The sequence below is a fragment of the Periplaneta americana genome, chromosome 11 (genome assembly GCF_040183065.1).
Source record: "Periplaneta americana isolate PAMFEO1 chromosome 11, P.americana_PAMFEO1_priV1, whole genome shotgun sequence".
Taxonomy (NCBI): Eukaryota; Metazoa; Arthropoda; class Insecta; order Blattodea; family Blattidae; genus Periplaneta; species Periplaneta americana.
The window spans coordinates 89,471,543-89,615,721 of NC_091127.1; the positions used below are offsets into that span (position 1 = coordinate 89,471,543).

Genomic DNA, 144,179 nt, shown 5'->3' on the forward strand with positions numbered 1-144,179 from the left:
GACCAGTGATATCAAACAATTCATTCAATAGTTTTCAGTCTGTTTTCTTTCTATTCTGACCTTATACCTGGATGAGTTCGATTGTTTTCTACTTATATAGAAGTACAGTAGTTTTTAATAATCGAAATATTGAACAGTTCTTAATCGAGACATTTTATAGTACATACTTTCCAACGAGGGCAATGGAAGTTACTGCCTAAAACATTATCCTCCTGCTGTAATTTATGTTGTTTTCTAGCCGTATAACTTATGCCCAATATAATTACGACTTTTTAAAATGATTTTAACGTAACTGTTATCATTATGAACAAAATACTTTTAGAGCAAAGCTTTCCATTCTGGGTATCGCGACACCTTGGGGTGTCGCCTGAAGGTTTATTGGGTGTCGCGAACTGTTTGGTATATTTCATTATTTTGATTTATTAACCCATGATAACTGAAATGAAGTAAGAAAATCGCTGGTCACCCCTTACTTACGTAGCTGCCTTGTAGATACGTATCTTTGACAGATGCATATATGTGCGTATAGTTGTAGTATACAAGTATAATTTTAGTCTGCAAGGTAAGGATGAGAATATCTTAACTGCAACAGACAAAATATCTGCCTTACGAAACAAGTTAGCAATTTGGTGTCGGAAAGTGAAAGAGGGTAGCTACGAAATGTTCCCAAATACATCTCACTGTGATTCGAAGAACGAAATAAAAGATTCAATTTACAACTATCTGGCATTACTTACAGATAAACTCGAAAGTTACTTCCCAGATTTGAACAGAAAAGGTTAAGATTGGATAAGAAATCCCTTTTTGTCATCTGAAGTTAGTGGATTTTCCTTAGCAGAAGAAGAATTGGCAGAGATTAAAAATGATAGGAAAGTTGAAACACCAAAGAAATGATTTGAACAGATTCTGGATTTCACTTGAAGATTTTCCGCATCTTGCTAAATGGACTCTTGTTGCAGTTTTCTACCACATATTATTGCGAAGCAGGATTTTCTGTGATGACCAATATCTAAATAGTTAAACGTGGCAGTTTAAAAATGCTGGATGAAGAAATGCGAGTGAATTTATCCCATATTCGTCCAAACATAAAATAGATTTGTAAGATTCGCCAAGCACATGTGAGCCATTGAAAAACTAAAATCAAGGGTGAAAATAAGTGTGATTATTTTCCTCATCTTAGAACTCTATGTAAATGTTTCTTTCGCCTCATATAATATGTTCTCAATACTGGAAATGTGTGTGTTAATTTTATTCATTTTATGAAGGGTGTACAAGTAGCCTTTTAATGTGTGGAATACTTTTATTTGAGGGATAAGGTGACGCACTAAAATTCTAGAGTTGGCTAGGGTGTCGCCATATAAAAAAGTTTGAAAATCACTACGTATCACTTTCTTTTGTAAACAATTTCACGAAAAAAAAAAATTGTCGATTTAATTTAGAGAGGAGGATCAGTTTATTTACTTTTAGCATGAGATCTTTAAATATTCCGAAGGTGATTTTTGAGTAACAAGTGTCATATTTAAGATGCATATTTCGACATGAATTATGACTTAGTTTGTATTTTATGAACATAATTCATTCAATAGTTTAAGAGAAAACATTATAATAGAGACCAATTATTTGCTAGGATGTTGGAAGTGTTTATTACCTTGGAGACTCGAAATACGTCTTGACTCCATCATGATAATTATTTAGCATATCGAGAGAGTAAAAATGAATATCTAACATTGGTTTCACATTGAAATTTCAAAAGAAAGATTATGTAAATTTATTCTCAGCTATTTAATAGATATTTTAATAACGTGCTATTTCTTCTTACTTTCAGCTAGAATGTATTCAGCAAGAATTCGAGGATCTAACTTCTCGCGAAACTTTCTCTCAAGAACTAGCCAGATTCCTGCTTTGTGTATGTCATAAATTCTTTGAAACGAAATAAACTATTAACATTGAGTAACTAGTATCAAAAAACTGAACAGGATAACATTCAATGATGAAAATTGTAAATGAGTTCATATTCCCTTAAATATGAGCTGATTAGTATTTGAAGTTTTTGTACTCTACTTTCAGGGCATCAATATTAACTTGTAAATAATGTTAATCATACTTCCTTTTTAAGTAAATGTATGAGTTGTACATTTAATAGTAATTATAGTTATAAAAGTCTTGCTGTATTTTAAAAATCATAAAAGATAATTTATTTAAAAATAAAACATTACACATCATGCTCAATTGCATTCATTTATGTCAAAATAAAATATTCAAATAAACAATCAATCTTGTATACAATATCGCCAATGCATACAAGAAATAAGTGTTAAGAAATGCGTGTGTATCTTTGTTGAGTAAATGCAGATGTAATGCAGCATGGTGGAACAGCATCATGATTGAATGTCACAGATTTCCTAACACCTATTTTAAATTCAGCGATACTGAAACATAGTATGCTTACCCATATTTATATTATATATAAACCTACACCTACTCTCAACACAAACATAAAAGTATACATTAACTTCTGTAAACAGTAGTAATGAACTCATAAATAATTTGCAGGTCATTATTTCTACACACACAAACCATATTATGTTCAATACATTTAATGTGCATGTAAAGTAGAATTAACTTTACTATTATAATACCAAATGAAAATGCAATTTCTAGTCTTGAGAAGTACATTCTTCGGAATTTTTCAACAATACCGGTATCTCTTAGTATTAATAGTATAGGTTAATCAAAAAACGAAGCTTATTTAATCTGAATCACAACACCAAATTATGAATTACTAACAATTATATCAAGGTTATTGTCACATTTAATCAAATTATACTCAGTTTTGAGGTCATTATGTAATATATTAACTAGAAACATTCTTATTTATCGAATAAAAATTTAGTGAAGTTTTAAAACATACTTCAATAAGAATTAATCTACTTTCAATGTAGGTCTATATTTTACTATAGGTATCCTACAAGCAAAACTCAGCGCGGACTCCTCGCGACGGGCATGCTATACCACTCTTACACCCCTGCAGTAGGCGTGAGAGCATGCTGGGAACGGGAGCATACGTCTTCTGCGCGAGACAGTCACGCCAGCTGGTTTCTGCGTACTGAGTTTTCCTTGTCTGATGCGTATAGCGATATATTCATAATATGAGAAAAATTCCACAAATGAGATACTGACAACATGAAATATTTTAATATCGAAGTTCGGTGACAATTGAAGCGGTTACTACTCGTAGAAGTGCCCAACTAATTATTTTTTCAAAATTAACTTTTTTTTTTAATTTCCTTGCACTTCTTCTGGTCCCAGTCATTTCTATAATTTACAGAGAAATCACACATTGTATTGTATGGTTGGTAGAAGAAGGGCCCTATTATTCCACTTGGAACTTTGTTGTAACTCTCGTGTGAATGTTTGTAGAAGAAGGGCCCAACAGTTTATAGCTGGATCTTTATTCCTCCAACTGGGATTCTTTGTGACATATTTTGAGCGCTTCATGACAGCTTTTGGCTTTGCTGCCTTGATAGGTAGTGTCTTTGTGTACAGAGAGGCTCCAAGAGGCACATGATTGACATCAGATTTCACAATTTTGAACTGAAAAGATCTCAAGTCATTGATGGCAACACTGGCCTCAAGTGCTCTCTGGTACTGGGTGAAAACAAAAAGTTTCTGCAGGCTCTGAACTTTTACAAGAAGCTGATATCTTGTGAAGACAAATGATACTCGAAGTGAGGATGACGAAATACAAGACCTTCACTAATATGGAATGCCAATGCAGTGAAAACTTGAACATGTTTTGTAAGTTATATGTTTAAAATAATGTTATTGAAGTTCATGTAACTAAAACAGAAATTCATTTTCTTTTACATGTAACTATAATTTATTGTTTTGTATTTCAGTTTTTGTAACATGATGTCTCATATGTAGGCCCCTAACACTCTTCTAGTCTGACATGTTAGGATTTTATTTGTATTCAAAATATAGATTTTTGTAAAGATTTCACATTTCAAGAAAATTATGATTGCAGAAGACGGTCCCAATTCTAATTTTTCAAAATGTGATTACTCCAATTTAAAACACTGTTAGAAATGTGAAAATGACATTAGATTTTCATGGAAATGTTATATATTTAATCTTAGACAATTTACTTTCATATCTGTATTTGATAATTACATATTTAGAGTTTTGTCCATACTGTAAAATTTAAAAAAATATCGATTTGAACCCTTCTTCTAATAACTGCTTCAATTAAAAAAAAATTAAGATATGACAACATTTTTATGAATGCGTCAGATAATCAATGAAATATTTGTTGTTAGTTGTTAGCCTTGACGATTGAATTCCTTGAAATATTTTAACTCATCATCGAATGACAAAGCAAGCGTTTGTTGAAATTGGACAGATCGAAAATTATATAACAATAACTGCAACTTAATACAAAATAGCAATAGAAAAGAACTTTGTCTCTAATTAACTGAATACAAGCCATTTACTTAGAGGAGAAGAAAGAAGAAGTTAATATCCTGTATTGGTTGTATGGTGTACCTTTCCTCATTTCTCTTGATATAAAAATTAAAATAAATTTGAGATTTTTTGTATCCAGTGCCAATAACAAACTGGCAGTTTGTAACTGACTATGAAGAGATTTATAGTTTATTTAGGGATATTTCAGATTTATTTTGTGTACCTTTATTGAGCCTTACAGCTATTCAGTATTTTGCCACTGACTATATAATATGTATAAACATAACATAATGAATAGTTAAATTATTTAAATATTTATGCTAATAGTTTGTACTTTATTGTGTTATTCAAATATAAATATTTAAAGTTAATTAATTCTTTTGTCTACAAATAATTAATTTTGCATTAATACTGAAATATAATTTTCAATATGTCACTTATATTTTACCAGAATTGAGAACTGTACACAAAAATTCTGAAGTATTTTTATATACTTTAGAGTATGTAAATTCTTCTGAATAATTTACAAGTAAATATGCACCACTGTTGTTAACCACATTAGAACTTCTGCGAAAGCTATCAGTGGAAGCAAACAATTTTAGTAGCACGTGATACACAAAGCACTGTGTCATGTTTCCATTTCAATAAAGCTGTGCGATATTTATATATTCCGAAAGTATTGCAACAAATCTTAAAGAAATGGTTAAAACGATTACGATATATTATCAAAAAGGGCATATTACACAATTTTAACGCTCCTCTATTCCCCATACAGGTTTCACAGTTTGTTTGGACATCACTCTGCAGAAAGGAACATGCAAAACACTGCAATAGAGAAGAATGCTTTTAAATTTCAATCCTAATAAAATAATAAACTATAAATTAATTCTTCATGGAGTTATATTAAGCTTAATTATAAAACCTATCTAATTCTGAAAATAATGAGTACAAAATATAAAATGTGTGTAAAACAATACAGTTACATTGTTTGCTTAGTTTTTCTACTTCTGTCGATTGATTCTGCAGAATGTTGTTCATATTTTATAGGCTAATTTCTATCTAACAGTTCCTTGCGGTATTTATAACAATAAGATTTTATTTGAATAATAAATAGGCATATTTGTAGTAGTTAACTCTTTAACATCATCTGATAACCATACAATTCATGTTTAAATTTAACGATTTTTCATTTTACTTCAAAGATGCATTACAATTTTGCAAACCTATTTAGAAACATGTAAACGTAACACAAAATGGTTGGAATGAATGACATAAATTTAGCATTGTCTTACTAGTTCACATCTCTAACGTCCCTATGCTACATCTGCCGAGTGTCGGGGTCATCCTCAGATCTGAGGTACCTCGAGGGGTACTGTTGCTGGCTCTGGACGTAGAATCTTCGTCCACCTGGAGAAGGCATTTGACGACCATCGTCCTTGACTGTGAGCTTTGTACCTATCTGCAGGGACCAGGGAGCGGGCTGCCTGGGGTTGTAGTCCCTGTAAGGCTCGTCTCCTAAGGCGGGACTAGCGGGCGTGACGGTCAGCTGATTGCGGGGCAGACTTCCGCTGCGGCCGTACGGGTTGTAGCGTGACGGATGCAGCGCCGCGTTGGGTCTGTCTGGTGGAGGTGGGGGGGCACCACGGCTTTGGCCATAAGCGTATCTACCCCCTGTTTGTGGTTGGTAAGGTGCGGGGATGCGATTGTATCTGCTTAACGTGTCGGGATCACGGTATGCGTAAGGTTGGGACGGAGGCGGGGGCCAAGCACCTTGCGGCGAAGGCGCTCTTTCGGCGTCGATGATAGAGTAGCTGCCGCTGTTTGCAGGCTGGCGATAGCGGTACCTGTCATCCCTGCCAGGAGGCGGTCTAATAGGGGTGTCCTCATAACGACTCTCTCGAGGATACTTGTTGTAAGACCTCCCGTAATCATAGCGGTCGTCATATCGCCTATAATCGGCATTGTCTCTGTTGCGTGGCACTTCTGGGAGATTGGCGTAATATATTATCCTTCTAGGTGGTTCGCCCTCTCTTCGGTAATCGACAGGTGGAGACGGTGGCGGCCGGGGATATGCTCGAGCAGGCTCCCTTGGCTGCAGTGGAATCTCATTGTACCGCATATTATGCATATCGTTCTCGTCTGCTGCGTGTTGCGGGTAGTATGACCGAGCTCCTGCCGAAGCTGGTTGTGTCCGTGACGTCACGAACTGGGGTTTGGCGGTGTCAAACCGTCTCCACTGCGCCGGGTTCTCGTCCACGGCATCCACCGCCGGTGATGACGCTCCCCGTCTCTCACGACGGTGGAGTTCCACCTCGGAGATCTCTCCCACTCCGTCAGATACTGGGAACCTGTACGCTTTGTGTTGACGAGACCTCTGGCCAGGTTTTTCGAGATCCCGTTCCTCTGTATCTCTTCGTAATATTGTCTTCGGCTCAATTGTGAAGGCGTACTCTTTCAAGCCGTTTCTTTTGGCAGTGAAAGCCTGCAATCTGTTGAGGAATTCCTCCTGGTAGGAAGGATCTTCATCGTCGTACATGTCCTGGGACTCTCGCTTATGCAAGCGCTCGATGCTGGCTGTAAACTTGTGGTGTTTGAGCATCGCGGGTGGGGGGTCTTCGGCCGGCGAGATGTCTCTCTCGGCAGCATCAGGCAGCAGGAATTCACTGAGAGAAGCCGACGTCACAAGAGAAGGCACCGCCACCACCAGAATCCAGCACAGCATATTAATGCGGTGGTTCTCAGCGTCTGAAAAAGAACGCAATCATTAGGAACGCACACTGGAATAAAATGCTGAAGAAATACCCTTGCCAATAATATGTAATTAACAACATTAGTATTGTAGGATAGCATGATGCACAAGAGCCATCCAGGAGCATTTTACTCATTATTTCTTTTGTATATAACCTTGACCTATCTTGTTTTGTCTTATACGAATTCCTAATAGTCAGGTGTCGGTGTTGGTAACTCAAAGAATTATATCGATTATTGTAATTATTAAATGTTTACCGCATAGTGTCCACACATTTTTTTTTCTTTTGAGAAAGATGATACGATGCACCTACTTGTTTTTTTTTAAGTTTTTTTACTTTACGATGCTTAATCAACTACTATAGTTATCTAGCGTCTGAATGAGACGTTTGCGGTAATTTTCTAGAAACGTAATATTTTTGCGTCAAAAAAGGTAACCCGTTTGCAGCATTGTTCTGCTAGTTTCAAGGGCATGTTTGCGGCAAGACTCAGCAACAACAGGGGACTGACTTAGGGATGTGTAAATTCTTGTTATAACACAGCCACATTTTCCTTCCCAATTTTCACAGACTTAGGACTGTCCACGGTTAAAAATATGGCTATACTTCAGTGACAATGGGAGATATTAATAATTTTGAGTTGTTACTTATCACTCGACAATTCCGAGTTCTAACTCGCATGTGTATTAATAAACATACTTATCTCTCAATCAGTCTGGCACTGACCTTTGATCCTTGAGTTACAACTCTCGATGACGCAACAGACGAGAGACAAGTCACTATTCTATATTAATAAACGTTACTACTCACTCATATAATTGAGTTTATACTATCAACTTTCTGAGTTAACTGAATAGGTGACTCAAAGCGGTTGAGTGAAGTTAAAAAATCGTAATGACGAGGTATATTATTGTTGTATAACGCAGAAGAAAAGGTATAAACATCGTAGACAAGCTTGTAAGCATAGTTACAAAGATTTGTACAAATTTAAGAAGGAGAACGTACAGTGACTAGCGCGGAATTTCTTGCAAGATTTAAATGGCAGAAGAGGAAGAGCTCTCGATAATGAAATGAAAATGAGCATTTTCTTACTATTTGTGGGCGATCCAGGTTTTCAAATGGGCGTTCAAGAGGATATGGATATTTCCCATGGTACCATGTCACTTTTCATTTCATGTATTCCATAGATCTTGTGTTAAACAATTTTTTGGTGAGATGAAGTGAGGCCGAGGATTCGCTATAGATTATTTGGCATTTGCCTTACGTTTGGGGAAACCTCGGAAAAAAAAAACTCAACCAGGTAATCAGTCCAAGGAAAAATCTAACCCAAGCCCGAGTGCAGTTCCTGATCAGCAGCTAGCGAGTCTGCCGACTAACGTAAGTTACCCTGGAGTAGGTTATTTTACGACGCTGTATCAAGATCTCAGGTTATTTAGCGTCTGAATGAGATGAGATGTGATAATGCCAATGAAATGAGTCCGGGGTCCAGCATCGAATGTTACCCAGCTTTTGCTCAAATTTGGGTTGAGGGAAAACCTCGGAAAAAACCTCAACCAGGTAACTTACCCCGACCGAGATTCGAACCCGGGCCACCTGGTTTCGCGGCCAGACGCGCTAGCCATTACTCCACAGGTGTGAACTCAGTGAAAGAGTGTAGACCTACTCACAATGTACAGTAAAGATTTCTAAATTTTGGAATATCTTTTTACATGATGTCCTTCTATGTACCCTAGTCATTATCCTTATAGCTTTCTTTTATAAAACAAATTCTAACTGCTGGGAAGTTGCAGATTCTTTGAAATTAAAAGCATTCAATTGCGTTCAATTTCCAACAACTGTCCAAGAGTTACAGAATGCAAAAAGGAAGTATTCATTTCCTGACGCCATTGAAGCTGTGAATTATACCAATATTTTTATTTAAAAAAATCAACATGCCGATGAGTATTTTATCAAAACAAAAAGGTGTTGCGAGCCTTAATGTACGAGCTACCTGCAATGTCAAGGAAGAATTCACAAGCGTGGATAATTATTTCTATATTAGGCCTATATGGAGAAATTCGGATGTTTCTAGAGTAATGATTGGCAATAATGCCAATGCACTTCTTCTAGGTGATATGGGCTATGGAATTCTGTGGTTCCAAGGCAAAACATATTTAAATTTTTATTGAAAAAGAGATTTTGCGATAATGTGTGCATCCTGCTGGTATCTTTATTGTGACAACATGTATATCTCTATTATTTTTTTGTCCAATCCATTGTTATGAAACACGATTCCTACGATTTTATAAGATTGTTCAAATTATATCTGTACATGCTCGCTCTTGAAAAGTGAAAGAAATGACAGAGGCCTAACACATTTTGCCTCGGAGCCACAGAATTGCTCCTTGGCTTATTACTTTACCATCACTCCACAGCAAAGAGCCTACAATAAATATATACCGGTAACGAAAGAACGTGCGATTATAGAGGTGTTTCGGCCAAGTGAAGCAACAATTTCCAATTCTCCGTAGCAAAATAAGAGTTACAATGGAAAGTGTCTTTCATCATATTGTGCTGCCTTATATCGCACGTTGTAACTAAACACCTATTTGAAGATTATGAAGTTTCATTAGTAGGACGAAGTGAAGGAAGATAGAGTAGAATTACCGAACAGGTTGTATCACTCAGACGAGTCATTAGACATGAAATACTAATAATATACAGCGTACACATATAGGTAAGATACCATCACATTATATTGTTACACATTCATAAGATTTTTTTTTTTTTTTTTTTTTTGAAGAGGAAAAAACTTCCTATTTCTCATTTTCGGTAACTGATTTAGTGAATAATATGTGGTGTTGTTTCAAAATATTAACAAATGAAGTTTGAAAATGCAACCTTTCCTCCTCTATGATCGAAACAAAAGTATATTTACAAATCGAATGTGACGAAGACTTCCCTCTGCAAGGAGCTCTAGTCTAAACATTGATAACTTGCACAGCTATGTCTAGGCGATAAAATGCGAGTAACAACTCGGAGTCACGAATGAGATATGTCCAGAAGGGGAAAATATTTATTAATATGAAATTCAGACTAATCACTCACTCGACCCTTTACCACTCACTGAGTTGTCCGATACATCTCACTCACTCTCAAGCAGTTTTATTAATATCTGCCAATAGCTAATGCCACATCGTTTGAAGTTCATAAAAATCTACAACTTTGCCAAATTTATAATTTTCCATAATTAAACACGTATTTCTTTTTTTGGTTTCAATGACTGTCAATTTTTACGTTCATGTTGCTGTATAAAACGGTTGTGAGTATATGTAGGTACTGAAACAGATACGATATCAGTGGTGCCAACTTTAATTTATAAGCTTAGTTCAGAAATAGTAACAATCCTTTTTTTTATCAATAGTTTAAATGTTATTTTTTTTTAACTTTACGATATCAGTGGTACCACCTTTAATTTATAAACTTAGTTCAGAAATATCAACATTCTTTTTCTTTATCGATAGTTTGTGTTAGTTTTTGCTTTAAGCGAACATTATGATATCGGTGTTGCTGTTACTTATTGGACACCCTTTCAGTTTATCAGGCTTAAAAGATGTTTTTCGATATACCGCAATCGGGTCCCCCAAAACCAACGCAAACTGGCTGTGATTTCCTAATCCTTCTGATTAGCAGTCCTGCCGCAAACATGCTGTCCCCGAATGAGATGAAGGTGACCATGCCAACAAAATGAGTCCAGGGTCCAGCGCCGGAAGTTACCCAGCATTTGCTCTTCATGGGTTGGGGCAAACCCAGGGAAAAACCTCAAATTGTCCCAATCAGGATTTGAATTCGGAACTGCTAGTTTCACGGTCAGACGTGCTAACCATTACATCACAGCGGTGGACCATTTCTACTGCATCGGTGATAAGGGAGATTACGACCTGTGAATAAACTGAACCGTGGTAGTGGAAATGAAAATGTTCCCATACCGACGATATCTGAACTTTGTCCACAAAAATTGATATTTAAGATCACAGATTTGAACTGAAATCTCTGCGTTCGAAACTCGATGCTCTGGTCGTCGAACGATTATAAAATTATAATCAACAACAGCGGCCAACTGCAAAATTTAACATTTCAATTTCATCCTGATAGACAAATAATAGATCACCAGGAAGTCGACGGAAAGATCAAAAACACCTCCAGTTTCAATGGTGGGATTTGAACCAAAATAATATTATTAATTATGGTAATTATGATTCACTTCATTTTGAAGTTCAATTACATATATCTTATTGTTTGGAATCTAGAATATTGCCAGTGTGTTCATGTAAGTGCGAAAGTAGATTTATGTTCCATTTCTCCAGTCTTCCTGATTACTCCATGCTAACCTTCTTTCCTTGACGTCGCTAGACTAAATTTTTACTCATACAGTAGAATCAAGATTTTTGTACATACAGCTCGATTCAGCGTTAATGGCGCCTGTCCTTTGTTGTTTGGCTAGTGAGCGGGCTGTGTGTTGCGTCATAAGAAAGAAATTTAATCACAAATGTGCATAGGAGGGGAAGAGGAAAGAGGAAGAATGAAAATAATATCAATGCTCGAAGCTGAGGTACATTCATGTCAAGAAAATATAAGTCATGACCACTGCTCTGGTCATGACAATGTTTAGTCAACAGACGTAGTTAGTAACGGGACGTGTGGAAGAATATTGTGTTTTAAGATGGAGTGTACCGCGACATGATAAGAAGGAAGGGTTAGGTGTTATGACTGTGCAGCCTGACCTATGTGACCCAGCCCGCCAGTAGTGATGAGTAACTTGCTCTTAGTCTACAGTATCTACAGACTTTTTGCAGGGGCCAAAATCCCTGAATCAAGCTGTAGAAATGAAGTAAACCTTTGGTACGGACAAGAGAGAAAGGATGCACATATGAAATTTTATAGAACAATGGCTGTTCTTGCAATGCTGCTTATAATTAAATCGTAAGAAAAATCAAGATCATTTCTGAAATTATAGAATAGTAAAAACATAATAATTAATTATTGGTATGAACATATAATACGAATGCCAGACGCCAGACTACCAAGAATAATAATATTACAATAGTAGATTAGATACAAAGAAGACCAGAAAGATCAATTGAGAGATAGCGTGCATAGTTCTAGGAGTCTCAATAAGTCAGATCTAGAATAGATGATGATGATGATGATGTTGGAGAACAAGAAAATAAAAAAAATAGCAAAAGTGGACTCTTCATGTTTTTCTCAGTAAAAAAATTTAAATAAAATATAATTAATGAAAATTAAAAAATTATGAGGATAAATTCAAAATTAATACAAAAGTATTATTTAATTATATCATAGGCCTATGCCATGTTTGTTTAAAATTTTATTGTATTTCAGGACATAGATATCAAATTTGCTGATGTCAAAATTTTATTTAGATCTCTATATGCAGGCTGAACCGTAAGTATTGTCATTAATTTTAGAGGGTTATTCTTTCAGATATTTCAGACCGGAAAGTTTAATAAACTGTTGCTCGTTTTTTCTTCCTTTTCGAGATAAAATTGCTTTGTATGAAACATTTCATTGCGTGTTGGGGTAAAGCCATTGATTTAATTCGCAATATGCTCAGTCAATTTAAGAGAGCAGTGTATTATATTAATAAATGATTGATAGGATTTTAATTTTGGCCTGTAAATGTGCAGAAATTTGATCTGAACAAATGTGACTTTTCATCCTGAAAATACACCGCTCTCTTAAATTGACAGATTATTGGGAATATTTCATATAAAAACATTTTATCTCGAAAAGAAAGCAAAAACGAGCAAAATTTTATTAAACTATTTTTTCGTTTGAAATATCTGAAATAATCCCCTGAAATTAATGACATTACTTACGGTTCATACATTTTCTTGTACCGCTCTTTTTATTTTAGTATTTCTGTACCAGGGATGTTTGTATTCAAGAAAGTACATTTATACTACATAAAGAATATCCTTCATTAAGGGGTTAGGTGCAGCTTACAGCAGTAAATTTTTGGAAACATTCGACAGTTTTTTTCCTCCATTACTGTATCTTGTCCGATAATGAAAATTGGTATGTGTAAAACGCTGTCCTTCTGCTATATTAAAAAAATATTTTTACGATTTAAAAAAATTAATTATATATATATATTTTTTTTTTCAAAATTCAAAATGGTGGCAGTTCACTGTGCAGTGATAAAGCTTTTCCTTCATAACTCATAAACTTGTTAACTTTTTCATGTTCTCCTTTTTATTTTATTGCTGAAAATCATGTTTACAATATCATGCTCTTTAACTACATTCCTTAATAAATAATATATATATTTTTTTATTTTATATTAGAAGAAAATACTGATATTTGACCATTTTTAAATGAATTTATTTTTTATCAGACAATCTATCAAAGGTAGAGAAGTGATCTTGCATCATATTGTAGATATGGCATGCATAAATACACACAAAAAATTTCATCATAGGATGTTGAATAGATTTTTAATTATGTGGGAAACGCTTCATCACTGCACAGTGAACTGAATTAAAAAAAATGTAAATAACTTTTTTTAAATCGTAAAAATATTTTTTTCATATAGCAGAAGGACAGTGTTTTATATATACTAATTTTCATTATTGAACAAGATACAGTAATGGTATGAAAAAATGTTGAATATTTCCAAAATTTTACTGCTGAAAGCTGTACCTAACCCCTTAAGATACTTTACAGTTTTACCAAGTTAAGTTTTAGAAAAAGTTTCAATGATTTTTCTGACATCATAAGCACAATTCACTGACATAATGTGTGCCACATTTATCTGTATTATAATGCATGTTCTTGCATATTTTGCGTACAAATTCAGGCTTGAATCACTGTAGACATTATACGAGTAAGTATAGCATATACCATTAAAACAATATTGTGATCCGATTGTATGAAGTTCTGTTAAAGTCCTTCATTTAATGAACTAAGAATTATATAATATTAAAATTATGGCGATAAAACTCAGAGTAAACTTATTAAATGATTATTTATCTAAGACCTTGTACCGCCAAAACTTAAGGTATGTAACATATCATTTTAATGAGACACACATCTATTTTCGTTTCCTTTATTTTTAAAATATTTAAAATTGTCATTGCAACTATTTCTTCAATTGCATTAGTATTAAGATGCATGAATACAATATTATGAACAGAAAACTTTGTTTCAGAAAAGCAAAGAAATATAAATCCATCAGACCTACATTATAAAGCAAGATAATTAATTTTTAGGTCAATAACATCCAGTCACTGGAAATCAACAACAATTCAACCATGAACAAAGGAAATCATACTAATGAATTAAACTTAATCATATTCTATTTAGAGTTACTGTTTGCAGATAAGTAGTGTCGCAGTATTATTTAAAGAGGGCATTAAGAATAACATAAAGGAATACTGAATGACGTTTGTTGACAAAAACTTAGCATAATAAGTTGTAAATTTTTTATACAGTAGGGCCTATATGCTCTAGATGTCCCTGAGCACACAGGATATAATAGTCAGTACTCCAAGTCAGAATGGCCCAGTTGTTCCGCTTCTGCGTAAAATAATGACAATTTGAATTGATGTTCCGCTTATAAACTTGTGTACACTCGAGATGAATATTAGATACCGGCAGCATAACAGGGGAAGCCGATGATGAAAGTAGTCCAGTGTAGACAGAGCTAATAAATGTTTTCTCTCGATTCAAATTAGCTTCGACACTATAGAATTATTATTTAGCTCGACATTTAAATTCTATATATTGTTCACGGTCTGCTTATTTGAGCTGAATACTATCTTTTAAATGACCAAGTAAAGTGAATCAAAATAATTTGACGTAAAAATGTGAAGAAAAGATTATTTATTAAAACTCTGATCTATTAACTAAGCAGTGTTTTGAATTCTATAGCCTATGTAGATTTATTAATAACTCATTCCATAAAATATGATGTAGAGAAATATTCATCTATTCATTAATATCCAAAATTAATATTTTAAATAAGGGACGATTTTCATACTAATTTTACACTATAAACAAGAAAGTATCTTCCAACATAGACTGACAGTTTGAAAGAGCGAAAAGTATTACGTATGGAAGGAAAGGAAAATAAAGTGAGGAGGAAGATGAATTAAAACGAGAAGGGAAGTAGAGAAGATGTGTTAACCTGCTTGTGCACGATAAAATTTTTGTTCCTATTCAATAGTTTACAAGAAAACTTGCCTAATATTGTTCAATACTGAAAAAGGTTTGTTAATGACTATTTCATTTTTCTAATGATTTGACAAGATTTTAAAAAATATGCTTCAAGTTCAATGCAACTTATATACGCCTACCTACAAAATATTACAATATTATAAAATATAATTCTCCTAGTAAGCTTCTGTTGCTTGATTTAAATTCTTCTCAAAACGAATTATTGGATCAATGACGAGGGCTTTCATTTTTTCACGCTTGTTTATCGAAATGATATCAGTTCTCCTCAAAGACCCATCTGAAGACTCACAATGCAACTCTTCGTACATTTCCCATCTTGAGGATGATAAAGTGCATAATACTAACGAATGTATCTGTGGTGTCTAGAGTTAACCAAGAGTTCGCCTTTAGGACATGATCCCAGCACATGTCTAAGTGTTTCTATCTCGCTGCAGTGAGGAAAACGACAGGGGATTTGTGCTGAAATTTCTGCCCTGAATTGCGCGAACTACAGAGTTATTGCACCACATCTTCAGGGCGTTGGTGCATTCATAAGAGGAAAACCCTTTGAACAGCATTATAAAACAAAATATTTACGGTTTTTATTTACCTACGTTATAGGTCAGAATCTTAACTAAAAAAATACACGTATTGGTACTTCACTCGAGATTTCTGCCTTGTAGTTATCTCACACGCATTGTTTTTCATTTTGTTATGGTATTCCATAGAAACCACCGCATATAGGCATGGATTTAATTTATATAATTGAATTAACTCGCAAACAACTTTTCTCTGGGAAGCCATACTTTTGTGGTTAATGGCACCATAATATTTTTGAATATCGGTGATCAAGTCCTTCAGAAAATTTTTAAGTTTTTGGTCGATTAGAACATTTTCTTATTTACTTTCAAGACAATCAAATATTTTTGAAATATTGCAAATGATTTAACAATAAAACTAGTAAAATAATAACGAGTCTTTAAAAGCCTTGTGAAAAGTTGAATTTAAAGAAAATTTGATCGTTTGCAAGCAAGTTAATAAGAAAAGAAGACAAAGGAAGAGGAGGAGGGGAATGAGAAAAAATAAGAGAAGGAAGAGAGAGAGGAAATAAAAAGAGGAAAAGGAAAGTGATAAGGAATGTTTGGAGAAGGAAAGGAAAGGAAGAAAGAAGAGAATAAAAGTAGAAAAAACGGCAGAATATGAGGTAAGAAATAATAATCGACGAAAAAAAGAAAAGAAAGAGAAAGAAGAGCAGGTGTAGAATGAAAATGAAAAGGAGAAAGAAATATAATATTCGCTGCAGTAAGAGATAGAGGTGACAGCGTTTCGCCATCACAGCTTCGAACTGTGATAGCTCCGTTAAAATCGCTGTGATAGATAATAGCGGTTTTGTCACAGTGTGATTTTTGTGTTTGAATGATTCTTGACATTGCGAATGTTGTAACGCCCTGGTATTCACAGAGAAATTCATTAAAGATGATGGCAAGCAATACATGCCACGTTCCAAGGGTAATGCCATTATCAGTTGTAATGTAGAAGTTTATTGTTGCTGTAAGTCCCAGCTTGTCTGCGTTTTTCAAGTCTTAAATTCGTGGTTATTTTACAAAATTAAGGAATATAATTGTTCTTTGCAAGAGATATATATATCGAAACAAAATCGGAATGAGTCCGAACATTACAATCGAAAGGCATAGTACAGCCCCTTTATGTACTGAACAGAAACCTTCGTTTTGAGTCTCTCAAACCATGACTTATAACTAGTGATCAGTGATGTGTGTCAGTCTTTTGTTTCACATATTTCGTAACATTTGATTAGGCCTATTTGAGATTTTATAGAAATGAGTAATGAGTGTTAAATTGTTAAATTCTTCTAGATTAATTGTCTTTAGCAATATTGATTATAATATAAATTATCAATTCAATCAAACCATTTCAATGTTTACCATTAAGAGCCAAAAATTATGTCTATCGCTCTTCAGCGAACTGAATATACAGCTGTCATGTCTTGTATAAACAATAGTAAGTTATTACCGCGACAAATATATTAAAAACAAAACACACCCTGATCTGTATTATAGCTCGCGCAAGAAACTATTACCGAAAAACAGTGGTGGCGTTACTGTCTGTTTTGACGTGTGTATGTAGGCACGCCGAGGGACCGAGAGGTACGGGGCGATGGAAGTACTGCCTTTTCCAAGAAGATGAATAGATGGGGACATCGCCTGTGAAAATGAAAAGCGTAGCAAGAGAAAAATTCGAAGCGAATTAAACGGGCAACATTATGTTTACGAATAAAATAATGATACTCTTCGAGGGGAACGCTCCATAACTACATAGTTAAATAAACGCACTTGGAACAACACACATATTCACATGCAGTGGAACTGAAATTAAGACCGTAATGTAACTATCACAATGCAAGACTGATTCTATCGATGTCGTTTCTCTTCCGACTGTACTCTTGAATATCATTCAAGTTATCTCGTGACCTTTCCTGACGCCCGCTCTTCCTTATCGAATTGTTTCTTTCGCATTCCTATCGTCGGTAATCCCTGCTTGTGAGACCTGTATAGCTCGCGCAAAGAACGATTACCGAAAAGCAATGATGGCGTTGCTGTCTGTTTTGACGTGTGTATGCAGGCACGCCGAGGGGGGGGGAGGTAAGGGCCGATGGAAGATGAACAAATGAGGACATCGCTGTGGAAATAAAGAACGTAGCAAGAGAAAAATTCCAAGCTAATTAAACGCGCAACATATGTTTACGAATTAAATAATACCGTGCGATACAAGACACGTATTCACATGCAATGGAATAAAATAAAGTCGTAATGTAACTATCACAACGCAAGACTGATTCTATCGATGTCATTTCTCTTCCGACGTACTCTTGAATATCATTCAAGAAATCTCGTGATCTTTCCTGTCGCCCTCGCTTCCTTATCGCATTGTTTCATTCGCATTCCTTCCGTCGGTATTCCCTGCTTGCGAGACCTATACCTGTGATGTGTCCCAAGAATGTTTAGGAAGGTAAGTCATTCGTGGAAGAATATAGGCCTACATAGATAATAGAGAGTGCATATAGGTTTAGTATCAAAGAGTTGCCCTCGTTAACCTCTAGAGTGGGACGATAATTACTCGTAATTAGATCCAAGATATGTTGTCCCACCCAACTTGTAGAAGTCTGGACTCTGAAGCTGTCATACACGTAGTCTACGTACATCAGTCGCCATACTTCTGAATCACGTATCGGTCTGAGAAGGCGATTTTTCGGAGCTGTGATTTTGGAACTTTAGTCATTGTCGGAACTAGTGACAAACCTATCACAGTGACAAAATCACAGGTATTCAAATCACTTCCCATCACTAGTTGCCATATCTAAGATTCACGTATCGGTCTGAGATGGCGATTTCTTGGAGCTGTGATTTTTGAACTTTAGTCACAGTCAGAAGTAATGACAAACCAATCACAGCAAAAAAATCACAGGTATTCAAATCACATCCCGTTATTAGTCGCCAGATCTATGACTTATGTATCGGTCTGAGATGGCGATTTCTTGGAGCTGTGATTTTTTAATTTTAGACACAGTCGGAAGTAATGACAAACCTATCACAGCGACAAAATCAATAGATTTTAACATCAAACCCCGTCACTAGTAGAAGAAGAAGAAGAAGAAGAAGAAGAAGAAGAAGAAGAAGAAGAAAAAGAAGAAGAAGAAGAAGAAGAAGAAGAAACGAAAATGGAAGGAAGAGACACTATAATAAGCCAGGATACATTATTTACAAAGAGAAAGTAGAGGAGAAAAAGGAAGAAGTGGAGAAAGTATAATATGAAAAGAAGCGAATGAAGGAAAGGGAAAGGGCAAAAGATAAGGAAGATGTATGGAGAGAAAAAATAAAAAAAGGAAAAAACAAGGTGATGATGATGATGATGATGATGATGATTATGATGATGATGACGATAGGAAAATAAATAGAATATAGGTAAGGAGAAGCATGAAGGAGGAGGAACTTTACATATATTGAATTTGTCTTGCAACAGATGACATCACATTGCAGTGTTTCTGGGATCCAGTAAAGCTCTTGGACAAAGATCCAAGTCTCTCTGAAAAGAGGTAAGTCTTGCGCAACTGTGACGAACGAGAGCGGGATGGAGTAGGCCACTGGCCTCTGGTTCCCAGCCCAACTCTCCGGCGTTGCGAATCCCCGACATAACAGGCTTCACACGAATTTCCGGGGTTTTCACTGCACATCCTGCGATTTCAATGCCATGCGATCGATGGTCAGTTTGATAGCAGTTCTAACAAGCCCCCAATACGCGCGCACGCAACACCGCATTAAAACACGATTATACGTACATTTAATATTTTCTATAAGCATGGCTGCGATCCAGGGCATTACACCTGTCATCCTCCCTCACACTACGGTACATGATGACGTAACCGCACGTCTTCTGTTTTGCCATTTGGATCAAGGATAGCGAGCAAGTTCAGTTAAGTGGGATATGAAAAAGAATCTGAAGTACGGTTTGATGACTCCAATCTGCATATTCCAGTAGACTGTTCTGTTACGGAGTTCTATATTTTTATCGCCATAAGATAGGAACCTTAAATTTAGATACACATAATTTATATACAACATTTAGGCTATTGTTTTGAATTCTGAAAGTTACTCCTAGTCGTATTCTTTCACAGTTCACAGTAGTTACCTCAAATAGCTTGTGAAGTTCTTTGGTAATATATTTACATAGTATTAGGCCAGGAATCGGGAAAAATGTCACCGTGATCACTAGCAATAGTGACGTCGCAGGGGCAGTGCAGTAAACTGTCTTTGCCCGTCCAACTCCTCTACACAGGCATCTATCGTTGGCGGGTTACCTGATAAGATTTAGATTGCTTCATTCTCAGACCTTCAACATCTGTTCGGAAACGTGTGTTTAAGGAAGAATGGGTGGAACAGTATTTATTGTGCATATGGTGACAATGTAGATGCCTCTTGTGTTCTAAAATTCTAATAGGCACTTATAAATCAAACATCTAGCGACATTATGGCACGTCATAAGATTATCACGAAATCATAGGTAAGTATGAACATATCTAATGTAATTGTAAACGGAAAGGTATACAGTAGAAAATAAGTATAAACATAATTTTCTTTTCTTAGGGCTGAGCGAGCGAAGAAATTAAAACATAAAAGAGACTAATTCAAATAACAGTTCCGGTACTAAAATATGATGAAACAAGCTGAGTAAAGGGAACTCCATTCAAATTAAGTTATTGCTTTGCAAATCGCAAAGTCATTGAAGTGCTGTAAAACATGTCTAAATAAAACTGCTAACAATATTTGTCCCGAATAATCTGATATTTTTAACAGTATGCAATTATCCACACGAACAATACAAAGGAGGATAAGAGATATTGAAACACTAGCAGAACGAGAAATAAAATCAAAGATGCATAAACAGTGGTCGCTTTAGGTGGAAACGCAGATATTGATACATTATAATTGGTAATTTTCACTCGAGGAGTTACGAAGGATCTCTCTGTATAAGAATATTTGCTCGAAGGAAATACAACAGGAAAGGAGTTATTCCAAGCATGGAGGAAATATTTGTACAATAAATGAATCTGAACATAAAGCAACTTGTATCTGTAATAGCATACGGGACTCGAAATAAGACTTTAAAAAAATCTGCTAGGTGGAGTAACGTGTTATTAAGAGAGCTGGAAATAAGTGAGGACATAAAACGTTGTTGTTGTACAGGGACATCATTTTATTTTTACTTCAATTTTTATTGCACCTGAGTTTTTGAATGTACTTCACTCCCACTCCTTCTACTAATGAAGTTCAACTGTCCTCCACACAGATCCAACACCGCATATACAGTCATAGTAGCCTTACGGTCATAGTAATCAGTACGTTTCAAAAATATGTTCGCGTTTTCCGGTGACGAAAAAGATTTCAATATTGAATCAATTTCGCACAGGTACTGTCGTCCATTTGCCTAGTCGTATCCCGGTTTCCCCCACCAGCTTTTATTCGCCAGCTAGTGGCTGGGCTGTCTTAGCTCTTTTCTGAGAACATTAATTTCTGTTAGGAATTTGACGTCTAATATTAGCCTATACAACTGTTTAAAATAACTTAAATAAAAAGGCCTCGTTAAGTAATTGACTGTCACGTGATTTTCTCCCTTTCTACGACCCTACGTCATAACCACTTGGACGGACAGTAGATGTATGTCTGAGTAATTTTATCTTTTCGGATCGGACAGAAGTGAAGATTGAATGTACAGTACGTAAGATAAATTTTTCTTTTATAGAGTAGGTACAGAATTGCTTCAACATGAGTTACGAGTACGAAGAACGAAACTGGTAATTGGGATTAGGTACATAGTCTATAGTGCGATAATATGTATATTAGAACTGAAGCCTGTATCGAAATGAACGGCCACCATTTTAAAAAATGTGTTTAAATATCCATATTATGATTATTTTTCAATTTAACTTCATTCTCTATATTGTACGCTAATGTGCTGTAGACAGTATAATATACACTGCATAATGAATACGTCCATATGGACAGCTCAGTTCGTGAATAAAAACACTCATTGTTAATACTGTACTGTATTTTGATTAAACAAAAACCTAATGAAAATGATCATACTCAAAAACGCAATATTTCCTAGTTTACGTAAATGGATGAACTACTTTTCTTCCCTCCTGTACATAGTAAAGTGATTTGTTTGTACATTACGCCAGTAACATCGAACTCCAGTCGTGGAAGGGGGTAGCAAACGGCGTTGTTCCAGAGGTATAGGCAAGTTAATATTAAAAATGTTAGTAAAAATAAAATATGTCCCTGTATAAGACACCACACTGCCCTAGATTTATTTAAAATGCTCTCCTATCATAGGTCGCCTGCCGCTACCCTACATAGCTGCTATATTTTGCTCTATATTCAATATATTTCGGAACACTTCTTTTCTGAACGAAAACTTGTAATATCTAAATAAAGATATCTAGCAGAAGAAAATTTACGAGTTGTATTAAACTGGCAATTTGTGACGTATTTTCCTAGGTTGTTGTAGCTCAGTATAAATAAAGGCAACACAATATATTATAATCTGTACATCTATAAATCAATATTGTGTAGTCTATGTCAGATGCTTGTGTTTAGTGTCCGCCACTGGGATCCGAACGGAGTGCTCTATACTCCTCGACTGATATATTACATCATATGTATTGCTGATTGCGTCCAGTGATGTCATAGTGAGTACAAATTTGCCGACGGCTGCATTAGGCTGTTACAAAATAAAACATGTTTGCCCATCACTGAACCTAGCTCTTGAGAGCTTTATTATGGATCAGACTGCCCATAAGCTTTCATATGTCGCCGAAGAATGTTTTACAGCAAATTTTGTACAGTACAAGAAATCATCACAATACAAAAACGAGAAAAAGATTGATGTTGCAAAACTTATGTAAGCCTCCAAAATGTCGATTTATTAATAAATCTCAGCATTAAAAATTGAAAACTATTCGTAGTAGTGGTAACAGTAGTGATATACAATTCCTTTCACAAAGAAATTATGCGTGAAAAGAATTTCTTACTAAGGAATATACACTTCAGTACAGTTTAAACCTTACAAAACCGTCGACCAAGATATAACTTTAATTTCGTTGGGGGTAAAGGCGGCGGGCACGTAGCACTTACATCCCTATCGCCATTACTACCGACTAATAATTTGTACAGATGGGAGTCTTAACACTCTGGGCCTCCATGGTCTATGATGGGATGAATTTACCTATACCTACGTAAGTTATGAATAATTGCACATTTTTACGTGCATATACTTAAAATAAAGCATAGCTAACTTATGACAGAATCCGAAAGTCTATTAGAGTGGTTCGAGTTCTAACTTCACGAGACAGTTGACACTAAGTAGTAAAATCTTTTCGTTGTAAGAATAATCCTACAGTAAACATTGCATGTGACTGAAGCGAAGCTTGATTGGCCGCAGTTTGGCGCCAGAGATTCTCAATAAGTGATCCCGCCCACTATTGTACATTCTGTTTCGTGTTAAACATTACCCGCTACTCGTCAAAGTAGACCTAACCTCACTACTATGCATTCGTTTGTTTAGGAAACTGTTACTTTATAGTTAATTAATTGGATTCAACTCACTTAACTTACTACTGTATATAGGCCTACATTCAACACTATTTCTTTTTCTTCACTTTATGTTTAGTAACCACACATATTGAGTATGCAGAAGCCATACTATCACGTGCTTATGAGAACAAGCTCAAAAGGCGCTAGCATATTACAAGAACAGACTACCTTGGTATTACTCTTAGTATTCATCCGCTTACAACGTAAATAACAAAATATAAAAGTAGCTTTACTTTTAGACAGCGTTTTACATATGATTGAAGTTATATGTTTCGTCGCATTTAATAACTAGAATTCAATTTTCATTTTCAAATAATACAAGGTTATGGTTTCCAAATACGTAACTATATTTTCTTGCGTCGTGTAAGTGCTTCGACTGCGAGCCAATCACGGGTATGACAGCCACGTGCTTGTGTTTACATTAGCATATTTCTTACAGCGAAAAGATTATAGTAGTGGTATTAGTCCTACATGATGGCCGCGCTTGCCTCCAAGGAAATGACCTGATGATACTCATTTCAGTTAGAAACTGAGTGAACTCCAGGGTCATAGTGCGTTCAGAAGGATTAGATCAATGGGAAAAACGCATGATCCCATTTGGAATCAAACCCGCGACCTTCCGGCTTGAGGTATAACGCCTTAACCATGAAGCTGAGGCGTGCCGATACAAAATTAAATTATTAAAGTACATTGAGGAAGAAATTAGATTAGAGTTTTATAAAAATGATTTAAGTACTCCTAGCGTTACATGGAAAAAAAAAAACAAAACAAAAAAACAAAAAACAAAACAAAACTACCCTTGCTTGATTTGCAAAACTACCCTCAGTTTACAGACAGTCAAAAGGAAACTTTCAAAGGTCAAAGCTACAACACAGTAAATGACAAGCTAAGAGTAAGATATATAAAGTCAATTGTAAATGACTACATTAAATGAAAAGGGACTATTACAGAAAACCAGATCATGATTATACAAATATGGATGTTGTAAATGAACCGAAACAAAGGCTTAGTTATAGGCTATATTAAATGTAAGAATTATTATTATATCACGCCTGAAAAATATATAGTATAATATAATATGTCCAAAGATAGGTTGAAACCTCATAAGTGACACCAATAAGGGATCGCTCACTAGGCAACTAAGCCAGGACATATAAATTCTCTAGCCACTTATAGAGTCTACTTTACGATAAAGTGTTATTTAAAGATTTTCTAATGTAATATTAATTCTATGTATAAAGAACTTGCTGGATAAAATCAGTGTACGTGTATATGGAATTTTAGTGTACGAGATCTATGTCTATAGAACTTTAAGGGATCGATATAGTGTACAGTGTACATAGTAATCAACATATCAGTTCAGTGCACATTGAAAATCAGCATATTAATTCAGTGTATATAGAATTTTCGTGTCACTATTCATTGTATATGGCACTTAAGAATTTATATATATTTTAGTGATTCTTTATAATGTATTAGTTATTTTATGTATTGTTTTCTAAACTCGTATACTTACATAGGTTTAGTTTAGTTCACTAGCATGTATACAGACCTACATATAAATTACTACAATGTCAAACTTATACCCTTCCGATGAAATAGGGTTCTTCATGCAGAATAATAATAATAATAATAATAATAATAATAATAATAATAATAATAATAATAATAATAATAATAATAATAATAATCCAGGGCATAATAATAGAAGAAAAGCGCACAAATTTGCATTAGTTTTTGCTATAGTCTAGCAGAGATTTTGTCCCATTAGCGCATTTACTAAAGTGGTAACGTCCTCATTTTTGTTGCACAAAAAACACACCCACACACACACAATATAGATGATTCATGGAAGCTGAGCGAGTACACATTTTGTGATGGAAGCCATGTATTGCCAGTCTATTCAGTGCGTTCCTCATGTCGTTCTTCGGTTCAGTCCAGTTTCTATTCTTCATTGCGTTAGTTGAATAAAACCGTGGCTAACGAGAAAGACAGGCTTCGGCACGAAACGGAATCACGTGGTTATCATGGTCTAGTCATGGCCATCTTGACAATCGGCTAGTATAAATACATGTTCAAAGTAATAAAAAACAAATTGCTGGATTAAACTCATGTTAATCGTGCATTTATATATAAACTTGTTCAATGTTGCCCATGTTATGACTAAGATTGTGACGTCGCGCCGTAACCTTTCTCGTTAGCCACGGATAAAATTCGGGGGATTGATTTCTGACCATTTTCTTCATCTGAGGAGCAAAATGTATTATGTGCAACTTACAATTTTTTTACACGAACGACGAAAAACTGGATTACTCGTAAACCGGAGAAGTTTTCAAAACACTACACAAAACCATTTTTAAGTACTGGTTTCACAGTTTACAAATATGACGACTTGGAACCATCAGACTTCACAGCATGAAAGATAAATAAATAGAAAGTAACAAATTTAATTTCGTCCAATGGGGGACTTAATACGTTTTGAAACGATGCTCCTCATCTGATTTGTGTTAATTCTGCTTCTTGGTAGGTAGATGGCAGCTGTAGCCTGGCTCTTAAATCCTTCATAAGAAAAGTCTCTTGTGCTAATTCATAGACCAGTCTAGACGGTGCCATTTTTGAAATGCCTAGCGTACTTTTTAGAAACCTGGCTTTGACATTTTCGATGTAGTTCAGATCGGATACTGTCAATTGTTTCCAAATTAAATCCAGCCCGTACGTTATTACTGGCAGTACTTTGGCAGAGAATAAATTCATAGCAGTGTTCAAAGACAGTCTAGTGGGCTCATTAATGTCGTATATACTCCTGATGGCTGATGTTGATCTCTCTGTTATGTGGTTTCTAAACGAGGTTGCTGTAGTCTAGAGTGTGATCTCTAATACTTAAATGAATTTACAACATTCAACATTAATCTACAATCTTGTCACCAGCTGCAATTTTTCTTCTCTGTCAGCTGTGGCTAGGTTGAATAATAGCGGGCTAATAGTGTCTCCTTGTAGGACTTCGTTAGTTTGCACTATGGGAGCTGAGGTTGTCTTGCCAGCTTGAATTCTTACTTCGTTGTAGGCGAGAAGATTGTTAACAATTTACTGTCAGTGCGTTTTCATTTTCGATCAAGCTTTCCAATTTCTTGAGTAATGTTACTCTATTCAATAGGTCGAAGGCCTTGGTGAAATAAAAAAATACTGTATAAAATTTCCCTTTTGGTAGCCTTAATGCATCTTGTATGCTGTCCGTCAGGTTTCTGATTGCGTGTAGAGTTAGTTTCCTTTTCTTTCATGAAGCCGAACTGCTGTTCAGGAATGAGCGTCTCTGTTTGTACGAGGAGCTTATTGGTGAGGATCTCAGCGTAAATCTTGTATATGTTATTTAAGAGGCGATCCCTCTGTACGACTTTGGGTCTTCCTTGTTCCCCTTCCCTTTGTATATCATTTTTAAATTTGACTGTCTCCAGCTTTCTGGAATTTTGCCAGTGGTGAAGAACGCGTTGAAAAGCGAGGTCCATATATATATATGTAACAGAATGCCAGAAATCTCTTTTAAGTTTTCATTATATACTCCATCCGAGACTGTTGCTTTTTTGTTTTTTGTAGTTTGTATGACAGCTTCAATTTCACTCCTGTCTACGAGACCTGTTTCAGTGGTCAGGTGGCCAGAACATAATGGGATAGAGTGGCCATTTTCTTTCGCCCCTCTATTGAACAGATTGCTGACTTAACATATATCACTAATCTGACTTGAGATGTAGGCTATACAAACAATAATTTATTGTTCTTCTCTGACACATATTGTCAAGTCAGATGTAGGGCCTACTGCCTGATAAATTGATGTACGGTACATATCAGCCAGAACCTCAATCAGAGGCAAACCTCAATATAATACTTAAAACTATTCATATTACAGCAACAAATACCAATTCAACGAATTTTTCAGTTCAACTAAAAAAATTCGTAAACTCCATCCATGTCTCCATAAGGAGCAATGTTAAATCAGTAATTCATTTCTACGTACACTGATGATATGAAAATTCGTTAGAACAGTAAGTTCCCTTCATCAGAAGACTAATGCGACCGCGAATTCATGTTGTGTATTTTCCTTTGCTTTATATCGCAAATGTATAATATAGACTAATTCAATGACCGGATGATAATCCCTACATTCATAAAGTATTTTCTCACCTAGACCAGTATCATAAAAGTGCCTCTTTTGTTACAAATGGATAGTTCTTATCCAGCACAGTATGTGTTAACATTATTACGTACAGTAAGGTTAAAAAAGAATGGGCCGGCTACAAATGTCTAAGTTCCAGAAACAGAACAATGCACATGCCCGTCTTCTTGAAGCTCCAGTTCACAAGATGACACAATTAAACCGTGCAAATGTGCTGTATATTATTCTAAAATAGGTTATAAAATAAATCGAAGGGTTGATTCGGAGAAACTGCAGTTAGTGTCCCGCAAGAAATTTTTCGAAATCCAATGATGGGACACTGCGCATGCGCAAGACACAGACAAGTAAAGGAGCTGCCACACCATAGATAAAGCTGGTGCTCCAACAGTAACATGTACTTAAACCGTTTTAGCAGGTACGTTTCACAATAGCTGAGACTCAACATAACAAATGGCGGCAGTTATATTGCATCGTTTAGGGCCGTTTTCTCCAAAGATAGTTAAACTTGGGATAAATTAAACCCGTTCAACTTTACTATTCAGTTTAAACATGCTTCCATTTTCTCCATAAATATCTGACAGCCCACCCGTTTAAATTAATGTTGGCACGATGCCCATGGCTTCTCATGTGTTGGCTCTACTGAATAACTAGCCAATCGGAGCCAAGATTACTGATGGCGCGTCAGATTTTCAATATGTCAGCCACAGATCACGATGTCAGTTGTTTACAGAGAATTAATGCTATAATCAAATCAACGCGAATAAAGAAGGAATGCATCTACTAGTTTCACAAATAAATAAATCATTTATACCCATGTGAAGTGTTGTGTTGTATCATTTAATCAGCTGTTTTCTTGAATTTATTGGAAAGCGTTCTCGATTCCACTTTTCTCTGATAGGCAAGATCGTACAATAATTTGTGTCTTGGGTTAATGTGCAATTTCTGGTGGCATGTGTGGATCCATTTTAATATAAAAATTAATTTCCTTTAGTTTATTCCTTTCCTTCCGAAAATCACGATCTTAATTAATTTCAAGAAGACAACTTCCAGCTTTTTAACGTGTTCGGTAACCTACTAAATTAGGCCTAACTGATGTACCCAGGATCTTGATAATTCTAAGGAAAATAGCTTTTATTTTTAACATTGTAGTATGTGACCTTATCTATTTATGTAATATTCACAGGCCCTAATTATAATTGGCTAGAATGGGCAAATACCCAGAGCAAGGGAGCAAGAGAAAGTATTTTAAAGTAGGATGTTGAAATAATTGTTAAATACATGCTCAATTAAAATGAATATTTATAAATAATGTAATAAAAACAGCTTTTTGTTTGGTGAATTGGCACAATTATTGTTTCAAATTTTTGTTTGGTAATGGAAGGGATAAAGTTAAAGAAAGAGGTTAGGGTGCCAACATTTGCTCTGTCCTGTTTTCCAGTGACCTAAACCCAGGGCCTAAATATTCATAATAGGTGTCATCCTCTTGTATTATTTTTATTCAGTAAACGGCTGGTTGCACTGTATGATTGCTTCATCGTCCATTATGAATTTTGATCAGATTATCATAAGCTGATTAACGTACACTGTAAGGTCCTGTGTTTAGACATGGAGAATTCAGGGAAGAAAGTAAGAATTTTAGTCCAGTAGAAATTGATTTACTGCTCTCTTTACTTAGTACAAAGAAAGATATATTAGAGTGTAAGAAAACTGATAGTGTATCTTTAAAAGACAAAGAAAAAGCTTGGCAAGAGCTAGCAGAAAGTTTCAATGAAATTAGTGGAACTGTAGTACTGGTAAGAGATTAAAGGGGGAAGTATGAAAACCTCAAAAAGACCTGTAAAAGGAGATTTTCCGAAGATAAAAAAATACACATCAGGTGCAGGTGGAGGTCCGAATCAACCGAACTTAATAATAACTTATATTAAAATAAAAGAGATTATTGGCACAATACAACTTGAGGGGCTACCATCTGTATGTGACACAGATTGTCCTGGCCAGTCATCACTACTCGCATCTGTGGAGCATCCATCTGCAAACATTGGAAAAGCACAATTTCCTCCTCAAATCCAATCAATTCAAAATTCCAATGTAATTCCCTTTTCATCTGTGAATCTGTACAAGTCTGTAGCTTCTGAATCCCAAGCATTTGTCGCAGGTGACGATTCAAATCCCACTGATCAGGTAATTGAAGATAATATATACCAATAGTATCTCAGGATAATATACAAATTAATGAAGTAGAAGCCATTCCATGTAGCAGTCAATTCAGTATTCGGGACCTGAGGAAACCTACTTCCACTCCACTCCTAGTAAAGAAGAAAAGACCATTACTAGACAGTTCATTGACAGGAAAGAAACTTATGGCATTATAGCAAGAAAAACAAGTTCTGCAGTTACAAAAACAAGCAACAGAGGATCAAATTCAGTTCCAAAGGATGGAGCATGAATTTAAAGTACCGGTAACATAAATATGAAAGAAGAACATAGAGTGAAGATGAAACTCACAGAACTTCATATAAAAAAATAAGGAGTTTGATCATGAGATGAAAAGAAGAATTCTTGAACTTGATGTTAGGAATAGGGAATTGGACCTTAAAACAAACAGCTAACTGAAATCACAAGATTTTGAAGTAGTTATGGTGTTTATTTTGTTCAAGTCTAAATGTTCTTTTTTATTTAAATTAAAAAATTTAATCTAACATATTAAATCACATTAGGTAACTTATATACTGATAACTTCAGTTTTGTAGTGGTTGTAATATGTTATGATGTCATTTTGATATTTTCATAATGTCATTCGGTTTATATCATTCACTGTATTAATAATACCATATTCAACATATCACACCAGGTTATCATGCTACTTAAAACAGAAGATATTTAAATTTATGTAGCTTCTTAAATAATTGAATAACAAGTTAATCAGTAAGTAGTTTAACTTAATTCCAATTGAAAAACGAAATTTATTGCATGTTATCACCTATCACATAATTTATATACGGCTTATTTATAATATAGTAATAATACATGAGAAAAAAACAGTAGGCTAGACCTAATTATAACATGACGTCAAAATGTTCATAAATCAATTGTTAGTTTCATTTCTAATTATTTTAATAGACATGAACATAATGTGACAGTATATTCCCTCCAGCTAATTTCTTATATGTTATAAAATAAACACACTGCATATTTCAAGTAATTAGTTACTTTCTTTCATTGAAATCCGACATTAATATAATTTTGATACAAATGCAGATTTATTTCAACTTGTAACATCACTGCGTAATTAAAATAACGTGGGATTTTTACATAAATTGTGACTGCACTATAATGTGTTAAAATATTTGTGTATCAGTAGTAATATTTTATACAACACAGTTACAGTTAAGTCATGTCATCGTTAGATTCTATATTATGGCGGTTGTGTTGCATCTAAAGCTACACCACACAAGATAATATGTCAGATTTTAAAAAAATAACAATTTTAGGCTTAATAATTTATGGTGTAAGTTACTGGTACAGGGTACTGCTTAATTTTCAGTGAAGTAAAGTTATAATACTTTTGAAAATATCCAAGTTTAACATGAATAATAAACAATGTTACATGTACTACAGTGAATGAAACTTACTTTATGTTAATTTCGTCCCTTTGTTTCACTGATTCACAAACAAATTTTAGTCATGAACGTACTGATGGATAAGGTGCAGGTAATGCTTAATTTCCAGTGAAGTAAAGTTATAATACACTTTTGAAAATATGCAAGTTTAACATGAATAATAAACAATGTTACATATACTGCAGTAAATGAAACTTATTTTATGTTAATTTAATCTCTTCCTTCACTGGTTCACCAACAAATCATGGAAGTACTGATGGATAAGATGGTTTCGCCTGACATTATTTTCTGCTACATTTGGGTGGTTGTTAGCTGCTTGAGGGAAGTTATGCACAGCGTTAATGGCATCCAGCTGGTCATCAGTAACAGGAGGTATATTTTCATTCTCATTGCAAGCTATATTGTGTAAAATAGCTGTTGCCACAATTACACTTTGAATTCTGTCCAATTTTAGTCTGATTCCAGTAGCTAAAACATGAAATCTTTTCTATACCCCATAGCTCCTCTCTACTCGACTTCTAGTCCTTATGATGGCCTCCTGAAAAAGTTGTTCCTCTGGCGTGTGTGTAATTGTCAGTGGTGTAATGAGATAATTTTGTACAGCATATCCACTATCTCCAACTAGAATGGCTGCACCAAATTCTCCATCTTCAAATCGCCTCTTAATTCTTGAAGAATTAAAAATATGTGAGTCATCAGATGAGCCTGGCCACCTAGCCACAATGTCTCGAATCAACAAGGAAGAATCAGACAATTTGCACATTAATTGAAAAAAAAATCCTTGCGATTTCTGAAGATTTCTGCATCTCCTCCACTGGTGACTGTATTTTCACATGTGTTCAGTCAATTGCACTTATATAGTTAGGAAAACGCCAAATCGTATAAATTCCATGCTTAACCCTTGCCGTTCCTTTAGGTGTTGTTGGCATGTTGATACAATGCTGTGACAAATGTCCTATAGCTGTAGAAACTTTTGCAAGGACTGAGAGAACAGAGACTGGAATTAGAGTACAGAGAGTGGACTGAGAGTACAGAGAGTGAACTGAGAGTACAGAGAGTGGACTGAGAGGACAGAGAGGAGCCTGGGAGGATAGATAGAGCACTGAGGGATATGGAGTAAGCTAAGAGAACAGAGAATGAACTGAGTGGCAAGAAGGTGAAGAGCGAGGATGGTGAGTAGACTGAGAGACCAGAGAGTGGTCGGAGGGGACAGAGAGTAGACTGAGAGGAAAGGAAATGGACTGAGAGGACAGAAAGTGGACAGAGATTACAGAGAGTGAATTGAGAGTACAGAGAGTAAACTGAGGGGCAGGGAATGGAATGAAGGGACAGAGTGGACTGAGACGACAGGGAGAGGACTCAGACAACAGTATGTAGCCTGAGTGGATAGGGAGTGGACTGAGAGGATAGGGAATGAGCAAGAGGAGTGGGAATGAGCTAAGAGAACAGAGAGTGAACTGAAAGAAAAGAGAGTGGACACAGAGAATGTTGAGTATATTGAGAGGACAGAGAAGGGGCAGAGATTACAGAGAGTGAATTGAGAGTACATTGTGTGGATTGAAAGGACGGAAAGTGATACAAAGAAAACTGAGAGGGTGGAGTGGGCTGAGAAGAAAAAGAGTGAACTGGGAAGACGCAGATTGGACTGAGAGGAGAGAGAGAGAGAAGGAGAGAGGACTGAGGTAGTAGAACAGGGAAAGGAAACAGAGTGGACTGATATCAAAGAGAGAGTACTGAAATTACAGTGAGTGAGCACAGAGAGGACTGAGAGGAAAGAATTCTGAATCGCAGTTTCCCCAGTTCACTCTCAGTCCACTCTCTATCCTCTCAGTTCACTCTCTGTACACTCAATCCACTCTCAGTTTTTCACCCCACTCTGTCCTCTCTGTCACCTGAGTCCATATTCTGTACTCTCTGTCCTCTCAGACTACTCTCTGTCCTCTCGATCCACACTGTGTCTCCTCTCTGTTCTCTCAGTCCACTCTCTGTCACCTCAGTCTACTCTCTGTCCCTTCCCTGTTGTCTCAGTCACTCTCTGTCCTATCAGTCCACTCTTTGCCTTCTCAGTCCATTCTCAGTCCTCTCAGTCCACTCTCTGCCTTCACTCTGTCCTCTGAGTCCACACTCTGTGCTCTCAGTACACTCTCTGTTCTCTCAGTCAACTCTATCCTCTCTGTTCACTCTCTCTTCTCTCAATTCACTCTCTGGTCCCTCTCTATTCTTTAGTTCACTCGCTATCCCCACAGTGCTCCATCTATTCTCTCTGTCCTCTCAGTCCACTGCCTGTCCTTTCATTCCACTCTCTGTAGGCCTACTCACAGTCCACTCTCTGTATTTTAGTCCACTCTCTGTACACTCAGTTCACTCCGTCACTTTTGTGCCTTCTCTGCCCTTTGCCTTCCCTCTGTCCACTCTCTCTCGTCTCAAAGTTCATTTCATGAAGGAAAGAGGAGACTGAGAATAAAACAATGACTGAGAAGACAGTGATGACTAAAATTTAGTGGAAGGGGTTCAATATGGAAGGTTTTTTTAGATTTAGATTTTCCAGCAAATCCTTCATACCCACATTAATGAATTTTAATTTTAAGGGGCTCGAACTAAGGAGATAACACGCTCACTAGGTTCAAACTACAGTCCGATATTTAACGGAGGGGGTTCATTATGTATACAAGTTTAGGTTTTTCCTGCAATTCTTTATTCCTACAATAAGCAATTATACATTTTCAGGGCTCGAACTCAGGACCCGTCATTGGGTTAAAACTACAGACTGTAATGTGGCGGAAGATTTGCATTGTGTATACAAGTTTTTAGTTTTTCCTGAAATGTTTTATTACTTTAATAAAAAATTATAAATTTTCGAGGCTCGAACTCAGAGAATAATACCGTCATTGGGTTGAAACTACAGGCTGTAATTTGGCGGAAGATATGCATTGTGTATACAAGTTTTAAATTTTTCCTGCAATTTTTATGTCTTTAATGAAGAATTATAAGTTTACGGGGCTCAAACCCAGGAAATAATGCCGTCACTGGGTCCAAACTACAGACTGTAATTTGGCGGAAGTCGAGCAGTGTGTATACAAGTTTGTAGATTTTTCCTGGAAATTTTTATGCCTCTAATAAACAATTATAGCCTACACTTTCGGTATTCGAACTCAGAAAATATTGCCGTCACTTTGTCCAAACAAGAGACTGTAATTTGGCGGAAGATGTGCATTGTCTATACAAGTTTTTAGATTTTTCTTGCAATTTTGTATGTCTCTAATACAGAATTATGAATTTTCGGAGCTCAAACCCAGGATATAATGCCGTCATTGAATCCAGACTACAGGCTGTAATTTCGCGGAAGTGGAGCATTGAGTGTACATGTTTTTGGACTTTCCCTGTAATTTTTAATACCTATAATGAATTATATATTTTCGGGGCTCGAATTCAGCCTTAATTGGTTCCTATGTTGGCGGTTCCATAGATGAACCGTTCCTACCTACTACAAACATAATCTTTGTAATAAGACAACAGTATTTTACACTCTTTGCGCGTCTTGTACTCTCTGCTCGACCTGCATTAGGTTTTTATCGAGAGGAAGACTGGCATAAGTAACAATTTTCGTTACAGTGGAGGCAGATGAGTTAAGGTTGGTAGCGCAAAAAGCGCTAGAAATATGTTGGCACTCCTTCAAATGTTACAGCATAGCGGGACAAATACTGCAGTTGATTCTAGTTGCATTAGGGCTTCTAAAGAGTGAAATAACAATAAAAAAAAGGTATCCCCGTAACATGCCATGAAGGCATTTGGGGGGCATGGAGGTAGAGCCCCATGCTTTCCATGACCTCGGCACTAGAATGAGGTGGTGTGGTCGGCACCACGCTCTGACCGTACTCAATTTTATAGGAGGCTGAGTAAACCTCGGGGCCGTTCTGAAAGTTTGGCAACGAGAAAAAATCCTGTCACCACCTGGGATCGAACCCCGGACCTTCCAGTCCGTAGCCAGCTGCTCTACCAACTGAGCTACCCGGCCACCCGTGAAATAACAATAACATTGATAAATACTAAATCTATCGAAACGCGGTACAAAATGTATCGAAAAGAAGAAGCAGCTAGCAGTGGTTATAATAGGTTCGAATCTCCGTTAGTCTAATTTTTTCACATTACAAATTTACCATAATAAATTTTATGCTCGACCATGCCGAAATGTAGTAGTTATACACCTGGTAGCAGTCCTTTAATGGATGTAATTAAAGTACACCTATTCATTAAAGTTCAGGTTTTCGATTATTCTCGGATATGTAATCGAAAAACAACTAGGGAAACGTCACGGAGGCTGGAAATCCAATACTGTCGCAGAAGGTTATGTTCTGTTACTATAATAATTAGCGTTAATTGTAAATAATATTCAAATAAATTCAATTTGTCATCTCGTTTTTCAATTCTAAATCAATTTCCAGGTTATATCAAAATTAATGTTCATGTTATTCTCTAGATTATATCAAGGTCAATGACACATTCGTTCGTCGGAAAAAACCAATACTTTCGCGTCTACGCACATCTCACAATTTAGGTCAGTTCCGCTCCTCACTTACATAACCATAACATGAATACTTATGAACAATTTCAAGTTAGAAATATGGTCGAGCATAAAAAGTCGTATGAAACTTGCCTATAATGGTAATTAAAACGCTCGTATGAAAATTATGAAACTCGCTTGCGCTCGTTTCATAAACAAACATACTCGCGTCTTAATTACTACCATTATAGGCTCGTTGCATAATGTACTATTTATAAACACCATTTATACAAGTACTAAGTGGTCACATCGCCTGGAAGTCGATTTAATGTTTAGTAAATAGCATAACACCTTCCCCGGGCAACACTACTGTTTGTTAATAAAACCCTCTGCATTTATATCTGAATAATAGCTTTTAAAATATAACTGCAATATTGAAACGTTACCATTGTAAACATAGAATTTAGTTCTATTTGTTTTAATAATGGCAATACTGAAGTGATACTGTTTACCATTCTTCGGTTCATATTAGAGTTTAGCTTACTGTATTTTTTCTTTACCGAAATTCTTCATAGGGAGCGTTAATATTTCTCCAGTCGAAGTCCTCCCGGATAGTACCATAAGCTAGACCAGGACTGGGCAGAAGAGCAAATTCTATTCTCTCATGGGGAGCCATATGACTTCTCTTCAACCCATTTCTTCCCCGCTGAACACCGCGCAGTGTTGATGCCGTCACGGATGAATATTAAGCGTCCCCGTTTAGAGTTTGGATTCGCTCCCAGTGTCTAGCCCTAAGCTAGAGGTACACGACATGATCTATTTTCATATGTTCTTTCGTTGCATTTCGACGAGACCTTATGCCACGCTCTTTAAAATGTCTCCTCACGGTTAGTAAGGAGCAGGGAAAGTTGAACGCCATCTTCAATTCAAAGATACTTCGAAAAGGGCGGTGTTCAACTTCTCCGATTAAGATGGCGTCCTTTACCCTTGTAGGGACCAGATGGTTTGTGGTTTCAGAACTGGGAAAGAAAGGGGTGGAAGCATGGGGAAAGAATTCTTTCCCCATCCACAATCCCTCGGCCTTGAATTACGTATCTGTGACGTCCGTAAGCACACTGAATACCTATTTCCTCTCCCCCTACCATATCTAATGACTAGAGCTAGGAATCGTATGTAGTAAAAGCTAATAGTTTTAGTCGGTATAGTTTATAAACATGCAACCCATGCCTCCACTCCTTATACTTGCCATTCTTATCATTTAGTACTTCCATTAGTTAGCAGTAAGGGTCTTCAATCCTCTTAGCCACCACTTACAAAACAGCGGGGGGTTTTAAAAGCTGCATTGTCTAGTCCTTGTGACTTTTCTTGCATTTCGAATCTTGTCCACCAGGCTTAAAATATTTTTAACTGGCATCACATCGACTCAACTATACTCGGCGTCATTCTTAACTCTTACTACAAATAAATCCTAGCTCTACTAATGACGTGTGGGGGTAAAAGGAAGGGATGAGTCACGTGCTCCGGCTTGTGACGTGTGCCACAATTTCAGCACCGTTTTGCATCCCTGTATTAGCCCTTACCACAGGCCTTTTGTTTTTGTTTATATATTTTTTGCATAATATTGTTTATTTATATTTTGTGCTTTTGATTTTTGAGGAAACAAACCTAATAATAGCACACGAATAATGGGCTATAATATATTGCAAGACTTGCATAACCAAGCTTATTATCAAATTCCACTAACTCTTCTCATTAAAAATATAAAATAATATAATAAAAGATCAACTCTGCCGAGAAGCGAACTTACAACCTCTGGTTTCGAAATCAGAAATCTTACACCTACGCTACACCACCGCGTAGTATTTGCTGCATTATAGACGGATCACAATGAAAGAATCAACTGGAACAAACATCACAGCATTGCTTAACGTAATGAATTTACTCGTGTGAACCTGACTTAAAAATTTTATATTTAAACTACCAAGTGTCGGCACATTCTTTTTGAACCCAACTGTACTTATTTCCTTTTTACCTTCTGGTTGAGTGAAAGAGAAGTTCTTACGACCTAAACTCTGCCAGAATAAATAAAGCACTAATAATAATAATAATAATAATAATAATAATAATATTATTATTATTATTATTATTATTATTATTATTATTATTATTATTATTATTATTATTATTATTATTTGAAGCGTATGGTTTTAAGCGAGATGTAATGTCACTTGAGTTTTAAACACTCTTGGATTGTTATCACTTGTCATTGTTATATCAGTTTTTTATTCTGATATGAATTTCAGGATTCTTGTACCACAGTTGCTTTCCTTCACTTCTCCACTAGAACAGTTCTCAAAGAATACATTAAGTTTACTCTTGAGAGAGTGACACTTCAAAAGAATACATTTGGCAGTCTCTTCAGAGATTATTGTGAGTATGTAACTCGGAAGCCGTTAAGTTTTCTGAACCTATCACGTCCAGTTGGTTACCCAAATAGTTTTTTTTAATAAAATGCTTCCATTTGAAGAAGGGACTTAACAAAATGTTGACCCGAGCTTCATGTATTTTGACACAAAGTTATAGGACAATAATGGAGCAGTGGTGCAACGAGTCAGTAGAAGAAACCGAAGCGATTGGGGAAATCCTGGCTCATCATGCTTTACTCACCACAAATCTCAAAGTTGTGCCTGGAATCGAAGTCCTGTCCCCTTTAGTGACAAGCAATCAGTTAATTGAATGAGGTATGACTGGGGCCGGGAATGTTGGACAATGACCCAACAAATGGACATGACTGCCAACCTCCACATGACATTGTGAAGGTTCTATTGAAAGCGGCGCCCGTCAAGGACGGAACTGATGCTCGTTAAGGGAAGTCGGTGCTTAATGAAGATCGATTTAGTATTTGGAGCAGGAAACGTGACGAAAACGTCCAATGTACACATATTTCGTGCATAAGGTCGAAACCATGATTCAGTGACAAACAGAAATACGAACAATGTGCTGGAAAGGTAGGTGATACAAAACGATTATAATTCATAGATCTTAGACATGCCCAACTCTCATGAAGCTGATACTTCTTAGAATTTTCCTTTCCTCTATTGAGATATACTTCCATTTGAACGAAAGAAATAATACATAAGTTTGATTCCTTCTTTTTAAAAATCGTACAACTATTCCTCTTTTTTTCTTGAGGTTTCGCATCCTTGCTTTTTTTTTTTTTTTTTGTCGAGACCTGATTTTTCCAATTTATTCATTTAGTTACATATATATATATATATATATATATACACGCACACGCACACGCACACGCACACGCACACGCACACACACCGGGTGTTTCAGACACCTATATCAGGCTTTTTTCTCGAAAACTATATGATACTGGTTGTTCATAAAAAAAATTATAACCTAAACCTATGTAAAGAATCGATTGGTGATAGTACCACTTCCCGTAACAAACCGGAAGTAAGGGTACCTGTGGTCAACTTCGAAATTTCAAATGAAAACATGAGTATTGAAGGTACCATTGGAAACTATTTTTAAAAAGAGACAACTTTTACTGAAACTTCTTTTCCTAACTTATTGTTTACTCACAATGCAACAAAAATGTTATCTTCTGAGAAATGCTGTAGTTGTTTATGTACGTTTATAAATTTAACTGCATATCGCTCATTCATCACTAGTTTCAACAACAATACATCAAGTTTTCTGTGCGTAAGGGTATGTTTTAATCGTATCTTATTAAGCATTTGTGGCCAGTCCTCGATTCACTCAGAAGTTTCTGTAGTGACATAAAGCCTATGTCCACTTAAAGGAACTACACTTTCCAATGATGAAAGAACTATCCAAATCGATTAAATAGTTTCCTAAGATTGCCTCATACAAACACTCTCTCTTTATAACAATATTTAGTATATTATAAACACATATGAATATAATCTTATAAAAAGGGTAATTAAATGAATATTAATCCTATTGTCCAAAACAGAAGAGACATTTGTTTTATCTTTATTACTCGTATAAATTGTGATCGAGTTTAATAATTTAATTTAATTTAGATATGACTATCATTACTATTACTGTTATTATTATTATTACTATTATTATTATTATTATTATTATTATTATTATTACATAATTATTTTATTGGTGTTGTGAAGATGAAAAGAATTGTCATTGTATTATATTAATTATGTATTATATTGTCTTGTATTGTAGTATTGTATTGCTTTGAATTGTATTGTATTGTATTGTATTAATTATGTTATATTCATAGCATTGTAGTAATTTTGTATCATACTGGTTGAGTGGAAGAGAAGGCCGAATGGCCTTAACTCTGCCAGTTAAAATAAACCATTATTATTATTATTATTATTATTATTATTATTATTATTATTATTATTATTATTATCATTAATCTGAGGCGGCAATGACATAAAAATCATTGTTATTTTAAAACTCCTGTATCTCGTTAAATATCAGTCCTATCAAACTTTGCATAGAATAAGACTTACCGGAAATCATTTTTAAAGAAACTTTTGTCCTGCAACATTTTCATGAAAATCAATAGTAAGGGAGATATTTCCATTTATTTCATTCAGACCCCCTTATAAGCCCATTTTAAATACAGTATTTTAATGCCATATAGCCTAAAATTTAAGTCAAAACGAACTTAATTTATATTTCAATTTTCATATAAATCGATTCAGCCATTATCGCGTGAAAAGTTAACAAACATCCAGACAGACAGACAAACGTACAAAAATACAAACAAAAATTTCAAAAACTCGATTTTTGGTCTCAGGATAGTTAATTATAGGCCTACATGTTAATACCAATTATTCTTGAAAAATCTAAAATTACCTGAAAAATTTCGGTTACAGATTTATTAATAGTATAGATTAATTTTTACCCTAATATATGTACGTTAAGGTCCCTTATAGGCTAACATTTTTGTTTTATTTGTTACAATCCCTACTTTATAATCGTTACATACTCGGATTTTACTTTCTACAGGTTACCCTTCAATAGTTTATAAATAAAAAAGTCATTTTCAACAAAGAGTGTTGTACCCAAAATCATATCATTAATTTTAAAATATCATTAGAATTGATGGAAAGAGTCTGTGGGACAGGTCAACTCCCTGAAAGTTGTATCTTCACTAACCGTCCCTACACTTATCACATACCGGTAATAATAATAATAATAATAATAATAATAATAATAATAATAATAAAATGCAAATGTCTAGTGACGTATAGAGTACTGATATATCTATCAGTACTAGTATTCTCTACACAATTGGAGAAACGTTTCTCACTATAGACTTATTACAGAAGTCGAGAGATTTTGCAGGATTTGGATCATCAGTATTCCTTTCCTATTTTATCATTATATGAAGTATGGAGATTAGGTATTGTAATGTTACATAAAATCAATTTCGAGATTTCCACGAAAATAAACGTTTTTAGCAACCCTGAAAACAAGGAAGTGATTTTGGTGATTTTGGTTCCTGACGTGCCGTCTGTCCGTCTTTCTTTTGTGATTCTCTTATTACGCGACATTTATTCATATTTACAGTCTGCTAGCCAATTTATTGGAGAATGATGTGCATATAATAAAACCATTTTTACTAAAACAGTAATGTTTTCTTAAACAAGTCATAACGATGAGTTAATGCAAAACTTATTCAAATAATTTTCTCTTGCAGATTTTTCGAATATGTTTATTTTTCTTAGAAGACATATTGTAGTTTGAGATGTTAATTATGTACGAATTAAATTTCGTTTACTTTCTAATATAGAGGTCTAACTTTCTCGTGGAGAAAAATTAATAAATTAGGATCAGAATTCCCGAAAGTTATTATTATTATTATTATTATTATTATTACTATTATTATTATTATTATTATTATTATTATTATTATTATTATTATTATTATTATTATTATTATTATTACAGAGGGATGAATTCGGATGGCAAGATCTGCAGTATCTTGGAAACAAAGGACATGTGCTGCAATGAGGGAAAAAGAGTTGCAAGAAGAATATTGGATATTAAATGGGACAAAGATTCAAGACCAGACAAATCCCATGAAATTCGTGCAGGCACAAAAATTGGGCGATCTCCTGTAGCGTGAATTTGTCTAAGTCCACTTCGAGCAGCGCCTTGTTCACTTGACTAGGGAAATAATGTTTATTTGGCACCTAATTATTATTATTATTATTATTATTATTATTATTATTATTATTATTATTATTATTACAGAGGGATGAATTCGGATGACAAGATCTGCAGTATCTTGGAAACAAAGGACATGTGCTGCAATGAGGGAAAAAGAGTTGCAAGAAGAATATTGGATATTAAATGGGACAAAGATTCAAGACCAGACAGATCCCATGAAATTCGTGCAGGCACAAAAATTGGGCGATCTCCTGTAGCGTGAATTTGTCTAAGTCCACTTCGAGCAGCGCCTTGTTCACTTGACTAGGGAAATAATGTTTATTTGGCACCTAATTTTCACTTTGAATACATCTTGTTATGGATTTTATAACACTTTATCTATAAACAGATAGAAAAATCAACAAACAAAACAAAGGAAAACAGAGCAAGTCGTACATAAGAAATTCGTTCACTTGTAAGCCTAAGCTCTCACGGAATCAACCATAGCCCAGAGGGCTATGAATCAACCCAAGTTTTCCTAAGGAGACTTAGCGTATGGTAGCCGATCTTTTTTTTTTTTTTTTTTTTTGTCTACGATTAAGATTACACCATATTCTGCGAGTGATTCGGTTTCCCCAAAGAGAGAGAGAGAGTCCGTATTGTTCGTATGGATTTAAATCTGTTATTTCTCAGCTTGACAAAAAGTAAGGAGGACAGATAGAAAAGAAACTACATATTTGATGATAATTTGATTCAATTGGAGCGATTGTTAATTTGTTACAGAAAGCAACTGAAAGAAAATGCCAGTTGAGATTTCGATGGTACAAGTTTATGTGGGGAATAGATTTTATTCGCCAATCAATCCTCCACGTCCTTGAAAAGTTTTAGTGCGGCGCATTGTCACGGACTGCAATAAACTGAAACCTTGTTTGCATGGCGTTTCAATTGCCTGCATAGCACATCATTCTCTGATGATTGCTTTACCTCTGCCTTTGCAACTATATTTCTACGAATTAGCATTTTGTGTTCTAAATTTTAACGTGAGAAGGCAAATAAATATTAAATCACTGAAACTATATTTAACATTTTAAAATTTATTTAACATAGGTACTTTCAAGATTGAAGATTAATTGAGAGTTCAATAATAAATACAAATATAATTACGAAAAATACCATAAATAAATAAATAAATAAATAACTTAAGTAAATTTATAACCTACAACTAATATTACTTATTAATAAAGTAAAAAAGGAAAAGTAAAGTACTGTACTTTTCTAATGAGCGGAGCTCGTGTTCGGAGATATAGCAAGAAAAATCTTTAGAACGGAGGTATAGTGCCAAAAACGAAGAGATTGTTGTATTATTTGAGGGTGTTACAAGAAAATTTTTGTTGGACTAGTCCGAAAGACGGATTTCATTTTTCTTCTAAAATAATTTTATTGGTATTAGAATTGATAAGGTCAAGGAATGTTTGTTCAATTTTTTTGTGATGTCTTGGGTCTAAATTTGCAATGAAACTGGAACTCAGAATATAACCACTATGGAAAATAAGGCAGTAGATATCCTAAATAACTAAATCAAAATCCTACCTTTTATTATTCCGCAATTAAAACAATAAAGCGGAATAATTTAAAATACTAACAGAAGAGGAAAGTAAACTAATATTTTCTGAAATACATATAATTATATTTAAAAGATCAACTAGTAGGCCTATATCCAGAACACAAAATAGATACCACAAGAGATAAAGGATTCATAAACATGAAAGTAAGCGAAGGAAATAAATAAAATTGTAATTGAAAGCATTATAGGGCTAATGGACAAGATTAACACTCCTTCTTTTATAATAATACAAGAATAGAAACAAAACTGAAATTCTATGAAGATATTCATGTTGTGTACCTATTTGCTTTGGATCCAGAGAGAAAAGCAAAACAATAAAAGTGGGGTTTCTTGAAAAACATTAAATCAGGTAAGGGTATATTAGAAATACAAGAAATATGTTTTTCTTTATTTCACACTTATGCCACATTTACAATCTGTCTAAAATAGACAACAAGTAAATAAAAATAAAATAAAATAAAATAAAACTTCCAACTACGGTTATGAAAAAATATCCTCAGAATGAAAGAAACACAGAAAAGAAAAGACAACATGAATGAATTAATGAATGAATTAGCCTAATTAATTAATTAATTAAGGCAATAAAAGAATCCAATGAAATAGAACTATAAAAATTGGAGATTTATCCTTCGAAGCGGTGGAAAAATTCATATATCTTGGAGCAACAGTAACAAATATAAATGACACTCGGGAGAAAATTAAACGCAGAATAAATATGGGAAATGCCTGTTATTATTCGGTTGAGAAGCGTTTGTCCTCTAGTCTGCTGTCAAAAAATTTGAAAGTTAGAATTTATCTTCTTCTTCTTCAACTTCAGGGTATAGGCCTTAAGGCCTGTTCCGACTTCAAAGGATGATGTCATCTATCCAGAGGGTTCTAGGTCTTCCAACGCTTCTCCTACCAGTAGGTTTGTAATTGAGAAGGATTTTAGGAAGTCTATAATATTCCATACGTTGGATGTGTTCGTACCAGTTTTGTTTTTGTGCTTGTACGCGCTCATAAAGATTATATATCTGTAATCTATTGCGTATATCTTCACTTTTTTGTTTATCTAATAATGTGAGGCCTGCAACACTTCGAAGAAATTTCATTTCGCTGCTTTTAATTTTCTCTCGTTATTTCTGTTTAGTGTCAAATTTTCGCAGCCATAGGTGAGTATTGGGACTGCAAGTGTTTTATAAAATTTTAGTTGTGTTTCAGGTAACGTTTTATTTTTTAGTGTTCTTATAATTGTTCCACACATTCTTTGAAATCTATTTATTTTTATATCCACATCTTGTTCTTTTAAGTATGTAATAGTGCAGCCTAAGTATTTAAAAGATGATACCTGTTCTATAATTTCTTTATCTATGACGATTTTACATCTTAAATGATCTGGTCCCAAAAATGCCATAGTTTTAGTTTTTCTATTAGAAATTTTTAGATTATAATTAATCATACATGTTTGTAGTTTGTAGACAGCACGTTGTAGGTCGCTTTCTGACATTGCAAAAATAATTTGATCGTCAGCAAACAACATGGTGTTAATAAACAGATTATTTATCTTTAGTCCAATTGTAAGATTTCTTTGCCATTCATCTATGGCTGCGTCGATATATAAGTTAAATAATGCTGGCGATAATGGGCAGCCTTGTTTGACGCCCTGAGTTAGAATTTATAAAACAGTTATATTACCGGTTGTTCTGTATGGTTGTGAAACTTGGACTCTCACTTCGAGAGAGGAACAGAGGTTGAGGGTGTTTGAGAATAAGGTTCTTAGGAAAATATTTGGCGCTAAGAGAGATGAAGTTGCAGGAGAATGGAGAAAGTTACACAACGCAGAACTACACGTATTGTATTCTTCACTTGACATTTAGGAACATTAAATCTAGACGTTTGAGATGGGCAGGGCATGTAGCACGTATGGGCGAATCCAGAAATGCATATAGAGTGTTAGCACAGTCTAGTATATACAGTCACGAAGCTTGAGTTGTGAGGGTGCTAGGAAAAACAGACTGTGTCGGCACTATTTCGCATTTTCTGTAATGAGGGGATATTAGCGATCCTAATGGTTAGCAACTACCTATGGATGCATATTTACTACGTATTGAGCTTCGTGACTCTATATACTAGACTGTGGTGTTAGTTAGGAGGCCGGAGGGAATAAGACCTTTGTGGAGGCCGAGACGTAAATGGAAATATAATATTAAAATGGATTTGGGAGAGGTGGGATATGATGGTAGAGACTGGATTAATCTTGCTCAGGGTAAGGATCAATAGCGGGCTTATGTGAGGGCGGCAATGAACCCCCTGGTTTCTTAAAAGCCGTAAATAAGTAAGTAAATAAGTAAGTAATAAAAGAATCCAATATATAGGTCTACTGAAAACTACATACTAATTAAACTGAAAGTAGAACTACATTCTTGAAAATATAGTTTCCATTGTCCTGCGAAGTGGCGTCGTGGTCTAAGGCATCCTGCCTAGGACTCGCGTTATGGAATGCGCGCTGGTTCGAGTCCTCATGGGGGAAGAAATTCTCTCATGAAATTTCGGCCGGTGTATGGGACCGGTGCCCACCCAGCATCGTGATGCACTTGGGGAACTGCGATAGGTAGCGAAATCCGGTTGCGAAAGCCAGCTATAACGGCTCGGACGATCATCGTCCTAACCACACGATATCTCCATTCTGGTTGGATGATCGTCCACCTCTGCTTCGGTATGTGGACTTGAGGCCAGCAGCCGACTGGTTGACCTGGTCCCTTCACGGGCTGTAGCGCCACGGATTAGTATTATTTATTTATTATTAGGCCTATAGTTTCCATATTATAGAAGCATTTTCTGCGAATCTTCGGAAAAAGAACTAAGGAAGAGAGTGTGACATTGTATGGTGACAGAAATATGAACATTACGACGAAGTGAAGAGAAGCGACTAGAAGCATTTTAAATGTGGATAGAGATAAGGATAGAGCGCGTGAAATGGAAAGACAGAATAAGAAGTAAAATTGTGTTAGACAGAGTGGGTGAAGAAAAAATAATGCTGAAACCGATTAGAAAGAGAAAAAGAAACTGGCTGGGTCACTAGCTAAGAAAAACTGCCTACTGAAGGATGCATTTGAAGGAATGGTGAACGGGAGAAAAGTTCGGGATAGTAGAAGATAACAGATGATAGACAATGTTAAGACATATGGAGTATATGGAAAGACGTAGAAGAAGAAAACAAAAGAGGGAAGATTGTAGAATTCTGGGTTTGCAGTGAAAGACCTTCTCTTGAGCAGAAAACTATGAAAGAATGAATGTATCTCTGGCATTTAATTTAATGTCTCATATCTGCGGCTTTAATTGTTCTTTTTTTCCATTATTCATACCCACATAATGGAGCTAGAACATCCATCAATTTATAAGATTTGAAAACTATTTCTTTAGATGAATCCTTGAAAGCTCTTTTAATTGTTTCACAGAAATATACTTAAATACATTTATTTTTATATCTTCATACGTTATAGAGGGTTGTTCAGATTTATATCCAGCATTAACTTCAGGTTCTGCAGTAGATTGGTTCCGGAAGACTTTCCTATGTCTTGTGGACATGAATCCAAACGAACTATTTGATACAGTCCGTACAACGACCGCAGAATTCTACTTCCATTAGAACCAAACACAATGAAATACAAAGAAATTGCTGTAGTGGAACATTGCCTCGTGGACAACCGTTACGTCCATCTGAACCGCAGTAAGGCTAATACCCCCTCTTAGATGCACCGTGCCGTTAGGGGAACTTGACCCCAGCGCTCGGTTCCGATTCACGTTCTTGCACAATTTCTTCTAGATGAAATTGTGCTATAAATACCTGACACTTCAGATGTTATCATCGAATTCATGTGTTTAGGCCTCTTTCAAACTTCAAGAAAATTCATACCTGTATCTATTTGTACATAGAGGGAGCCAGACATCTTGGTGTGCTCCGTAATTGTCTCATAATTTTATATTAATTCGGATAATGCCTCTGTTGAGGTTCTTAAAATTCAGCTGATTTTATTCTGTTCTCTCTACTAAGTTCAATATAGCCAATTCCATTTCCTTATCTACACTCCTTTGCTATTCTGTTATTATTTATCCCGACTTGGAATGTAAGAACCTCATCTCTACCGACACGGTGTTTGATATAATATGTTCAATTTAATATTCCATATTCCCCTACATATTTAAGTTAATTGAATGTTTTCTAAACCTTTATGCTTCTGTATTCTTTGGCTTGTTGCGCAGATTCTTTGGAACTTAGTTAATTTTACATCTTCTTCTGTAGGTTGTTTGATACTATTTCTCTAATAATATTGGGTGAAGTTATTTTATTTTTATGTATATTTTCCTGTAACAAATCATTGGCTTTATTTCATAATATGAAGTATTAATATCAGAGTTATCGTATAAAAGAATATATTGTTTGTCAAAGAGTATTTCCAGCAATCGAATGCAGAAATACTACTTCAAGAGTACACGTTTTCTTTCTAAGCTCTGTTTATGATCTGGTTTTCACAGCTGTAGGGTATCTGAGCTTGGAAACTACTTTTCAAAATTTTAAATTTGTTTCTCCGTCTTTTCTTCAATGTTATGGTTCATCTTATTTTTTTCGCGCAGCATGTAATTTCATTTTGTTTTGATTACAGCCTATTTATATTATGAATTTATATACAGAGTGTAAGGGGCATAAGTGCCATTATTTTAACTGACGATTGTTCATGTCATAAGGAAGAAAAATTGTCCTTACAATTTTTTTAATTGCAATATTTAACTAATTATTAAATTTTAAAATATTAGGCGTTTGACAACGTTGCTGGATGGGGAAGGGGGAGTTTACAAGTACACAGAGCAGCTCAAGCGGATACAGACATACCGGTACAAAACAGATGCTCTGTTCTAATGCAGGGGCGGACCGTTGTTTACCTAAAACGAACAGCAAATACAAACTTTCAATCTCTTTAATAGAACTTTATGGTAAATTTCCATTTTATTTAACAATATTGGGAATATCGGTCTTTTTTTTTATTGTAGGCCTACGTCTAAAAAATAAACAATAATGGTTTACTGCACAAAATCACACGAACTTTTTTTTTTAAATGCAACATTTTAATCTCTCCCGCTTCTATAAAGCAGTAACATTTTTAAAGACATTTCTGTTTGTGTGATTTTCGAAACGAGGTAAGAGACTCCTAGTTTCTAATAATCGTTAAGAAACTGCTACAAAAGTTCGCCGATTAGGTAACCTTCATTGCGGAAAACATTGACGGTACATCTTCTTGCCTCACTTGAATTACGACGACTTTCTCCATAAATTAATAACATATGATATTTCTAAAATGTGAATGACATTGTAAGTTGTTTATCGAATACCTGGTACCGAACTGTCATCCGCTCGGCAGTAGAGCTATGGACAGGGAGCTGAAACTCAGCTGACATGTACGTACGTCTGTGCAAAGTACTGCCTGCTGAACACGTTGCCACGTCTCTTACGCCAGAATATTAAGAAATTTAAACATCCAATTTTATATAATTTCACGAAAACGTAATAGAACACACAAATACGTATTTAAACTAATATTAACTCTTTGCTAGATATACCTACTGATGTAATTGTTTTCGTAATTTTACTAACGATATAAGCAGTATAACGCGAATAAAATAAGAGAAGAAATATTTTCTTCTGGTAAAACTATCAAGTTTTGTCCCTATGTTGTATGGACATTTTTTTATCCTGTAGACCATCCCCGACAACTGTGGAAAGGACGGCACTTATACCCCTTACACACTGTATATTAATAATATGACAAGAGAATCAATTTTGGAATAATTTTTTTGAACTTACAATGATTTTATGTGTTTAATAACACATAATGTAAAAGTACTTAATTTAATTCGGACATACCTATATGTTTTATATTGCTCTCCATTTACAAGTTAAATATTCGTAATTATTTTATTTATTCACTTATTCACTTATTTATTTATTTCCTTATTTGTTTATTCGTTCACTTATTTATTAACCTAATTATTTATATTATATATTTACTTATTTATTTATAAATTTATTATTTATTTATTCATTCATCTATTTATTTATTTATCTCAGCTATACAAGTCTTCGATATCTTTATAAGTATCGTTTCTATCGAATGCAATTTAAACAATTATTTTTCGAAATACTTTATTTTATATTACCTCTTAATAATTATGAATGCTGTGTTAATATTCTCTAATCCTAGTATGTATTCAATTTAAAGCTAGACTGAGACTTCTGACGATGGTAATAATAATAATAATAATAATAATAATAATAATAATAATAATAATAATAATAATAATAATAATAATAATAACAACAACAATAATAATAATAAAAATAATAAATAACAGTACATGACACTCTTTAACACATGTCGTAATTTGACAATATAAGTGGTTGGTTTTCATTCTGGACAACTTAATAACATGATATCTCTTATCAATTGGTCTTGATTCCACTCATAATGAGACGTTAATTGAATATCTACATACCGAATAATCCAGGGCAAACCTACGTACCTAAGATTTATGTATCAATTAAAAAGTGTAGAATAAAGGTTGGTAATATTATGATACGAGTAATATTGTGATATTTCTTTTTGAGAATTGATTACAATTTTACTGAGCGAGAGAAGGACCGGTTTTGTGCAGAAACTTGCCCACGAACATTCCCCTTAATACGCTGACGCAAAAACCCGACCTTCCTCTCGCTCAATAAAATTGTAATAAATTCTCAAAAATAACTATCACAATATTACTCATACCACAATATTACCATCTCTTACCCTATATGCAAGGCATATCAAAAGCATGAACAAATTAAACCGAGCCTGTTACTGATCCTCGACCTTACGAACACTTTTAAAGAAATTAACACGCAAATAATAAATAACATAGAACTGCGAAATGCAGTATGTAGATCTTCAATTAACACCTCCTAAAACTGATAGCGGTGCATTTCTAAAATGTATGCACCTCGCACATACAAGTCGGCGGGTATTATTACAAATAGAAGGCACAATATCAGGGAGATGGCCGCCACAGTGGTCTCGCGGCTAGAACGCTGTACTTATAATCCTGTGGAACCGGGCTCGATCCCCGGTGTACCCCCGATTTTTAACTTGTGTTGGAAAGCCCGTAGTCCAGGTAACACACGGGTTTTCTCCGGGAAACTCCGTTTCTCCTGTGGCATCCCAACAAATCTCCATAATCATCTCACCGCGGGTGTAGCGTAGACTAGCCTCCTATGGCGCACTCTTGGCAATGGACGCTGTCGGTAAATTGGTCTACATAACTGGCTTCATATGGGTGAATAATGTAAGTCAAGTACCCGTCATTATATGTATATGTATATATATATATATATATATATATATATATATATATATATATAATCAGGGAGATTAAGAATCGATATGTTCTCACTCTTCTTTATAAAGGCCCGCTCTCACTTAGCAGAATCGAATCGAACAGAATTTCTCTTCACAATGTATTTAAATGGGAGATAGCAGAAAGCGCCGCGTCGAATCGAATCGAAGCGAATCGAACAGAATAGAGTTTATGAGCTAGAATATTTATTCCACTGCCGCTATTATCTCTCTCTCTTTATTTTTTGTGTAGCTTTATTTTGTATATAGTGTTTTTTTTTTCTCTGTTTTTCTATATTATTGTATTTGTATTCCTGGTGTTGTGGAAGAGAAGGCCTGATGGCCTTAACTACACCAAAATAAATAAATAAAACATAGAAGTACTATCGTAATAATTATTATTCCCGTGATAATGCTTGAAACGAAATAAGAAATTACCGGTAACGGTAAAAGGTAAAATTTCAAGCAGCGCTAAAGAATGGAATTTTGCTTCACCTCTGAAAATATAGTCAAATAAAGTAAAAATTCTCCACGTATCCAGTACAGTCAACTCTGGATATAGTGAACTCTGTTATAGTGAACCTAAATCGTTAGTCCCGACCTGCATACATTATAAAGTGCATATTTCTGTTTATAGTGAACTCTCACTTCGATTATAGTGAATCTAAAACTAGAACTACCCCAAGAAAATGTAATTTTAAAATGGCCAAAATGGTAATTTAGGAAACCCCTTCTCCTATAAACTTCCAAGAATATGTTCAGAACAAAATCTCAAACCTTCTACTCGTTAAGTGCATTGAAAGACAAAGGATTTGTTCAGCTTCCTGGACAGCTTGAAACGTGTTAAACAATAGTGTACGCTGTACGCAGTCAGGAAGAAAGGTAGGATTAGTTCTAACTTCTATAAAAGAGGTTATTAGAAGATTAGGAAGAGGAAGTGTTTTCTTTTGTAAAAATGGAGTAGAGTGATGACCAAAGGGTAAATACAAGAAGGATTACAGTATAATGGTTCTCTACCCTCCCTCCCGCATCTTTGTAAAAGTGAACCCTTGGAAATTCCAAGGCCGAAAACGCAGTAGGCATACCTCTAGTCGTGGAAAGAGGTGCGAAATCGGTCAGTGCCTACTACCTACATGCCTACATGGCCAGATTAGATTCAAGTTTCGAACTGTGAACATCAAAATGCCGAAACGTAAAGTGTTTAAGTTGGAAAATAAAGTAAACATTATTACTGATATTGAACGTATTCTATCCCAAGTGGACATTAATATTGTATGTATAGCAACGTCAATAGTATAAAAACACACACTTCGGTTTTAGTGAATCTCGGATGTAGTGAATAAAATATGCTGGTCCACAGAGGTTCACTATAACCGAAGTTGGCTGTATTTCCTTTTCTTGTTTTAAATATTTATTTCTTCTCTTTCTGCCTCTTCACATATCTATGCTAAAGCCATTATGCGACCCATTTTAATCTGAACATGCTTCGGTTCGGTTCGATTCCACTAGATGTGAGTGCCGGCAGAAGTTTCGTTTAGATTCGATTCGGTCCGATTCCATTAAGGGAGCGAGCCTGAAGATGTCTGCACAGTCGTTATCGTGGTAACATCTGTTACCAAGCTTTGCTAGTGGCATAATGGAGGCCTGGACACAATTTTTCTGGGTTCAGAGAAAAGCGCGATAACCAGTATGTGGATCGTGAAGGACGGCAGAATTGTAACAATATTATGCTAGAAACAATCTCTGTTTCCTTTGAGAGCGGAAGAAAACATCCGATCGACATCTAAGTAGAATGAAATACTTAAAATCCACTTGAACAATGTTCGCTTTCAGTCATGAAATATGTCAAACTTAATTGAAGACAAGCCAATGAAAATGTATGTAAAAGTCCAAACAAGTGGAATTTCAGTAACTTTCTTCAAGAGGTCATTATAATTACCAAGAACGACGGTACAATAAACTGCTGAAAGCGTACCTACGTAATTAGCTTTTTGCAATAATGCTAGTTTCTCCGTAGAGAGTGTAATGAGAGAATGAAGTACTTTTGCTTACTCAGAAGACCTTGATGCTATGCTTTGTATGTGAACTAGTGCATGGTTATCAAATTAACGTGAAGCAAATGAAACTAAGCTTACTGTAGCATGATTGTTCAGGTACTAATGAATTAAACGTACCAGGTAACATATAGCATTAGGTTATAATGTGTAACATTAAAGAAATCATTAATAATGCAATGTAATAATATAAATGCAGATTTATGTTACACAATGTTATGTTTTGTATACGGAGATAATATGCTGTCAGATATTTGTATTTAAAATTGGATAAATGTATGTTTAAAAAGGGCTGCTCGTAAATCATGTGATTAATTCCGAATGAAAATTAATTTCACTCACAGTAAAATTATCTGTAGAGCTTAAAATATAACTAAATTTTATATTTTCGAACGAGTTGTTTCCATTAATTTTCTAAATTTATCTTTTGATGCATATTTATTAGTAAATTCTACAAGGCCACTGTACTGTGTGAACTAAATATTAGTCTACTCGTAAAATGGAATAGGCCTACATATTTCCCATTTCGTATGTAAACAGTGCGAATATTACCAGGGCACTAGCATAATACTCTGACTGTAATGATAATGATGACGATGAATATAAAGCCAATGATGATGAGATGGCGATAATGCTGATGAAAAGATAGATATGATGAGATGAAAATGAGAGCAAGAATGATGAGATGAAAACGACACCAAGAATGATGAGATGATGATGACGACCTTGTCAACGATGACGATATGTTATGATAGCAAAGACAGTTAATACGATTATGACAAAGATGATTAGACAATAACGATCATTACCATGGTGATGAAGCACTGATGACGAAGATGGAACGATGATGACGATAACGAAGATGATGAGTCGATGACGATAATAATTTCAACGATGATGAGACTGTGATGACGAAATTATGTAGTAGTAGTTGTTTAGTCAACTGTCCGAAGACAGGTCTGAACCTCACAAGCGATACCAAGAAGACACCATTTATGAAGCAATTAGGCCAGGAGATAATGGGGTGGGGTGGCTAGTTCCTTTCCCCCTCCATTGCATACATCGCCGACTAGCTGCATATTACACTAGTCAAAATTCAGATGCAAATTGTTCTTCCTCTGACACATATCGTGAAGTGATATGTAATGCCTGATAATAGATGTACATATTTTTTTTATTTTAGTAGGTTATTTTACATGCTTTATCAACATCTTAGGTTATTTAGCGTCTGAATGAGGTGAAGGTGATAATCCCGGTGAAATGAGTCCGGGGTCCAACACTAAAATTTACCTAGCATTTGCTCGTATTGGGTTGACAGAAAACCCCGGAAAATACCTCACCCAGGTAACTTTCCCCGACCGGGAAATGAACCCGGGCCATCTGGTATCGTTTTATTTGCACGATGATCCCCCCAGCCCTTATAGCTGACTTTCGTAATCGAATTTCGCTACCTATCGTAGCTCCCCAAGTGCATCACGATGCTTGGTGGGCACTGGACCCATATACTGGCCGAAATTTCATGAGAATTTCTTTCCCTCATGAAGACCCGAACTAACACGCATTTCGTAACGCGAGTCCTAGGAGGATGCCTTAGACCACGACGCCACGGCGCGAGACAATAATAATAACAATAATAATAATAATAATAATAATAAATCACTGAGTACATTGATAATAAGAAATAACCAATGCCAGTGGTTCCCAGCCAGTGTGTCGCGACAGTGTCGCGCAGCCCCATGCAGTGTGTCGCGAAATTTTAGAATTGAAAAATAAATGTTAAGCCATCCAGAAAGTCTCTTTACAACGCATATTTTATTTACAACGAAGTCTTTGATATAGTATATTTTATTTTGAGACATACTTTACTAATGAAACGTGAACATCTGCAACAATACTCAGCCTGGCGATAATTCGAAGTGTAAGTGATCACCTGTAACAATGCTTAGTAATTCGTTTACTCTTTCCACTCAGTAATAAACAGAGTTTAGAATCATCAGAATTTATATTGGTCAGCTTCAGTATATACAGTATGTATGTGTGAGGGGGTGATGGTGCGACTATTTTATCACAAGTGCTTTATTTAAATTTTATTATGGACAAATTTTTAATTCGAAAAAGACAATCTGAATCAAGTTATGGATTAGATGACAGCAGTGCTAATTCAAATAATGTGGGCGAAAATTCTCCTCTGAATTCACAAAAACGCGCCGTATTTCGTAAATACAGTGATGGATACTTTTTATGTGGTTTTACATGACCTGGAGATGAATATAAACAAAATTCCGAGTGTCTTATATGCGGAAATGTTTTGTCAATTCAGTTGGTGGTGCCGAATAAACTAAAAAGACATTTAGAACTGCCGTTTTCAACGTCATACTTGTGTTAAATCAGCATTTTCTACCATAAAAATAGTGAAATTTAAACAAAGGAACTGACTGCTGCATCTTGAAGATGATTTACGTGTTGGCCTGTCAATCATAAGATCACATATAGACAAATTCTGTGGAATCCACAAAGCGCAGACTTCACATTAATTCAAATAGGCGAGTTTTCAAAAACGATAATAAAAATCTTTCATCGGACATCCAGCATAGATAGGTTGAGATTTTTGACATATACCTTTGTTTTTTTTTTCTAATACTACTCAAAGAATTGTCGATTGCGTATTAACATCAACATATCTACAATACTGGATGTCCGACACTATATAGAAGTTACTTGTTATTGTTATATTAATAAAAAAATAAGTATGTCGAGATGTTGTGGGCGTTCAGTAAAGTGTGTCGTCAGTCAAAAAAGGTTGGGAACCAATGTTTTTAGTGATGTTTATTAAGAGCAAAGCCTGCTATGTATGAGTCTGAGCATAGCGTGAAGGACAGACTGCGCGCGTATGATGGCCTTTGGACTCTGAATGCGAGTGGCATTTTCTTTCCACCAGACTACACAATTGCGTGCATACCGTTACGGAGGGAGCGTTGTATTCAAGACTGTCCGAAGCCCCCATCCATCTAACTTGGCTCGATTCAGAGCTTCCTAATTCTAAACATTGGTAAGAATAATTTTTTGTCATATTCACATAACGATATTATAATGCAATTTTTTGTGTTTAAACATAGAAAACTTGTTTCAAAATATTGTAGGAACAAGAAGGAGAAATTGTCGTTAGTAGTTTTGTAGTTCAAATTAGATTAGCTCTGAAGACTTGAACCCTAATCGTTCCACTCCACATAGCTTGTTTATCAATGTATATCTAATAGTTAGTTCTGCAAGTTTTAAGAAGAATTTTATAGTCCCTTAATCAGAGAACACTGCAGTCTCACATAATAAAAAGAAAACTATTCGCGACCCAGGGAACTTGTGCAAGTGGCTATTAATTTTGCCTGCAGACATCTAATTTACAAACAGCTTTCTTTTACGCGCCGTAAATAACGTACGCCGTACAGAGAAATGTGCTACAGACTTTATTGCACGCTAAAGATTTTCATCGAACTTAATTTTATTGGGGAATTAGAAAGAATGAAGATAAAGGAAGCAAATTCAAGATGCAACATTAACGAATTTCATCATTATCATCATCAGCCACACGCATTAAGGCCTCACGTGCACTGCACATTGCTATTGGTGAGTCTAACATTTCTAATGCCCTTGACGTCATGTTCCTGTCAGTCGATATTAATTTTTTTTTTTTGGAAATGCGGGAATCATCGAATCTAATAATGTGATCGTACTAGTGACATATTTTCCATTTTCTTTATTAGTCTGAAGATACTCAATTCTATTCGAATATTCTCATGAACCAGTGTGTGTGTGTGTGTGTGTGTGTGTGTGTATGTATGTATGTATGTATTTTTTAATATAATTACAGCATGCCCCATTACCTAAGTAATACTACATGCTTTCACTTTCTATGTAGTACAATATATATATATATATATATATATATATATATACATATATATACAATATTTACAATTTTTTAATCCTAATTAACTTAAAATGTCTATGTATGTATGGTCCTTGTGTTGTAACACATATTTTTAACACTGTAGTAGTGCCTGTTCATGTCACCCATATCTAAACTCACTTTTAGTTGCTGTTTTATCACACATTTTTGTTTTACACTATATTAGTTGCTATTTTGTGTATGTATGTATGTATGTATGTATGTATGTATGTATGTATGTATGCATGCATGTATGTATATGTTTTACCTTCCCATTTTTTCTTTGTTGTATACAAAAATGTTCCGAGTTCCTTAAATTTTTTTTGCGTTTACTATTTTATACAATTTCCTATATGCTATTTCTACATTTAGTTTTAGTAGTGGCTCGTGAATTAAAATGTTTCTTGTTCTTTCATTTTCTGGGCAAGAGAGAGCGAGAGAAATAAAATCGTCTGGCCTTAATTAAGGATGACCATGAGGATCCGGAAATTAATAGCAAATAAATGTAAATTAATTAAATATGAATATTGTTATAAAAATAAAATGTAATAATTAAGTACCTTTGATTATCAATTATAAAATAATAGAAGATGGCCTTAAAATTATACTTATAAATAAAAGATTTTATTTAAAATTAGCATATCCTTAATTGAAACCTTCTGAGTAGTATAAATGAAATTGTATAATCTGCAGGGAATCTTTAAGAATTCGCGAGATGATGTTTTGAATTTCAAAAGATAGTATTGATAATTGTTTTAAAAAAAATATATGTAAATTTTTATAAAGAACACCGAGCACCAAAAAATAAACCGTCACTAACCAATTGAAGAGAGAAATGTTATGCTGGGTACTAAGGTAGATTGTGTAACCCGTCTTCTTTTTTATTACATAAAGGACATACTGTATATTTTTCTTTAGTCTGAACAAGAGTGTATAACCTCCTATGCCAGAGATGTCAAGGTTAGAGCACGTGAAAGACTTTACGTGCTACCAAGCGCGCACGGGTTCCAATGAATCTATTCTGCAGGCAGTAGCGGTGAAAAAGAAGGGGTGAGGAAAATTAACTCTATTGACCTACCACTGCAAGATGAATTAAACTGCTCTTCAGTAATAGATAAAGTGTTACGCTCATACAAGAAAACATGAAATAAAAGCATGCTTTGCAGCATATACCTCTGTAATAAATGCATTGAATTTTAAAATAGTAGGATATAACAAATAATAAAAACAGCTTCTCTTTAACTTAAGCAGTTTTACATAATAAGGCCTATAATTAGCCTGATCATTATTAACTGTTACATAATCATATACTACTTATATGAACATCATCACACTTCTAGAAATAAATTTAAATTCCTGACTTCTCGCATAATTCAGAAGTGCTTTTTTATTTTTGCCGACCCCAGCCTTCTTATGTCCGGTGAAATGTTGTTTCTTGCAGCAAAATAATTTCTAATGGAAGACCTGAATTGGTTAAAATTTCAAGTCCAATGAAGTAAATTTTTCAGGAACAGCAAAGAAACTATAGTATAGGCTTGCATTATGAATATTGAAATAAATATTTATATGATCCAAAAACACAGGCTTAGAGTCGGACTTAGGATATTCTTTTTTACAGAATGACAGCCTATATAAAACACAACTTGTTAGGTAAAAAGTCGAATTCGGTAAATTTTGGACTTGGGATGTTTGTCAATTCAGGTATATTTTCTGGGTTTGACGAGTAAAGATCACAAAACAAATCCAACTCCAGGTCAATATCTTTAAATCGTCTATGGAACTCTTCACAGAGATTTTTTAAAACATTGCAGTATCTTATACTCTTGAATAGAAGTTCAATGACTGAGCGCTTTGGAATTATAAAAATTGTGTTGTGAGATCCGTGACATCCACAACGAAATCTTCATCCGAAAGCTTTTAACAAATCTGTCGACACAAATTAATTAATTCTTTCCTTGCGACATTCAATTCAAAACGTTCAGGTGCTCGAATATAGCATTGAGAAAGTTGAGTTCCTCGATCAATGTAGAGTCAACTAGTTCTGGACTGTCTCTATTTTTCTATTATGAATTCTGATAAATATTCACGCAATGCAAAATACCTGGACAAAACTTTTTCTTGGCTTAACCAAAGGACATCGCAATGGTAAGAAGCGTCGTCAAACTGTCAATTTATGTACGAAAATCTGGACAATTTATAGACACAACTCGTAACTGATATGTAACGAATCTACGTCATTAGCAGCACACACTTTTGTTTGTACTTTATTCTGTAAACATAAATAAAATGCTGTGAGAAAGAAGCTCTACAATACATCTTCACATAAATTTACTACTATTTAATGTCAATAAAAACAAACTAATTTGAATATTATATCAATCTGTAGATGAACTAATAATTTCAGGCGTTCTACACTGCTTGTCTTTGTAACTAAATAATTTCCACAGACCAACAAAGAGCATCACCTCATCTTTCACTTACATAAGAAGTCTAGAGTCTAGTCAGCCTGAAACTTACGAACGACTTCGTCAATGAGTAATGTACAACCCTTGTGTTCACCAGTGACTTGTACGTGCGTGCCTTACGTGCTCTGATTAGCGCATAAGGGCTGTGAGCACGTTTGCGCTCTCGTTGACATCACTGTCCTATGCAGTACACTTAGGAAGGAAACTTCATTTCTGCTGATTTAATTATTGGCTCCTACCGTTTGATCGAAGTTCATTTTTTTTTTCTTTTTCAGATTTATAGTGTGTAGTGTTGTAAAGCTGCAGTAGACTATCATAAAATACGAAATGACAGTGTAGAATACTGTAGTTTTCCTAGGAGCATTCGTAGAATACACTGCAACCTTATATACACAAGGGCTCTGTTTGTTGCATAATAAACAGCCGATGTTATATATCAATGCTATTAAAAACTACGATACAAATTCTAACATACGACTTTGTGGTCTAGCGATCAGCATTCGTGATTATAATTTTGAATAATATACAGTGCAGTTGATTTGCTTACATTGTTTAAGTATAGAAGCAAAGTGAGTGTATATGAAGAATTTCTGTAGGCAGGGGCACACTGTTCAAGTAAATGTTCTCAGAATGCGTACTAGGTCTGAAGTATGAGAACTGTAGATACAAAATCCATCAACAAGAAGGAAGCAAATGCAAATATTGTGTAACGATTGCCATAATGCAGTGGCAACTAAACACTTCAGTCATTATTTAAGTTGGTTGTTACAGGATTCTGTAACCCTTATTAAAATACTTCGAATCCTATACATGAATTCAAGTTTCTTTCCTGACCAATACTACCAATTCTACCATCATTTCATACCCGATATCTATATTCTACCAATACTACTAGATCAGTATTCTACAAGGCTATAACTCTAACATAATACAGTAGGGACGGCCGAGACATCATAGAAATGTAACGTGTTCATCGTCATCAGAATCGCCATGCGTAACATCATTATTGTTTTTGTGGTTATCTTCTCGAAATATTTCACATGTGGAAAGTAAGTAAGTAAATAAAATGTTGAAATAATGTCTCTCTTTCACGATATTATAAAATTTTGCCCTAATGACGTCTGAAACTCCAAATACTGTTTCTTGAATGTTGATAGGCTATAATCTCATTAATATTTTTGGCCATTGTGCATGCAACCAGAAATAACTAAAAACGTAACATCCTGAGGATACCACATGATAATTCTTCGAAACTGTTTGTAATTGTAATCTAGGGAAAATAAATCACTCAGAAGACCAAAGAGGCGATAGAAAGAGAGTTTCTGGTGAACAATTAAACCTCGGATTGGAAATTATCATCATTATTGCTAATAATTTTTATGATAACGACGATGACTACAAGGTTGGTGATGGTGATGTCAGCGATAATTACGATAATATGTATGGGTATGTAAGAAACATACAATGTTCACATGCATTATAATTCACATTCCTCTGTTTCAACGGTTCCCAATTCTTGCTTCACAATTCGTAATCTCAGACATGAAAGTTTCAAAACACCGTGTTAAAAAATCTTTAGCAGTTGTATATTTTTATAACCAAAACATTTTTCGTTCTCCTGTGTGAATTGTAAGTGACAATGAAATGCAATGAGAGCTTTCTCTCATTTGTACACCAACACATCTGTCCATGGCCTAGTGACACTACGAAAACATTTTTTTAGACATTTAAAACTACTGCCTAATTTGAGGGCTAAGCTCAATAGGTATTACGATATGGGAATTACAAATGGTTAAGAGTAAAATTTCTTCTATGAAAGTAGTTACGAATGGTAGCAGTAAAGGAGCCATCGACGTAATTTACGTGGTAAATGCGTTTCCTACTGACCCAGAGTTTCGCAGGGACGTGGGTTCGATATCCGCTTGGGATGGTTACTTGGTTGGGTTTTTCTTTCGAGATCTTCCCCAACAGAAAAGCGAATATCAGGTAGTCCTGTGACGAATTCTCGGCCTCATCTCGCGAAATATAATCTCAATATGACCAATTCCACCAACGCTGAATAACCTAGTAGGTGATACAGTATCGTTAAATAACCCACTGGAAACAGCGAAAGCCTTATTACAATCCCAGAAACAACGTTTTTGTAATCAACTTTTAGACTGTTATTTAACGACGCTGTATGAAATATTAGGTTATTTTGGATTGGTGATAGCGAGATGGTATTTGGCGATATGAGGCCGAGGATTCGTCGTGTGATTGCCTGACATTTTCCTTACAGTTGGGGAAACCTCTGGAAAAATCTAACCGGGTAAACAGTCAAAGCGAAAATCGAATCCGTGCCCAAGTCCATTGCCTTAAATAAATGATTTCCGTTTCGAAAAACAGATGACAACTTGTGTTTTTATGGAGCCAAATCGATAGTCTGCCTTAGTGGATATTGTTCGAAGTTTGTCCAGAGATCGATAAATGGCAATGATAGTGTATTCTAGATGATTCATAGATCTACAGAATAGGAACTAGAGCCTTCCAGGTTCTCACCTTCCTGCCTGACGGGAACATTACGTCTGGGATCTAGGAGTTTCGGCATATTACCACCAGAGTTGTAGTATACGGATTTGATGGCTGGAGAGGAATGTGTAGTGAAGCAAATGGTGGAACAGGCTTAGTCTGGAGAGTACAGTAGATACGTAACTAATTCAATAACGGACTCACAAAGAGTCTACTTGGACTGAAATATTTGGAAAGGTATAGAAGTAACCTGTAGAGTTGCTTGCTCTAGTTTTCGAAAATATGTCTGTTTTCTCTCTATAATGTTTGGTTAATTAATTATCTGAGCTCTATTGACCAGAAACACCCTTTCTTTAAACAGGAAGTGCAGTTCTGTAAGTATCAACCCGACACATTCTGTGAATTTTATATATGTTTCGTGTAATAATAATTCACATTTGGCGATAGGATTTGATTATTATTTTTCATACATTCAGAAAGCTGTGTATTTGGTTTTACAATTTTTAATACTCTCAGAATGTAGAAGATTTTTCTCCAGGTTCAGTTTTACAGCATTTTACTACATTAATGTTAACACAAAGTGCACTTAGAATTGAGTGTCATTTAAAATTCCAATATCTTAAATTTTTATTTCTTATGTTTGAAATTTTCAAAAAGTAAAATGACATTTTTCCTTAATGGAATAAAATAGAAAAAAAAAAACTGTTTTCACAGCTTAGCTTGTGTCAAAATCCTTAATTTTATGTCAAGTAATCAAAAGGAAGAGAGTTTAAGAATCGCAAAAAATTTAAAATTTTCCTCCCAAGCGTAGATAATACGTTAAATTATAAGTAATTATGTATTTGCTTTTCTCCCATTACTTTTAAAATCTCTATTCCCTTTCTTGCACTATCATTGTACGATAGCAAAAAGAGAATAAAACGTAATACATGCAGATATATATTTAGATATATCTCATAAATTTTTCCTGTTATTATTCTGTCTTTCTTGGATTGTACTCATTCCATTTTCTGACGAATTAATTTTTATCCGATTTCTTTTTCTACCTATGTCACTTCTATTCTACAGTTTCAGAAACTCCGCACGCTTCGCTGTCTTGCATTACAATTAGTGCTACCATCATCATTGTTATCATCATCATCATCATCATCATCATAATCATCAATTAGCCTGTCTCATCTTCTCACTTGTGAGGATTTTTAAACATCAATACACACCACAAGTAACGAAGCAGAGAATCCTTGTTCATGTGGAGAGCATGGTGCAAGACCACAACTGAAAACAACACAAGAAAACACAACGAAGCTATATGAAATAAATCCGAATCCTAAAGGCTGTTAAATCTTCACTTGCTACCGAGAATCCCTCTCGGATTCACTCGATTTGTAGCAGGAACTATCACAAATTGAATCAAATGCAAGAACAATATTAAGGCACGATACATAATTTGACGGAGTTACGCAATAATAGACCACGACAATTAGAAAAAAAAAAAAGAGATATTTGCACAAATCTGTTGATGGTAGGCTAATTTAACTCTGAAAAAAGCAAGAATGCGATATCGGAATTTTGCTGCTACTTATAAGCAAAAATTCGTTTATTGCATAAATTTCATTTCTTTATTTTGCTTTGAAATATTAATTCAACTGTTGGTCTCGTATTAAAAATCGGTTAGCCTTTTCTGGTATTATTTGTGTTATTTTTTGTAATAATATGAATGTTATAGTACTTCTTGCATAAAATGTTTTATAAAAAAAACTGATTTCAATAGGCAATATCTCGAAACAGGTTTTTGGCGCTTGGCCTCTTATTGTGTAACTCCGTCCAATTATAAACCAGATGTCACACTGGAAATCACGATGCACGACTAAAAATACTGAGCCGTATCTTAAATCAGAACCAGTAGAAATATTATCAAAAGAGGAAATCCGTAATTCCAAATTAACTCATAAAATCACTTAATAATGTTGTTGTAGTAATATTTCGTGCTAGATTTAATAATCTTCCTTACAGTGGGAAAGCTAAGACGTCACGCCTCTTTTACTAACGAGGTCTCGCGTAAGATTCAGGTGAATAATTACGTTAGAATCTCCCAACTTTTAACTGTACTCATAGGAGTGAGTTAACAGTTAAAGTGACTTAAGAAGAAACACTCGTCCTGTGCTTCATTTCCGCCTTGCTACCATCTTCGTAAAGACATGCTAGAAACTTAATAAACAAGCTTCTTATACAAAGTGTCCACATGAGACCTTTACAACTTCTTATGTAAATAACAGATTATTGAGACACGATATCTGTATGCGGTTTTCTGCATGTTAATCAGAAACTATTAAAGTTTTTATGGGAATTTTGTTGGATTGTTGAAATGCGTTTTTTGGTTGCAGGTGTGAATTTTACTGAAATCTGACACTGAAGGAGATGTGGACCTCTCAGGAGATGGCACAATGAGTATCCTGGTTTACCGAGACACGAGAGTCATTGAGAGTTCAGATAATAAGTTACAGTATTCCCAGTTTCGTTATCCTAACCTCTATCATGGCTCTCGTATTTAGTGTGTCGAAAATATTTTTGGGACGAACACAGGGTTTGTCTAGATTGGCCGCAACTGTGAAATATGCTAGTACAGGATCGAGACACGATCAAATACACAGGTGCAACATCACGTCCGGATCCAATGTGGAAGAGAATCGCTATCACGGCAAACAATCCGAGAGTGGCACCGAAAATTTATGGATATTGGGAGTGTGCTGCGGCAAAAGGGCAGTGGGCAGCTAAGCACAAGTGTGGAGGACATTGAACGTGTGTGAGGTGCATTTGCCCGATTGCTACAAGTACAGAAAACAACGTAACCGGTTATATATGCGGAAGTGAAAGATAGGAGTGTAGGGTTAAAACTGCAATACCGTTTTGACGATACGAAATAGTATGCACTAAAATTATAGGATTTCTTAGTCCACCGTTGTGCGAGTCTAACTCCGAACCCAGCGGTCGCGGGTTCGATTCCCGGTCAGGACGAGTTGCCTGAGTGAGGTTTTTTCGGGGCTTTTCCCTCACTCCTATGGATTGGAACCCCACTCATCTTCACCACTTCCTTTCCTCCCTCATCATCCCGTTTCTGGTTTTTAAGATCACTCTACCGGCGGCCTCCCGAAGTTGCTGACTCTCTCGACCGGCCTCCGTGGAATGTAGTTAAGCGACGCTGGATGGCTTCTGCAATGGCACCCGAAGCGAACCTACTCGGGGGAGGAGTTTCGCCTCGGACCGATAGTGGGGCCTTGTGGGAATTTGCCGAAGCAGGAATGGTATATGGATTCTGTCGGCTGTCGGGACCTGTTGTTAACGGAGTCATGTAGTTAGGGCGGTGCGCGTAGGGGATCTGTGAGATGCAACTCATTCCATATCGAGGCTTAGCGCAACAGATCTCAATAGGTCGCAGTGCTGGGCCATCCATGCCCCCTCAGTTAAATTCCATTCCATAGGATTTCTTATTTATTTCTCATATTCTTATTTATTTTTTCTCCTATTTCGTAGACCATATTGAAGAGAGGATCGACAGTCGCAATCATAATAAGGCCCCAAGAAGAAATGAGCAGGCAGATATTAACTAGTAGTTCAAACAAAAACAGCAGAAGACATTCGTACACACTTGTCCGTATTAATTCACACTGAAATGTACCTACATCTGCACCTGTCCGCACTTTACTCAGTTATAAAAGAGCTCTTGTCCGCATTTTATTCAATGCTGTTTTGGGATTACCGTCCTTACTGGATTACTGTCCGCACTTTTCCGGAAAATCTTTCAACAAAGACCAGGAAATCAGTTTCTTGGGCCATCTGTCATCATTCATTCTTTGAATATGTTAATAGAATCTTAGAGTTCTAGCCTCTACCCTATTAGCCTACTTACAGGCTCCTCCAACGTCCATTTCGGCCCGAATAACTTACACTCATTTTTCAGACGGTCCAGACGTGTGGTTTTCTTATTCCGTGTAAAGAAATCCACTCAGCATCGATCTTCTGCTCCTGAAAATTTGTTAATATCCAACAATCGCATCCTTAAGCTAAGATGCTTTCAAAAATGACTCTGAAGGGCATTTTTTATGGGCACATTACAGCTTCATGAGATATCCTTGAGGCTGCGATTTGATGCCTCAGCATGTTTCAATCTGATATTTACGTCACAATCACACTATCTCGATACATAAATCACTGATCCTAGATGTTTAAGTCACTCTACTACTTTAATGAATCCCACGTCTTGCTCCTTGTGACCAGATATTTTGTAAAACTTAACATTGAAGCCCCATTGTGTAAACGTATTTACCAATTTTCTTATTTGGTACTCTGAAACCTCTCTATCCTGAGGTAAAATAACCTGTTCATCGCAGAGAGAAGTGAATGAATTACATGCTCTCTAACAGGAACTCCCATAACTACACTCTACTCCAAAGTCTTAAAAACAGACTCCATATACAGTAAATCCTAACGACAGTGGCTGAAATCGACAGTAGGTCTAACTCTTTGACATTTTAAATTTTGATAAGATGTTGTTCTCAAATTTAACTACAGTATTACAAATTTTATATATTTTTCTTATCACATTTATGAATCCTACAGGTAAATAATTTTACTATCTTTAAAATATATGGTCCTTAATTGTATATGAACCAGCAAAATTTCCATTTGTCTTTCTTTTGTCTACTCGTATTGTATAGGTGTGACTTCAGTTTTTGTCTTCGGAAAGTGTTGCTAATTAAGTTATTATACCTTGACCAAAACTACTTCCGACTTGACAGCTTACAGAGAAGGGGGAGCAATGTTATCATGTTGCCCATCTTTCGTGTAAGCGAGCGCGCTGCCGATAGAGTGCAGTAATGAACGGCTGACATGAACACATACATTTCTAACCAATTTGTTGAACACTAGGCATTAAAATTAGTGTACATTATTATTTTTATTAGTCTATTATAATTATTAGTAGTAGTACCAGTAGTAATAAAAGTACCAGCAGCAGCAATAGCAGTAGCAGTAGCAGTAGCAGTAGTGCCGGTATTCTTCAATGTAATACCGTTAGAAAAGCGTCGAAAAGACTGTAAACTGTAAAAACAGGTTTAAATTTAATACGAGGCCTTTACTTTTATGAGTGCCGATATTCTTCAATGTAATATTGTTAGAAAGGCGTTGAAAAATTGTAAACTGTAAAAATATTTATGATTAAAAATATACACGGCTTTTTTCTTTTCTAACATCAATAACACTGCTCTTATTAATTTTAACACAAGCATCAATTCTCATTACGACTTGCGCCAAAGGTAAAAGAGGCCCGCCATTATCTTTTTCCCTCTCAAAATACTCTCTTACATAACACACCATCTCTCGCGCTTGACTATTTAACGGGGCACCGTGTACAATATTCTTTGTTCTCCTCCTGCCTTTCCTTCTTTCCGACATTGCACAAGTCACCTGTTTAGAAACTCTCGCAGAAACTAGAAAACACACACTAGTCACACACTCCACCAATAACAACGAAGATAATACGCCTAATATAATTTAAACACAATAATTATCGATACACTAAATCAATAATACAACTAAATAATATTTTTAATTCACACAAAGCACGCGCTAACCAGCCAACTCAAAGACATTCCGGGCACTGTATTCACCACTAGGCCGTGGTATTCACGAGCAACTTGTAAACATAGACATGGCAACACCGTCCCGTTACCGTGGTTACGCGTCTCTCGTGATTGGTTGATTTGAATGGTTGCCATGGTGACATGCTAAAGGTGCCATTTGTCAAGTCGGAAGTAGTTTTGGATCATATTCTGGCCCAGATAGTACAGAAATAAGGTGAGTTGTTCATAGAATATTGTCGTGACATCATGTTTAGTGCGTGGCACAGGTAGCAGGGAACACTTGCATCTTGTTCATACTGCAGTTGACGTTCTATTCATGATTCAAAACTGTACCTCGCAGACTTCAAAATGCATTATAGTAATAAAGACTGATACTACGATGATCTTTCCTACAATTTAAATTATTTGTTCATCTATTGAATTGATTTACTTTTACTGGCAGAGTTAAGATCATAAGTAGAGACCGTTAGTTGCTCATTGACTATATTGGCGTGACATATTGGCGCGTGACGCAGGCACTATGAGGAGTGCTGACGACCACTGGGTTAAATGATCAAACATTATTTACACTATTGTACACAATTTTCAAAATAAGTACCGGTAGCCTATAGTACCATATTATTAAATAAAATATCTTGCATTACAATACACAACATTGTACTGTACATAAGCTCAAAAATTGTAAATAATATTTTACAAATGTAGGACTACATTTTTTTTATCATAGTGTAAATAGTAAAAATAGCGTATTCTAGTGTACATAGTGTAAATAATTGAAATTGTAAATATTTGTGTAATTGTTAAAGTAGTCTGTGTTTTGTTCTGCTTCGCTTGACGAACCAACAGTAGCGTAAGCCGTCGGTCAAGTACTTCGCTTACTAGACGCACGGACGTTGTTCGCTTAACTCCAGTAATACTCGAGTTATGTATCCCGACCCCAGTGGTCGAGCTACGAGCCCCAATGGCCCAAAACCTAGGGTTCTAATAATTAATATTACTATAATTGTAATACAAGGGTAAGAATCAGTCTGGTTCATATTGCTTCACAATGTAGCCAGTCAAATAGTCTGGGAATTATCACTAAGAAAATAATTCGTGACTTTAAGTCATCTATCTTATCGCCTCACGAGGATACGAGTCACAGTTTAAACTAGCTGTACTCATGTAGGATGACACATTATCACGGGGCCATGACTATCAATATACAATATCATGACCCCCCTCTTCTGTCAGACTATGTAAGTTGACACCAGAATTGACACGTGACCCAAGCCTGGAAGAATTCAATAAAACTGAGTGTTTCCAGCCACTCAGCCTCTTTCGTTTAGCTGTCATCAAAGTTACAATAACTGACTGCGTACTTCACGTCTCAAGTCTTGGGTTCAAATCTTGACTAATTACTTAGCTGACATGTAGATCATTCTAAACATATTATAACCGGCTGTTCAGAATTAAAATAAACCAAAGTTACATTTAATTGGCTTCTCATTTCGATTGAATTTAGATATTACTCAGCACGAATTGAACCTACGGAACCGTTAGCTTCAAGTTCGCAATCTACAAGACTTGTTAAGCTGCAAACTTAACTGGGGGCTGAGCCGGGATAGATAATGTTTATCATGGCAGTTAATCTACGAGTAAAGTTGGTAAAGCGTACTGATAACTCATCAAGTTTGAAGGGGCCTTTCGTCACTTTACTAACGACACCAAGCTACCTATTCGCAAAACTGTAGCAATCTATTCATTGAACACCGAGCTGCTCTGAAGGAAGTAGAAACGACAACTCCACTGGGGCCTTTCGACTACTCACCGTTACCGCAGACTGCTGGGAGCAGTTACAACAACTCCACTAGGGGCCTTTCGGCTGCTCACCATCAACTCAAACTGCCGGGGGCGGAAACGACAACTCCTCAAGTTTGAAGGGGCCTTTCGAAAAAACCGCCTACCGACAACGCCGATCGGGTGGAACCAACAACACTAGGCTACTGGGCGCCTTTTGGACCATCACGACGACACAAGAAGACCAACAGACTACCACGGAGGATGCAGTCGACGCTGATCATCTTTTCCTGCCTGTAAGTCTACTATAAATGATACCTTATTTTGTAAGCCTGAATATTATAAGCCTGGTTCATTTTATGTGTACAACAGAAGCCGTCGAATGAGCATAATAGTAGTTTAAAAAATATACTAATGATAAACTCTCTTGCCTTCCAAATAAACATAGTTAGTGCAGAATCAAATAGATCTTTCACTTCTCACTGTTATTTGGATTAAAAACGACTTAAATATTTATTATATAAAAATTCTTCTGACCATCTGAATAGATTCAAAATGCCTGAAACCGAGCTATTATCAAAATTTGAATAAGCTCAGATTCAGATTAATTTAAAGGCAGTCCATCTTGCAGTTTAGACTACTTTATACCAAGATGTGAATCATTTCTAAACGCACACAAGAGAGCTACTACAGCTCCAAATTCTCTCATTATTAACGAATTTCTCTTTAATGTAGTGAAGTCCAAACTAAAAGGAGAAGTGTGTAGCATTCTAGATTTAGATGCTAACAGCAGCTATGAGATATTTAAAGAGAAATTGATTAGAAAGTATGGTAATGTTAAAGATGAGAGACTCTTGATTCAAGAGATCTCAAATTGTTACCAGAAACGAAGTGAGTCTTATACAAATTATCACGACAAACTGGACACATTGACTCTTCAATGCAAAAGTTTGTGCAAAATAAATTATCGAGATCAGATCTTAGAATTGAAACTTAGGGAATTAGAAGAGTTGAGTTTGAACACGTTCAAAGCCGGCATAATAGAACCTTATCTTACTCGCATGCTCATGTGTCAGATCTAAATCAGGCCCTCAGACTCTGTAGATCTTATGATAACGACAGGACACACGAGAATTATATGGATCAGTTGAGGGGAATACAGAAAATACCCCAAACAGATTTTAAGCCACCCAACCACTAACTCACCCAAAACATAATCCATTCATAAATTCACCCTTTGCTACTTACTTACTTACTTACTTACTTACTTACTTACTTACTTACTTATGGCTTTTAAGGAACCCGGAGGTTCATTGCCGCCCTCACATAAGCCCGCCATTGGTCCTTATCCTGAGCAAAATTAATCCAGTCTCTATCATCATATCCCAACTCCCTCAAATCCATTTTAATATTATACCCTTTGCTACACAAGAAAAAACCAAATAACCAATTCGTTCCTCAGAATCGACCATTCGGGATTCCTAACCCAACTCAGCAGAATTTTAAACCTTTACAGCCTACGAACCGACAACCTTTGAAATCCACAGCTCCCATGAATCGGCCTTACCCTACTCCAAATAATATTGGTAGACACTTAACTCCTTTAAACCGACCAAATCAAAGTTTCCCGCAACACATATCCGCTATTTCAACCGTAATAGGAAATGTAAATTCACATGCAGAACCATTTGAAGATACACAGAAGGAAGACGCATATTTTTTAGGTCAAATGTTTAAATCAGAAGATGAGTACGACCCTCAGACCGACCCACCTCAATTCTCAAACGAGTATGATGCTCAGGTTAACTCTCCCTACTCTGCCTATGAGTACGAAAACAAAAATCAACATCAGGATTGGTCTCTTGAAATACGTAGTTTTTCCAAGAAGAGTGGAATTCAGTCGTTCTACAGGTGAATTAGACGAAGAATTCAAAGGAGTGGTACCGTGGTATTCAATGTTTGTGGCTTTGCAAATTCCTTAATAATATTGTTTTCGACTTCTCTTCCTTGGTCATGGGTCATTTTCTTTGGGAACCCATGGTGTGAGAAATATACTTGTAATTGACTTAGTACGACTAAAGCTATGCCATTGGGCAGTACATATGCTTGCCCGTACTTCGAGAATATATCTATCGAAGTTTAGATACGATTCTGTTCGAAATGGAACGTGTCAATGTGGATTTGAGAAAAGGGGTGATCATATTTTGTGATAGGACCTTGGTTCGTTACTTCGTTGGGATGCCTCTCATATTTGTTCCTTAGACAAAGGTTACATTGGTTTATCAGTGTTCTAATTTGCTCTCTTAAATGAGGCCAATAGTACTTAGTTCGAAGGTGTTCATAGGTTTCTGCTATTCAATTATGGTTTTCAGCATGATAGTGTAGAATTAATTGTCTCTGAGTGTCTGAGCATTCAATGTCTTCCAAGAATTTGGATGCTCTGATGGTTGTCAGTTCAGAAGTAAATTTCTGAGATGCTCTAATGAATGAAATTTCTAGAGTTACGTCGTCAAAATAAGCAGCATACTTATTGGAAGTGACTATTACTTTAAGTAGGTGATCACTCAAATCTTTCTGGATATTTTTCCGAGTAACAATCATTATGTGTCGCGTGTATTTCTTGAATAGTTTATGTTCTAGAATCTTAGGGGAATTACCATATTTTACTATCATCTGATTAAGGTTTTGATTTAAATAATGTTCAGATACTCTCAATCTGAATATGGGGTCTTCTTGGTTGGACTGCACAGTTTCATTGTCAATTTCTTTTTGATATTTATCATCTCCGGAGAGAACTATATTTGAAACTGTTTCGTCATTTGTATTTATTTCTATTCTAGAGAGTGCGTCTGCTATATAATTAGTTTTTCCTTTGACATACTTGATATCAAAATCAAACTCTCTGAGTTTTATCTTCCACCAATAAAGTCTCGAACTTGGGTCCTTCAGAGTGAAGAGCCATTAGTGGACGGTGGTCACATTCGACTTAGAAGTGCCGTCCCCATAGATAGGGTTTAAAATGCTTGCTACTGTCTACGATAGCAAGGAACTCTCTTTCAATGGTGGAGCAATTTCTTTCTGAGGAATTTAAAGTCCGAGAATAGAACGCTATGGGATGTCCTTTCTGTGACAGAACGCTTCCCAGGGAAAAATCTGAACTGTCCGTGGTTAACGTGAAAGTCTCTTCAAAGTCGGGGTAGGCTAGCACAGGAGCATTTATTACAAGAGTCTTAAGATTAGTAAAAGCAGACTTGTATTCAATATTGCCTGTGTCGACTTTCATTCCCTTCTTTAAGTAGCGAGACATGGGTTGAGCTACCTTTAAGAAATATTTTATGGATTTTCTATAAAATCCAGCTAGGCCAAGAAATTGTTTAATTTCCTTGGGAGATTTCGGAATGAGATGGTCTTTAACTACTCTGATTTTTTCGGGATTTGGTTTTATTCCGTCTCGTGATACCACGTGGCCGAGAAAAGAGACTTCTTTATGGAGAAATCCATTTTATCGAGTTGTACCTTGAGATTTACTTCCCTTAATTTCTGCAGTACAAGAGTTAGGTGTTGTAGGGTTCTTCTATAAATTATTATGTCATCAATAAACATAAAGTAGAATTTATACAAAAAGGCTCGTAGGACGTCATCCATTGCGCGTTGAAAGGTTGCTGGCGCGTTTTTAAGACCAAACGGCATTCTTCTGAACATTAGATGCCTATTGTCGATAGTAAAAGCGATCTTTCCCATAGACCTGGGATCCATTTCTATTTGGTGAAATCCCTGGGCTAAATCTAAAGTACTAAAATACTGGCAGTTTCCTAAATTGTCGAAAATCTCTTCTATTCTAGGGAGGGGATACTTGCTCTCAATGTTTTTTTTTGTTTAATTTTCTAAAATCCAAAACCAATCGCCATTTATTTTCTCCCGAAGCGTCTAGTTTCTTTGGTACAATCCAAACAGGATTTCAGTAAGGAGATTCACTATGAGTGACTATTCCTTGTTCCAAGGGCTTCTCTACTTCGTCATTCAGTAATTTCTTTAGAGTGAGTGGATATCTGTAATTCCTTCGATGTGCCGGATCTTGATTTGTAGTGCACATAAAATGTTTTACCACACTAGTAAATGTTAGGTCACATCCTGGGTAGTAGAAAACGTCTGAGAATTCAGAACATATTCTTTGAATACCGCTGTTCTCAGATCGTTGTGTGTTGGATACGAAGATGTTCGTTAATGTCTCTCTTTATGATTGAATTTATTTCTATTGGTTGAATAGTGATATTCTTCAATAGTTCAACTAAAATGGGTTTAGTGAATTCCTGTTTCAACTGAGTGTTTCTGGGATAAAGAACTTGGTTGTTCTCTGCGTATAGAATTGCGTTAGAAAAGTACAATCCATCGTAAATTCATTCCCCTCTCAGAGCCTGTAACTACTATAATTACGAAATACAACTCCTCGATTCATTCCACAACTAAACAACCTCCATTTAATATTCTGTATGGTCCCTAATGCCAAGCATTAGACAACATTTTCTCTCCCTCTCCCAAAATCAATGAGTATATCGAAGGACAAGGTAATCAGTAGAGAATTCTAAGAGACAGTCACACTAAACCCAACGGTTCGACATTTGATCATACATATCAGGTTAATCAACTGTCTATGTATTAGATCCCTTCACAAGAAACAAGAAATCAAGAAACCTGTACAATGAAGGTGTAATAACCAAAATTGAAGGAAACAGGGTATACTGTAAGATGAAAAACGGTAAAATACATGTAAGAAGACGGATTCTTACAATTCCAGGTTCCTCCACACTCAGCCCATAAAACCCAAGGATTTTATGCTGACTCAATGGGACCCGCCATAATAATTAACGATTACAAGTTCATGTTTCATTTCAACCTTACCAGCTTAAGGAAATCTTAAAATAACATTCGCAACACTGCTTCCGGTCTTATGTTACGAAGTAACAATACTTTACCTAATTTAATGTCTGAATTAAATGAAACTATTAAAGATACAAAGAAAGAATTAAATAAATTACTACCTATACCATCTAGGACAAAGAGAGGTCTAATAAATGGCTTAGGTAACGTGATCAAATTCATCTCCGGCAACTTGAATCAAAATGATTTAGATAACTTGCATGGTCAATTAGACTTATTAAGACAGTAATATCAACGGAATTAAACATATAAATAAACTAATATAATTCAGTAATTCAATTGCTCAAAAATTCTACAGTGAAATGAACCATGTAAATAATAATATGAAGGTAATCCAAGGTATATTACAGAAAGAAGACTTCAAGATAAACATACTGGAACATCTACAATAGTGTTATTGTGCGCGAACAAATTTAATAAGTTTGTACGGGTGCTCCAAGAACATATTAGTTTATCATTCAATGAAATGACCAATATTAAGATACTTTCACAAAAAGACTTAACAAATATAGCAAGACATCTACAATCAATTTATCCCTCTAAAACTGTAATTCATACTGACCAATATCATCAGTTTGAAAGTCTTAAATTATCAAGAACACAAATTCTTACGATGGACGAAAAGATGATTGTAATTACTGCCTCTCACAGATGCAAATCAATACCAACTGTATTCAATTTCACCTGTACCTAGCATTAAGGATCTTGTATTAATTCCCTCAGAAAGATACTATTTGCAAGGACCTACTTTGAAGTGGTTCAAAGTACCTTGTATTAAGAATACTAAACCCTATGTATGTGTATATTATAATATCAGAACAACAGAACTAACTGTAATATAACCGATACTTCAGGGTGTGAATTTGCTTTTGTCAAGAATGATGTACAACTTTTTCAATCCCTAAACAGGGAACACATTCTTTTCTTCAGTAAGAAACCTGAAGTAATTATTTTTCAGACATGTCCAGACTCCCACAGAACTATAAAGTTCTTCGGACCAGGTATCATATATACCAATGAATCCTGTCCTATATCTAGTATGGGAATAACCTTACAACAACACCCAACAAATTATGTGCACTCGTTCCCACTCCTACCAATCCAAAACGAACCTTACGTAAAGAAAGAAAGAAATTTCCATTATTCCCATCTTGATATAAATAAAATGAAATTAAACCTGAAACCTATTCCCGAAAATAATACCACTATAAGGCAATTTGTAACGGTAAACGTAACCTTTGTAATGATTATGTTATGTATTGTCTCACTAATTTATAGAAAGAGACTATATCAATTATATATCAAATGTAAAAATGTAAAATGTAAAACAAAGGACAATGTTACCGAGGACGGTAATGACCAACTGACGGTGGAGGAGTTATGTCGAGCTACGAGCCCCAATGACCCAAAACCTAAGGTTCTAATAATTAATATATTACTATAATTGTAATACATGGGTAAGAATCAGTCTGGTTCATATTGCTTCACAATGTTTGGGAATTATCACTAAGAAAATAACTCGTGACTTTAAGTCATCCAACTTATCGCTTCGCGAGGATACGAGTCACAGTTCACACTAGCTGGTCTCATGTAGGATGACACACTATCACAGACTATGTAAGTTTGATACCAGAATTGACACGTGACCCCAAGCCTGGAAGAATTCAATAAAACTTAGCGTTTCCGACCACTCAGCCTCTTTCGTCGAAGTTACAATAACTGACCAGCGTGCTTCACGTCTCAAATCTTGGGCTCAAACCATGACTAATTACTTAGCTGACATGTAGATCAGTCTAATGGGATTTACATATTATAACCGGCTGTTCAGAATTCAAATAAACCAAAGTAACATTTAATTGGCTTCTCATTTCGATTGAATTTAGATATTATTCAGCGCAAATTGAATCTACGGAACAGTTAGCTTCAAGTTCGCAATCCACAAGACTTGTTAAGCTGCAAACTTAACTCTCGTACTTAATCTTACAATCTCCTGGGAAAAAGTACGGTTCCTAGTCATAAGACCTTTTCTTCCACTCAACGAGTATAAAAATACACAACAAATGTAAATAACATCAATACAAAAAACAACGTAATAATAATAATAATAATAATAATAATAATAATAATAATAATAATAATAATAATAACAGTAATAAGAACAAAATGTAGATATGTTTAGTTAGAAGTAATTCTAAGAGGTAATTACAATTTTGTGTTGTTGTTGTTGTTGTTGTTAGTGGTGTTGTTTAGTCAACTGTCCGAAGACAGGTCTGAACCTCACAAGTGATACCAAGAAGACACCACTTACGAGGCAACTAGGCCAGGAGATAATGGGGTAGGGTAACCAGTTCCTTTCCCCCTAATTTTGTGTTACATAAGATAATTTGGACCAAAGACAAGATTAACATAATGAAAAATTGACATACTAAAAAATGAAAATCATATTCCACAAAAGTATTATTTGAAGAATGATATTCTAGAGACGAAAAGCAGTCTTTCTGACAATGGATTTTTGAAAATAATCGATATCTGATAGCCCATTTACGAAATGTACAGTACATAATAATAGGCTATTCTCACTATTTACATTATCATAAAGAATGTAAGCTTACATTGATCAGACATATTTATACTATTATACACTATTTACAAAACAAGTAGGCTATAATATTATGAAATAAAATATCTTTCATTACAATACACAACACTGTACATACTAGTGTAAATAATGTTTGATTAATGTAGGCCTACATTCCTTACGATAGTAAGTGTAAATAGTAAGAATAGTGTATTCTAGTGTACATAGTGTAATTAATTTAAATTGTAAATATTAGCGTAATTGTTAAAGTGGGCAATGTTCTGTTCTGCCCAACTTGACCAAACAAGAGTCGCGTGCGCAGTCCGTCAAATAGGCCTACTTCGCCTGCTAGATGGGTCGTTCATTTAAAAACTTCAGTAATACTTAATCTTGTAGCCTCGTTGGATTAAGTACGGTCCCTAGTTGTTAGCATAATGGACATTCGACAAGCTTACTGCGCACGGTCAGATTCACAGATTTTTCAACGCGATTTATAGTCAAGGCCACTATAGAATAAATAAATATTCGACAGTGGGATGTATGTATCGAATGATGCATTCGATAGTGCTCATTAGATTTTCTGTTTCTTTGCCTTATCTGTAATGTTTTAAAACTAGGGAACAGTTGTATAATTCCTAATAATAAAATTGTAGTTCGTTTTCATTCGACAGTGTTTATAGACTCCCTTGCGGAAACAAAAGAATCTACTATCGTTCCTGTTTGCGCATATTGCGGAGTTAGGCAAATAAGTAAAGGGCTACAATTAATATTACTGTTTCGCAAATAATTTATAATTACAACAAAAAATAAATAATAACTGTGTAGTCAATAGTATAATAATGCTTCGAACGCCAAGTAGCTATGTTGATGTAGCGTATTTAAAACGTGCAAAGCCTTAAAGGGCGTGGGCGTATAATAGCAGTCTGACACCGCCCGACAGTGACTCTACAATAGAAAAACTAGACCGCCGAGCAGTGGCGTTAGTCTGCATATAGGTGAAAGTCTACGAGCATTGCGGTACAACAATGAAATAATGCCAGCTATTCTATTTGTTACAAATTATTTACGAGACTAGGATACAAATACATATGAAGTGGTTAAAAGTGGTTTGTCACAGAGGCTATGAACGTGGGTTAAAATCCAGTTCATGAAAGTTCATTCCTAGTCAGTGTGTTATCCTCTGTTGTTTTTAGTGAACCAAGCATAACTGGTTAATTCTGTAACGCTTAGCTTATTTCATCACTCCTGACAGTTGTTTATGTTATCCTAGAGCGTGGGTGGGCAACTCGTGCTCTCAAAGTGTCAACACAACCTCAGTGCAGGTAGAACGGTCTCTGTACTAGCTGTAGTGTCTATGCTGTTCTTGCAAAACACAAGTTCGCTCGCGTCTGCAGTAAGTGGCGGCTCGTTTTAAGTGAAAAACAATATAATCCCCAAATCATTTCCCTTTAGTGATGAGTCGAAAGAGATTTTTTTTATTAAGAAGGGAGGTAAAGCTTGTATTATGTTCTATTATACTTTCTTACGCATGACATTTTATTTTACAAATAAACACAGTGAAGGTTTTAGTAAAGAAATACTGCTTTAGAACAGCTAAAGGTAAAAATGGGATACCAACAAGGTGAGACTGATATCAAATATCGTTAGCACATTGTGCGTGCGAATTACAGAAATACAAGACACATGATCGATTAGGTAAGAGCATTATGGATAAATTTAAAATGTGACAGTATCATGTATAACACAGTAACGTCACTTTCTTTGACTATAAACCACCTTGAAGTGTGATAACAAAATCTTCTTATCAAGTATAAGATCCTACTTCAAGACCTATAGCAGAATTCACTAGTAAATTTGGAGAAACAGTGACAATTGACAAGGGATCGAGATTTTTCTGAAATCCTTTTGGCTTAAAGCCGATAGAAAATCCTGAAAGTTTATAGCTTGTATTGATAAATCTACAGAACAGCACGCCGATCAGATTCAGCGACATCAGGAATCGAATTGTTCGTAATGCTGCCTAAGTCAGAATTTCCAAATATACTCTTAGCTTTCATATAAACTGTATTATGTGCTTGAGGCAGAGTTTAGTACAAGAAAGAAGTGTAAAAGCTGTCAATGTACAGAAAGAGCTCAGAAGTAAGTTTATTTCATCTGCCGTGACATGTAAAAAATACTTCCTTGAATGTGTGATTGTTTGCGAATACAGACTATTACCTTTCTGTTTACAGAGGTAAAGGTAAAAGGTAAAGGTATCCCCGTAACATGCCATGAAGGCACTTGGGGGGGCATGGAGGTAGAGCCCCATGCTTTCCATGACCTCGGCACTACAATGGAATACTCTTTAATGTATAAAGACTTGTAAATTCTCGCGTTCTATGTTTCAAATAAGACATATAATAAGAAATATTAACGAATAGTGTAATAATAAATAAGTGTTACAGCTTATGTTGTGTCTTGAAAAGGTTGTATTGAGTTTGTGTTTCCAGTACTAAACTAATTTACAAAGCTAGGAAATAATATAATTTTGTTACGTGTGTTTAGGTACAGTCTGTCTAAAATTATTATAATTACTATACCATACGTCATTCTGAAATTCAAATCATGGAGTAGATATCACGACCACCTGCAAGAGCCGCCAGAGCGCACCGTGGCAGTGAACTGCTTTTGCAGCGAAATTACAAACTTGTAACTGCTGTGGGTGGCTCCGTCTGTCTTTCTCTCTTTCAAAGTTTTTTAGCACTTTGTGAGCACGAGTTGCCCATCCATATCCTAGAGGCATGAGCCAAGAGAAAGGGAATGCGGGAAAGGGAGATAGAGATCACCACTTGTAAAAAACGAGAGACACCGACTCATTTTAAATGGAAAAGAAGACACATTAAATAGCACCGTAACTGGAGAAAAACTAGATTACAAGGGCTTTAGGCTAGTACAATCTCCCGCGAAATCGTTAAGAAAGGTTGCTCAACCGGCAGGTGTATTTAAGATATCAGCTCTGAAAGCGAAGGAATTACTAAAAATAAAACCTAATAACTTTATAAGACAACATTCGTTTATAAATTGAATGAATTGTACCTCAAGTCTGTGTTCATTTCTATCGATAAGGACGAAATCCAGCGTGTTTCTAAACTTCTTTGCAAAACATGTGAAATATGTATTAAAGAGAACACGTCGAAACGTCCATCACTTATTATAAGCTAATCCAATAAATTACATCTGTGATACAATGTATAATTCGCGAGATTTTATTACTTAAGATTTAGTTATAGAAAAAACTGTCTAATGTTAAATTGAAATTAAGTTGGTAAATTACCGTAGTTGACTAATTTCGACTGCACTGTTAGTCATCTTCAGAAATAGTATAGCCCTTACATGTTTCCGGTTTCTTCTGGAGTTGTTTCGGTGGGGGTGCGTTTGTACTTCGTAGTGTGGAATCAAATAGGATGTGCGTTCTGAAATTTAATTGTGTATTGAGGATATGTTATGAGTTTGTTTTTGTGTGTCTGTATATTTCGTACTGTTCTAGTATATTTAATGTCTGGTTTTTCGGTTGAATGCGTAGGATTTCCATATCTGTTTCTATGTCGCTGTAGTTGTGGTTGTTGTTTGTGATGTGTTCTGCGAAAGTGGAGTATTGTGTGATTTGGTTATGGCTGCGATGTGTTCCTTGCATCGTGTTTGAAATGATCTCCCAGTTTCTCCAATGTAGAAGTGGTTACAAGTATTGTATGTAAATCTCTATATTTCTGTTAGGTTGTAATTATTTGTTCGTTTGTCTTGTTTGTATGTTGAGATGTTTTTGTAGAGTATTCTGTACGCAATGTTGTAATTTAATATCCTGAATTAAGACGCTATCTTGTGTGTTTTTGCTTTCGTATGTTACTGTGATTGTGTGTGTGTGTGTGTGTGTGTGTGTGTGTGTGTGTGTGTGTGTGTGTATGTGTGTGTGTTTTTATGTTTATTCGTTTCTTGAGATTTTTTTCGTCTTTTTATGATGTCTTTTATATTGGAGTTGTATCCATTCTCTTGTGCTATATATTTGATAATGCGTATTTCTTCTTTGTAGTCTTGTTGGTTCATTAGTAGCCTACGTTGATTATTGTGTGTAGGCCTACCATGACTGAAAATGCGGCATGTTTGTGTTGTATATGATGATTAGATATACAGGGTGTAAGGGGTATAAGAGCCGTCCTTTCCACAGTCGTCGGGGACGGTCTACAGCAGGCCTGCACAAGGTTTGCGCTCTCCGACCCGGCTCACAGCTCACGATATGCAAATATTAGCTGCGCTCTGTGTAAGGGTGGACTGGACGAAGGGGTGATCTCGTACAAAATATACACAAAAGGAAGTACTATTACGAGTGTTTATGAAATGAATTCCCGTTCATTGTTTGCAAAACTATCTTGGACTATTATTAATTAATAAAGAAATATTTATTTTACAGAAATAATAGAAATTCTATAGCTACTTAAATGTACAATATCATTCTGATATATTTTTATTTATCAGTACATCAAAACGTCCACACCTGTGGAGTAACGGCTAGCACGTCTGGCTGCGAAACCAAGTGGCCCGGGTTCGATTCCCGGTCGGGGCAAGTTACCTGGTTGAGGTTTTTTCCGGGGTTTTCCCTCAACCCAATATGAGCAAATGCTGGGTAACTTTCGGTGCTGGACCCCGGACTCATTTCACCGTCATTATCACCTTCATATCATTCAGACGCTAAATAACCTGAGATGTTGATACAGCGTCGTAAAATAACCTACTTAAAAAATACATCAAAACGAGATTTAATGCTATTGGCAGCTGAAAGGAACAGTAGCCTACTGTTCGTAATGAAACATCAGGTACAAGTGTTCGATGTCTGCCTTTATTAAAGTTAATTATAGAAAACCGTTGCTCAAAAGATAAATGTTGAGCCAAACATAGCAATCATTTTCACAGCCAGCCTGTGTAGTCGTGGATATTATTGCTAGTGTTTAGTCTTGTAAAACTCAACCAGGCTAGTAGCATTATTCAAACGATCTTTAATCCTTAGGTTGCAGATCAGTAAGTTCGAGCTGTAAATCGTTAAATGTTATGTTCCGTCTCTTAGATTCCTCCATACTGTACTGTAGCAGTAGATGAGCAACGTGAAACAGTTACTGAGAATAGGCCTACACACTGCACTCCACTAGATAACTGAGTGGTCGTTTCCCTCTCCTCTACAGGCTATAGCAAGTCTATGTCATTCTGACGTATCTTCCTCTCCGTTTCGGCGAGCGGTAAACACCGCTCTCCCGCTCCGAAGGAGCGCGTGCGCTCGTTGAGCGCCGTTTGTGCAGGTATGGTCTACAGCAGACGTGGGCATTTAAAGAGATGCGCCGTACTACTCTGATTGCTGCAGCACGCATCACCTGTTAACGTAATACTGAGCGGTGGATCGCGTGAAGTATTCAAACACGGAACGTTAAGTACTTACGCAGGACAAAAAGATACACAGTTTTCTACAAATGTTATTTTTATGAATAATGACAATGAAAGAAAACAAATTTTCCAAACCAAATACAAACTATTTTACAAAAATCTGAAACATAACTGTATTTCTAATTTAAACAATTACTGTAAAATCCTTATAAAATGATATAAAACATACAATTCCACAACAGTTAAAAAGTAATGCCATAATCTGAACCTATTTGTTTTGAAAGGGCATCAGTCACTAATTTGCATCTTTTGAAAATAAAATTAAGAAACTAAGGAAAAATAGATTCTTAACAAAATATCAAGCAAATTACTAAGAAACAGAAAAACAACAATTAGGCTATTTTATACTTCTTACTGTAGTTCTTTGTTGTTTTTTTGTCAATTTACGTCAATTGACTCATGCCCTTAAAAGAAAGGATTCGTTTATTCTTCTTCGTCACGTAAATCAGCAAGTGTTTCAAAATTTGGAGTTATGTCAGACATTGCAATTGTGAGCTGATAGAATAAATTTTCGTCTGAAATGCGTGATCTTGATTTGGATTTTACAATGGCCAACTGAGAAAAAAACTGTTCACAAATAAAGGTTGAGCCAAACATAGAAGCAATTTTCATAACAAAACTCGGAAGATGTGAATATTTTACTTTGCAAAGTTGTTTAAGCTTATATACATCTAAACCAGCCATATTTGTGCACTTGCACTTGGGGTTTCGCGGCCAGACGCGCTAACCGTTACTCCACAGGTGTGGACTACTATTATTATAAAAAATAAAATAAAAAAAATTGTTCCATTAAAACGAATCTTTTCATAATGTCACTCAACGTGCTAGTAAAATTTTGTAGCATAATAAGCACCTAACGCTTTCCCCTTCTTCGCAACAAAAGAATTCATTTTCCCATTCTTTGTGGAAATAATATTTTTGGACTTTTTTACTTCAGGAGCTTCCTTAGAGAGCGACATTTTTTTAGTGAAATCCACCGCTGACCGCCAGTACTTCAACCGGTCGGACAGGTACCCCAGCTAGGGGTGTGGAGGGAGGGAGATCACGTCCTTGCGTTCGACTTCGTTCGACATGTACTACTGATGCCCACGTCTGGTCTACAGGATCAAAAAATGTCCATACAACATAGGGTCAAAACTTGATAGTTTTCCCAGAAAAAAATATTTATTTTCTTATTTTATTTGCATTATGCTGCTTATATCGTTAGTAAAATTTCGAAAACAATTTATATCAGTAGATATATCGAACAAAGAGTTAATATTAGTTTAAATAAATATTAGTGTGTTCTATTACGCTTTCGTGAAATTAAATAAAAATGCATTCTTAAATTTGTTAATATTCTGGCGTGACAGACGTGGCAACGTGTTCAGCAGGCAGTGCTCTGCACAGACGTAAGTACTGGTCAGCCGAATTCAAGCTCCCTGCCCATAGCTCTACTGCCGAGCGGATGGCAGTACAGTACAGGGTATTCGACAATGTCATTCACAGTTTAGGAATATCGTATGTTATTAATTTATGGAGAAAGTCGTCGTAATTCAAGTGAGGCCAGAAGGATGTACCGTCAACGTTTTCCTCAAAGAAGGTTACCTAATCGGCGAACTTTGGTAGCAGTTTCTCAACGATTATTAGAAACTAGAAGTCTCTTATCCCGTTTCGAAAATCACACAACCAGAAATTTGTTTAAAAATGATACTGCTTTACGGAAGCGGGAGAGATTAAAATGTTGCATTAGGAAAAAGTTCGTGTGGTTTTGTGCAGAAAACTATTATTGTTTATTTTTTAAACGTACAATTAAAAATGGAGCAATATTATTACATAAAATGTAAATTTACCATAATGTTCTATTAATGAGACTGGAGGTTTGTGTTATTTGCTGCTCGTTTTATGTAAACAACAGTATTGTCATGGTCCAGTCCTGCGTTAGAACAGAGCATTTGTTTTCTACCGGTATGTCTGTACCCGCTTATCCTGTGTACCTCTAAACCTCCTCCTCCCCGCCTCAACTGTACTGTATATGTACTTCTAAACCCCCTCCTCCCCTCCTGAACTGTACTGTATATGTACTTCTAATCCCCCTCCTTCCCATCAGCAACATTGTCAAACGCCTGATATTGTAAACTTTAATAATTAGTTAAATATTGCAATTGGAAAAAAATTGTAAGGACACTTTTTCTTCCTTATGGCATGAATAATCATCAGTTAAAATAATGGCACTTATGCCCCTTAGGCCTACACCCTGTATTGTGTATGTGTGTGACTGTTATGGATTTTCTGTAAATTTAAATTTTATGTGTGTTATCTACTTTTATTATTGTGGTGTCTAGGAAATTTATGGATTTGTTGTTCTCAAGTTATAACGTATAGTGTATCTTTAAGTGTATTTTGTTTATGTGTTGGTGTAGGTTTTGAATCTGTCTTTTGTTTCCCTGGTATAGTATTAGCATAGCGTCAACATATCTGCGTGTTTATTGTTGTCTTTATTTAGGTTGTGTGTGTGTTCTACATATTGGGTGTAAGTAGTTCCTGATGGCTTCTTAATAAATGAACAACGATTCGACACAGGATATATCTCAGGACATTTGTGGAGAACAAACCGAACTTGATAACATATCCTCTGTCTTTTTCATTTCTCTGTTCGTCCATTGTCACCATGTCACCCACTTGCTGACTTTGAATGTCATCTATAATTTAAAAGGATTCTTACATTAAGAAATGTTTCTATAGGCTAATTGTTTCAATCTTTGTAAATAGGCTATAAGGTTCTAGACGACACCGACGAGGAGAACAATAATAGTAGGAGGTGAAAGTGAACCTGGATGAGGAGGAGGAGGAGAAGCAGAAGAATAAGAAGAAGAAGAAAAGAAAGGATGAAGAGGATAATGAGAAGAACAAATACTATTAGAAGAAGTAGGAAGACGAGAAGGAGGAGAAATAACATAACATATAATTTTAGACGTGATTATTCAATTTGCGCCCGACTCTATAAAATAAATCACTAATGACTACTTAGTCATATAATGTGAGAGCTATGATCACACGGTTCTATATTCTGTGTGCGATTTTTATGGTGTAATTATTATGACCACAACATTCACAACCTTTCTGAGAAAAAATTATATATAAGAAATTATTTTTATGCAAAGAAGAGTAAGATTTTCATTAATCGTATAGCCACAACCCATTGCTCTTAAGCTGCCTTCTTTCTTCTCGCGCCTGAATCTTGTAGGATTTTCAATATTTTCTTTGTAAATGTTTCGAAATTTTAAAATTAAATCCAAACCTTTGTCTTCATTTATAAAATCTTCACTATGTTACATTTGTTCATTTACTATTCTTGCACGTTTATTTTATAGATGAGTCCATAACGAATCGTTTGATAGGTCAAACATGCGTTTAGCTTCTCCGGTTGCTGAGTTACGACTGTCAGAATGGCGGGAAAAGTGGTAATTTTTACCTCGCATTCGGTCGAATTCCTCTCTTATCTCATACGTGTGACTCTCAGAAGTCACCCATCACAGCACGCGTACGTCCTCGCCGTATCGTGTGATGTCACTATCGTGCTCCAACCACTACACGCCGACCTACAAGCGTTTCAAGTCACACCCGATCCGTCGACACGGTGACCCATAATCAGGTGAGGACAAAGACATATTCTACGTCGACATGTTTACAAACAATCCTGGTATCACTTGTGAGGTTCAAACCTGCCTTCGGACAGTTGACTAAACAACAACAACAACCTGGTAGTCTTAACTACACCAGAATAAATAAATTACAAATAATACCAATTTTATTATATTTCACTATAGGCTTTTTCTTAGTATGGGGGTAGTCTGTAAGAGAACTGTATTTTGAATTCTGACATTGCATTTGCCGGAATCATCTTACAGATAGTTTTAAAGTGAATCTGAGTTAAGTATGATTTAGTGTACCACATGCGTTTCGGTCATCAGATCCTTATAATAATAATAATAATAATAATAATAATAATAATAATAATAATAATAATAATAATAATAATAATAATAATAATAATAATAATAATAATATATTCTGATCATCATAAACATTAGCAGTAGCACGTTCCTGGAGCGGAAACAGAACATATTTGCCACGCAAAATTGAATTATACATGATCAAATATAATACAAATTTTGAAGTGAAACTTCTTATACAATGTACGAGTCGAAAGCTGTGAAATAAAATTATATGACGACGTTTTAATAGAGTTTTGCGTTTGTTTCTACGGGGTTATGTACATGGCTATTTTGTCGCGTAAATAAAGTTGTTGATGTTTGGCGTTTTCCACAAATTTACAAAAATTAATGTAGCCTATACATTATATAGCTCAGATGTGGGAACACTAAGCGCTATCCTCCAATTGAGAGGCCATTGTCCCATATGGGACTTCAAGGATATTATTAATTATTATTATTATTATTATTATTATTATTATTATTATTATTATTATTATTATTATTATTATTATTATTATTGGCATTGGAGCTGCCGCCGTGCAGTTCTTCTCCTATATTTTTTTATGTATTCCAAACCAGTGAGTAACATTACATAGTTGAGAAATAATTAGCCTATTAGAAAATATGCCAAAATCAGAGACTGAGAAAGGGAGAGAATGGCGTGAAACAAAGGGTTCAAATGAACCGAAAATAGAGCCAAAAACGAACGAGTGAGAGAATGCAGAGCAAGGAAGAGATGCATTTTCTAACCGCAATTATAATGTTCAACGATTGAATATTCCTACACCGCCAACAACCAACGAAAAATCAACAAATTGTGTTAGTGGTTTAGAATTACATTGTTATTCACCATATAAAGATAACAAATCAAATGAAGGTGCTCATAAATTACTTGAAAAGCAATATAATAAATAGTAAACTTGGTTCCGTGTGCTTCATTTAGGGCACACGCGATAAAGGAGCTCACTATTTTCTTAATTTTGCAGGAGGCCTTTTTAATCAATGTAATGAGCATATTCTTCACCTGCACGGAAAGATTTCAAAAGCGTTTCATGTTTTATAAGGAGCTCCATTTTCCTAGTATGCCTTGATCAAATGAAAGTCGTCATGATAATGTCCAGATAGTGCCAATATCTCAGTACCTGAAAAAAAAAAATGCAGCGCAATCCTTTTTTCATTGTGACCTTCTTGTGATGACCAATTATTTCAAAATTAGATACTTCCTCTGTTCCAAAATAAAGTATAGAAAGATGTAATTAATTCTGTTCCAAAATATGGTATACATTTGTTAAAGTTCTGAGTAATATAATGTAACTTTAATACATTTTCTAGTTACTTATTTACTTGATAAAAGAACATAAGAAAAACATAAAAATTAGGTACATTTCATTCTGTGTGATGTCAAATTAATGAAATAAAAAACAAACATTGTTCTGAGAGAGGCAAATTAAGGTAAAAACGGTAATAAATTACAACCTCTTGAGCCTTGGATGTTCTATTCAAAATTGACTGGGTTGGTGTTACATTTTCTGCAACAGGAACAACACAGCAGGTGCCCACTTGATTTCACTTCATAATGAACTATTTAAATATTATAGTTTGGTGCACTACGGAATATTATAAACATTCACAACTGCACTGTCTGATAGTCCCTTCACTACTGAACAGAATACCACACCGCGAAACATTTCGTGCGCGCTTGCGTAAAAAATCAAACTTGTTTTGTTTCTTACTATACCATATTTTGGAACGGGGGGGAGTACAAATTATCTCGCCTCAGCTTCATAAAATCCTTATATAAGTAATGTAATGGCGTGTAGCTCTTGTAGACTAGTGTTTAGTCAAAATACTATTCCTGCATTGTGGAAGTCAATGTCTATTTGAATATATCCAAAAATAACAGAACATCTACCTAAACTGGATTTGTTCTCCTAAGGCTCATTTCCTCACGTGTTCCGTTTATTCACTTCTTATTTTAGCTACCTTAAACCAGTTTCATTTTTAAAATGAATAGTACTGAGTATAAAAATGTTAAATTTAACCTTAATTTATTGTCTGTAATTGCAAAAACGTTCAAAAAGTTTACTACAGTTTACAGCTTAAGAAGCTTCACTTCTGCCACACGAAGAGGCTTGGAATCTCAAACTTTTAAATTACTGAACATAGATAAAACTTTCATTGCAAACTGTACAGGAACCTTGTTTCGTCTTTCCTCTTAGAAAGAGGAAGACATTTAGAGCGCTGGTGAAAATGGAAAGTTCACAATCCGTCGCTAACTTAGGAAGCATAACCAACCTTCTATTACAAAATAATGCGTTTCCACATCGCGTTTTACTCGAGCTGAGCATTGAAACTTGTAATAGAACACACTACTGTGTGGCCATCTGTTCGGAAAAACAAAGCACGTATTGAGTACTGGTGATTATACAAATTAAATGTCACTATGCCATGTGATCTGAAATCAAATACCGCGTATCTCCAAGAAACGTTTAATTTAGCGAATGCCTTTCAATAAATGTAAAGTAAGAACAATATTTTAAGAAATATTCATTTTAAAGGTCCCCACTGAAATAATAACATACACGACTAGAAATACTCTGAACCCTATTTTCATTCCGTATGGTTCCGGTATGGACTCTTTGTGTTCTTTCTCTTATGTCTGTGCTGTGCTTGTCGGTGCTCTCGTGCCTTGCTCACAATACAGCAGAATCCTACTACAGTACAGCTCATGCAGTTTGTCAAGACGCGATGTGCAGTACGGGAACAACGTTATGTAGAGGGGTAGGAATAGAAGGGAAGGTCGGGCGTGTGTCTACCGAGTTCAAAGCAAAGACAAACCCATTCCCCTATAATTCGTAAGTAGACTCATCCGATTTCGTGCGCAGCTCTGTAGGAAGTGTGGGGGAGTGTCTGGACATACATAATGCATGCGCTGTACGACTCCAATTATGTGAATGGTTGTAAGTATACCGTGGCTAAGTAAACAATGATGATCCCAGTTCAGTTCAGTTCAAGCACTGATACCGAGCATATTACAGACGGTAAAAGATGTCTGTCAAGTGGAAGTCTTTAAATATGTAACAAAAACTGAATTGAAAATGAATGTATCGCAAGTAATTACAAAATTAGTGCTCCCACGCGATTTATAAGTCGCTGCCTGCTAGGCTAAAATTTCTACTGGAACTCTAAAGACAAGATGAAATAAATTACTTACATATGAAGTCGAAAGGACGACGTAAGATACACCAGTCATTTTCTTATTTGTAAAATACTATCCATTTTTCTTTAAGAGCAGAATAAAATTATAGGAGTAAGTTTTTAGGAACTCTTTCAATCCTAAAATATTACAGAACATAAAAGAAAAATAAAAGCTGTATATTTCCTATAGGTATGAAGATGTAATTTGTGCTTAGTATTAAAGCAAATCGATGGTGTTGAAGAGCAACCTCGTATATTCGTGTATAAAAAAATAATTTTACAAAAGACCAAAGAAACATTTTAAAATTATCTAGATAAGAAACAAATGTCTGATGAATGAGAGCATTTCAGTCTTTTCTTGTGAAGTTTGTATCCATGCATCGACTTAAGATGTGTTTGCAGAAGCTTCGGAAAAATTTCTTTAATGAAAATCATGTGAAGTCTTATTTCGTTCATTTTTTTTTTTACATATGAGGTTGCTGCTCAACACCATCGAAATGTTACATTATAGAACACTGCGTACTATATGTGGTACTATCGTGATTATGAGTCTTATTCTAGTGTGACTGCATCGTTGCAACCTTGGTGAAGTCCACACCTGCGGAGTAACGGTTAGCGCGTCTAGCCGCGAAACCAGGTGGCCCGGGTTCGATTCCCGGTCGGGGCAAGTTACCTGGTTGAGGTTTTTTCCGGGGTTTTCCCTCAACCCAACATGAGCAAATGCTGGGTAACTTTCGGTGTTGGACCCCGGACTCATTTCACCGGCATTATCACTTTCATCTCATTCAGACGCTAAATAACCTAAGCTGTTGATAAAGCGTCGTAAAATAACCTACTAAAATAAAAAAACCTTGGTGAACGAAAAGAAGAGAGCTCTTTCTGTGAAGAATTTTATATAGAGAATTGGAGTTCTACTGTACTTGAAAATGTCTAAATTCATTGCGCATACAATGTAAGGATAAATGTTCACTATCAATAAACCGTTTCATGAAAGTCAAACATTTTAAAATTATTTCAGAGAAAATTTTCAGAAACAATATTGTTTTCGGAAAAAGTGTAAACCCATGACACTTCTAACAAACCGGAATAATATAAAAATAATAAATCACAATAATTGAAGCGTAGGCTGGAACAACGTTGTAAGTTACAAAATTTTCATTCGGCGTGTTTCAGTGTAATAATGTTGTATGTCATGTTACCTCGCTATACTTTTTGGCTTGCAACTGTCCATCAATGCAATACGTGAAATTTGTCCACTCAAAAGTTTGCTACCATATAAGAACAACGTTGTACGTGTACACATTTTTGCAGCTCCTGTAAATTTTACTAAATGTAACTTATAACGTTGTTCCAGCCGACGCTTCTATTGCTAGTCACTTTAATAAGTTTATTAATAAGTAAAGTTAAAAAAATTCCAGCAATTGAAGAGAGTCGGAACACCGGAGATATTAAAACATAAAAACTATAACAATGCATGTTATTGTGAACATACTGTATTCAGCAATTTTCAATAATTATACAGAATCTCAATCGATAAAACTAAAGTAATAAAACGCATAATATCTGACTTGAATAATCTTGTTTTGTTTCGAACTATTGAAACCAGATCAAAAACGTAAAATAATTAATGAATTCATATGACCGGGTTCAGTGTATCCTCTACAATATGCACCTTTAACTCAACTGTCGATTACTTTTCTTCAAGATTTGGATAAAATTATCAGAAGCGCTGTAAAGGAAACCATGATGTTAACTGATAATGCGCCGAACAATATGTTAAATTTTCTGGAATCCAACTCTAATTAGAATTCATATTCCCATCACCGTCAACACTGCCACTAACACCACCATCACCATAATGATGATTATTAGGACCCTCATTAGACAATGAGCTTTTTCTGGTAAAAAAAAAATTAACACTTATCGTATGAGCCCAGTGTTTAGTCACACATTTCACTTTTTCTCTTCCTTTGGGTTCACAACTAAATAATTATATCAGAATCTATGTGCCCTTACTTTAGAACTTTGTTTCCAAATAGTTCTATTACAGAAATTAATCATACTCTTTTCGGTTATTATAGCTGCTTGTTTGAAGTCTTTTGCCAGCAGTTGAGCTTATATACTCGTATTTCATTTCGTTTATTTCAATTATTGTCATATTATGTTTTCGTGGTCACACCCATGTATCTAAACCGTACACTACAGGTTGAAGTACTTCCATTTTGTATATTTCAATAATGTGTCCAATCCTTTTATTTCTCTACAAGTCCCCCCCCCCCCCAATTGTTCCTAATATACGCTGAAGTATTGTAACTTTATTCGTATCATCAACATTTTAAATCCAATATATTGTAATCCAAAATGAAACAATATTTACACCCATATATATTTCTTTTCTTCACCCTTGGAAACTATCGACTTTAATTTTACTTCCAGAAATGAAATTACATTTTTTCTTTAGATATGTGTACTAGCGTATTTTGGGATTTCGTAACGAACTGTCTTTCACAGTGATGGGTTGTTAGTCCTTCGCTCAACTATCAAGCTGGAGGACCACCGCTCATCGGCTGTCCACGACTACTTATTCAATATATTCGCTATTCCGTTGAGAAGCTTTTGTCATTCAGTCTGCTGTCCAAAGAGTTGTAAGTTAGAAGAGAGGAACAGAGGTTAAGGGTGTCTGAGAATAAAGTGCTTAGGAAAATATTTGGGGCTAAGAGGGATGAAATTATAGGCGAACGGAGGAAGTTACACAACGCAGAACTGCACGCATTGTATTCTTCACCTGGCATAATTAAGAACATTAAATCCAGATTTTTCAGATGAGCAGGCCATATAGCACGTATGGGCGAATCCAGAAATACATGCAGAGTGTTACTTGGAAGGCCGGAGGGAAAAAGACCTTTGGGGAGGCCGAGATGTAGATGGGAGGATAATATTAAAATGAATTTGAGGGATATGTGATATGATGGTAGAGAATGAATTAATTTTGTTCAGGATAGGGACCGATGGCGGACTTATGTGAGGGCGGTAATGAACCTCCGGGTTTTTTAAAACCCATTTGCAAGTAAGTATATGTACTAGCGTAGTGCATTGCAGGCGCTATGTACGGTTGTAGTTTGTCAAGTACGACAAAATTCGATGTTCGCTCTGCAGAAGGAGGCCTGTCCTGTTTGTTCAGCTTCTTTATAAAAATATTCGCTCTCCTCCTCTCCCACCCCTTCATGTTTAATCGTTTTAGGATTTAATACAGATTAGTTTTTCATTTGAAATAAGACTAAGTTTTTAGTTTCTGGGTTACCTCTCTCATGTTCGAACACTGCAGGACACTAATATGTACATTGCACGGTGATTTCTATAAATTATTTTCTGGGATCTGTGACTAAATAAATGCTCCCTGGAAGGAAAATAGATCTCACAAAGAGGTAAATCAAAACAATTTATCTTGTGTGTAAGTCACAGAAGACTAGATCATATTGAAGCTGTGACACATTCGGAAATTAAACAGGTCTATTAATGAATAATGTTCAATTTATAAATTTGATTTACGCCACAGGCTAACATAATCAGGGAACGTTGACCTCGTACAGTTATATAAACAGAAGACGTCATCTCGTGTCAACATCTCTTTCAACCGTATATATTTCAGTACAGGAAATAAGAATTATAATGAAATGGCATGAAAATATGGCCGATATCTCTACAATATGTATTCCTCTTATAGTGAATATGGCATTGCTGTTGATATAATTCAAAATATTCGGAAGAAGAGCTCAAATTAAAACATTCATGCAGTGACAGGAAGTGCAATATAAATCATGGACGACACTTGAGTCGCCTCGCCTGATGCGTAATTGCTGAGCTTCTGCGTACTGCTGCATATGTACTCCATTATTATCACATGTAATTACGGTGCGACTGAATCAAACAGCGCAGTGCCAAATGGAAAATAGATCGCCTCACATACTGCGAACCAAACTTGCATGCCAACATGCAATGCAAATGATGTCTCACATAGACAATAGCTTATTGGTCGTCGTCATCATCATCATTTCGCCGTTGTCATCAGTTCTCAGCCTGTTCAGAATTCATGAAATTCAAAGTTAAAATCTTTCAAGTCAGCTTTTCCTTGTGTTTTATATTTTTCTGTTCAATGTGCATATAAGTTCAGAAAGCATTCTTCAAGTATCAATTGCAAATTATTTCCATATTTTTCATTCGTAGATTATTTCCTTCGTTTTTAATTATTCAAAAATATTTTGTTCTTTATTAATATCTCTATTTTTTTAGAAGTGCGGGTTCTGAAATGTTTCTAAAAAAAGTATCATCTCTTTCACTTTAATTATTTCCTTCAGATGTGTGCGATATCTAGAAATCAGAGCGTTCAACAGTGTGGGCATTGTCATAATCTTGGAGAATTGAAATCCTGTTTCTTTAAAACGAGGTCGAAGTAATTACTTTGTTTAAAAGTTCTTTGTATGCCATCGCATCTGAATTTTTTAAGTTGGTTGTTTTACAACGTTTCATTAAGTAGAGTCTGAATGAGACCAAGGTGATAATGCTAGAAAAATGAGTCCGGAATCCAACGCCGAAAGTTACCCAGCATTTGATCTTAATGGGTTGAGGGAAAACCCCGGAATAAATCTCAACCAGGTAATTTGTCCCAACCAGGACTTCAACCCGGGCCCTGTAGTTTCACAGTCAGATGTGCTACCGTTACTCCACAACGGTGAACATATCAGAAACTGAATTCACTTACAAGATGGTCTTCATTTCTTATAAATATAAGTATGTTATTACCAGACTGCGGCCCAGGGTACCAAAACGCATTAAGTTAGGAACGCACGGACCACTATGTTGTGTAGATCGAGGGGAATGGGAGATTGAAAGTGCAGTTATTTCTTGCAACATGTAAACATTCAATCACAGTAGGACACAAAATAAATGTTCACGTTTACAAATATAATATACAAGCGCTCTTCTAGTACAAAAAAATAATTGCCTAACATTACATGTTTCAATTTACATCTATACTGTACAAGTTTTAACAATATAAAATAATCATTTGTGTGAGAGCAGAAAAGAAAAAAAAATATACAGTACTTACATAAAATACATTTCTTCACAATTCAACGCACCGAATTACACGGTACATTCGCAACGTATCAAAAGAAAAGTGTCTCCTACTTTTACTCAAAATAACTTTCTTCAAGAAATGCTTTGAAATATTGTTGAAAGAGATGTTGGCATGTACCAATATTATATACAAATCTCAATAAAATTCTTTTTGAAGTTCTATGTCTGATTTTGATGTTGAAGTCTAGTTTTTACTGTGAAATTAAATATTTTTCATGACCTTTTGCTACTACGCTGCTTTTTAAGAATCGAGTTCTATCTCTCCTTATACTTTTTTTTAACAATTTGCGAAATTCAGTGCTTTTTTTTCTTTAATAAGGAAATATTCCTTTTCGAACTTCTCTATACGTTCCTCAGTATGTGAATTAAGACTAACAGAAATATACATGTACAAATAATCAAATAAATAAATGAAAAGAAATAAAATATAGGCTACTTGTGTTCTCACAGGATCTGAAGTACGTATGGTGATTGCAAAGGATCCACGCCGAACAGAATAAGAAAGGTAATGTAATTTCTTACGAAACCAACTGTACTCTCACAGTGCCAACCCACCCCATTGATCATTACGTCACGTATACTCCGTGCATTCCAAACTTCAGTTTCGCGAATCGGTGACCCTAGACCGCACTCTAGTTATTACAACTAAGAATGTTAAATTTGTTCACTCATTCTATCAGAATACAGCAGCCCGTATGCTACAAAAATTATGTCATATTTGAAATGAAAAATAAATTAAAGAAATTTCGGGATGTAGTTTCACAAATTTAAAGAAATTTATATAAACATTTCTTCAGATTTTTTGGATATGACAACTGAGACCCACTTATGATTACTTCTATATAGTCTTAGACAAAAAAAAAAAACAGACTGCCATATGCTAAGTCCCCTTCGGAAGATTTCGGTTGATTCCGTGAGAACTTAGGTTTACACGTGAACGAATTTCTTTTGCACGACTTCGTTCCGTTGTTCCTTTGTTTTGTTTGTTTGTTGCATTTCCTGTTTGTTTATAAATCAACTGTTATAGCTAATCTGTAACAAAGATACGTTCAACGGGTAAATTAGGTGCAAAATAAACATCTTTTCCCTAGTCGTATGAACCAAGCGCTGCACGAAATGGACTTGGACAATTCATGCTACACGTGATCCGTCATTTCTTTTTTGTGTCAGACTGTATATGTACCAATTAATTATTATCTTTGTTTTTAAACTATGACAATCTAAAAATTATATAATTCTAGCTTTCGGGTAGTAGCTCCCTGTAAAGCAGGTTTGAATAATTTCAAGGAAATTTAAGTCACACAGAATTTGTGTGCACTCAAAGTTGGGTTCTGGCGTCTTGTTAGCCCATTTGAGTTGTGTGGATATAAAGAAAAAATTGTGACGGTGTCGTGTATAGTTCCTGGGGTAGCTCAGTCGGTAGAGCATTCGTGCGCTAAGCGAAGGGTCCTGGGATTGATACCCGGCCCAGAAACAATTTTTCCTTGAAATTATTCAATATAAAATTTGTTACGTACTGACGTCGAATTACTGTCTTCTCTGGGATTCTTAGTTATATTGTTTTTTTGTGGTTATGGGGATTATGTTTCTTAAGTGCTTTTAAAGCGTTCTGCCAACTCGAGGCACACACATAATTCCAATCACCTACTTGGAGAATCCCCACACACAGTTTTAAAAATTTTATTCGGATAATAAAGATTTTCAAGCTTTACTTAGGCAACACAAAATTGACTATTTTATTTTATTTTAGTTTTATTTCAGTTGATTACTAGATTATTCAGTACTGATGAAAATGTGACAGCGAGATGGGATTTGGCGAGATGGGCCCGAGAATTTGCCACGGTATTACCTGACATTTGGGTTACAATAGAAAAAACTCAGAAAAAATCCAACCAGGAAATCAGTCCAATCAGAAATCAAACCCACACTCGAGCGGAGCTCCAGATCAATAGGTAAACGTGCGAAGCCTGAGCTACGTCGGTGGCTAAAATTACTATTTGTTCTCTATTTATTTTTAAACTAGAAGTAGTCTCGAAGAATACAATACAAGTTCTCATACTACAGTTTTTATCTAAGTTATACCTCAAACTGAAACATTTTTGCAACATAGTGTGTACCGTAAAAATATATAAATAATTTATCATACACAAATTAAAGTTATTCCTTTAGAACAGCGGTGACCAAAGCGGGTGTCGTGATTACATAGTGTAATCACAGACATTCAAACGGGTACGAGGAGTTTCCTGTACATTGCTCTGTGTTTCATTCATGTACTGAAGGCAAGCAGTGGCGGTATCATGTCGCTCTACAAACTCTGTTTCTACAAGCAGTAAGAGGTGGTTTCGTAAAGAATGAGAATAACTTTTTTTTTTTGTTCTGTCGGACAAAATGTAATAGGTTTACTTTGTTCAACGGTTCAATTAGGAGTATATAGAAACATTAATTTCCACGCTGAATAATGTATTATTATTATTATTATTATTATTATTATTATTATTATTATTATTATTATTATTATTATTACTGGCCACTAAGATATGTCTCTATAATTCTTCTGTACGTGCATAAATATTGATATTTTTAGATCTTCTCCCTAGAAGAATAAAATTGTTAGGTTTTATCTCAATTTTAATCTTCTTAATCTTTAGATGAGGGTAACTATTTATTAGTTATTCATTTAATAATAATATTGTAGAAAACTGATTCAATATTATGTGTCAACGAACTGTTAAACGCCAGGAATCATAAGCAGGAAGAGAAAGACGAGATAAATAAATGTAAGGAAGTCAGCTACCTAATGGGGTTTGACATATCTCGTGTTCTTAAGTATTTTAATAGACCAGAATTTCTCAAAAGAGTAATGATTAAAATAACTTAAATAACTTGTCCATAAGAAGTTTTTATTTTGAAAAACTACGAATTTCTCGACCAAGTATAGAGAAGAATTTAGAAAATTCCTGATTATATTCAAGAGGAAGGTTAAAAAAAAGAAGCAAAAAAATCTTATATTATTCACTGGCTCTTGATGGCAGCAGTGACTCCTCTACGGGTAGCCACATTTTCCGAAACTTTGTCACATTCGTACTTTACACAGAACTCCACCTTCTCATATATTGCTGACATAGCTTTAATCATTCTCGACGACATTCCTTTTTTCCACAGCTTGCACAACAATGCTTCACGTTCTACCGAATCAAATGCTTTTTTAAAGTCTACAAATGCGCAATGCAGTTTTCCCCTCTTCTTCTGTATTTCTTTTAGCCTCAATGTGTCCAAAACAAATATATTATCTGTTGTACTGTAACCCTCTCTGAAACCAGCCTGAAATTTAGAGAGCCTATCATATTGAAGTATCCATTTCCTCAGTCTCTCATATATAATTTTGCAATAAATTTTGCCCATTGTTGGTAAAAGCGCCACCCCCTATAATTATCAGGTACCGACATGTTTCCCTTTTTGTAGATTGGACATACAATTGCCGATGTCCAATCACTAGGATAAAGGAGGAATGTATGGCGTAATGTGAAGATGCGTTTAATTGATATCGAGAGGCAAGAGATTGAGCTCCAATGTTCGGAAAAGTCCTCACTACATTTACAATCAGATCTCATGCTTAACTGGGGGAGGTGTGACTACATAAACTCTTGTAACGAAGACAGCAGAGCAGGTTTAGCGTGACTAAGATTGGGGGCATGGAAGGGTAATAAAATTGTCAACGAAGAAGGGGAGCGTCTTTGTCAGCTTTGCAAAGAAAAGGATTCCTATAAACATATTTTATTACAGTGTGTCGAATTGGAACATGTACGGAGAAAATATCTACCACCCTCGATGCTAAGTCAGAATAGGAGTTCGCTTGCATGTCTTGGCCTCATGGGGAATAGAGAATGGGAACAAAAGACTGGATTGTTCCTCTTGAAGGCGAGAAAGATTAGAACTTCAGCTGTTGAAGTTTGTGACGCGAACTGAGGAAGGGATAATAGTATCTACCCAACTGTACACTTTTATGTCTTTTAGGTTAGGATATATTATATAATGTTTTATTGTGCCATTTCCATTTTAATATGGTGTTCTTTTAGAGAGTAGTTGGATATAATCATAGGTGGGAGAAACCTACAAATGGGGACTTGTTTTGGGTACAAAGCACGTACGGTCAGAAGACCCGTGCATTGGATTTTAGAGAAAATTATAATATAAAATCTGTATGTATAATATTACTCAATAATTCCATCTATCTATCTTATTGATACAGCAAAACTTGAGATTTTTATCCGCGGGATTGATCAAGATGTTAGTACAGGAACCACCACTGGTTGTAGTTTTCATGCCAAATACCTTTCCTCCGTCTCCTTAGTTCATAGGCTGTTTGTCGCATGTAATCACTGCAGCTCGAGTTTTGGTCACAGCTGCTTTAGAATAGCAATTAAAAGCAGAGACAGTAGTAACTTCATTGAGAGATTTAGCTCATGCTCGTACTTTTTCCATTGCTGAATCGTTATTACCGAGGTGTTTTGAAGATTGGAGCCATATCGTCTTTAAACGAGGAGCAGAAGGAAAAGAAGGTAGGGAAGGAGAAAAAAAAAATGTAATTAAATAAAAACTGAAAGTGATGTCAGAAATTTTAACTCCCTGAGCTGTTACAACTTGTTAAGCTCATTACTTGTTGAAAAGTAAATAGCTAGGGGAAATCATACGAAATCGTAATAAGGACAACTAATTTTAAACAAATAAACTAATAAAAACATTATTTCAGCAATGAAAACATTGAGATATAGTCTGTTCCCATTTCTGAACCGAAATACTTTTCGCCCCTTTAAATGGATATGAAACAAGGCTACATTTATTTCTCATATATGACCGTCTTTTGTTTCGTTAGCTGTGCTTCCGGCTGGAATCAATGGCCATAGCGATAGCAATTGTTGGTTATTGTTCTTGGATTTGCGTGTTCGGACGTCGCTTAGCGGATGTTTAGGTGTAGTGTGTCGACGTGATGCTCTACTGTCACAAGTTAGTGTCGTTTCTATCTTCACAATAAAATTGTCATATTTAGTATTACTGAAGTTTCTATACAAACAACAGAATAAAAGTTGGAACGTGCTGATCCATCTAGAAAAGCTACTTTGTCAATCATTTTTCTACATCAAAGCCATTTTCAATCTGCATAATGAAGGTCTCAAAATACAATAAAATTAAGAAAACTTATATATATATAATAAATAGATCGTGAGGGGACTATTTGTTCTGATTTCGATTTTGTGGCGTATTTATGAAATAATTTTTCTACTCTAATACTGGAACGACAGATTCACGTAGAAAGGAAAATAAGCAATTTCAAAATTCTAGCAAAAAATTACTGCATTTCCTTTTGTTAAAGTACTTCCTTAAAATATGTAAGCTTATAGCAAAGTAAAATGGAATTGCATTACTGATACCAAAATAATAAGTTATTTTATTTCATTTTATTTATCTAACGGCAGGTAAATTGATTATAGAATCATTAACTCAAAATAATAAATTATAATAGTAACTATAACACATAATATTGGTATATTATTATTATTATTATTATTATTATTATTATTATTGGTGGTAGTGGTGGTGGTGACGGCGGTGGCAGTAGACTTTATTAGCGATAACTGCACTATACAGGGTGTTAAAAGAAAGTATCTAATATTTTAGGAGGTGCTAGTATGCATCGAAACAATATAATAATGCCTAATAAAGATGGGTCCTACAACACATACTTTCTGAGATCCGAACACTTGTTCATAGGAGGTCCTCAATGTGACGTCTATTCCTCATGGTAATGCATTCCTCTGCCCTTCGGCGTAAGGAATCACGCACTCTTTGAAATTGATCTGGTTGCTCTTGTATGTGGTGGCATGCTTTGAAGACGCGATCCTGTAGTGTCTGAACATTGTTGATTGGAGTAGCGTAGACCAATTTCTTCATATGTCCCCATAACCAAATGTCTAGGGGATTTAGGTTTGGGGAACGAGCAGGGCAAGGTGTGGGGCTTCCCCTACTAATCCAGCTGTAATACGTTAATAAGAAAGTCCTGATAACAATCTCCAGTTAATCTCTTTGGTAGCACGTATGGCCCTATTAATCTATCACCAAGAACGCCTGCCCATACGTTGATTGAGAATAGGTGCTGATGCCTAATTTGTTCGACTGCATGCGGATTTTCATCACATATGCTGATTACAAAAATTCACATCATCATCTCTGCTGAACCCTCGCTCATATCCGCAACCAGACTTTTGTTTTCAGTATTCCTTCCGACGTATCATTATTCCATGCCAGGGGTGTCAACTACGGTATGATTATCTGGTAGCCTGCTGTATTGTAGGGCAGAGAAATGCATGGCTATAAATGGACGTCACATTGAGCACCTCCTATGAACAAGTGTTCAGAGCTCAGAAAGTATGTGTTGTAGGGCCCATGTTTATTAAACATTATTTTCTTTTTTGATGTATACTATTACCCCCTAAAATATTGGATACTTTTTAACACCCTGTATAAAATATTCAGTAATGTGGGCTTGAGGCTAATTATATAATATATACTCGTATATATACGTGCAGGATAATCCACGAGAAGTTACGGGCACTTACGAAACATATTACCAAAGACATTTTGAGCTAAAATGTAATAAAACATGGATTCTATCCTCAATATTTTCAGAGTTACACTAATTTGAAATTATTTCTAAAATACCTAATTTCTTTAGTTTTAAGGGTAAAAGAATATTACAGATAAAGAATGAACTGTTCAGGACTATCATTCCTTTAATTAGCGTGTATTCTGAAGCTAAAAATGTGTTGTGAATTCCATAGTTACCTCGTACAATTTTTTTTTTTTTTTTTTTTTCGATTTTTAACCACAAAATTAAATTTTTCGTACGCACTATCACAATAGTTGTTACAAATAACGTCATTCTGGTAAATTCTTTAGAATTGTACATTATGATGCAAAATTAAACTGTAAAGAATCAGGTTCCTAAAGTCGCATGATTTGTAACAATTATTGTGATAAGTGCGTAAGAATAATGTACCGTAATTTTAATTTTAAAAAAATATCTGTACAAAGCAATTAACAACACATTTTTAGCTTCAGAACACTAGCCAATTAAAGAAATGATACTTCTGAATAGTTCATTCTCTATTTGTAATATTCTTTTACTCTTAAATGTAAAGAAAACTGCATTTTACAATTAACTTCAAATTAATGTAACTCTGAAAATGTTGACATTAGGACACATGTTTATATGACATTTTTTACTCAGAATGTCTTCGGAAGTAAGCTCCGTAAGTGGCGGTAACTCCTCGTGAATCACCCTGTATATAGGCCTACAGGTTGAGGCAGAAGTTAGGTTGCATAGAAAAATTGTCTGTTTTCTTTCTTCCATTCTGTTAGCGATGAAACCAATATTTTACAGTAATGGCAAGTCAATCCTAAGCAAAACTGGAGGTAATGCAGAGAGATCAACCCCATTTGGATGAATGTGTCCAAAATGCAGGGAGCAGGAAAGTTGATTGTTTGGTGTTGCATATGGGGAACAATAGTCGTTGTGCCTTTTTTCATCGAAGGTAATCTCACTGCTGAAATGTACAAGGAAGTTCTTGAACAGACTGTTCTCCCGAGCATCCAGAATGAACAAGGGAATTTTCTCGACAAGTTTCTACAAGATAGTGCCTCACCCTATTACGATCACCAAGTTCGTTCGTGGTTAGACGTACAGGGTGCTATTCATAGACATTTCGCAGCACGCGCTACGAGCGTACTAAGCTAGCCCCGGCTATCCACTGGTTACTTGTACAGAATTCAAATCATATCCTATCGCTAACACTGGTTTATGAATACGAAATCGCTGATCATCCACCGGAAACCCGCGCTAAAAATGTCTATGAATACGGCCCACAGTTTTCAGAAGTTGAATGGATCTTCGAGGTCCAGTTGAATGGCACCAAGGTCGCCAGATCAAACATAATATATCTGGATTTTTTACTTGTGGGGACACATAAGGCCGTCTTGTACGCACAGACCACTTCAAAGAAAGGATTACAGAAGCTATTGTCGCAGATCACCCTTACCACATGCAACGGGGAGCACTGAATTGAGGCATGCATTCAAGCAGAGGATTCTCATATTGAAACTGTTCCTACATAGTAGACTAACCTGATTTCTGCCTCGACGTGTGTGTGTGCACGCGCGTGTGCGGAGTTAAGTATCTACATGGTCAATTTTCCCACTCCCACTCTGTTGGACTTTTATCCTTTGCCCACTTGTCTACTACTTTGACGTGTCGTTAGATAGACATATATTCATAATACTGTAAGTGAGACCAGCACTACGGCAGGCTACCGCCTAAGACAGCACAAGTATCACATTGACAACGATTAATATTCATGGATTATGCAAAATTCGAATCATGACCGTGGCTTCCACCTAAGGTTAAAACACAAAAGCAAACCTGTATCATTACAGGAGCCAAAAAGTCGTGCCTGCTAAGGCTTCAACCTCATAAGACAATCGGCACTGAATAGCAGTATGGATGTAATTCATTCGTTCTTGCCACCTTTGCCCTCAAGGAATGAACCTGTTACTTATTTCTGTCAGAGACTGAATGAACGTCAGGGCCATATTGCTGCCAGAAGGATTACGTCAATGAGATAAATCCATGACTATCGGGAATCGAACCGAAACCTTACGGCTTAAAGTGTAACGTCTTAAGCGCGGTTCACACGAGTTATTGATGCAATAATAATAGTGATGATTTACGTTAAATGTTATTCAAATAAGGAAAAACAAGAGTTGATACTACAAAATAAACTATGATATAATGCAATAATTATCAACAAGTATAATAAAATTAATATGTCAGCATTTTTACGTAAGTAATCAGTGCGGGCGTACTCCATGAGACAACCCCGCGTACCCCTTGAGGTATGTGTACCGTAGATTGAATACCACCAAATACCACCGATTTAGATCACAGTCATGTACCTTGGACTTTTTCTTTGCTGGTGGGATATTGTATATAAATAATTCATAACGATTCAAAGATTGGGTCTAACTTTGTTTCCATGTGATAAAAGTATCCTACTCATTGAGTCCTATAAGTAGACTTCGTGGAATGGCCACGAGAATCGTAAGGTTTACTGCGCACGCAGTATAGACTGTATGAGAAGGGGGCGTGCAAAGGATTGAGTATGCCTCTGATGTAAACACTGAGCAGTATACTGCGGTTACAATAAAACCTGTATCCTGCATTGAAGAAATATAATGAATGATCTTTGAAGTAGGAAATGTCTAAACATGTAAATACACAATTATTTTATAGTGAGATACATTAACTTTTAAAATTTAATGTAAGATACCCGCATCATTTTTGAATATGTGCATTGCAGTGAAGATTTACGTACATTTTGAGCGACTGCAAAGTAATCTCCTCCGATGGTCACTTAAACAGCTTTTATATTGGGAAATGTACGTTCAACATCACACGATGTAATAAGTGCATATTTGAAGAACGGAAAGTTACTACTTTTTAGTACACCAACTTCAGACGTCTTGTCGTGACCTGATAGTACATCATTTATAATACGAAGTTTGTGAATAGGCAGAATTTTTAGCAATAATGTTTCTCAACTCACATTTCACTTTTTCTGAAATTAGTGAATTGTTATTTTGGATAACGGTTTGTGATACTTTATCCACTATATTAAGGGCTTCTGAGAGTTGTAGTTTAGACGATTCTAACAGAATTATGCTTTTGGACACGATTTTAAAATTAGAATCAATGAACAGAATATCTTCCAATAGCTGTTCAGAAGGCAATGCTTTTATAGCTGCAATAGCGGAACTGTCTGTCCTATTCAATGCATCAATTACCTCCATTATTTTGCTGTAATGTTCTGCATAATAATTAATTAACAGCATCCAACCACGTTCCCCAACGGGTCAAGACTGGTTGCGGGGGTAAGGGTATTCCAGGGGCAATTATTTGGAACAGCAACACTCTCATTGCAGTATGTTTGATTGAATTTTTGTCTACACTGAACAAATATTAAGCTTTGACTATTCCAACCACAGTAATGCAAAAACAAGTGCTTACATAGGTATACATTAGCTGTAGCTGCTCTATCTATTTAGATCGGTCACATCTCTTTACATGAACTGCTTACACTACGCGACCGGGCGGTCGCTCACCTCCTCTATACTACCGTACATCGGCAACCTGATTGCATGCTGCGAGTGGCAATTCAACGAAGTCTACCTATAAGTATAAACCTGTAAACTATATCAGTCACACAGTATGATAGCCGCCTTCGCGCCGGTTTGTTCACTTGAAGCCCCCCCCCCCCCACCAAACTTGTCTGAACTCTTTACTTTAAATTTCTGAATATAAAAGAATTATTTCTATACCTCGTTTGAGGAATGGAAGCACTATAATGTTTCTTTTGTAACAGCCTGTACTCCTGTGTTGAAGTCTGCAGCGGCCATCTATTGAATTAGGTGTTAGTGAAAAAAAACACCATACTCCCATGTTAAAGGAGTGGTAATTTTCAGTAGTTTTCATAAAACAGCCATAGTCCAAAGAGTTTTGCGAAAACAGCCATTTTCCGGGAAGATGGTACGATGGTAACATTTACAAATAATATCCCATTCATAAACAAAAGCAAGAAAATTCTTTTGAATTCAATATTTTGTAATGTTAACAGAAAAAAAGAGTTCAGACAAATTTGGGGGGGGGGGACAATGCCCCCACTACTCTCCCATAACTCTGCCTATGGTTATGCCCTATTATAATTTGTAGTAGATCTACAGTTCAAGCACTATACAACTCGGTCCGAAACATTGTGGATATGGATGTAACACTGTAAGAAACATGCACCCCAAAAATACTTTTATTAAATGATCATATTCCGATAGACTGTACCACGATCAAGCTATAACGGGGGAGGAAGTAAATGAGATCCCCCTAAACTCGTTATATCGGGATTCTATGGTTTTATTTTGCCCCTCCAAAGAAAAGGTTCTTTCTCCGCCTATGATTATAATCAGGGGTAGGCTTTTTTGTTGAACAGCTTTCAAATTTTTCGTGAAAAGTAAATAAAATATCATACCTTTGGTTTAATTTCGAGAAAATTTTACGATTATATTTTTCATCATGTAATCATACTCTCATATAGAATATTAATTAACAATAACCTTATACAAAACTTAAATTTACAACATTCATAGCGAAATAGAGCCGTTAATAATTTGTAATCTTTTTAAATCAGTCTTATTGCTGTTAACTCAGTTGCATATAAAAACCCTGTCATCAATGGTCATGTAGACCATAAAAGAGAATAATAATAGTTTTTACTTGGTTACTTAACGACGCTGTATCAACTACTTGGTTATTTAGCGTCGATGAAATTTTGGTGATAGCGAGATGGTATTTGGCCTAGGATTTGCAATAGATTACCTGACATTCACCTACGGTTGGGAAAAACCTCGGAAAAAATTCAACCAGGTAATCAGCCCAGGCGGGAATCGAATCCACGCTCGAGCGCAACTCGAGATCAGCAGGCAAACGCTGTACCGCCTGAGCTACGCCGGAGGACAGAATTATAAAATTTCCAAATAATTTGTTTCCCTATTCTTTTGAAGCTGAAATCTTGAGAACTATTATACTACATTTCTTTGAAATAATTTAGAAAGAAATGCTATTTTTTCGTTTTTATCGCAGAAATGAAGATTTTTACAGAAACGACCAATTTTCGTGAGGAATGTACTGTTATAAATCAGTCACATTAGGCCTATTTTATGATAAAATCTTCATACCGGTAAACTTCTTTATACTTCAGTCACATTTCGTGTACATCGTTAATAACAAAATAAAAAATAAATAAACGGCCCTGATAATCATTATTATTATTATTATTATTATTATTATTATTATCATAATTAGTTTCAAATACACGAAATAAATAACAGGCAATTGAAACAAAGTCTTTTTCATCCAAAATTAAAGTTTATGTGAGATAGAGTTTGGATTTTAAATCACGTGTTCAGACATTGAAAAGAAAAACTAAATTCTTCTTCATAAATCATTCACTCTGAAGACCTGAAGTCACTAACATGTATAATGAGATAATGTCAGCTTTACTATACAGTATATCTTCAGAGATCGCATATGATGAATCAACACGACTGAACTTATTGTATTATAACCATTTCTTTTTTCTATTTGCCTTAGAAGGAGCACTTACGTACTGTAAGGTTAAAGCGTAGCAAACTCTCTGAATAAATGTACTAAATCTGCCATTCAATATATTTAACAAAGTGTCAAAGCGTTGAAACATACCCGCGAGTTGTGTTCGGTCGGCAGAGACTCCGTGATCCTGTGCGTTGCGTGGTTGAAGCACCAGTGAGCTCGCAGTCCACGATGCTGAACCCTTGTCATCAACCTGGGCACGTCACGTGACCTCAGGTAACCGTAATTCCGGAATCTCTCTTGTCCATCCCTCTCCACCCTCACTCCTCAAGTATTATTCATTCCATTTGATAAAAGCGGGGAGTCAGTAGATTTGGTTTATCAAGAAGAAGAGGTTTAGATTGCACTTCACATTATTTCTGTGTGAAATTTAAAACACGAAAAGTGGAGAATGGAAAAGAAACACATGTGTTTGTGCTAATGCCGATTTTCAATGTAAATTAATGTTACAATGTAAGTGTGTATCAATGGAAAATTATGTTCGCGGTCGTACCAAACGTTAATTGTAATGTATTATAAACTAAGTGCGTGTTGGCGATAAAAACAAGACAATAAATGAAAATATGGCTGCAATCTTTGGCAATTTTTACGGTTATTAATAATGACAAAGTGATCGACAATTCTTCTAAATATTAAATATTGTATAAATTACATTTTTATAGTCTTATTTGTGGTTTGTGGTGTATCAGAATTCTAGCAAAATAATTGGATCTCGCCTGCTATATTAATAAAGTTACGCCTTGATTTTCAAGTTCATTGTAAACAGCTGTTTTGTGATCCCATAAATGTTGCAGTTTTGTTCAAGATTCGGAATGCCTGCTATACGTTAGAACTAGCTATAGTTTGTAGATGCATACACTCACTTTGTTGGTTTTCAAGGTTTGTTCATTAATATTATTTCTAAATAATTTCGAGAAAAAAATTGTTCCGGGGCCGGGCACCGAACCCGGAACCTTTGGTTAAACGTACTAATTCTCTACCAACTGAGCTACCCGGGAACTCTACCAGACACTGATCCAATTTTTCCCTCTATGTCCACAGATCTCAAAGTGGGCTGACAACCGTCAAGCAACCAACATTGAGTGCACACTAACTCTGTGTGACTTAAATTGTGCCCGGCCCCGGAACAATTTTTCTCTCGAAACTATTAAAATCAACTTCACAGGGCGTCAGTGCTGCTCATCGGAGTGACTACTACCGCGGAGGAATCGGAGATTACGAATAAAGCTCTCCACCGGTGATCTCCGGTACTACCGTAGGTGGAACAGGGAACATACGGTGGGATGCGGTGGTTCGGAGCGAAGCGAAGTTGGAGGACGTAGAGCTCAAGGACGACCGACGCGTACTGACGGTAGTCGTGAGTGGAATAAAATGGCACCAAAGCGGATATCCGTCGCATGGAAATTCTTTAATTTAGTTTAAGATAATAGTAAAGTCGCACGCTGCAAACTTTGTGGGCGAATTTACTGTATGGGTGGTGGGACTTCGAATTTGTTAGACCATTTGAAGCGATCTCACAATCGCGAACTTGAAGAAAGCGCCGACAATTGTTGGACAGCAGCTCGAGTACTCAGCACAACCATCGAACAGTGCTGAAAAAGTTAATTTGGATAAACTTTTAATTCAGTTTATGTCCAATGATATGCAACCACTCAGCGTGGTCGAAGATGCCGGATTTAAATATCTCGTCAAAGGTTTAAACCCAAGATATTCACTGTAGTGTCGTAACACTGTTTCTCATGTAAGTGAATAGAGCACGTGGTTTACGTGATAAAAACATTGTGATAGTGTGCAGAATTGACTAACATAAAAACTATTCATTATAATTTAACTACCCAGGGTTCTTGGTTGCTTTTTTCAATTGGTATCTACTTTTACGTGAATATTGCAAGTTCTTTTAGGCGACTTATACAAGAGCGTTCAGAATAAACTGCCAACGGCATTAAAGGATTTAAAAAACTCTTGGTCCTCCAACAGGTAAGATGGATACGTAACAGTAACAGGTCACTACGTGACAGGTGACCAATTAACTTCTGTTCTTTGGACTTATCTGTCATCAAGGGAAGTCATACAGCCGACAAAATTGCTGGTTTCTGCCACTGTCACACACAATGCCCCAAATATGGTTGCTGCCATCAAAAAATTAAATCTTGCCATCTAGGCTGTGGTACGCACATCTTGAACCTTACCGTGAAAGTAGGAATTTATAAGATCACAGATTTGGGTGAATTTCTCTCTCATTTTTCGGCAATCGTCACTTTTTTCAAGTAAGTAAATTTAACTGTTGTTTAAAACACTTTTGAGCTCTTTTAAAAAGCGTGTTTACTTTGATTAATACAGTATATAAAAGTTCTAATAAATAATTTCGTGGTTTTGTATGCAGACAGAGTAACATTGCGAATGAAAAACTGAAAAGCAGAAAAATTTCAGCAAAAAAGGTTCCCCTAAGATTGATCGAGTATATTGTTACGAGATGAAAGTCCAAACTTCAATGATGAGCCGCTTACTCGAAATGAAATATGAATTGGTGATTGTGTTGCCAGAAAACCCAAACGCTCCTAGGTCCGTATTTGGAAATCTCTATGGCGTGGACTAGATTAGATAAATTCTCTGAGTAGGTCTAATTTTAAAATGTAGATATGTTAAGTGTTTAGGCTTACATACTTGCTATCAAAAATAAATTATTACCATTCAGATACACATTGACGGTTAATTAGTGATATCATCGTTTTCGTAGTTTTAAAATTACGCAAAACATTTGATACGATTTTTTTGAATTGCCTTAGTGCTATTGTTCCAAAGGTCTAGAAAAAAAAGTCTTGAAATTTCTATAAAACGTAACTTTCGAGGCAATAAAAAACATACATAACTTATATGGAATATTTAAAAGGCAACTTGAGTTATTAGATTAAAATATTGGGTTTCATTCTGAAACGTAAGAAACGTGTGGTAATAATACAATTACAATTATCCTTAAGTTGATATCCGCTTATATTTTTTATTACAGAGGAAGAGTGACGCGTTTTAGAAGAGGCAATTCAAATACTGACACCCTTTAACACAATGATCACAATCCTGTCCGGTGAAGAATCTGAATAAATTATTTTGGACAGTAAACTTTAATCCATTGATACCACACGTTTCTTTTCTTCCATTCTGAAAGTCCCTTAATATATTTTACGTTAAACTAAACTGATTAGAATAATAATTGACAAAAACTCTTTGTGAATAAACGAGTGTTTCCAGGAAAATTATAAATGTGTACATTAGCTACTGAAAAGCTTTACTTCTGCGTTAGTTTTCAGTTAGTTTTAATGTTATAAATTTGATCTACGACATAACACTAATACGCCTTTCCACATATACTATGAATTTCAAAACTAAAAAAAAAATCTGTCAGCTAACATAGTACTTCAAGCAAAATAAGAAAAAAAGAAGAGCCGAAGAAAAAGAGAGAGAGAGAGAGAGAGAGAGGTAAATAAAAAAGAGAAAATAAACAACAAAAAATTACACACTTATTTTAAAAGATACGCGGACGTCAGCGGACTCCAATCACTACCTGATCCGATTAAAGGAATGCTCAGTGGAAAATATATTTCTGCGCCACAGCACATATACAACCTGTGCGGCATCAATCGGAGGTAACCGGAGGTCTCCGATTGAAAGCGCGCAAACAACTGCTCCGGAGAAAAACCTAATCATGAGCAGCACTACAGGGTGTTATACCTGAAAACTTGATTTACATAATACACGTCACTGTTCGTTAACAGGAAACCACAATTTAAGTTACACAGAGTTAGTATGCACTCAATGTTGGTTGCTTGACGGTTGTCAGCCCACTTTGAGGTCTGTGGATATAGAGAGAAAAATTGGACCAGTGTCTGGTAGAGTTCCCGGGTAGCTCAGTTGGTAGAGCATTGGTACGTTTAACCAAAGGTCCCGGATTCGATGCCCAGCCCCGGAACAATTTTTCTCTCGAAATTATTCAAATCAACTTTACAGGGAGTTATACCTGAAAGCTTGATTTGAATAGTATTTCTTTTGTAATAAATTAGTTATAAACATGTTTATTTTCACTTCGTGTTTACAGGATTTAAAGTTCACTGAGTTTACGCTAATTGGCACATACTTAATAGGTAATGATGTGTTTTCTTACGTATTAGGTTAAAGGTATGTGTCTGCATTTTTTCATAGATCTTTATACTTGGCCTAACTATATTTACATACTCATACTTTATTATAATATGTCATTAGTTTCCTCTGTTTACATTTTTATTTTATTTGCATGATTTACATTCTTAGCTAGTTTTCTGTAATTATATTTAGGCCTACTTAAAATTATATTTTAAAAAGTTCATAACAAATAATTTAGGATAACAGTATTGTTATGGTGACTGGCCAGGTTAAACAAAAACTGGCTTCCTGGGCACCAGAAATATTTACAGAAAAGCACGACAGATAATCACATGAAATTAAAATGTATATGATATACTAGACCTTTCACGTCAGAGATGAAACAACATTAAGCGGCAAAACATTGTCAATTTAATAGCCACAAATTTGTTCATTGAATGGAACTTAAGAATACTGCGTAGGAACTTATATCTTTATTGATTTTATTATTTTCGGAGCAAGGAATATTATATTATATTTTATTTATTTATTTATTTACCTTTGTACTGTCAATAAAAACATGTTTTTATTTTGTAATTATTTTAAGTGGCAGCCTTTGTATGTAAGTAGCCTATTTACGCCGTATTCTGAAGTATAGCTAATTGATTGCAGTAAAACATTATTTTCAAATCCGTAATAATTTACATCACTACTCTGAATTGTGATCTTACTTTTGTGCATGAAGTAATATTGAAAAAATACACCTTATGTACAACGAAAGCAATTAGCATCCTTAGATTCCGAACATTTAAATCCGAATGTGCTATGTATTACCGAACACCATATGAAACAACAGGAAATATTGTCTCTCTCACCGAAAGGATATATAAATTACGTGCTAGTTACTGCAGACAAACTCTTGAGGATGGAGGCATGAGTGTATTTCTCAAATCTGACCTTAATTTCAAAAATATTGATCTTTCACATTTTTGCAAAGACAGGGATTTAGAAATTTGTGCTGTTGAATTAGAAAATCAAACATATAATTTCATTATAATATGTCTATATTGACCACCATCTGGAGACTACGAAAATTTTATTCATTTATTGGAAAAGACACTAGAATACTTACAGAAACTGAAACGTGAATGCATTATTTGCGGAGACATCAATGTCGATTATCTAACAGAAAGCAATAGGAAAGACCAACTACATTCATTGCTAGCATCTTTCAATTTAATATACACAGTAAACCTTCCGACCAGAATACAAGGGGATTCAGCTACTGCAATAGACAACATATTCATCAGAAAAGAAAAAAATAGGTATATCTCAAACAACCCCAATAATTAATGGTCTTTCGGATCATGATGCTCAACTCCTAAGTATAAATATTAACACATCATCAAAAAAACCAACTGAAGTGAGATTCAGAAATATAAACAGGGAATCATTTAATAATTTTGAAATAAATCTTAAAAGTGAAACATGGGAATCAGTATACAGTCAAAGTGATATGAACAGTAAATTCAACGAGTTTCATAAAACATTTCTAAATATTTTTGAATCCAGTTTTCCTGTAAAGTATAAAAATGAAACAATATGTAACAATAGATGGATTACACAAGGTATTAAAATCTCATGCAAAACCAAGAGATCATTATACATACAGAGCAGAAATAGTAATGATACAAACTTAAAACAACACTATAAAAATTATTAAAAAATATTACACAAAGTACCTAATTCAAAAAGCTAAAGAATTACACTATAATACAACAATACAAAACTCTGATAATAAAATTAAAACAACTTGGAACATAATCAAAAAGGAAAGTGGACGATCAAAAAGTAAAGTAACAAACTATACCCTTATATCTAACAATACAAAAATGTCAGACCCAAATGAAATTGCAAATATATTTAACAAATATTTTCTTACAATAACTGATAACCTCAACATCCCCTAAGATAATGTTACTAACAGTTTAGATTCTTTAACACAATATTTTCCGACAAAATTCCCAAATATTCAAATATTTCCAACAAACAAACAAGAAATAATTGCAATTATTAAAAATCTGAAGTCAAAAAACTCCTCAGGGAATGATGAAATAACAAGCAAAATATTAAAAGCGAGTTCACATATTATAGCTGGGCCATTAAGTTATTTATGTAACTATTCAATGTTCAATGGTGTATTTCCTGAGAGATTAAAATATTTAGTGTTTATTCCTATCTTCAAAAAGGGAGAAACAACGTCTCCAGAAAATTACAGACCCATATCACTTCTACCAGTCTTCTCCAAAATCTTTGAAAAAGTAATGTATAAAAGATTATATCATCATCTAGAAAGATACAACATTTTAGTCCCAGAACAATTTGGATTTAGGAAAAATAAAGGCACAGAAAATGCAACATTTAGTTTAACTGACAAAATTCTGGAGGCAGTTAATAAAAAATTACAAGTTGGAGGGATTTTCTGTGATTTATCCAAAGCATTTGACTGTATAAATCATAAAATGCTGCTAGATAAATTAGATTATTATGGAATTAAAGGCGTTGCATACCAATGGTTTCACTCATAACATCTCATTGATAGGAAACAGAAAGTCGAAATCAATACAACTATGAAATCTACCTCGACATGGGAAACTATTAATAATGGAATTCCTCAAAGATCAATATTAGGTCCCCTACTTTTTCTAGTGTTCATAAATGATCTTGCCCCCCCCCCCCTCCAATACAAGATGTAGGTCATCCCATATTATTTACAGATGACACAAGACTAGTAATTACAGCCAATAACTCCAACACATTCCAATCTTCAACAGAGGAAATTCTCTTCAAAATATGTGACTGGTTCTCAGTCAATAAATTGGTATTAAATTGTAACAAAACTAACATAATTCAATTTAAATCCTGTGCAAATTCAACCTCGCAAATTTCTAGCGCAATAATTAACAACAGATCCCTATTAGAAACGACGACAACCAAATTTCTTGGCTTAAAAATTAATAATGTGTTAAATTGGAAAAATCATATTAAAGAAATTACCCCCAAACTAAATTCAGCTTGTTTTTCTATTAGATCTATGCAAAAGATAGTAAATATCAATACCTTAAAAACAATATACTTTGCATACTTCCACTCGGTAATGAGTTTTTGAATAATATTCTGGGGAAATTCCACAGATAGTAACAGTATATTTCTATTACAAAAAAGAGTAATTAGAATAATAGTAGGTGCCAAATCTAGGGAATCTTTTAAGACTATTTTCAAAAAACTACAAATAATGCCCATGGCTTGTCATATCTTTTCATTAATAGTCTTCCCCGTATGTAATCGTGAAAACTTTGTAACTAATTCAACAGTTCTTAGCATACAGTAAATACACGTCAAAAAAATTACTTTCATACTCCATCAGCAAGTCTATCATGCTATCAAAAAGGATGCGTTATATGGCAATAAAAATTTTTAATAGCCTCCCTGTCGATATAAAAAATGAAACTCAAAACATAAGATTATTTAGGGCCAAATTAAAGAAGTGCCTAATTTCTCATGCCTTCTATTCTGTAGGTGAATTCATGACATTCAATAACACTTCATGAAATTGATACTAAAACTATGTGTTGTACGAGTAGACTATATTGTAAATCTCGTCTGTATATATATTTCATCTAGACTGTGACTATAAATTAAGACTTTATAATAGTATTAAGTTTCTTGACTTGTTCCATATTCTAGCTGTAAAGCAATGTATGAATATAATGGAATGCTAATAAATACAATACAATACAATACAATACAATACATCAATATCACTTCAGAATCTCCCGCCTCCGCTCAGCGTTGCCAAACCTACCCATGCTCCGGCTTGAAGAAGGGTCTGGATCTTAAGATCTCTGATTGACTCTTGGACACATCACAAGTTTTCTCCCATAAAATAGTCCTGGCGAAATACTTTCATTTTGTTTTATTAAATGATAGTTTTAATAAATGTAATATAAAGAACACTTTTTTCTTTTGTTTGTTGCCATGTGAACATCTATTGATATTGATCATATATCATGAATATTTAACAACTCAGGAGTGAAGCATTTAGGTTTGTAAATGGTGTTCTGTAGTTTATATCACTGTTCTTCAGCTGAACAGATTATAGAAATAGCCAAAACAAGTACAAGAGTGAACCAAATAAATGTCGATAGGGCCTATAATGTGACATAACATACATCTATTAAAAGCAATTAAGATATTTTGCTATCTCCATCAGTAATATAAGCTAAATTATAGCCTAAATAGTTCAATTAGTGTATTATTTATCATGATTCTACTTGGATCCAATTCTAACTAAAATCGTGACAAATAAACTAATTGAACGTGTCAATTCATTCGGCTATAATTTACCTTAAATTACAGATGTAAATATGGCAAGCAAAATATCTAAATTTATACAAATCACTGGAGTAATCAATACCGTCTCACCCAGATCTCAATCCCAGAATAATATATACATCTCCTGGCGAGTATGCCGGAAAACCTGAAATGTTATTTGTAGAAGTCTCGACAAGCTTTCAGAAATGTCTTATTTGTGTAATTTACCAACGCCTGAAGATTAACGATATTGCAGAGATCGAGAGATTGTTGTTGGAATTCATCACAGATTATGAACATGTCTTAATAATAGGTGACCTTAACACAAATTTGTTAGCCTCTGATTCGAACTACACTAGACATCTATTGGCCATGTTCCAGGCTCTTGATCTAGCAGTTCCTCCCCTTGAACCCACCCACCATACCCAATCTTCCGAATCCCTATTAGACTTAATTATTACGATGAATGCAGACAAAGTACAAAAACATGAACAAAGTGCGGCTTCGAGAATTTCGTAACACGATATTATTTATCTAGTAGGTACCTATATTCTTTGAAGTGTCCCAAGCCCACACCTAAACTCATAAGGTACCATGACTTGAAACGTGTTGATGAAACCCAACTACTTGAAGACGCAATAAAGATTCCCTGGGACTCAATATGGACCTTACATACTGTTGACGAGAAACTTGTTAAACTAATTGAGTATATTGTAAATTTATATGACAAGCATGCTCCTATCAAATCTAAACGCATAAAAAGGACACCAGCACAATGGATGACTGCTCACATACGTAGTATGATTACAGACAGAAACGCTGCATATAAAACATTTAAACATGAAAAGACAGAAATCTCCTATAATTATTATAAACTCTTACGTAACAGAACTGCTCAAGCCATTAGAAATGCAAAACTGAGACATTTTCATAACATCTTGAATGGGGAAGCTGGCTCTTCCAAACTGTGGAGAAACTTACGGACAATTGGTTTAGGAAATCCCAGGACTCAGGTAGACAGTGTGCCAGTTTCTCTTGACGAACTAAATGACCATTTTGCAACTGTACAGTCAATAACCTTGGATAAGGTCGACAAACACCAGACAGTTCACGAATTACAAATGACTCCAATTCCGAATAGAGAAGTATTTTTCTTCACTTATGTCACAGAAACTGAAGTAAGAGGAGCAATAAAATGTATTACTTCTAAAGGTGAAGGTATGGATAATATTAGTATAATATTGAAGAAAATATTGGACATAATACTGCTGACATTAACCCTTCTCCGGGCAACCTACTTCTGTAACGTTGATGGGCAAGGAGGGTCCATCGGACCCACATGCCATTTTAATACATTGACAGAAGAAAATAATTTTATTGTACACAATATTAATCTTCTTTAATAATGATATTATTATAGTGACCAATGTATCCATGATAATATACATAAATGATATAATTTTAGTAGGTTTTTCATGCAATAAAAGAAATATGTTTAGTGTATGATCTACAATTTTTTTTTTACTTTCGTCGTAAAACGCACACACATTTACACAAATTTTAGATTTTCTCATTTCTAGCACACACACACACACACTCCCACACGTCATTACTTTCACACACTCACCCGTCATCACTCTCACATGTCATCATTCTCACATGCTCACACATTATCACGCACACTCCCACATCATCACTCTCACACTTACACGTCATTACTCTCACACACTCACACGTCATCAGTCTCACACTCACACGTCATCACTCATCATCATTCTTACAGTTTTTACACACACGGGTCACTTCACTGTTCTCATTACACACAGATTGGCCACAATTATCACAGTTTTGTTTTTTTTTTGCGACTTTTTTCATACTGATACATATGACACCTTTTAGTGCTCTCCTGTAGTTGGGGCGCAGTTGATGGAGAGGCCTACTAGCTCTTGGCATGAAAGGACCAATGGTGATTACAGTTTTTTCTGAAGTCCTACTCTAGGTATTCTTTCAATTTGAGGTTGGATGAGACTTTCAGCAACAGCTACAAGGAACAACCTCCTATTGTTCTGTTTTACAAGATTCCACGAAGGATGAAGGTTCATCCACACAACAAATGCAGTAATTCCACATACATATAAAAGATTCATAAAAATGCAAATGGCCAGCGATTTGTACGTCTCTTGCACACATATGCATTCACTAATGATCGAGTGTGTCAGTATCTTCTTTTGTGCTATTACAGTGAAGAATAATTTGTGGTTTCTTTTCTTCTTCCGAAATGGTTTGTGTGTGGTGCATTGCAGAAAGAATAAATTCCTACCTTATTTGGTTTTGGTACATTGAAACTAATGTTACATATTTTGTAAATCCGAAGATGGATGAACACTCTGACCGTCTTTTATTTGGCTGGAACTCAGGAGAGATGAATATACATATTTTTTTGTGTACTGTTCCAACTAAGGTGAGACCATTACTGAGGAGATTCTCAGCGAATTCTTTGTCAGTAAAGTAGTTATCGCAAGTTACATTTCTGTTTGTTCTTTGATAAGACAATGTTTCTACAACCCTTCGACCTACTCCAGAGTGTACACTTACACAGTTTTCTTTTCCGGTGTATGGCAGACCATTTAGGGGATAGAAGGTTTTGGAGTCACAAGTCCACCATACCTTCATGCCATATTTGTCATACCACGGAATGGAATAAGTTGCTCATCAACCGTTATATCAGTACAAGGAATATAGGCCTAATATATTTTTTTTTAATTCGAATTCACATTTTCCCAGACATCTATAACCAGGGCAAACTTATCCTTCTCACGGCAAATGGATCCTGTTGTTTTGTCATCAATGCAAGTAAACACTAGCAAAGATTTGAATCTCTTGAGACCCATGGTCGCTCTAAATACTGGAACACCATACAAGCTGCTCCATAGAAGGTCATAATTAGTGTAATTTGCCTTGAGGTGTTCTGCAGTTACTAGTAGACCGAAAAATGGCCGCAATTCAGTGTCGTTACAACACTTCCATGGGTGTGCAACATTTCTTTCTAAATACAGCCGCTTAGCCTTTTGATTATTTATCTATGTCACTTATAACTGAAGCAGTATAAAGATTGAAAGCATCAATAGATTTCCCAGGTGAAAGAGTGACTTTATTTATTGACCCTTTGATAATATTGTGAGCCCTAGGCTGAGAGTTCCACGTGGCGCCATCTTTACCAAAGAAATTAGCAGTTTGAACAAATGCTTCCCGCCATATCCTAGTTCTAGACAGTCGACAATAACCACTTGTGGATCACATTGGTGATAACTGCTTTTCTCATTGATAGATAGATCCTCATCATGAAGGTTTCAGGGTCATATGGTGGCTCTAAATGATGATTACTAACTTCTGATGCTTCACTCTGATGATCAGATTTGCTATTATCGGCGTTATCGCCTGGATCATCTTTTCTTAGGTCAGGTTCTCTAAGCAAATCCCGAATGGATTATTCACACAAGTACTTATGCTGAGTCAGTCAGAATATTTGACCTAATGACAACTCTTCAGTATAACAGCATAACTAAGATGCATTCAAATATACTGTAACATCTAAAGACCGTACCTTTGTTTCTTTGACTTTCTTCGGCTTTTCCATAACAATTACTCCCATATAAAAATACAGTAAAGGTGAGAGATTGTCACTCTTTCTATTATAAACTACACCGTATCATGGCTAGCATAACTTCACACTGACTTATTTATATTTACTATAATGCATAATTGGTCCTTTTTTTTTTTTTAATTTCATTGTTGTTGAGGTTCGGAAATAATTTTACCAACATCCCATTGCCGTCAGATTATCACTGAATGGTTTGAAAGAGTGAAACCTCGTTACGAAGTGAGAAAAACCAATAAAATATACTATGGTCCAATAGACCCTGCATGCCCGGTTAAGACTTTAAAGAAGTAAAAGTGTTCTAGAACATTTGTGCAAAATACTACAATATTTTCCTTCTCCCTAACTATAAAAAACACAGAAATTAACAAAGTCATGAAATTTCAAGTAGGTAGAAATTATAGTTTTAATTTTATTCACAAAAATAGTAGTGGCAGGGCCCGACGGACCCTGGTTGCCCAGAGAAGGGTTAACACATATAGTCCACACCTGTGGAGTAATGGTCAGCACGTCTGGCTGCAAAACCAGGTGGCCCAGGTTCGAATCCCGGTCGGGGCGTTACCTGGTTGAGGTTTTTTCCGGGGTTTTCCCTCAACACAATACGAGCAAATGCTGGGTAACTTTCGGTGCTGGACCCCAGACTCATTTCACCAGCATTATCACCTTCATATCATTCAGACGCTAAATAACCTAGATGTTGATACAGCATCGTAAAATAACCCAATAAAATAAAATAAAATTAACACATATATTCAATGCCTCACTCATAACTTCTACCACCCCAAACCTCTGGAAGAAAGCCTTTATCTGTCTGATCCTCAAAATTAAAACCCCATTATGTGCAAATGATTTCCGTCCAATTAGTATCCTACCTACTCTACCAAAAGCTCTGTAACATATTGTTTACAAACAACTAATGAACTATCTAACCGAACATGCCTTACTGGACGAATACCAATCTGGGTTCAGAAATGGACATAGTATGACTACAGCACTACTAAAAGTGAATGAGGATATACATGAAGCTACGGATGAACGTAAATTAACATTACTGACATTGCTTGACTTCAGTAAGGCATTTGATACAGTTGACACTGACCTTCTATTATGTAAATTAAGACTTCTGAATATTTCTGAAAGTTCTGTTACTTGGTTTGAATCCTACCTTCGCGAACGTCAACAATGCGTCATTGTAAGCGATTATTCTTCAAAATGGTGTGTCGTGAAATCTGGAATTCAACAAGGATCAGTTCTCGGACCTTTACTCTTCACGATCTATATTAATGACGTGACTAAAATGATAAAACACTGCAGATACCATATGTATGCTGACGACTTGCAAATTTATTTGAATTTCCACCGTGACGAGACTAGTGACGCAGTAAATAAAATAAACGAACACTTGAATTCGATTTCACTGTGGGCACACAAATTTGGATTAAGGTTAAATCCAGAGAAATCGCAGGCAATCGTAATGGGACATAATCGTCTACTCTTGACAGTAGTACATTGAATGGGATTATTGTTAAATACAGTGAAACAGTTAAAAATCTTGGCATTTTTATGGATGGCGATCTAAATTGGAACACTCAAGTAACACACACTTGCAAAAAAATATTTTCTCATCTTCACTCCTTGTTTCATATGAAAGAATTTCTACCACTTAGTCTAAAAAAGAATCTTATTCAGATGCTTGTAATGCCCCATTTTGATTATTGCGATTCCTTACTAACTAATGTAAGTTCACTCTTAGCTGAGAGACTACAACGTGTTCATAATGTGTGCATACAATTCATCTGCAATACTCGTAAATTTGACCATATAACACCTTCCCTCCAGTTACTTTCATGGGTGCGTCTGAAGGAACGAAGAACAATACATTCACTGTCTCTTCTATTTAGAATCATGCATACTTCTACTCCGAATTATCTCTTATCACACTCTCAATTTCTTACAACTCTTCGAAACCAGCATCAAGCACTTCTTTCTATCCCTCATCATAGAACGTCTTTATACTCATCCTCCTACACTGTTGAAATACTTCGCATCTGGAATTTGTTACCTAATGACGTCAAGGACTGCTAGACTTGAACACAATTCAAAATTAAATTGGAAAATTTTGTCTTATTTAATGCTTTTTAGGTATTGCTAGAAGTGTTGATTTGTGTTTTTTTTTTACTCTAGATTAAAATTGCAAAGTTTCTTGTTTATGTTAGTTAATTAGTTAGGATACAATTAATTATGATACTTAATCACTCATTTAAAGTTTTTGTGACTGCAACCTGCTTATATTTTTGTGTGGCTTTACTTTGTTTATAGTGTATTTTTTTTTTCCTTTTTATTTCTATTACAGTATTGTATTTGTATTTCTGGTAGTGTGGAAGAGAAGCCCTGATGGCCTTAACTACACCAGAATAAATAAATAAATAAATAAATAAATAAATAAATAAATAAATAAATAAATACAAGACTTTAGTTGTGATAATTCAATTAATCTTGGCAAGTGTTTTGTTATGTTGATGAAAGTGCAACAGGAAGCAGACAATTCGTAAAATTTAGACATGACTGATGAAAGAACAGGGGAATGTAATAGAAGAGAAGCCGACAAGCTTAATAAATCAAGAAAAAGAACAAGGAACACACAGTATTCAAAGGAAAATATTGGAAAATAAATAGGCAGTTAGGAAAGGAGACATAGGTATCACCTGCTGGGAAAGAAGTACTCTGTAGGGTATTAAAGTACAACGACTGCTCCAAATGTCCAAGGAAATGCCATCAAAAAATCAGCGAAGCTGAAGCGAGAAAGATGTTTGAGGGATTTTGGTTGATGAAAGATGTAGAAAAATAGCGACAGTATTTACCACTTAATATTAAGGAGATTCCGAAAGCAAGAATTCGTTCTACTGGTGATCAGTCACGATGAAATGTGAGTAAAATATATTTTTTGCTTAAAGACAGTTGTCAAGTTCAAAAGTTATCCCAGAAAAATGTTAGCTATGCAGGGAGATATTCAACACTGAGTTCAACTTAGCTTTCCATGTACCAAGGAAAGACGCTTGTGACCATTGTTACTGTTTTCAAAATCTCTTCAAACCACAGCAAGAGACACAGCAACAACAGCACTCCGAACACTTAAGTAGGAAACAGTCAGCTCGAAATTTGAAAAATGAAATGAAAGACCGGGCCCTAGCAGGAGAAAGTAATTTTCTGAAATTTGATTTTGAAGCTGTGAGACACTGCCCGGCTATTAATGTAAAACCTATCTTCTATAAAAGAAGACTAGCTACATACAACTTCACAGTGTATAATGCTGCTACTAGAAAGGCCAAACACTATACTCGTATGTGGCATGAAGGTGTAGCTAAGAGAAGGTCAATTGAAATAGCATCATGTGTATTTCATGAACTCAACAAGACTGTTGATGGTCATCCAATCTTTCTGTTCTCTGATATGTGCAGAGGACAAAATCGAAAAGCCAATATGTGCACCATGTTTCTTCAGGTTGTCCAAACTCTAAATATTCCTGTGATAGACCAGTGCTTCTTTCAACCCGGCCATTCCGTAATGGAGTGTGATTCAGTCCATGCCAATATGATCCCTGAGGATAGTTTACTATTGTCCAGGCAGCCTCAAAGCAAATAATGTACGAAGTTACTGAAATGGATCAGAAGGACTTTTTAGATTTCAGTGCTATGCAAAAGGAGTGACTGAAAAATAACAAAGTTGACACTGAAGGAAACTAGGTACAGTGGCTTAAGGTAGTCCGTTTCCAGTATCGTAAAGGTGAGATTAATCATTTTTTTTTCAGACACAGCAACGAACAAGAATTCAAATGCTTACCAGTATCCATAAAATCCCGAAATTCAGACACACTCTTTCAGCTGGAACCCAAATATCACGGGATTCTCAAATTACAGGAAGAAAAAGTGGGAGATGTTATAGATCTGTGTTCTTCCAGTATAATCAAAGAAAGTACCATGGCTACTATAAGAGTCTTCTAGACGAGAGAGTTGAAGAATCAGATGGTGCTGTCACACCGATACTGAATAAGGAAAAAGTAAAGAATATTCAAAGAGTGTAATCATTGCTGAAATTAACCACTCTAGATTTATAAATGTGCATTGTAATTTGTACATTTACATTAAAACTAATTTTTTAGTGTTACTATATCCTAAGAACTGAATGTGTATCTCCACCGTTAATAAGTAAAGTTTCATTTCTTTAGAGTCATAAGAACATATCTCCTTGTCATCCTTATTAAAGAGTGTTTAACACTTAAATATTAAAGACCTTGGTTTGTCTGTAACAGCCAACTACACAGAGAAACTGGTATTGACACAATCAAAAGTTTATTCATTCACAAGCTAAGAAGTTCTATAACAACCTAGAAAATGTTCCAGGTGCCATCCACTACTCTCTCGGAAGGAAGTCCACATTTCCCACCAGAATCAAGAGCCGACTTCCAATGGACCTCATATTATAATCAAAATTTATCATCACACCAATCTATGTAAATAATTATTTATTAACCAATTTTTGTTCATTGAGGAGCCCAATCTAGGCTGCCCTCAATTCAATGTCATGTATTGTATTTATATTTTATTTAGAAATGATCTTATAGCGCTAAATGCGTTGATCGATCAATAAATTATTAAAAAAAATATATATATATTAAAGTATTTTTTGAAGTTATGATGTCAAGTAATTGCTGCTGAAACTCATTTTGTAATGTCATGAAGCTTTTTTAATAAAGTTTTCACCATTTTGTTCAAATGCATAAAATACTTTTAAAATACTTTCTTTCATCTCTCCTGTAAAGTTGATAAATTGGAGTTACGGCTCTCTGGTTCTCACATTACGAAGTGCACCTAGATGAAAGTCGTAATCTACTATGAAGCATGAAATTTGCTAAAATAACTTCTTGTGACGTCGAACAAAGTTTCTCTGTTTACAAGCAGCTGCTCACGCATGATCGGAAGAAATTCACCATGGAAAATGTAGAAAAACATATGGTGGTGTATTGCTAAGAAACAATAGTAATATTTTGTATTCTAGAAATGCAGTATTAAAGAGTGCACAAAAATAATGACTTCTTTGTACATAAATTGCATCTAAAATGGAATATTTGCTGAAATTAAAATTATTATTAATTGTTAATTTTATAAATACCTACAACTTCTAAATCGGATTTTATAAAATCCTGATCTCTCTTTTTTAACATATAGAAATCTGTTCCCTACTGATTAATCTCAAGTATTCTTGTTAATGTAACTCAGTGATCATCAACTTGGCCGAAAGTGAGCATGGAAACTCAACATTGCTCCCGTGCAGGGCATTTTGCAACCCTATCTGCCGTTCATTAACGACTCTTGGAAGAAGGTAGCTGCAATGTTGAATAGAAGTAGTATGACTCAACAGTCAGATTTTAAGATTTTCATAGCATAGTGTTGGGAGAAGTAGTTCTCTTTCCAGAATTTTTCCGAGTGCTCCATTCCAAGAAAGTATTAGTTCCAAAATAACAGCAAGCGTCTGAAAACGTAATAATCATCAAAATATTACAAAATCCTTAGTCAAAGATTCATTGCTACTAAATTCAATAACTCACTTTCTAGTTACAGACAAACATATCGATGTCTACCCCAGGGCATTGTCCTCAGCACAACTTTATTCAATATTTATATAAATGACTTACCCTTCCTATTAGACTGGGACATGCAAATCACAGAAACCTGCAGAAAAGTATATTCTATTATTCATGTGCTAAAAAGGATAAATGTTCATCTTCCCTCTTGCTTAAAAAAGTCCCTTGTGCAGACCCTTGTATTTCCCCATTTTGACTATGCTGACATTTTACTGACTGACCTTTCCAGCGACAACAAAATGAAACTTCAACGTGCTCATAATTTGTGTGTACGTTTTGTAAGCAATGTTCGTAAATATGATCATATTACCCCATCCCTGGAAGCAATAGGTTGGCTTAAACTAGATAAGAAAAGAAATTTACATTCACTTCTCTTTCTCTTCGAAATCTTGAACTCTTCTATTCCTTCGTACCTGTCGTCTCGCTTCACTTACCTTTCTTTCCACCACAATCTGAACACACGCTCTCGCCATGAAACAATACTAACAATACCATCCCATCGCACCTCCTCATACTCATCCTCTTTCACAATAGCCCTGCCAAGACTCTGGAATTCGTTACCTGCTAGCATCAGGGACTGTCGAAATAAAATTGAATTCAAACGCAAACTTACTAGGCACTTGGTCAGTAATTGAGACTCGTTCAGACATGGTTTCTTGTAAATAGTTCTTTTAATCTACCACAAAATATCTCAATATCCGGTAATTTCATCACTATAGAATTTTGTTATTGTAGGTTTAATTTGTAATTTAGTAAATACAAAAATATTCTTTGTTCTTAACTTCTATGATAAAATGTCTAGCTTTCATTAATCAGGTATTCTTGTCGTACTTTAATTTTTATTGTAATTGTAATTGTAAATTTAATATTAATTGTAATCTTATTGTTCATGTTATAGTTGTAATCCCCTGGTAGAGGGGCAGAGAAGGCCTGACGGCCTTATCTCTACCAGGTTAAATAAATAAATCTAATCTAATCTAATCTATTAGAGGAATCAAACATGAAAACAGCACTATTTGCAGATGATATAGTTTTGTGGACTTCCGGATCTCACAGACATAGAGACAAAATTAAAAATTCTGCTCTTAAAGCTCTAAATCAACTACATGAATGGAACACATCAAATTTGATGACACTCAATTTAAGCAAAAGTAACTACCAAATATTTTCATTTGGTAAAAAAGAAAGAGAATTCAATATCCAATACAATGGCCAACACCTTCCTAGGACTTATGAATCCAAATATCTTGGAGTTATTTTCGACAGTAAGTTAACATGGAGCAACCATTTGAAATATATTTCTGAAAAAAAAACTCGTAAAAGATTTTTCCTTCTGAAAAGACTAGCAAGAAAGAAATGGGGATGCTCTAGAAATACTTTGAAATACAAAATTTTTATACAGCCAGTGCTGACATACTGTGGAGAAATTTTAATTACTTCACCTTTCATAAACGAAATAGAACGTGTTCAAAACCAATCTCTCAGGCTCATTACTGGTGGAATCAAAACAACTCCAATAGATTCTATGAGATTCCTCACTAATATTAACAGCATCAAAATGACAATAGAAGAAAAAGCATTGCTCCAATATGAAAAACTTATCAGATTACCAGGAAACAATTGGCATTCATACAGTCTTTCTGTAGATTAAAAACTCAAAAAAGTTTCATATCCATGGTTCAAGAATTAAAACAGAAAATCAACATCCCGAACTTAAAAGAAAACTTACAACTTAAACCAAACCCTCCAATTCAGAATAGAGAAAATTTTTCTTTACTTATGTCACAGAAATTGAAATAAGAGTGGCAATAAAGCGTATTACCTCTAAAGCTGAAGGTGTGGATAATATTAGTATAATATTATTGAAGAAAATATTGGACATAATACTGCCAACATTAACACATATATTCAATGCTTCATTCATAACTTCTACCTACCCGAACCTCTGGAAGAAAGCCTTTATCTGTCCGATCCTCAAAATTAAAACCCCATTATGTGCAAATTATTTCCGTCCTGTTAGTATCCTACCTGCTCTATCAAAAGCTCTGGAACATATTGTTCACAAACAACTAATAAACTATCTAACCAAATATGCCTTACTGGACGAATACCAATCCAGGTTCAAAAGTAGACATAGTATGACTACAGCACTATTAAAATTGAATGAGGATATATGTGAAGCCACGGATGAACATAAATTAACATTACTGATATTAATTTGACTTCAGTAAGGCATTTGATACGGTAGACATGGACCTTCTATTATGTAAATTAAGACTTCTGAATATTTCTGAAAGTTCCGTTAACTTGGTTTGAATCCTACCTTCGTGAACGTCAACAATGTGCCATTGCAAACAATTATTTTTCAAAATGGCGTGTCATGAAATCTGGAATTCAACAAGGATCAGTTCTCGGACCTTTACTCTTCACGATCTATATTAATGACGTGGCTAATAAGATAAAACACTGCAGATACCATATGTATGCTGACGACTTGCAAATTTATTTCCATTGCCACCCTCATGAGACTAGTGACATGGTAAATAAAATAAACAAAGACTTGAATTCGATTTCACTGTAGGCACACAAATTGGATTAAGGTTAAATCCAGAGAAATTTCAAGCAATCGTAATGGGACATAATTGTCTATGCAGCACTCTTGATAGTAGTACTATACCACATATAATATTGAATGGAATTATTGTTAAATATAGTGAAACAGTTAAAAATCTTGGCATTTTTATGGATAGCGATCTAAATTGGAACACTCAAGTAACACACACTTGCAAAAAAATATTTTCTCAACTTCACTTCTTGTTTCATATGAAAGAATTTCTACCACTTAGTCTAAAAAAGAATCTTATTCAGACGCTTGTAATGTTCCATTTTGATTATTGCGATTCCTTGCTAACTAATGTAAGTTCACTCTTAGCTGGGAAACTACAATGTGTTCATAATGTGTGCATACGAATCCTCTGCAATACTCGTAAATTGGGGGATAAGGTTACTCGCGTCCATGACATTCTTTAAGTCATACATGTCCCCTGGGTAGTGCAAAATGAGTAACATAAGTGGCCATGCTTCTCAAAACAATGCTCTTTTAAGAGCAAAACAGTCCAAGACTGCAGCTTGCAAAATATTCCAATGGAATGCTGGAGGATTATCAACATCAAAATACTCAGAAGTTAAAAAGATCATGCAAGATAAAGATATTGATGTTCGAATTGTGAATGAGGCAAACATAACTACTGAAAATATAAAATATTTCAATATAACAAACTATACCATTCATGCATTACATAAAAATAGACAGGTGGCGAATGGAATCCTTGTTGCAGTGAAGAATAATATAATGTCCAAAGTTTAAAATAGTAAAAGAAATGAATGATACAGATACATCAGAAATAGTGGAAATCACACTATGGAAAATGAACAAAAAATTGACCATATACAGAATTTACAGTCCTCCAAAAAATGAACATATAAATTTGGACAACTTAAACATTAGAACAGGAACAATCCTAATAGGAGACTTTAATGCTGCATCACCATTATGAGGTTATACCTACAGAAATGATACAGGAAAAGTAGTAGAAGATTTCTTAAATACCAACAATATTGATCTGATCTTTAACCCACAAGACATTCCAACTTTTCTACACTATACAGGAGCAACAATAAATCCGGATTTAGCCCTAGTAGCCTCACAGCTTTCTCACGAAATCAAGAGGGAAGTAATAGAAGACCCAGGTTGCAGCCACAGAGCAGTAGTATTATTAATAAACATGGGAAGACAGCGGAATAAGCAGAAAACCAAAATACCCTGGAATTTTCAAAAAGCAGAATGGCAGAAATTTAAAAGAAATGTAGGTAAGCAAGTAAATGAAATTAACTTGGAAGATACACCTACGAAGATGACCAGAAAATTCTGTAACATTATGTAGACAGCAGCAAAACAATCCATCCCAAGAGGACATCAATACCCTCACTTTGGTTATAGTGAACCTTGTATCCTGACAAATTCTTATTTGAAATCAGATCTTCTTGTATAAAACTGAAAGAATGTGTTAAGAACAACATTCTAAGTTTCTTACTCCTTTAATCAAAGGACAAAGGTAGGATTAGTGAGTCCTAGACAATGAGCTGTACTGTAAATCCAGGCAACGTGTGACGACCTTGTCTCACTCCACTGTCGAAGGGTTGACATTCTGTTCTCAGGCACTCTACTCTACTCTACTCTACTGTTATTTCTAAACATCCACCATCAAAGGGTTGCCTTTTTCTCAGAAACATTTCCATTATGATGGATAATATGGAAACGGAAAATGAAATTACCTTCTTTTGTTAAAAAGGGACGGACATTATGTCCAGAGCATAAATGAAGATAAGATTTCGATGGCTTTCAAATTCCATCAACCCTCTCCTAGTTTCCATTAAGTGACCCGGGAAATTCCAAGGCTGAGTACGTAGCATTTGTCATTTCTACCTGATCAATCTGTTTCTAGGGTTCCAACAGTGAATGTACTGTATAAAAATGTCGAAGCATAAGTGTTTTCTTTGGAAGATAAGGCGAATATTATAAGTGACATTGAACATGGTCTTTCACAAGCGGATGTGGGTCGACAGCATAGTTTAAGTAAATCAACTGTAACAGTATACAGTGTAATCCATTCTACAAAAATGAAATATTTTATTTTCTTATTCACAATTTCATTCATTTCTGTCATTTGAGGTTAGGGGAGAGACACTTCAGATATAGTGAATGAAATATGCAAGTCCACAGAGGTTCACTATATCCTAAGTTGACTGCATTATAAACATTTTTCTTTTTGTAATTTCCTAGGGCTCGGTAGCCCTTGTAGTCTGCAAAATACTTCCCTGGTGTGGTAACCATGAGGGAATCGAATGTAGTAAGCCATAAAGACGCACATAAAATCACTCATGTAAGCAAAGACAAAGTGAAAAACTTTGAGTGCAATGTAGTGTTTGTTGTGTCCCACAAGGACACAGCCTGTATGTGAGATCTTGTGTAAACAATGATGGAAACAGCCTGTATGTGAGATCTTGTGTAAACAATGATATAAAAAACATATAAGGTAGGTGAGACAGAAGTGGCCCATGTTCCTTCTATGGTGGCCTAGCACCTGGGCTATCTTAACCCATTATATCCCGAAATAAAATATTTTTGAATTTTTGTACTAAATTTGAGTTCTAGTATGCCCTTAGATCACTTATCACATATAATGGTTTTATTTTGAGAATAATGTATGTTACATGTGTTTTTTAAGCTGTATGAAAAATCATACGCTGGGCATTGGTGTGTAGTACAAATACATTTTCTGTTCATATGAGTAAACATTTGCTACACGTGATGTTTTATGTGTTTTACACTACACATGTACTAATAACAATAATAAATTGATACATTTTGTAAACAATGGCACTGCTTCGTGTTAGAAAATATATTGTTATCGCAAATGGTATTGCAAGAAACTGTTCTTCAGATATAAACCAACATTACATCTCACACATCGAAACTTAGAACACTTTCCACACTTCTTTTGATTTTTAATCCCTCGAGAACATTTTCCTAGTCCCAGAACATTGTCATTGCCTATGTTGGTAGCTACAGTAACTACACTGTTGCCATGCCACTTGATAAGTGTTATCCAATTTCTGTCATCTTGTAGTGCGTGATATGAACGTCTGGGATCTCTTTTCACATCGTGTAATGGAGCTTTCTCCACTCGATCATTACGTGTAGTTCCTAAGCAGTTGATACCATTTTCTGACAAGATCTTGAGAAGAGGAAGAGAATTGAAGTAATTGTCAATATAAACTGTACATTTCTGAGGAAGAAATTCAATATATAGTCTTTCGGTAATAGCAGTTCCAAGTGTTTTACCTTCTTCTCTATCACTTGCACCAGTATAGGATTGAAAACTAACGAGGTAACCCGTGGATGAACAAGATACCAACTTGTATCCATACCGAATGAACTTTCCACGAATAAATTGTTTTATGGAGTGATGCCCATAGTATGGTTCTATTGCTCCGTCTAGAGAGAATTTATTCCCTGGTGGGACAATGAGGCTTCCCAATTTATCATTGAGATGTGTAATAAGTGGCTGGATCTTCTCATATATTTTGTCTTCTGATATTGTTACCGTTCAAGTGAAAAAATCTATGTATCTGAAGGCATTTCTCTACATTGCGTTGCTCGCAAGAGCATTGTTGGTATCTGGTCTTCTCTACCAGTTTGGTACATACGACGATGCATAATTTTCAGTATCCAGATAAAAGCAAAATAGCTTTGTATTTGTATACATCTTCTGAGGGCAACTGGATCATGAAACCCTTTTTTGATGCATATTTTACTCTTTCTCTAACAATATGTTCAACAATTGCACCAATTATATGTCTGAATATATCAATAGATGCGGCCTTATTGTGTAAACTACTTATATACAGTATGTAGGAATGGAATCAGGTATTTTTGCAATACTATTATTAGAATCCAAATTTTTTTCAGTATATTTTCTCTGAACTTCATCTACTTTTACTTTCTTAGGTCTTTTGTGTACACTACTTTTGCTTTTTGTTCCTTATGTTTCAGTTACCTGGTTGAGGTTTTGTCCGGGGTTTTCCCACAACCCAATATGAGCAAATGCTGGGGAACTTTCGGTGCTGGATCCCGGACTCATTTCACTGGCATTATCACCTTCATCTCATTCAGACGCTAAATAACCGGAGATGTTGATAAAGCCTCGTAAAATAACCTACTAAAATTTTTAAAAAAATCTTCACTGGTTTCCAGAACCCTAAATCAATACGAAACTCGTTACTTCCCAACGTATGATTTATCATACACAACAATTCAACTTGTCCTACTACAATAATGTAATGGAGCTATCTGTCAATAATGGAATTATAGAAGCAATAAAGATCATTCTTTATATTATTACATAAGAAAGAAAGAAAAAATTATAGTATTATATAAAATAAAGCCAAAATTGTTTACCTTGGTGCGTTTTTGCTTCCATTGATTGACAGCTTGATGTTGTCTACTGTACTAAAGGACAAAAGACAGTTTCAAAAACGGTGAAATTTTCTGTGTGGTAAATTCAAATATTCTTGTATAATAATAATAGATAAAACCCTCATAACAAACAATATTTACATTGTTAGTTGAATAAACAAAATTACGTATTTCTCGTATGATATTTCATACGCTGGGATATATGGGTTGAGAACTAGTGGTCTATCTAGAAACACACTACAAAATATAAAAATATTTGTATTTAATTTTGGAACTGGTTAAATGAGTACAAAACACAGCAAATTAGTTCATTCAATTATATCATTTTTCATTTTTCTGTAGAATACCGGAATATTTTACTTTAAATAAAAAAGTCAAGTAAGTTATTCCTAATGACAGCTTATATATATTATACTTTATGCAACTTGTTTTCACTTGTATGTATGAAAAGCTGATAAAAAAAAAAAAAGTAAAATGCTTTATATCCAAATATCTTGTAGATATCTCCCTTGACTTTGAAGCTCACTCACTAAAAGTCTTGCCTCTTGTTCTTCAATGGCTGAAAAGTGAAATATAGTTTTTTTTTTAAATGAAACATATATAGTTAAGCTGTATGATATTTAATACAGAAGGTTATCATATAAGCACATAAACATTGTAAAAGGCTACAAGAGAAATTAACATATTCTTGTATGTACGTATCCAATGCCTATCCACTTTAATTTATGTAATTCGGATTCCGCATATTGCAGATAGATGGCAGGATGTGATTATCATGTAAGCACATAAACATTGTAAAAGGATACAAAAGAAATTAACATATTCATGTATGTACGTATCCAATGCCTATCCACTTTACTTTATGTAATACAGATTCCGCATATTGCAGATAGATGGCAGGATGTGACCCATTTTTCTAGTTGCACATCACTTCGGTGGGCCACACTGTACATGATGTGTATCTATGTAGAGTTATGTTGTGTACTAGGATGAGTATATGTTAAGTGTTCATGTAAGTGTATGTATGGAATGAGTGATGATGATGATGATGATGATGATGAAGATGATGAGAAAGGGAGAAGGGGAAACCCAGTGCCGGCATGTAGCCTACTCCTATCGAATAGCACCAAGGGAGTTGCCAGGCTTAACATCCTTGTCCGACAGATGAATCACTATCAACAGTAACATATACCTTCTCTTCTTATGTACTGTGGAGAGATTTGAAATGTAGCCCAGGCATATTGGTGCACAATCTAGTGATTAGAAGTTGTGCACCACCATCTCTCCTAGTCCTGAGATAGGAAAATTTCTGACCCCTCTGGGGATCGAACCCAGGCTGGCCAGTCTGGAGGCAGATATGCTAGCACAGAGTTAACTCAGCAGACAGAAAGAAAAGCAGTTCATTTCAGACTAGGTTTCCTCAAAATGTCCCGACCAGAATTTTCAACACTGCATTACCGAATGTAGGCATAGTTCACAAAGCCAAGCAATTACTAAAAACATAATTGGGGGGGGGGGGGGGGGACATGTCCAAATATACGAAATAAGACATTTCGTCTAATATTACAAGAGCAATTGAACAGAAATGTCCCATGAACAAAACAGAATGTACTCACAAACTGGAAACAACAATGTTGGGGCATGGGTATTTTAATCAATGATTCCTACTTAATACCTTCGAATTATCTTTCAATCAGAATTACAGTACGTTATCTTGGCAAACAGTGGTTATGAGATAACTGCAATTTAAACGTTTCTACAGTTTTTAAATTAATGATATTTACTGGTTTCTCATTTGTTTCACTTGTTATTAAATTCTTGTATATTTATATATTTAATGCTCAAAATTAATTAATATTTTTCTCGTTATTTCAGCTGATTCTTACACTGCGGTTTTGATGTAACATTATGAAGATGACCAGAATGTAGTAGCATACTGTACTTATTCATCTCTGATTTGAGGTTCTGAGGTATATCTATTATCAGGCAGTGCATCTCACTTGACGATATGTATAAAAGAACAATTGTTTGTATGCATCTGAAGTCTGATGTAGCTAGAGTCGACGGTATTTCGGAAGGTGGTCGTCTTCTAGAGATAGCACCAAGGGAGACAGAGAGAGTAAACGAGGGAGTCTACAACATTGCCATATTGTACTACATGCGCACAAGCAGCACAAGTAGGACTGAAGAGAATTTAAATTCTCAAAAGATAATAATGACTTTTGACGTTGATTAATGTAATCATGACACCAAACAAATCCTGTTTCCTTCACTAAAAATTCTTTGCAAGGTTCGCAAACCCACAAGACATGCTTCTGCAGTCGTTTCTTGCAAGTTGACAATGTTGCAGCCAGCACCATGATGGTCAGCAGCATTCTGCTCGTCAAGTTTTTAAAATAATTACACATCTTAAACACTATTTCTCACGTCTGCCTGTGCAATATTCGTCTTTTTACAGTTTCTCATTCCATTTATTTACCTTACACACACAGTATATGTTAGTTTTACTTATTCAATGTATTAAAACACTCACACGTGAATAAAAGAACTCGGTAAGCGCTTGTTACTGACTGACTGATTCTAATTGGTTCTACGATACAAGCTTGTGATGTCACATGCCAGAAATGCTATGGCATATATAGCAGCCGATCACCTTCCGAACTGCCGTCAACTCTAGTCGGTGATGTATGCAATGAGGGGTGGGAAAGGAGCTGGCCACACAATCGCATTATCTCCAGCTCAGTTGCCTCGTAAGTGGTGCCTTGTTCGCATCACTTGTGAGGTTCAGACCTGTCTTCAGACAGTTGACTAAATAATAATAACTATACTTATTTGGAATATTTGTTAAGAAAACTAAATGACGCATGTAATATAAATGGGGACTAACTACCAATTTTAACAAAAGTGACTGTTTTCCTGTTAATTGAAACATTAGTAAAAACAGCAGTAAAATTTATAACACATATCTTTCACATAAAAAGCTATATATCTGGGAATGGTTAACAGTCGAAATACCGAAGAAGAAGAAGAAGAAGAAGAAGAAGAAATTAGTACCAGATAGGAAAGAAAAGAAGTTACAGGCTATTTAAACTCGGTTTTCTAGAATAACCATATATCTAGACTAATAAAAAGAATAAAAACATCTATGCTAAAGTTTGTCATTCAATATGGAAGCGAAATCTTAACTATTAAAGAAAGTATACAAAATAAAATTAACGCATTGAAAGTGGATTATTTAAGAACTGTAGCTAGGCTCTCAAGAAAGGATGAAGTAATTTGTAACCTAGTGAATACAGAAGAAATAACAGAATAGAAGAGAGAAGTTTAAGATGATTCGGATACATAGTAAGAATGGGAGAAGACATAATTATGGCTAAATAAACTGTCTGAATGGAGGCAGTGAAAGAAGAAGAAGATAGGAAGGCTAAAGACCATCTAGACTAACTACATGAATAACTTTTTTCTTTCTTTCGGAGGAGGACCAGCAGATAAGTACCGCAGCCTTAGGCTTATTTGCAATCTCCTTATGTTGGAATGATTGTTGAAGTCCATTAGGATCGCTCTTCAAGAGCATGATTCACTGCATGATGCCATCATAACTATTCAGCCACAGCATTCAGTTCTGAATGGAGATTGTTTCTCCGCCTGCCTGTGATGTTAATCTGCAGCTTCCTTAGATTGATAGCATCTGTTCACAATTCATGTGCCTGATTCTGTTGCATTCTCAACCAGAAGTCCATGCCCCCATTGATCCCATGACTCACCAAGGTGCCCTCTATCCAAGGGAGCTACACTCTCCTGATCACCCACAGTCCGCTTATTAAAGCTCCTGCAACTTCTCTGGATATGTGCAGCTCCTGCAGACAGATGCCATCTGTTGGTGGATCCTGGAATCACGTCTGCCATGTTCTCCTGGTCAACTTGTAACTACCAAGATGATTAATTCTGTCGTCGATTTGCAAAACGGGACACATCCAAAATGACAAAGTGTTGGAAAATCACACAAAAAAAATAATAACAGACTTAAAAAATTTAAATGTTCATGGATCCTGAATGTATGTATCCATAGTGTTCTAATTAGAACAAAATATGTGAACATTTTAATTTGTTAACTTAGTTACAGTTTTTGCAATTTTCCAACACTTTGTTATTTTGAACATGTCCCATTTTGCAAATGGACGACAGAATTCAATTATACTAATGAAGGTGAAATGAGTCTGAGGTCCAATGCCAAAAGTTACCCAGCAATTCTGCTTCAAGTGGTTGTCGATAAACCTTGGAAAAAACCCCAACCAGATAACTTGTCCCAACCAGGATTTGAATCAAGGCTAGTTTCACAGTCAGGAAGGCTAATCATTACTCCACAGAGGTGGACACATGAATAACTTATTGAATTCCAGAAATCTGGATACTGAAGATCCTTGGAAAGGCATACAAGGGCATTGGAAGTCAGAAGACTGCCATGACTGTAGAATCCCGAAGAAGAAGAAGAAGAAGAAGAAGAAGAAGAAGAAGAAGAAGAAGAAGAAGAAGAGAAGATGAGGAAGAAGAATTGCTATAACCAATGTCAACAAATTTTTTCTACTAATTCGTTGATTCTTCCTTCAAATGGACTCTCATATATGCATGTATATGCGAATTTCCAACACAATTGAGATATTTATCACTCTATTTTATCATCACATGCAAACATTTTTTAATCCGTCCTACACACTGAAAATATCAATCTGGGAAGGAATTTTTTCCAATAACAATATCAAGCAGTAAGACTAGCGTTATATTTGGAAGCAGTGGACGCAAAATATCTCCGAGCTTATCCCACATCACAGAAAAATGTGGTTGAGAAAAGGAGGAACAAAACAAGAGATGCTGTAGCGTGGATTGTTATGCATGCATGCTAGAACTGAAAATATTGACTACTCATCTCATTCTATGTCGTTTCTCTATTCCAGAGAAATAAATGAGTGACAGTGACAGTATGAGGATGTTTTTCATTTCAACAGTGTAAAGGGTTAGTTTTCATACTAATAACTAGGGAAAGGGATTTGGAGTATTATAAAGAATGGTGAAACGTAGTATAGATATTCGTAGCTCAGCGACTGTCAAGCGAGCTGCATGGACGAGTACAGTCCAATTCATACAAACTTACATGCAACGTGCTGTAAACGTATTTTAGAATAAAAAAATTGAATATTTAATGACATATAGTGACCTACATACATAATCTGCATTTCTTTTTGAACTAGGGTTCCAATACCAGTAGTGGACACAATTAAGCATTTTTTTATTTAAATAAATTCTGAATGGTTGATGTTTTAAGTGATTTATTTTTCAAAATATGAATCATATATTTAAACACATCTACATTCACTTAGGCATGTTTGATTTTGGCTGAATTTTTCTGGCTAAATTTTATATCACTTTTTGTATAGTGAAGACAAAATCTTAGTAGTGGACACTCAAATTTTAGTAGCGGACATAAAAAAAATTCTGTAGTGGACACCCAGTCAAAATAAACAAATGATCTGAAAAATATACTCTACCAGTAAACAGTAAATAGACAGCCTTGTGTGTTATATATGAAGGAAATAATGCGGTAGGTAATTAACATTGCTTAACCACTACCCTTAAATCTAGAAAACACAACTTGAAATTTTACAAAAATAACATTCAGACAAGAAAAAATCACACTAGGCCTAGGCCTTATTTTCACTTATATTAATTTAAAAAAAAACTTCTACACAGTATGAAAACGACTCCCCGGTAGGCCTATTTAATCAGAAAAACTATCTTCATCTTCACTGAGTGTAGCACAGTTGTGACAGAGAAAGGCGATGCAGTCTTCCTCCATATCCTCTTCATCCAAGCCAAATGCATTCACATGTGACTTTGGGATGCATTTAAAGTGGTATGTATCTTTGCATTTGTCACATTCAACCCATGTCCGCTTCAGTTTCTTCAGTTTCTCGTCGTTTAAACTCTTACCACATTTCTTGCAAAGCCAATCGTTGGGATCTTCGATTAATTTTCTTTTGTTCTTTGGCATATTTTTCTTTTTTTTCTCTTCTGACAAAATGAAATGCTGCTTCCACTTTTGGGAGGAGACAACCGCAGGGAATACCTGTCTATGTTGGGCCACTTTTTTTTCTGGGGTCTTTGGATAAAAGAGGCATCTTTTAAAGGGGCTGCTAATAGTACCCCCTTTCTTTGAGGGATAGGATGGAGATGAACAAGATGGACCAGGTTGGGGGGAGTTGGGTGTGACTTGAGATGGACCTGGTAACAGCGCAGTGCTGCTTGCAGGTGTAGGCCTAGTGGGTGATGTTTCGGATGCAGGTGTTTGTTGTTCTAGAGATTCGTTCCCAATTGAGTTCACCACTTCTCCAATTCTGCAGTCACGCCAAAGATGAAACAAATCCTTAGCAGATTCCTTACCTGACCACTGCTCCCCATCTCGAACCTCTTTGAATGCTGCCAAAGTGACAGGATTAATTTTCTCCTCCAGCATTTCAATGAAGGTCTTGGTCTGGGATACGGAAGCTTCTTCTTTCTGCTCTTCTTCCAGAGGATTAATCAGCTCTCTACTCTGGATACATTTGTCAAAATTGACATTTTGACAGTTGAATGGGTAAAGCCCAGTGCGCAGAAACCCATTCTTTATTACCTCTTCAGTAGCTTTGGTTGCAAAGACAGATTGCAAGAGAGGACAAAATGTTTTCCTCGTTACATCCTTTGGGTAGTTATCAAATTTCCACTGGCGTACAACATCTTTCCAGCCATCCTTTAGGGGCTTGAAAACACTAACATCAGCTGGCTGCAAGAGATGTGTGCTATTAGGATGTAGTGCAACCAGCACGATGTCATTTGAACTGCAGAAGTCGCTCACGTGGGGCGTCAAATGGGAGCGGTGGCCATCAACAAACATTACCACAGGTCGTGGAATGTTTTCATTTTTCAAGAATTGCATGAAATGATTCGAAATGTATTCGAAGAACACTTCGCTGTTCATCCAACCACTCTCCGATAGACCAATTGCCCATGAATCTGGCACAGAATCTGCAACATCTCGTGGCAATCTCTTGTACGGAAAAATGACCATAGGTGGCACAGTTTCTCCACTTGCCGAGAAGCAACCCATTACTGTTAACTGTTCCTTCTCGTTGTTGGGTACCTGGTGATAAAAGTCCCCTCTACCCCGTGGTCCAAGGACTTTACCACTTTTTGGGCACAACAAGAAGCCAGACTCGTCTGTGTTAAATATCCGCCTTGGATGGTTTAGAACATCCTTGAAGCCATCTGCAGTTAAAGTTAATTCGACTTCTTGAAACCACTTCTCGATGCTCTTCTTTGTCACTGATGCACGTGATCGAGTTAAACTCTCTGCATGTTTCTCGGAAATAACAGGATTGCGTTTCATAAATGCATGAAACCACGTCATTCCCGGTAAGTTATTGGTGAAGGGATTGGGTCGTTTATCTACGTCAAGCACCCTCTTCACCGCATTGCATAACAAGTGCCTGGTAATTGGAAAACCCTTCCTAGCCAATGATAAAACCCATTGTGCAAGGAGGTTTTCTTCAGCTGCTGTCAACGTACGTGCTGGCCCCATTCTTCTTTCTTCAGGAATAGTGCCACTAAGCTTCCTGATTAGTGTTGATCTTGGCACAGCGAAAGTGCGCGCTGCTTCCTTCTTTGACATACCATTTCGTACTGCTGCTACAGCTTCAGTCATCTTCTCCTCAGGATACTGGAGGATAGGACGTTTAAGCACCTTGATCTTCGGCATTGCAACTAATGTAGGTCACAGTCTTGTATTTGAAAAACCAAATCTATGAGAATATACAGAAACTTATTTAGGCCTACACAGTAAGAAGCATCTCTAACAGAAAATGAAAACACACAAGAAGTGAGTTAAATCAACTAATTGCATTGGAAAATATTAAGATGTCCATCATTAAATACTGTGTGTCCACCATTAAAAAGGTTATTTTAATAGTGGACCCCCCATGTGTCCAGTACTAAAATATTTAACAAAAGCATGCTTCAGTACTGGACACCCCTACTATACACACTAAATATATTTAGATAACTTTTATTCTTGTTCTAAATGAAAGCTTACTACAAAACATCATAAATTATATGTATTAAACTTAATAATATCACATAAATTAGCAGACGCTTACCGATTCAAAAGCATGCACCCACTATTACCAAGAAGAAGGAACTGAAACTATTTCCGGAATACAGTTGTATTTGCTATCTCTGGCTCAGTGATTGGCACAAACTAAAAGTCAATAGCAATCCACCTTACAAAAAATGACCTGTTTAAAAGCTCGAATGCAACTGTAAAGAGAAATACCATTGATTGCGGGTGTTATAATAAAATATGTTTCGAAGGTGTCCACTACTAAATTGATGTTCACTAGTAGTATTTGGACCCTATATGTGCTTTTCTTGGCAACGCACAAGACAGCAATAAACAACATTACAAATATACAGGGATATCATTTTATTTTTACTTGCATTTTTATTGTACCTGCATTTCTGAATGTACTTCACCCCCACCCCTTCACTAATGCCCTTGCTCCCGTCAGACACACAAACTTATGGCTGCTGTTGCGTTCGAAGTCTTCAAGCCGTGAAGTAAACACTGCAGTGTATAGTGTGTTTCAGAAATATGGTTGCGTTTTCTATAGAAGAAAGAACCTATATTAATAATATCGTACTAAAAATTATATTGAAGAAACGATCAATTTAATTTCAGAGGATATGATTCAAATGTTTTTAATAATATGCGTAAAGAATTGAAGCCTGCATTGTAATGAATGGCAACCATTTTCAGCAACTTGTTTAAAAATTCATATTAGCTTATTTTGAATTGAGGTGGCTACAAGCAAAGGAATGCTAGTGACATTTGTAACAACATGAGTTAAGTGCATCCAGTGTAAGCTAAAGTATCTAAAATTTTAGTGGCAAAGGGATATTTTAATCGCATCACACATTAAAATTCAAATAAAAATTTCACCGGTTTTACGAAAGCTTAAATATTTAATCCCCATTTTCTCAAAAGTAACTTAAGTGCACTTACAGCACTTATGACCCCCTCAATTTAAATGCACTCTCTATATTGTATGTTAACATCAATAATTAATATGCTAAATAAAATAGACATTACATAACGAACATAGCCGCCTGAAAAGTTGAGTTTTTAGAAAAAAAAATGTTACTACTCTACTGTATTTTGAAAATTCCGTAAAAGTGATAATCAAACTGAAAATCGTAATATCGTATTTCCCTACAACATAAATGGATACACTACTTTTCTCTCCTCCTGTACCTAGTAAAATGATTTGTTTACATATTGCACTAGTAACATCAAACTCCTGTAATGGAAGGGGGCAACAGTGTTTCCGAGTATAGTCAGGTTAATGTTAAAAATGTTAGTAAAAATAAAGTGATGTCCCTGTACATAGTTAAATATCAACCTCTGCATCTTCGCGTGTTTGTCGACATATTGATGGTTGATAGACAGTTGTCTTCTGTATGGAACTCGTCTCTGAATATGTGTGTTTTTCTGTCAGGAAATATGATAATATGTATACAACGTATACTACAATATTTACAATATATGCAATATATATTGCAATATTTACAATATAGCCTAATACAGTATCATTATATGTTGAACCAAACGAAATGGCATTTTCAATTAATAATAATAATAATAATAATAATAATAATAATAATAATAATAATAATAATAATAATAATAATGATTTATTTAACCTGGCAGAGTTAAGGCCATACGGCCTTCTCTAACACTCAACCAGGAGTAAAGACTGCGTTACAAAAACACTACAAATTTACAAATTACACTACAATTTTACACACAAAACTAAATAAGATAATAATAATAATAAAAAATAAACAACAAATAAGAAGAAATCAGACATAGTATATAACATACAGAAAGAAAGAAAAAAGCATAATAATATGTGAACAGCAGGTCAAAATAAATGAGGCATACAAAAAAAAGACAATTATTCATAATAATAATAATAATAATAATAATAATAATAATAATAATAAGAATAGTAATAATGATGATAATAATAATAATAATAATAATAATAATAATAATACTAATAGTAGTAATAAAATAGTGCAGTACAAAGTATACAGTGAATACAATATTTCTAAGTACACACAATAAGGAAAATTAAGATTATATATAGCTCAACTTATCACATTAGAGATATAACATTATCGGAAAATATGAAAACAAAAATATAAAATAAGTTGAATATCATTAGAACATAAAAAAATGTGAATACGTGGAAACATGCAATACAACACTTGTCATAATAGTAAGTTAGTTTGGCAACTCGTCATAAGATAATTTTCTAACTTGGATTTGAAAGAATTCAATGTTCGGCAGCCCTTGACTTCAGGCGGCAGAGAGTTCCAGTGACGAGAGGTAGCAACAGTGAAGGATGAGGAATACAGAGACGATGCGTGAAGTGGAATTTCTAGCGTGTTATCGCGTTGTGATCGAGTATTAATATTATGATAGCGAGAGAGAGTATGAAATCGAGCGAATAAATAATAGGGGGATGAAGAGTGCATAATTCGATATAAGAGAGAAAGTGAGTGCAGATTTCTCCTCTCATGTAACCTAAGCCATGATAACTTCTTGAAAGAAGGTGAGATATGATCATAGTATCGAACATTACAAATGAAGCGGACGCACGCGTTATGAACACGCTGTAGTTTCTGAGCGGAATCAATCCTGAGATCACTGAACAAAACGTCGCAATAATCGAAGTGAGGTAGAATGAGTGTCTGTACCAGCGTCTGTTTTAATTTAGATGGATAATGATACAATCTTTTTAGTGAATGGAGAATAGAGAATGCCTTCTTACATGTATATTTAATATGCGTATCCCAATTGAGATTAGATTCGAAATGTACTCCGAGATTTTTGACGGTAGAGCTAAACGGGATGATTGTTTTATTCAGTTTCACAGGTGGAATATTCAGGTCGTTGACTTCAGGAATTAATCTACGGTTCGCGAACAGAATAGCCTGTGATTTACATGCGTTTAGGTTAAGCCCAAATTGTTGAGACCAGGAAGAGATGGAATCAAGATCTTCATTCAGACTATTAATGCTATCGTTTAGTGCGTCGGGACGGGCTGAAATATACAATTGAACGTCGTCTGCATATATTTGATATCTGCAGTGCTTAAATGAGTTGGAAATTCCATTTATATAAATAGAGAAGAGCAAGGGGCCTAATACTGATCCCTGAGGAACTCCTGTATCTACAGTATGCCAGGATGAGAAACGATTATTAGATATGACACGCTGCTGGCAGCCAGTAAGGTAGGAGTACATCCAGGTGATAGCACTATCAGAAAGGTGTAGCGTTTGTAGTTTAGTTAATAGTAGATCGAAGTCAACAGAATCAAAGGCTTTGCTATAGTCCAATAAAACTAGTACAGTAGCCTGTCGTTTATCCATGGCTGCGCGTATGTCCTCAGTAACATTCAACAAAGCAGTAGAAGTGCTATGGCCATTTCTGAAACCTGATTGTAAAGGGTCTAAAAGATTAAATTCTATTAGGTAGTCTGACAACAATGTTATGTTTTGTTCATGAAACAATTATTCCTGCTGTGCCTTGTTATAATAAATTGTAAATATTATTTTCAAATTTTCAAAATACAACTTTGCTCTGTTGCAAGGAAGGAAATTTTTTAACATCTGCAGAGACAATTGGAGAGTACTTGAAACAAGATACGTCAATTAAATTAGCATATTGAATGACGTCATTGGGACACGTTTTTGTTAGTACATCTGAAATCCGACTAAGAATACCGTACCCATAATTTTTAATTAAAATTCTGTTCATTTTTTCACCAACACGTTTTCCTACTTCACCTTCTACTGCACTCAGTTTATTTACTATAGTCCTCATAATATTTATTTGCTCAACTAGTTCTACTCCTGACTTTTCCAATTGAATAATGGCATCCGGTAAATATCCAAAATTTGGCTTAATATCCATGACTTCTTTCTCGATTGTTCTATCATTTAGCAGTTCCTGGCATATCTGAATCGCAACGGCATCATCCGGATCGAAAGACTGGACCATTTTCTTCACAGATTGGAGGTGATGTGCGTAATAATTGATAGCTTCTAATCATGACCCCCAGCTCTTAATTTTGTATTGTTAGTTGGTTTCACTTTCGGCATCGTACCTGCACTTCACTACTCTGAAATGCAAACCTGTATGTTGAAGTTCTTATGCGACAACTGTCCCATTCACCTG

The 144,179-nt window shown here is 35.4% G+C and overlaps 2 protein-coding genes across 6 annotated transcripts in view; both read right to left on the reverse strand.

The window, feature by feature from the left end:
• Nucleotides 1–3,043: 3,043 nt before the first annotated feature.
• Nucleotides 3,044–107,201, reverse strand: LOC138709176 (uncharacterized). Its single transcript, XM_069839740.1, has 2 exons — nucleotides 107,114–107,201; nucleotides 3,044–7,209 (listed from the first exon to the last, which is right to left on the reverse strand). Exon 2 carries the CDS (start codon nucleotides 7,184–7,186, stop codon nucleotides 5,783–5,785), a length of 1,404 nt encoding a protein of 467 aa, XP_069695841.1. The 5' UTR covers nucleotides 7,187–7,209; nucleotides 107,114–107,201; the 3' UTR covers nucleotides 3,044–5,782.
• Nucleotides 107,202–132,093: 24,892 nt separating this feature from the next.
• The window catches only part of LOC138709177 (methionine synthase reductase-like), a 69,440-nt gene continuing 57,354 nt past the window's right edge, over nucleotides 132,094–144,179 (reverse strand). For all 5 annotated transcript variants that reach the window (XM_069839744.1, XM_069839743.1, XM_069839742.1 and 2 more), the window contains one exon: nucleotides 132,094–132,407. In XM_069839744.1, coding sequence (XP_069695845.1) covers nucleotides 132,328–132,407 — 80 coding nt within the window. In that variant the 3' untranslated portion in view covers nucleotides 132,094–132,327. The remainder of the gene's footprint in view (nucleotides 132,408–144,179) is intronic.

Excerpts from the sequence above, each read along its gene's own strand:
- LOC138709176 (XM_069839740.1), bottom strand. The coding sequence starts at position 7,186 with ATGCTGTGCTGGATTCTGGTGGTGGCGGTGCCTTCTCTTGTGACGTCG.